This window comes from Salvelinus fontinalis, chromosome 34 (genome assembly GCF_029448725.1).
Source record: "Salvelinus fontinalis isolate EN_2023a chromosome 34, ASM2944872v1, whole genome shotgun sequence".
Taxonomy (NCBI): domain Eukaryota; kingdom Metazoa; phylum Chordata; class Actinopteri; order Salmoniformes; family Salmonidae; genus Salvelinus; species Salvelinus fontinalis.
In genome coordinates, this window is record NC_074698.1 from 17,662,992 (window position 1) to 17,807,170 (window position 144,179).

The 144,179-nt window shown below is 44.8% G+C and overlaps 6 protein-coding genes across 11 annotated transcripts in view; 2 read left to right on the plus strand and 4 right to left on the minus strand.

The window, feature by feature from the left end:
• Positions 1-20,670: 20,670 nt before the first annotated feature.
• On the minus strand, positions 20,671-33,935 carry LOC129833362 (nuclear factor interleukin-3-regulated protein-like). Its single transcript, XM_055897908.1, has 2 exons — positions 33,601-33,935; positions 20,671-25,475 (listed from the first exon to the last, which is right to left on the minus strand). Exon 2 carries the CDS (start codon positions 24,975-24,977, stop codon positions 23,262-23,264), a length of 1,716 nt encoding a protein of 571 aa, XP_055753883.1. The 5' UTR covers positions 24,978-25,475; positions 33,601-33,935; the 3' UTR covers positions 20,671-23,261.
• Positions 33,936-39,801: 5,866 nt separating this feature from the next.
• LOC129833363 (uncharacterized) lies at positions 39,802-44,003 on the minus strand. Its single transcript, XM_055897909.1, has 2 exons — positions 43,622-44,003; positions 39,802-42,228 (listed from the first exon to the last, which is right to left on the minus strand). The coding sequence occupies exon 2, from the start codon at positions 42,131-42,133 to the stop codon at positions 40,967-40,969; it is 1,167 nt and encodes a 388-aa protein (XP_055753884.1). The 5' UTR covers positions 42,134-42,228; positions 43,622-44,003; the 3' UTR covers positions 39,802-40,966.
• Positions 44,004-61,591: 17,588 nt separating this feature from the next.
• On the plus strand, positions 61,592-63,847 carry LOC129833925 (anoctamin-10-like). The gene has a single exon (XM_055898748.1). The coding sequence runs from the start codon at positions 61,592-61,594 to the stop codon at positions 63,845-63,847; it is 2,256 nt and encodes a 751-aa protein (XP_055754723.1).
• Positions 63,848-67,413: 3,566 nt separating this feature from the next.
• On the minus strand, positions 67,414-71,933 carry LOC129832753 (titin homolog). Its single transcript, XM_055896753.1, has 3 exons — positions 69,448-71,933; positions 68,353-68,441; positions 67,414-68,019 (listed from the first exon to the last, which is right to left on the minus strand). The coding sequence occupies exons 1-3, from the start codon at positions 71,858-71,860 to the stop codon at positions 67,921-67,923; spliced, it is 2,601 nt and encodes an 866-aa protein (XP_055752728.1). The 5' UTR covers positions 71,861-71,933; the 3' UTR covers positions 67,414-67,920.
• Positions 71,934-74,145: 2,212 nt separating this feature from the next.
• LOC129833364 (paralemmin-1-like) lies at positions 74,146-103,384 on the minus strand. Its single transcript, XM_055897910.1, has 8 exons — positions 103,126-103,384; positions 84,798-84,849; positions 82,776-82,856; positions 81,028-81,107; positions 80,713-80,791; positions 77,899-77,926; positions 77,547-77,630; positions 74,146-76,924 (listed from the first exon to the last, which is right to left on the minus strand). Exons 2-8 carry the CDS (start codon positions 84,840-84,842, stop codon positions 75,978-75,980), a joined length of 1,344 nt encoding a protein of 447 aa, XP_055753885.1. The 5' UTR covers positions 84,843-84,849; positions 103,126-103,384; the 3' UTR covers positions 74,146-75,977.
• A 9,239-nt stretch (positions 103,385-112,623) lies between these two features.
• Positions 112,624-144,179, plus strand: part of LOC129833365 (phospholipid phosphatase-related protein type 5-like) — a 62,302-nt gene continuing 30,746 nt past the window's right edge. For 2 of the 6 annotated variants that reach the window (XM_055897915.1, XM_055897916.1), the window contains exon 1: positions 139,907-140,139. In XM_055897915.1, coding sequence (XP_055753890.1) covers positions 139,936-140,139 — 204 coding nt within the window. In that variant the 5' untranslated portion in view covers positions 139,907-139,935. Of the gene's footprint in view, positions 113,093-118,273; positions 118,414-139,906; positions 140,140-144,179 lie in introns of those variants that run through there. The other 4 variants (XM_055897914.1, XM_055897913.1, XM_055897912.1 and 1 more) reach the window with 4 other exon arrangements.

The window sequence follows — 144,179 nt, forward strand, 5'->3', positions numbered from 1 at the left end:
GCTTTCAATACACTTTATCTTTCATTTACTCAAGTGTTTCCTTTATTTTGTCAGTTACCTGTACCTTTTACATCCACTTTTACACCTCAGTGGTGCGAAGAAGGTAAGATAAAGAGAGGCACTCAGTTGTCATACGTGTTGGGAATTCTCATCCATATTTCCATGGCAGTTTTGCTGTCATTGGGACTGTTTCTCCTTTACCATGGTGTAACTGCAGACGGTTAACTCACCCACTGTTCCTTTCTCAGCCAATGCAGCTTTTGCCATTCAAGCCTCTGCTGCTGCCACTGGTTGTACAACCCCGCTGCTACTTTTGCCCTTCTGTGCACTGTTGTGAATTTTACCCCAGTGGCCTAAAGGTGGTCTCGCTGTTGCCATGACAATATTTCAAGTCAAGCTATTCCTCTACTCTAATCCAGTATAGAGCATGTTCCCGTCCCTCAGTTTTTGTCATTGAAGAGTTACATGGAAATGTTTCCTATCATTATTCTGTCATTTGGCCCGGTGTGTTAATGTTTTCCATTCTCTGACTTCTCTAACTGTGTGTGTGTGAATGGAGGTGCAGTGGCTCCTCCAGTATGACTCATGCTCTGATGTTCACAGCTCCACTTACTTAAAGGCTTGGCCTAAGCAGATGGCTCCCAGACAACATACAATCTGACTTAATGTGCTGGCCTTCTCTCCTACTCACTCACTCTCTCTCTCTTACTCTTTCTCTCTCTCTTTATTTTCTCCCTAGCAACCCACCCACATGTCCCTTTTTCTTTCTCTCTGTTGGTTTGAGGACAATAGCAGTCTTTTTTTCCTGGAAGTTATTAGTTCATAACCCATATTTGCTGAAACAATGAACAAAGAGCAGGATTACTTTTAAGTTCCCTTCTGTCTTTTTTCTGTCACATATTGTTTATCTCTGTCACACACAAACGTTGGAAGTATTTACAGTACAGAGGAAATGTTTAATAGTTTGCATTGTGGTTGAGATACTTTCCCTTGGAATTTCTTACTTTTCAGTAAAAATGCTTAGATATCAAAGATTAAATCAATTTGACTGAAACAGTAAAGATAATATAATGGAACTAAAAAGATAGTATGGTGGTGTGGATTAGGATGCATTACTACGTCCCAGAGGAATAAGCCAGATGAGATAGGCCTATTAGTGGAAAGATGAATATCAAGTTATCGTTGGAAATGAATGAGTATGAGGACGGGCTTGGAGTCTAAAATACATCTACAGTGCAGTGAGTGTACTCAACTCAATCCAATAGCAACTCGGCAGCACAGCTACATAACACAGATCTGTTTACTACAGAGCATGTTAAAGCCTAGTTGTCAACCTGAACCTCAGAAGCCATGCTCACTTTTCTCTTTCACTCTAATGGTGAGGACACATCCTCTCACCACAGAGTTGGGCCTGGTACGCTCCCAAGCTTTTACAAAATAATCTCTAGTTTTGCTTACGTACTTGGTGTTTATTTGCCCATGGCTGGACCTCCACAAGGTCAAGTAAAAGCAGTGTGTTTTGACAAGAACTGAGATCATCATCTGGAGAACCTGGGTTTATAGGTTTAGTGGACCTCAATACACTCTGCCTTAACTCCTGCTTAACCCCTCTCCCTGACTTGTGAAAACCCCCCCCAGAAATGTGTTGTGTGTTTCCCTTGTACTGTTGACTGTCTGCCCTTCTGTGCACCGTGTGAACTTTACCCAGCCCAGATCCCCCCCCCCCCCCCCCTGTCCTCACTGAACCCATGTCTCTGGAGCTGGAGGACAGTCTTTTCTAAAAATAGAAATGTTCACGCTCTGGAGACCGGTGAAGTTGAATGGTTTCAAAGGTCTTATTTTGCCTTATCTGTTATGGTTATTTATTGGCTTGTAAAGTCACACAATATCTTGGCCTTTTGTTGTACCACAGTAACAACCAGTGAAATATAGTAAGCACTGGCAGTCATGCAGTACTTCCTACTTAAGCCTAAACCATAGTATTTTCTTGCCAAACATTGTTTAGGAATGTTACATTAGTTATTCCTTTATAGTTACCTTGGACTCTTTCTTACAGACAATTCCACAGTAACAGAGTGATGCTGTGTTATGCGGAGCAGCACAGGGGAACCCAAGAGCAGACTCAGACCAGGAAACAGGGATGAATGAACCAAGAAATGTATTGTAACACAAGGAGAGATGCCGTGCAAATCCAGGGAAGCTTGGATGAGTTGTAGGAAGCCAGTGTGGAGGCTGAGGTTGGAGTGAGCTGGGTTGGGACAGGGTAAACAGGTCCGGAGGGGAATCCAAGGGAGTGATGATGAGTTGATTCCAGAACAGGGTAGCAGGGTGGTGAGATGTGGAACAGGAGACAGGAACCAGAGTCAGAGCGGCAAAACTGCAGTGAGAGGAGAAACAGCGTCAGGCAAGGAAATAGGCAAAGCAGAACACAGGATCTTAAATAACAACAAATAGCTAGAAGCATGACTGACTGAACAGAGATTACGATCTGGTAGAGTGGAAGTGGCAGGACTGAGTATTTGTAGAGGTCTTGATTATGGAGCGGGTTGCAGCTGGTGGGGAACTGCTCTGACTCCAGCACACCTGTCTACAACAACACAATCACACAGACACACAGACAGAAGAGGGAGAGGGAGAGAACTGGGGGAATGGCTGCAGGTCAAGGAGACACCCAATGTCCACTGGGGGGGTGTATCAGTAGCAGATGTGACATGCTGAGACAGATTTTTTTTCACTTTAAAATGTATGCCAAACAAAAAACAATGATACAAAGTTAAACAAACCATACAACTCTATGCACAAGGACTACTTTTAACAATTTCCACAGAAAAAGTTTACAATTACAGGTTTTAGGTTGACATGCATTTTAAAGTGAACATTTGAAACTCACCATCCCTCTGTTACCATGGAATCCCCCTAAGTAATGTAACGTTTTCCTAGTCTTGCATTTCATTTGTGTAAATATGATATGTGAATATTACAACTTAATGATTGAGGCAACTTATGATAGTGTACTCCTTTCTACTCCTAGTTCCAAAATCTGTCAGCAATGTCACTAACAAAATTATTACAAAGTTCAGCTAATGTACATTACTTCTATTTTTGAGAAGACAAAGATGTTTGATTCTTACAACCCATATGGTGGCACACACCAGCTGATACATGACTTCTTTGACTTGATGTCACCCCACCAGCTGGCCCGCCGCCCCCTCCCGTGCCCTTGGCAGATTGTGCCGAGCAGGCCAGGCTTTACTTAACCTCCCTGGCTCCAGTCAAGGTGTTACAGTAACACGTTGCGTAACGCTGCATGTGAGCTCCTAGTCACATGGGGCCGTCTCTTACCCCTTCTCACTCCTCCCTGCCCTCCAGGTGTTTGGATTAGTGGAGTAAGGCAAGAGAATAATAGTGAAAAGGGAGGGCTAGCCTGTTAACTGGCTCTTTTTATAGGCCCCTGCTCCCTCACTACTCAAAGGTCCTCACACTTTATTGGTCTGTTTTTGTTAATGCTACTGTCATCACTTTTTCTCCTCTGTCCAGCGATGAGAGTGGCTGTTTGCACTTGGGGCTGTTGTCTCTCTCAATGCAAGGTGAGACAGCTGCCGAGTCCTACTGATGATCTGTCAACAGCAGCTCACGTATGTTTTAGTGTCATTCCACCCTTTGACAGTCTATGTAAGCTAACCAAACAGAAATAGCTCCCTTTGTCCTGGGGCTGTTCAGTCTCATTCTACAACCAGTAATGTCATGTAATCCACCCCAACTCTGTGTGTGTCTTACTCTGTGGAGGATGTCCAGGAGAACAGTGCTCTCGTTTCAGTCATTTGATCCGTGTCTGTAAACAGATGAATGGACCTATTGACACTAATCTACTGTATGAGGTAATGGAGTCAGTGACTTTGTGGTGCCACTCCTGACTGTCTGTCCTACTTAATTCACGTGGCATGGCCCATATTGAAACATACACTCAGTGCGAAACTTTCTGTGCCCTAATGCCAGAAGCCACTCTACGTATGGCTTTATGAGAAGAGCACTGATTTCACCCCGCCACTTTGTTATCAAACAAAGATAAAGCTCTGGGCTACTCATTAATGAATCAAAGGTTGGCAGCTACCACAAGCCTACCTACCTTGTTGTGTGAGCGGGTATGTAATAGAGGAGCCAGTGCAGTATTGGTGGTGAGAGCAGGAGTTCAGTGGTAAAGGTCAGTAGATTGTCTCTTGGGTGCCCCTGGCAGGTGGGCCTAGTGCTGCTGACACTCTGGAGGACTGTGGGGACTCCCTCCCTGACCCACATGGGCATGTGCACATCCAGCCGCTCCACTCACACTACACCCTGCCCACTGGGCAGCACAGGGACAGACCGGCATGGCTGAACTAATGCTGCTTGCAAACAATTACAGACAGTAGTATGCCTCCTTAGCCACAGTAGTACACAGCATTTAAGTTATCATAAATATTTATGGTATAAGATGATTGATACAATAATGCCCATTACACAAGCATAAAGAAATATATATATATATTTTATAATCGAGAAACTCATCCAAAGGTTAGATTCAGTCTAGATAGAGCTGCTGTGTGTAGTCTGTGACTGTAGGCTAGATTGAGAAATAAAAATTGTTAACTTTAACAAGTTACATTTCCTCCACTGCTACCACGCATGGCTCCCGGCAACCACATTAAAGACAAAGAAGACTGAAAGAAAAGCTATTTATGTAATTAACTCCTCTAATTTCCAGAGCGGGTTTCTTCAATGTTTTTCCTTTCATGTAACCACAGGCTGCAAGCTGTGAGGAGAGCTAATGCAGACAGCATGACTGTGTGGCTGGTGAGAGGGAATGTAGGTCAGCGAGAAGGAGAGAGACTAGGGACACTGTCTGCTGAGAGACAGCTTTGTGTGAGACCCTGAGACCGCCTGCCAGTGGCACAATAGCACAGATCCACATGGAGGCTCCCCTGGAATTCAGGCCCCCAGCCCAGGCCTTTGTGTTGGTCAGAGAGCCAGCCTCTGGATGGGATAAGATATCCTGCAAGATGTCAATCAGCATGATGTTCGTTGCACCTGCACTCACAGGTGGTTTGGGCTGTAATCTGTTGAGAAGAACTGATATTTCACTATGTAGCACAGTGAAGGGTCTCTCTGTGAATCAGGCTAGCTATAACTTGTCAAATATTGTACGTGCACAGGGAAGCAAACTCTAGTCAGTGTTGTGTGACTGTTAGGGAGATAGACAGAATAGACAGTGGTCCGGTGGAGTAGCTGCTCTGCTCCGGACAGAGATATTTGAAGTTGCAGTGACCTCTATCCTTTAGAGGAAATGGCAAATGTCTGTGTGGGTTTGTCCTGACATCTGACCCCTGTAATCAGACTAACACAAGGTTGAGTGCTCTGGAATTTCCCCACTTTTTCTCAGGTCTCATTCACCTGCAGGTGTTTATTATTGTGCATGCACAGCGGCATTACGGAGAATACTTTGCTATTCATTTACAGATGTACAAGTTGTAGTAGTTCTAACCGGTCTCTCCACCAGCAGAAGTAGTGGACTGGTCACACTAACTAGATGTACAATGCCTGGTTGATTTGGTGGTAATACAGCATCAAGCTCTAATAAAGCTCTAATAAAATATGACATAACATGAGATTGACTTTCAGTCAAGCCTCTCGAGTTTCATACTGGTATCTCACTATGGGATTATATTCTCCATTGAGGTAGGCCTATCTTGAGATCCTCCTTCCTCCCAGGGTATCGTATTCCATCTGTAAACCACGGCTATGCTGGTGTCTGCTGCTTTGTATGGCACTTCTGTCATCACTTCAATATGATTAATGCTTGTTTTTATTGCCATTTGGCTCAAATACCGGGCTGAAATTAGACACTTTGTTTTGAGTGTTGATGAACAGTGGGAGCAGTACATCGATGAGCTCAGGTACCAGCTTGGCCTTGTTACCCAACAAGTGGGAACTACTGCAGGTTCGCAAAGACGGGTCCTAAATCACCCACACGTGACTGAATCATAAAATCTACCTTTGTGGCACCCTTGTGTTTTTTTGTATCTCCTATGCCTCTGCCTCTGCTTTATCCTTGTCATTCTTGAACTGCAAGAATTATTTAGAATTTTAGAATCACACCTCATTGAAATTGAAATACTAGTGACGCACAAGTCATTTTGTACACTTCCTCAACTGTAAATATTTAAATATCTGGTGAAGCATACTATCAGCAATGTGTTGCTTTCCTAATTTTGTGTGTGTGTGTGTGTGTGTGTGTCACGTTCCTGACCTATTGTTCCTTTTTCTTTTATTTATTTAGTTGGTCAGGGCGTGAGTTGGGGTGGGTTGTCTTTGTGTGTTTTTGTATTGTCTAGGGTGTTGTATGGTTTAGGGGGTTAAGTAGAGTAAATGGGTTAGTGTTTGGCATAGTTGGCATAGTTCTGTTATAATCTCCACCCGGCACAGCCAGAAGAGGACTGGCCACCCCTCATAGCCTGGTTCCTCTCTAGGTTTCTTCCTAGGTTTTGGCCTTTCTAGGGAGTTTTTCCTAGCCACCGTGCTTCTACGCCTGCATTCTAGCTGTTTGGGGTTTTAGGCTGGGTCTCTGTACAGCACTTCGAGATATTAGCTGATGTACGAAGGGCTATATAAAATAAACTTGATTGATTGATTGATTTAGTATAGGTGTCTAGGAAAGTCTATGGTTGCCTGAATTGGTTCTCAATCAGAGACAGCTGGTTATTGTTGTCTCTGATTGGGAGCCATATTTAAGGCAGCCATAGGCTTTCGCTGTTTGTGGGTAATTGTCTATGTGTAGTGTTTGTGTCAGCACTATCTGTCTTTATTAGCTTCACGGTCGTCAGTTTTGTTATTTTGTTAGTTCGTATATAGTTGTTCGTTTCTTGTTTGTTTTCTCTCTTCTTTAATAAAAGAAGATGTATTTTGCACACGCTGCGCCTTGGTCCAATCTCTCACAGCAAGACGATCGTGACAGTGTGTGTGTGTGTGTGGACAATTTTAACTATTCTTGTGGGGACGAAAAATTTGATCAACTGGGGACATTTTGTTGGTCCCCACAAGGTCAAAAATCTATTTCTAGGGGCTTTAGGGTTAGGGTTAGAATTAGGTTTAGGAGCTAGGATAAGTTTTAGGGTTAGGATTAGGAGCTAGTGTTAGGGTTAAGATTAAGGTTTTGGGTTAGGGTAAGAGTAAGAGTACGGGCTAGGTTAGGGATTAGGGAAAATAGGATTTTGAATGGGACTGAATTGTGTGTCCCCACAAGGTTAGATGTACAAGACTGTGTGTGTGTGTTTGTATATTTTATCAGTAAGACGGAGACAACCGTTGACCAGCGTGTAGGCATACAGCATTTCTTGCAGCCTGCCATTTATATGATGGTGTGTGTGTTTTCCCAGTACATATGATGGTCTGTGTCTGTATATGGAACTGTTTGACCTGGCCTCATAGTGGTCATTCACCCACTCCGACAGTCAGCTGCCAGCAACCCAAAAGTGGCCTGCTCACATTCCACCCTTGGTGAGGGAGGTTGATTTTCTCCTCTTCTGACTCACCCCTCCCCTTCAATAAACCAGACTCAAGTGCCCCCTTTGTTTTTGTCTCCTTAAAAGGTTGCCTTGTTTTACCACTTTCGCATTTCCCAAAAGACAAACAGTTATGGCACAGTATCAACACGACGGAAAAATAAAACACTGTTGAGGGATAATGGGTGCCTTGCCTGAGAGAGGCCATGACAACACATTCTTCTAGTACACAGAACAGAACAAGCATATCGTTAAGCCTGTAATCCGGGGGCTGTATATGGACAGGATTCCTGGATAAGGGAGACCAGAGACCAGTTCCTCAGAAGTGAAGAAGACAAATCGGAGGGGGTGCAGGCATTGTGGGTAATGTCTGCCATGGCCTATTTTGCCTGGAACCCCCCCCCCCCCCCCCTTTTACCCCCAGCCACGGCTGCGTTGCCATGGGCAGCGGGTTCACTCAAGGTTCTGCTGGTGAAAACTTGTTTTGTGGTGGTATGAGAGGTGTGGCCTGGGACAGGGAGGGTGTGGCTGACCTACATTCTGCCTGGGCCTGCAGCAGCACTGTACTGTAGCAGATCCTCAGGAAAACCGCAGAAAGAACAGGGCTCCCATTAACAGAAAGTCTCTCAGACTGAAGAGCAGCCAGGACTCACTGGAACTCCAACACACACACACATTCCCAGTCATTCCACACACTGGAACCTCTAAAATAACAGCTGGCCTGAGGGACGCTAAAAATCTCTTCAGTATTGACTGTTAAGTTTTTGAACTTGTCTCTGTGTCCCTCCCAAGGCTCACTGTCTCTCCCTGTTCCACCCACTAAATACGCTCATCAGGGCTATATTCAATGCGGACACATAACACCTGTTGCCACAGTGAAAGGGCAGATGGCTGGGCCATTTCCAAAGTCCCCACTGGGCACACACTGCTTGAATCAATGTTGTTTGAACCAACGTGGAATAGATGTGGACTTGACGTCTGTGTCCAGTGGGTCAACACTGTCAGAGCCAGGGATGGGCAAAAATTACAAAATACAATTACAAAATACAGAATACCATAAAGATCAATGTATCAAAAATAAACCACAAATTACTTGCAAGTAGCAGGCCCAAACAGCAACAATATTCTCAGTAATGGTTACAAAAAGTTTTACTTGCTATGAATGTTATATGTTGTTGTTATTCTACCTTAGTTGAGCAAGTCACTCTGGATAAGTTGTCTGCTAAATGACCAAAATGTAAAAAAGCACACAGTGTATTGTTTCGGGGTGGAGCTCATTAGAATAATACTCAGCATGCTTTGCAATTGTTCATTTTTACATATACATTTATATTTAGTTCATTTGGCAGACGCTTTTATCACACCATAGTGCTATCAGACTTCTGATATCAACGCAGGCTGAAAGGGGAGCAGCAAAATGTGAACCGCTATGAACAATTGTGTGGGAAAGTATTTTGTATTTTGAAAATACAAATTACAGTATTTTGAAAATACTAAATATATTGGAGTGTAGATCAGCCCAGTGTAATTCAATAGAAAAATACAAAAATAATTAAAATATGTATTTCAAATTCAAAATACATGTGACAGAAAAGCTGCCCGGAGCATAGAGTCAACCTTCATTAGGTGTTGCCTGAAAACAGTAACAGACACCTTCCCCACCCATAAGATGATGTGGCCACTAATATTACACAAAGACCTGTAGATGAGGACATGCTGGTCGGGTGTGAAATGTCTGTAGGCAATGTTAAGCATTCTCTCTCTCTCTCTCTCATATACACATTACATGTGACGGCTGATGCAATTTTTGTGCCACAGACGAGGAAATGAAAACAAATGGAAGGGAGGGTAATTTGCTTTAAGCCCGCCCCCTTTCACACATGCAAGGGGCATCATGCACCCCGAAAAATATTATGGAGCACAAAGCACGTGAGGATGGGTGTGGGATGGCCCCAACGGGGGCAGGCCCCCCAGGAATTTAGCATTTTTCAAACACATGAAACAGCTTTTTCCTGCAATTCCTGTAGTCATAATCATTATACTTAATTCTACGTAAAAAACGATGTAACATTTTCTGCGTATCTAAGCACACCTCTTGAGCTGTCTATAGCCTCTTGACTGGTATTTTTTTTTTTTTTTTTTATAAACTAAATATGCTTCTCTACATCTCAGCTAAAATCTGTGTAAAAGACAAAGGAATTTGAGTCATATTCAGTACATGTAGTTTTTGCTTGCTTTTCTAAAGCAGGGGTCTTCAAACTTTTCTTGTAACTACAACATACCTAATACATAAAATACAGCTTTAGTGACACCCCTGTCTCAAAAAGGAATGGTTTTAGCTGCTTAAATTGAGTAAATGAAGCTTTTCCTCCCAATTGTGGCGTTCTGCTTGTAAAATGATGACTAACTTTACCCCCACTTCATGTAAAAATGAAAAACTGCTATTGGTTAAACTATATCTACTTGAATATAAAGTTGAATCCCCCTTCTCCTAAAATGTAATGTATTAAGATGATTATGACGATTTCTTATATGATAATCTTGCCGTTTGCTAATAGCAGCTGTTTTGCTGGTTAAACAAAGTTTAGCAATGTGTTGTGGAAAGATTTGCCGAGGAGGCGATGGCTGCAGTTTTATGGGCTCGTTTTTTTTCCACATTGTTTAACTTATTTTGTACATAATGTTGCTGCTACCGTCTCTTATGACCGAAAAGAGCTTCTGGACATCAGAACAGCAATTACTCACCTATTTTGTTCTTTAATGAGCCGGAGGAGAGGGATTTACTCTAAACACCTGAACAGGCACTCATCCCCATCATTCGCAGAAGGAGATGGAGGTATAGGGTACCTTGTGAGGATCCGGCAATGAGTGGCTAATCTGCCTTTGCAATCGATACTATTGGCCAATGTACAATAGCTGACTAATAAAGTGGACGAACTAAAAGCATGCATATCCTACCAACGGGACATTAAAAACTGTAATATCCTATGTTTCACCAAGTTGTGGCTGAACGATGACATGAATTGTCACGTGTGAGTTTGGGTGGGCATTCTATGTCTGGTGTTCTATGTTGTCCTTGTTTTGTATTTCTGTGTGTTTGGCCTGGTATGGTTCTCAATCAGAGGCAGCTGTCTATTGTTGTCTCTGATTGAGAATCATACTTAGGTAGCCTGTTCCCACCTGTGTTTGTGGGTGGTTGTTTCCTGTTTAGTGTTTGTTTCACCTTTCAGGACTGTTCGTTTGTCGTGTTTGTTGTTTTGTTAAGTGTTGCATATTGTATTAAATAATATGAACATTTACCGCGCTGCACCTTGGTCCTCTTCTCCTTCTCCCGACGACGTTCGTTACAGAACCACCCACCAACAAAGGACCAAGCAGCGTGGGAACATGGACTCCTGGATATGGGAGGAAATTTTGGACGGCAAAGGACCATGGGCACAGCCGGGAGAGTATCGCCATCCAAAAAAGGAGCTGGAGGCAGCTAAAGCGGAGCGGCGACACTACGAGGAATTGGCGCGAGGTAACGGGCACGAGAGGCAGCCCCAGAATTTTTTTGGGGGGGGGCACACGGGGAGATTGGCGGACTCAGGTAGGAGACCTGAGCCAACTCCCCGTGCTTACCGTGGCGAGAGAGTGACTGGGCCGTGTTATGCGGGAAGCGCAAGGTGTCCCCAGTGCGCACGCATACCACCCTAACAGATCCACAGATGATGCAATCTCTATTGCACTCCACACTGCCCTTTCACACCTGGACAAAGGGAACACCTACTTGACAATGCTGTTCATTGACTACAGCTCAGTTTTCAACACCATAGTGCCCTCAAAGCTCATCACTAAGCTAAGGAGCCTGGGACTAAACACCTCCCTCTGCAATTGGATCCTGGACTTCCTGATGGGCCGCCCCCAGGTGGTAAGGGCTAGGTAACAACACATCACGCTGATCCTCAACACGGGGGCCCCTCAGGGGTGCGTGCTCAGTCCCCTCCTGTACTCCCTGTTCACTCATGACTGCACGGCCAGGCACGACTCCAACACCATCATTAAGTTTTCTGATGACACAGCGGTGGAAGGCCTGATCACTGACAACGACGGGACAGCCTATAGGGAGGAGGTCAGAGACCTGGCCATGTGATGCCAAGACAATAACCTCTCCCTCAACGTGATCAAGACAAAGGAGATGATGACTACGGGAAAAGGAGGACCGAGCACTCCCCATTCTCATCGACGGGGCTATAGTGGACACCAAGGAACTTGAAGCTCTCAACCTGATCCAACAAACTAACGTGGTCCAAGCACACCAATACAGTCGTGAAGAGGGCACAACAAAACCTATTTCCCCTCAGGAGACTGAAAAGATTTGGCATGGGTTCTCAGATCCTCAACAGGTTCTACAGCTGCACCATCAAGATCATCCTGATGTGTTGCATTACAGCCTGGTATGGCAACTGCTCGACCTCCGACCGCAAGTCACTACAGAGGGTAGTACGTACGGCCCAGTACATCACTGGGGCCAAGCTTCCTGCCATCCAGGACCTCTATACCAGGTGGTGTCAGAGGAATGCCCTAAAAATTGTCTAAGACTCCAGCCACCCTATTATAGACTGTTCTCTCTGCTCCCACATGGCAAGCGGTACCGGAGCATCAAGTCTAGGTCCAAGAGGCTTCTAAACAGCTTCTACCCCCAAGCCATAAGACTCATGAACATCTAATCAAATGGCTACCCAGACTATTTGCATTGCCCCCCCTCTTTTAAGCTGCTGCTACTCTCTGTTATCTATGCGTAGTTACTTTAATAACTCTACCTACATGTACATATTACCTCAATTACCTCGACTAACCGGTGCCCCTGCACATTGACTCTGTACCGGTACCCCATGTATATAGCCTCGCTATTGTTATTTTACTGCTGCTCTTTAATCATTTGTTACTTTTATTTCTTATTTTTGTAGGTATTTTTCTTAACTGCATTGTTGGTTAAGGGCTTCTAAGTAAGCATTTCACTGTAAGGTCTACACCTGTTGTATTTGGGCACATGTGACCAAATTTTTTTGATGTGACAAATGTTAATGTCCAGGTCAAGAAAGCTTGCCAGCAGCCAGAGTAACTGCGGTTACAGCAAGTGTAATTAGCTCCAATTAGTGTAATTTGCTCAATATTACCCTTATTTTCTGCTAGTCTGTTATATTTGTATTTATTATGGATCCCCATTAGCTGCTGCCAAAGCATCAGCTACTCTTCCTCGGGTCCGGCCAGGACCAGAAGTCCCCACAAGAATTGTAAACAAACAAAAATCTGACCAGCTGGGGACATTTTCGATGGTCCCCAGTTGGTCAAATGCTATTTCTATGGGGGTTAGGGTTAGAATTAGTGTTAGGTTAGAATTACGTTAAGGGTTAGGAGCTAGGTTTAGTTTTAGGGTTAGGTTTAGGGTTAAGGTTAGGTTTTTGGGTTAAGGTTAGGGTTAGGGTTAAGGTTAAGGTTAGGGTAAGAGTACAGGTTAGGGTTAGGTTTAGGGTTAAGGTTAGGTTTTTGGGTTAAGGTTAGGGTAAGAGTACGGGTTAGGTTTAGGGTCAAGGTTAGGGTAGGAGTTAGGGTTAGGAGTTAGGGAAAATAGGATTTTGAATGGGACTGAATTGTGTGTACCCACAAGGTTAACTGTACAAGACTGTGTGACACACCCACACTCTGAGTGTACAAAACATTAGGGACACCTGCTCTTTCCATGGCATAGACTGACCAGGTGATTCCAGGTGAAAGCTTATTGATGTCACCTGTTAAATCCACTTCAATCAGTGTAGATGAAGGGGAGAAGACAGGTTAAAGAAGGATTTTTAAGCCTTGAGACAATTGAGACATGGATTGTGTATGTGTGCCATTCAGCAGGTAAATGGGCAAGATAACATATTTAAGTGCTGCTGAGTTTTTCACACTCAACAGTGTCCTGTGTGTCTCAAGAATGGTTCACCACCCAAAGGACATCCAGTCAACTTGACACAACTGTGGGAAGCATTGGAATCTACATGGTCCAGCATCCCTGTGGAACTCTTTCTACACCTTGTAGAGTCCATGGCCAGACAAATTGAGGCTGTTCTGAGAGCAACTCAATATTAGGAAGGTGTTCCTAATATAACCGGACCTCCGGTTGAATACCCATGTTCTAAAATCTAACAACCTTGCCAGCAAGCATGCTAGCTAAGATAGTTAGACAAGCTAGCTACTGTAACTTGATTGATAGCTGGAAATGGTTTCCTGGTAGCTAGTAATGAGGTTTGGAAATTGGGAAGCTATCTGGGCTAGCTAAAGCCAACCTCCTAAAATTGCTAAGTGGCTAGTAGCCTAGTATTACAGAGAGAAAAAAGACAAATGTGACAAATCTTAATGGGGCACGTGCCCTGTGCCCCCTATGGGCATGATGCCTATGCACAAATGCACACATACGCTGCACACATACACATGCACACAACCATGACCAGGCTGAGGAACTTTGTTCTGGGCTCCCAAACTGAGCCATATGAATGGAAAACAAACACTTTGTAACCCTTCACACTGAAACACAGAGCCCTGTGTTACTCAACACACAGTAGCAGGTTGTTTAATACTCCCGTAATGTTTTCTACACCAGATCAGTAATCCATTCATAAATTGCCTGTTCACAGGCATATTGCACACATTTTTGGAGGACTGCCAAGGCCCCACCGAAACTAGGTCTGGCGTGTGCCCTGATCTCAGTGACAAACTTCATATCTGGTTGATTGCCAGTTGTTGTTGTATTTGGTTGCATAATAAACCATTCTACATTACTGGTTATCCCTGACATTTTAATGTGTATCATAAACTATTATGATGACCATAAAGTATATGTTTGAATGAGATTGTCAGAGTCCTGTTTATGACTTTAACTACTTTTATAGTGCTGCTTGCCTGCTTTTGTTTTTTTCAGTTGCAAATGATCACACTTTAGACTAGGACGTGATGGTGACAGTTTTAAAGTTGTCTCGGAAATGTCTACTAATGTACTAATTGTATCTATTAGTGCTTTTCAAGATAACTTTTGAAGGTTTTCAACATCACTGTCACGTTCTGACCTTTAGTTCCTTTTTTATGTCTTTATTTTAGTTGTTCAGGGCGTGAGTTGGGGTGGGCATTCTATGTTGTTTTTCTATGTTTTGTTCTGTTGTTATATTTCTATGTGTTTGGCCTAGTATGGTTCTCAATCAGAGGCAGGTGTCAGTCCCCAGTGCGCACGCATAGCCCGGTGCGCTACATCACAGCTCCTCGAATTGGCTGGGCTAGAGTGGGCATCGAGCCAGGAGGGATGATGCCGGCTCAGCGCATCTGGTCTCCAGTGCGTCTCCTCAGCCTGGGGTATACTGCACCAGCCCTACGCACGGTGTCTCCAGTTCGCCAGCATAGCCCAGTGCGGCCTGTTCCAACTCCCCGCACTTGCCGGGCTACAGGGGGGATCCAGCCAGGAGGAGTGGTGCTAGCTCTGAGCTCGAGACCGCCAGTGCGCCTCCACGGTCCAGTGCATCCGGTGCCTCGGCCAAGGACAAGGCCTCCTGCATGTCTCCCCAGCCTGGTGAGTTCTGTGTCTGTGCTAAGCACTAACCCTCCTGAATGTCTCCCCAGCCTGGTGAGTCCTGTGCCTTCTCTCAGAGCCAGGCCTTCTGTGTGTCTCTGGTACAAAGCCTCCAGTGATAATCCATGGCAAGAAGCCTCCAGTGATAATCCATGGCACGAAGCCTCCAGTGATAATCCATGGCAAGAAGCCTCCAGTGATAATCCATGGCACGAAGCCTCCAGTGATGATCCATGGCACGAAGCCTCCAGTGATAATCCATGGCACGAAGCCTCCAGTGATGATCCATGGCACGAAGCCTCCAGTGATGATCCATGGCACGAAGCCTCCAGTGATGTTCCATGGCACGAAGCCTCCAGTGATGATCCATGGCACGAAGCCTCCAGTGATGATCCATGGCACGAAGCCTCCTGTGAAGATCCATGGCACGAAGCCTCCTGTGAGGATCCATGGCACAAAGCCTCCTATGAGGATCCATGGCACGAAGCCTCCCGTGAGGATCCATGGCATGAGGCCTCCAACGAAGGACGTCAGTCCGGAGCCTCCAGCAACGCCTTCTAGTCCGGAGCCTCCAGCGACGCCCTCTAGTCCGGAGCCTCCAGCGTCGCCCTCCAGTCCGGAGCCTCCAGCGACGCCCTCTAGTCCGGAGCCTCCAACGTCGCCCTCTAGTCCGGAGCCTCCAGCGTCGCCCTCTAGTCCGGAGCCTCCAGCGTCGCCCTCTAGTCCGGAGCCTCCAGCGTCGCCCTCTAGTCCGAAGCCTCCAGCGTCGCCCTCTAGTCCGGAGCCTCCAGCGTCGCCTCTAGTCCGGAGCAGCCAGAGTCTCCCTCCTGTCCGGAGCAGCCAGAGTCTCCCTCCTGTCCGGAGCAGCCAGAGTCTCCCTCCTGTCCGGAGCAGCCAGAGTCTCCCTCCTGTCCGGAGCAGCCAGATTCTACCTCCTGTCCGGAGCAGCCAGATTCTCCCTCCTGTCCGGAGCAACCAGATTCTCCCTCCTGTCCGGAGCAGCCAGATTCTCCCTCCTGTCCGGAGCAGCCAGAGTCTCCCTCCTGTCCGGAGCAGCCAGAATCTCCCGTCAGTCAGGAGCTGCCCGTCACTCCGGCGTAGCCGGAGCCGCCTTTCACTCCGGCGTAGCCGGAGTCTCCCGCCTGTCCCGCGCTGCCGGAGTCTCCCGTCTATTCGGGGCCCGCTGAAAGGGTCCCCAGTCTGAGGTCGGCGGCGAGGGTCGCCGCTCCAAAGGCGCCACATAAGTGGGCCAAGACTATGGTGGAGTGGTCCACGTCCCTCACCAGAGCCGCCGCCGCGGTGAAATGCCCACCCAGACCCTCCCCTATAGGTTCAGGTTTTGCGGCCAGAGTCCGCACCTTTGGGGGGGGGGGGTACGGTCACGTTCTGACCTTAGTTCCTTTTTTATGTCTTTATTTTAGTTGGTCAGGGCGTGAGTTGGGGTGGGCATTCTATGTTGTTTTTCTATATTTTGTTCTGTTGTTATATTTCTATGTGTTTGGCCTAGTATGGTTCTCAATCAGAGGCAGGTGTCAGTCGTTGTCTCTGATTGGGAGCCATATTTAGGTAGCCTGTTTTCTATTGTGTTTTGTGGGTGGTTGTTTCCTGTTTCAGTGTTTGCACCATACGGGACTGTTTCGGTTGTTTGTTCGTGTTTTGTTATTTTTGTTCTGTGTTCATTTAGATTTATTAAAAATCTATTATGGACACTTACCACGCTGCACATTGGTCCGATATTTCGTACTCCTCCTCAGATGAAGAGGACGAAAGCCATTACAATCACGTTTGATTTTGTTGTGCATTACAAGTGGCGTCATATTGACAATGCTGTACTAGTTTATGTAGCCAAGTGTTAGAGCTAGCTATCGTTTTAATCTGTGATTTCATCACATTGAAAGTGTCTGTTTGCAGTGATAAGCACATCTCCTCTGTAGGGGAATTCCTTCCCAGTATAAAATGAAGCCATGGAGGAGAGAAGCCCTGTCATGAGGCCCACAATCTCTCATTTGTCCCCCTGCTGTGGGTAACCAGAACAGGAGAGATCACCTGGCTGAGAGGAAAGGTTTTTGGGGTGGGGCACCACCACCTGTTAGGAGACACATGGCCTCTGAGCTCATGAAGCTCTCCTCTGGTCCAACAGGAAGGAAACTCAGGGGGAAGAAACACAGCCAGCTCTTTATTACTCAGACTTATGCTCTGCTCCATTACTGTCCCTCCTTTCCCCATTGCTCTCTCTCTTTCTCTCTCTCTCTCTCTCTCTCTCTCTGTCTCTCACATATCCCCTGATTCCCCATGTAGGCCTCAGTCTTCCACATGTTCCCCTCTATCTGTTATATATTCTGACCTACTTTCTAATAAGAGCTACATTATATGGTTACATAAGAGCAAGACTGTCTCTGCAGTTGATACCCTGATTCAGTCCAGCTCTGCTGTGTGTCCTGTCTCACAAAGTGGGTGCTGGCACTAGAAGACTCCCAGCACCATGGTGCCTGAGGCTACAGATTTGGGAGCACGTAAGTCCTTCGTGAGAAATGATGAAAGTGTGAGCTCTTATTCCTTTGTAAAATCTCCAGCCCTCACCTGCCTACCATTCAATTCCAGGACTCTGGCAGTCGACTAAAGTGAAATTAAATAAATGAACACCCCAACATTTCATTGAAATACTTTTACCCCCAGAACAGCCTAAATTCGTGGGGCATGGACTCCACAAGGTGTTGAAAGAGTTCCACGGGGATGCTGGCCCATGTTGACACCAATGCTTTCACCTGGATTCACCTGGTCAGCCTACGTCTTGGAAAGAACAGATCTTAATGCTTTGTATACTCAGTGTATAAACCACATCGTTTATCTTACTTACATTACGACACTCCTCTTTATATCACGTCAATAGACACACCTATGTAAGTGAAGCGTGTGATTGGAGGTTGGGTTGTGACTGGAGAGGAGTTCGTCTGAACGCAGGGAGGGAGGGGTTAGAAGTAGACCTTAAGATGGGCCACTCCCCAGGTCTATTCACTGAGCCGCTCTGGACCAGTTTGAGGGCTGTTATGTTGCGTAACCATTATGTAACAGAGTTTAATGGGACACACAGCCCCTCATTCCCTCCCCCCTGCCTTCCACCTACTCACGTTGTTTGCACAGTTAAATGTATGTCTATTGCTAGGAATGTTTTGAGTCTTTCCATTCAATTCAAATGCTCTTTTGATTTGATGCATAGAGGCAAACAATACCAGGATATTAAAGCATGAGCCATGTAACCTTTTTGAGTACTGTTTTCAAAACAGAGATTTCTATACTCATATGTTTATTTGATAGTTATGTTGATTCCATCACTGTCAGCAATGTGTATTATAACAGCCATGCTAGATTTTTTTTCAAATAATGAACCGCAAGGAATTGCCCCTTTAGGTCATGCTTTGTGGAAAAATGTGGTCCTGTCAACAGCGGAGAGGCTTGAATATGCATGCCATTTTTGTGCTGTGTGTGTGCATGGTAAGACCTGATGTCAGTGGGTGGTTTTGAATCCGGGTTGTAGTTGTCACTTACCACAGCTGAGCAGGGGTTAAGTAGTGGTTTGGACTAAAATTCAATACCTGTATTTTCCTCACATAATTTTTTTATATATTTAACCATTAAATACATGTCTTTCATCAAACAAGTAGGTCCATATGTACTGTAAGTATCATAGTCTTTCACTACCGCAGCGTGTGGTTCAGGTGTTGCGTGCTGTAGAAGCTGGGGGAATTCCACTCTATAACATTAATATCTGACTTTGATTTGCCCCTGCTGTGAAACCCAGAGGTGTCTGCAACCTGCCCCAGAAATGTGTGAAAAGGTTGCAGCGTGTCACACTGGACGTGAGACAGGCCTGTGTAATCCTGCGGCCCCCTCCCACGCTGGCTGCTCCACTGACCTTCTTCCGCAGGCTGGGAGGGACAGCCAGGTAACTGGAAAGCCTTGTTTGTGCTCTGTTTTCCAGGAGGTCTATTTTGCAGGAATCATTTTGTGACATGCACATCCAGTCCTCCAGCCCCCACCTCTCTCTCCTCCCTCCCTTCTTTCCTCTCCTTTCCCCATGCCTTCCTCCTTCTCTTGTTCCACTCTCTCACGTTGACCTACTTTTCTCCTAACCTGATTATGGACGCGACCCCATGCTCCAATCAAATCAGGAAAAGGGGAAACACAGCAGAATCCAGTAGACGAGTGCTGCAGTTGTCAAGGAATGTCACGTTGACACTATTGCAGGGTGACATCAGTCGCACCACCCAGACCAAGCATGGGCTGAACGAAAGGCAAAAATATTTTGTGTGCGTTTGTGAAGGGCATTGAGGTGTCAGCCCTCAAAGAGCTGCTTTGTTTGCAGGCTTAGTCCAGGTCACTCGCTCCCTTTGTCTTTGTGTTGTTAGGAACATAACCTCGGTGTTGTGTGCTTTGGGAGGGCGGCAGAGAAGATAGGATGAGGAAAAGACGCTGCCCCACTGGGCTCTGCCTTGATTTACAGTCCCATGTATTCTTCTCATGACAGGTCTGCTGTGACACTGAACATGGGCCTGGAGAGTTGGCAGCAGGGACAGACTATTTCTGCACTTACTTTGTAGGTCAAAGCGCCATGGACATGCCTGTTCAGTGAGAGCCTATGAGATTAGGCTGTGAGGTATGTTAGGACTGGGCTTAGAGAAGGAGAGGAAGCTTGTCCAGTTTTCCCTCTGGGTAAAGTGGTTTGTGTCAGGTTGAATGAGGCCTTTATAAAGTGGACTGGGGCATAAGAGAGGTCCTCCATTCTGTTGGGGGGGGGGGGGGGGGGGGGGGGGTCATAATCTGTAGGTGTATGTGCGTGCGCGTACATCTGAGGGCGTTTGTGTGTTTAGTGTGGTCGTACGGGTACATCTCTGCACTGCGTGCGTAGGTCTGCAGGCTTATAGAGAGTTAGCGACAGGAAGTAGGCCACTGTTACATCAGGGAGGTCGGACAGGCGGTCTGTCTAGAAAATGTGTGTCAGTGTGTCACTCCAAAGCTCCTCTCATTTCAAATGAATCCTGTGTGTCAGGAAAGTAAGGAGCCCAGGGAGTGACTGTAACCAAGCTATTTGTGACGACAGGAAACAGGGTGTCCCCACACCAGCTAAAGAGATGAGGACTCAAGAGTCTCTGTTAAACATGCCTGTGGTTACAAACACCTAGGTTAGGCCATCATTTGTGTCTTGCCTTGATTTAGATTGTGTCTGTCTAATCACTGTACCTTGCGGCTCTGCTTTGTGGCTGTGTTAAATTAGTAGGCAGGGATTTAAATGAACATAGAAGAATGTTGGTTGTCAGCAGCTGCTCTGGTATAAATTATTGTTAGTTTTTGTTTATTACGCTAGCTAGCATATGGTTATTATTATTCTTTGCAGTGTTATAACTAACCTATGAACCAGTTTGTATTCAATATCAAGTGATAACTACAGGGAGGTTTTGGTCTTTATCCGTCTGGCATGTGCACAGCTGATTTTCAAACAGACCCATCATGAACTGTGGTTAACCCACATAGACAAGAGTAAAGAAAAGAGAAATCTGACAATATTTTTACGATATGTTGAGAAATTCAACATCCTTTTTATTGTTTTCAATCTTGAAATGCATCCATCTTCCATGATGAATATTAGTGTCTTTACATACACAGCCATGTCAAAAAGAAGGGGTGGTGGCGACCTAGACACCACCTACTGCTAAACACCACACTAGTCTCGTCTGCATCTTTGTCTTTTTTGAATCTTTTTCATAAAACCATTAGCAAAAACACAAGCATCACTGATTTAAAACACATTGAAAAAGGGGAGGATGGTGGTATGGCGCAAATACATCATTACGGTCAATAGGAGAAAGACACACGAAGATAATAACAGAACAACATCAGAAAATAAAACAATGACAATAACATTACAGTGTTGTCAGAGAGGGAAAGCTTTACATTTATACACAAGTGGCAAAAAAGCTAAACATGGTACATATACTTTATAAAACTGTGTGGTACAGTGCAGGCTTCTCATTGTCACCCAATACGAGGAAAATAAAGGCTGGGGGTGGATGCCCCATGTATTACACTACAGAAGCACATTAGAAAAAGGGGAAATCCCTATTTCATTAACAAAGTAGAGATTGTCCTTAGTTTTTACAAAACTTAATTGCAATAGCTCTGAATATTCTTAACCAGGTTTTTCTAATGTCATGGGCTATTTGTGTAATATAGTAAATTAGCCTCTGTTTCAGAGATCCAATTACCTAGTATCTAGGTTTAACTCGGTGTCTCTAGGGCAGTGGATCGACGTCAGGTCAGAAGCCTGAGGTTCTGAGCTCAGTGCATTGTGTAGTGTGTCGATTTGCAGAGGAGACTAGGTGGCCTCACTCAGAGTTCAAATATCAAACATATCATTTAGATTATATTACTATACTTAAAATAACTCTCTCCCCTATATTTCCCCACTTTACGGTTTTAACTTGAGCTTTAACTCGGACGACAAAACAGTTCACTGTTGATAGAGTTTACAGTCTCAGTATGGGGTAGACACTGGCCTCGATACCCAAACATATGTTAAAGTTTATACACATTCATATTTTAGTCTGTGCTCCTATTGGGTTTTCTGCAGACGTGGGCATAGGAATAAATACATTGGGCTAAGACATGGGAACAGTGGAAGTTAGACTGTTGATGATGCTCAACTTTAGGCCAGCAGCCTAGTTCTGTCTCAGATTGACTTTGATTGAATGCTGTCTAAGATCTTAAACATCTACTGCAATAACAGGTAAGCTGCATTTCAAAAGCTATTGGGGCCTCCCGGGTGGCGCAGTGGTCTAGAGCACTGCATCGCAGTGCTAACTGCGCCACCAGAGTCTCTAGGTTCGCCCCCAGGCTCTGTCGCAGCCGGCCGCGACCGGGAGGTCCGTGGGGCGACGCACAATTGGGCTAGCGTCGTCCGGGTAAGGGAGGGTTTGGCCGGTAGGGATTTCCTTGTCTCATCGCGCTCCAGCGACTCCTGTGGCGGGCTGGGCGCAGTGCGTGCTAGCCAAGGGGGCCAGGTGCACGGTGTTTCCTCCGACACATTGGTGCGGCTGGCTTCCGGGTTGGAGGCGCGCTGTGTTAAAGAAGCAGTGCGGCTTGGTTGGGTTGTGCTTCGGAGGACGCATGACTTTCGACCTTCGTCTCTCCCGAGCCCGTACGGGAGTTGTAGCGATGAGACAAGATAGTAATTACTAGCGATTGGATACCACGAAAATTGGGGAGAAAAGGGGATAAAATAAAAAAAAATAAAAAAAAAAAAAAAAAGCTATTGGCCATGTTTCTGTAAACAGAGTTAAAGTGATTACATGAAAGGCTTTTTAACTTAAGAGGAGTTTGCAACAGTAGACACAATGTGACTGTACAGTAATTCTGACAAACAGGATGATAACGTCCAAGTCCTTTCTTGCCTCAACAGTTTGTTGCATTGTTGTGACATTTTTGTTTGTTTTCTTCAAAAATATATATTTATAAATTATTGGTAAATTTACAGTAATATACAAACCAAGTGCTTGAACAAGAAAGATAATGGATTGGCTGTGTGAGATCATGGAGATGGGAAGGGAAATATAGATTGGTAGAGGTAGGGTTAGGGAAGAGGGATGGAACTTCTCATTGTGTTGCATCTTTGGTCAAGGGAATGTTCCCAGAATGTTGCTGCTATGTTTGTCTAACGCCAGATGTGCACCTTAGGAGGGGCACTGAAAGTTGACAATATAGTTCCAATAATGGTCAACTTATATTCTCATTTGAAATGACCAACTGTGGTTTGACGAAAAACGATATGAAAGAGTTTCATCCCTCCTCTCATTTATAAACAAAAGTCCTTCTGTAATTATGGAGAAGATGCAAGAACTGAAAAGTGTATATACAATATATACACATAGAATACTGTTCCCCCAGAAGTCCAGTACTGTTTTGGGCTTCAATCCAGCTTTTTAGTCCCAGGACATGAAGGCGAGGGAGGTGTAGATGGGGGTAAAGGAATGATAGTGGATTGAGATTGAGGAGGGGAAAGGGAAAGAGCGTATTTTGATCTAAGGCAGCATCAGAGGCACCTCACAATGTAAGAAACCTCAACAAATTTGTGTTGCCCTCAAGTGTTCTATAGGCACTTAGTCTCGTTTGTTGTTACGGCGTCCGCTTGACGACTCCTTTTTCCCACTCTCCTTCCTAGACTCAGCTGTGGACGGCTGCTTATAGAACCCTGTGGGGGGCTGGCTCTCACTCTCCCTCTCTTTGCCGCTCTGCTGTTGCGTGAGGGCCAGGTAAGGGTGCTGGGGCAGGATAGAGGAAGGAGGAGTGGTGGTGGGAGAGTCCTGCTGGGAGCTCATGGCTCTGTGTTTGAGACGCAGTTTGTGAGGCAGGGCAGTGCCCTTAACCTCTGCCTGGGTGTCCCCGCTTTGGCATTGGGAGGAGCCCTGCGGGGAGGGCAGAGGGGACCCTGGCTGGTGTGAGACAGACAAGTGCTGGAGGTAACTCCCGGCGTCAGAGAAGGAGGAGGACGGGGACTCGTCGTCCGTGGAGGCCTCCTTGTCAGAGCTGCGGGGGTCATTGTCACTAGAGGAGGTGTCTTTGCCTGAGGTTGAGTGTTCTTGGTAGTACCCCTCACTCCTGGCCCCGCCCTCATAGGTCAGTATGGGGGGCTCCTCGTCCTGGGCGCTAAGATAGCAGTGACTAGCATGGTTGTGGTACAGGTGGGACGTGACAGCTTCCTGTTTTTGGAGGATGTCTGGAGCGAGGCCCGTCTGGATCTTTTGCTCCTGTTGCAGAGCTCTGTACACCTGCCTCTCTCCTGCCTCGCTGTGGCAGTCTGAGTAGTGGTACGGAGGGGAGTCTAGTGTCTTCCTCTCCATCTGCTTGGTCACCTCTGCCAGTCTCTCTGAGCTTTCCGTGTGGCTCTCTCGAGCCTGGCTGGCCTGAGCACTCTGCTGTTGGGCTGTCTGTTGATCTATGTCCTGCTGCCTTTGGCTCTCCCCAGGGTAGGAGGCACTACTGGAGCGATAGAGTATGACACTCCTCTGTTGGGTGGGTGGAGGGACCTGACTGGTCTGGCTTGTGATGCTCTCCTGGTGGTGGTAGGAGTGGTGCTGTTGGCTGTGGTAGACCGACTCCATCTCCTCCTGGTGATGTGTGGAGGACAGGCTATGGTGGACGTTGAACATGCTGCTTCCAATGTCCATCTCCAGGTTGCTATCCTCCTGCTTGATCCCGTAGACCGCAGGCTCTGGGCTGTCCCGGGAGGACCCATCTGACATGTCTGAAAGGGACCCATGGGGGGAGGACGTCACCAGTTGACTATGCCCCCCCCCGCTGCCTGACTGCTCAGTCTCCGAGGAGTCAGAGTTCATCATCACCTGGGAGCTGCTGGAGTAGCCGCTGGAGTAGTAAATGGATGTGGAGGATCTCCCATTGCCTCCATTGTTGCCTCCACTAGTGAGCTGCTGGCTCTTCTCCATGTAGGAGGCAGTGGTGATAAGGCCAAAGCGCAGCTTCAGCTGCAGCAGCTCCGTCTTCAGGCGGCAGTTCTCGTCATTCAGCACCATGACGCGGTTTTCCAACACCATGTCATTCAGTCGTCGCTTCTCCCTGGAGCGTTTGGCCGCCTCGTTGTTCTTACGGCGCTTCTCCCAGTAGAATGCATCCTTCTTTTCATCAGAGATGAACTCACGCTTGCGTCTGCAACTCATGCTGGGCTTGACGAGACGCCCCTGGCGAGAGGGGGTTCCTTGAGGTGATGGGAGAGACTCTTCGTAGTTAGAGTATGTCTCTAGGCTGTCCAGGTTATTTTCTGAGCTTGCTGATTGGAGTTGTAAATTCAGGCATTCCATTGTTGCTCAGTGGAGGACAGTTTGGAATATTGCTACAACCACTGGAAAGGAAACTCAAGGAATGGGGTGATAAGAAACAGTGGGATTCAGCTATTTCTCACTGAATGAATGAGCTCAAGTGTCTAAACTGGCCAAGAAGATCAAGAAACGGTGGAACTCTGCGTTAATTCCCCTCATTTATCCAATGTATGTTCAGCCTTTCTCTAGGCAAGTCTCTTCAGCTTTCTCACAGAAAAGTGGGTCAAAGCTGCCTTGTAGAGAAAAAAAAGAGTTCCTGGAGTGGAGAATGTGACAATCTTCACTGAGCAATTCTCTAACCTTCTTGTCTTTGTTTTGTTTTTCAATATTTTTGCGAGAGCGCTGTGCTGAGCAGACAGAGAAGTGTTCTACGGCTCCAGGCGTGTTGCAGGATGTAGGTCACTCAGTCTATCTCGGCTTGTCAGTCTCTTTGAAAGAGCGCTACCTCTCTCCTTCTCCAGTAAGTTGCAAGATGAAAGGCTGAGGAGACAAAGAAAGAAAAGGCAAAAGTCTTAATCCTTGTGGACTGCTGTCGACCACTACGCATTCAGATTGAAGCAATAATATCTTCTTTATGTCATTGTTAATGAAATCCATTTTAGTTTTTGGCATGCCTGGTGATCAAAGAATTTTGAGGGATAATTAATAATACGCTCCTTCTCACATCCTCCTGCTTTCATCTATGTTTTGCATGTCTGGCTTTGACTGAATTGTTACCCCTGGCAACCAGTGAATATTCACTAGACCCTAGTAACCACTGTCTGACGTCATGGCCCTTCTATTGAGCTTCTCTGTCGGTGGTACATGACCCCTTAAGGTGTCAGCATGCTTCAGTTGGGCTGGCGCCTTGCCGAACCGAGCGAGTGTGCTTGCACACTCCCTTAAAATACCTTCGCTTGGAAATCTAGGAAAAAAAGCGGCAATAGTACTTTGTCCATATTGAGATACCGTAGCCAATATACAATTCCTCAAAATAGTCAGAATTAATCTATGATAAATCAAGAAATCTGTCATTAATTTTGACGTTTTTGCAGAGGAGATGTTAGTCGCACAATTTTACATATAACTGAGGTGTTTGGTGCAATATTTCTCAATGAGAAAATGTGCATGAAAATGATTCTGTACCCTTACACAATGTATGCACAAACTCTTCCGAACTGTTTCGGCTGGGAAGCATGTGGACGCGTTTAGCCCTGCATGTTGACGTTGACTTGCATGGTGTAATAAACATGAGGCCAATATAGTCGTTTCTGAGTTACTATATTTTTCTGAATAAGACATTACACATTTTCTATTTGTGACATTATTCCTCCGCCTTTGTAATCATAACTGCATGTCTGGCAACCAAGTCGAGAGCACATGATTACCATGTAAACTCAGAAACCGTAACACTACCCGAAATTACGTCATTCCATGTGTAATGGAATGGAATGATTGGACATCGAATTTGTTAGCTTTAAACATCCATTATTGACTTATTTCATGGCTGTTCTAAATAGTCTTTCAGACAGATTTATTTTAAGAGCCAGAACAGTGAATCACACAGGTGCAGTGGGTGTAGGGTTCCCCTCATTCCATTTTAGAATTCTAGGTCAGGAACAAAGATTCCAAAACAACCATATTAAGAAACAGCCCACTACGTTTACATAGAAATTTCATGACTTGGAGAATTTACTGTAAGTGTAATAACTGTAAGAATGCACATTCTATTTGGACAACCAGTTCCTGGCGGTGAATGAAGACAAAGGTTCCCCGCCAAGGAAAAGAGGTGGAGAGGGTACGGGATTTTAAGGTAAAGGCGGATAAGGATGTTGGGGGTTAATTAATGAATGTAGGTCAAGTCTTAGGAAGGGGCTGGAGAATGTGCCACGCTCTCTTGAATTATGACACCAGGGTGGTCAGCCTCATAACTATGAAGTGTCTGGGAACCTGCTCCTGGTAATGAGGCAAACAGAGATATATGTGTCATTAGCCAAACCTCTTAAGTATGATTTTCATGAATAAGCCAAATGGCTTTTCCAGTGTCTCTTTTCATGTTTCCAATTTGTCTCTGCCGGTTGTGTACCAGTTAGCCTATTTTATCTGTGTTGCTGACTAACTGGTTCAATATCAATTACATTCTATACAGGTGACTTGAGGCAAGCAAAGGAATTCAACAGGCATCTGAGGATGGATTCTTCCTGGAACATTTCTGAGGTAACTCATTCAGACTATGTTCCCTTGTTCCATGGTTACATTAAACTGGTCTTGTATGCTTTAAAATCAAATTACTTAAATCAAATTAGTTGCTGGCCAACAGGAGTTGTTTCATCCCTGCCTCACTGCCTCATTTATTCTCATTTTCTTACTGAACAACATGAGTTGAGACACACTGATTCTCTCTGCCTCCAATCTCATAATTTGTTTTTTCCATGGGTTATATTCTCCCAGGAGTCTGGGGCAAAATTATGTAACTGCCAATTGCTCTACACTTTTCAAATGTGGGTTCAACACCAATTTCTCTTTCCAGGCACAATTCAGCAACAAAACGAGCCAAATATAGATGGGATATTACACCCCTAGTTTTAAATTCAAAATGTTTTGCTTCCCACAAAATTATGACAAGCCTTCTAGGTATGGGTCATTTGGGTCCCAGTAGAGAATAAACAGGGATACAGGCTACGATTATGCCTGGAAAAACGGTTGAGACAGGGCCTGATAATGCACTGCTAAATGCAGTACTTTAAGGTCCTCATTCCCAAAAGCCATTTGTGTGTGGCTCAGGGGCAGGAGGGAAAGAGTGGAAAGACCACAGAAACCCGGGACCACTCAGTAAACCCTGGCTGTGACTAGTGCCTACACGGCATGCTTGAATATAGGTCAGTGGAACCACGGGTGAGGCAGGGAGAGAGAAACAGAGAATTAGAGAGTACTCTATTTATAGAGGTGAAAGATGCACGGAGAGAGGGACAAAGAGATTGAGAGAAGGGAGACAAAAGAAAGGGGAAAATGAGTCCAGATGATCGCACCTCGCAGGATGTAAACAAACGGGGTACTGTACCATCGTTAACAACATATCACCCAAGGAAACAAAAGTAAAAAAGGGGGCAACTAATCATGTCAACATCAATCCCTCAACAACACACTTCCACTGTGCAAACAGATTGACTTAAAAAAAAACTAAGCTGCTCATCTCCTCTGCGAGCGGCTGGAATTAGCTGGAGACATGAATGGAGCTGGAGTGTTTGCTGATTAATGCATCACAAGCTCTTAGTCTCCCACTACTGCTACAGGAATAGAGCATCATAATAAGTGTGTATCCCACCGAAGCACAGTGTGCCACCCTTACCTGTTAATCAGAACGTCTAAGCATCAAACCTATCCACTTCAATAGTGTATCTTATAACTAACCGCAGGGTACTGAGATAGTGATTGCCAATGAAAGGTTCATGTGTTTTTATGACAAATGTAGTGTGACCTGCCAGAACAAATGTCAAATAGTAAGAAATTCTACTGCTTCCCCTTTCACCCATCTACTATGCTTACGAGGCTTTGTGTTTCTATGGAACACTCCTACGCTTGTGGTAGACCATAATGAATTCTATGTCCAATTTCATGTTAAAAGGTGAACAAAAAGCTGCATCTCATCAGAGTATGAACCTGTTACTGATAGCACTGTTTAACATGAGCACACATCCTTGTACTTAATAAATATAAAGTCCTTCTACCACAGGAAAGGCCTTGGTTACATTTGTGAAGTCATCAAAGAGAATCTAAATGTATGCCATTTACAATTATTGGGTCCAAACAACCACACAAAGCTATATTTGGCGGGGCTTGAGTTCAGAAGCTTGTTTTTGTTGAGCTCTTATTAAAGTAATGGGAACAGGAGTAAAATAAGGAGGACCCCAGACCGGGGCGCAATATTTTACTGAGACTGAGGAACTGAACTGCCCCCACTGGGGAAGAATGCAAATAGATGGCTTTTTCCAAAATTCCAAGTAGGGTTGGGCCGATATATGATTAAATATAATAGTGACATTTGACATTGACGATATATTGTGATGTGCTGTATCAATATGTTGAAAATTAAGTGTAAATTAATTAACTAAGCCTTATTTTTCCCGGCAACACTAAGATTATTTAATGAGAATGCGACTATACCATTGTAAATAAGTACAAAAATTGCACAGTCTAGAATGATTTAGTCAGTAACGGTGCAGAACTATAATATCGGATATCGCGATATTTGGAGTAGCACATCGTAGAAGGGGTCTCCCCAAATATCGTCCAACGCTGATTCCAACACTACTTTTATCTTCCCAAGAAAAAGTACACATTTTTGGACATGCAGGCGGAGTTCCAAGCCAACTCCTTGTTCCATAAACACAGCCATATCAGCCTCCGTTAAACAGGAAAAAAAAGAGTGACCCAGTGCAGTCCATGTGCTTCCCAGTCACATGTGCTCCCTTGGCCTACTTCTCCGCCTCTCCCTCCCAGCCACAACAGCACAATAACAAAGCACCTACTCTATCCTTCATTATCTTTCATTGTGCCAGGAAACCCTGAGAATGTAAGGCGGGTCAGGATAAACCCCACTCCACATTGTTTACCATCAACTACATTAGGAGTGAAACAAGACATTGTGCACAATGCTCTAGTGAAACATAGGTAATCTCATCCTCATGATAATTATAGCCATGTTATTACCATGTTTTTAGCAATAAAATAAGTAAGCCTACTAATACAATAAGGAATATAGTAGCTGATCATTGCAATTACAAGCATTTATGGAAAGATTCATGAATCCTATAGAAAAGGGGTGTGGCACAGAAAGGTGAGGATTGAAGAAAATGTATAAAGGCTAAATGAATATGTTTCTAATTGTGTATCACTACGATATGAAGGAAACCTAAATGTTTATTAGGCACATTTATCTGCTGCTCATCAGTGTTTCTGTTCTGCAAGAATGGGTTGGGTGTCTTTGTTAAGCCAGCTAGGATTCATTTTGGTAGGTTTTTATTCTGGTATTATAGGGGGCTCTGCAGCACATCCCCTTCCCGATATGACTAATGCGACCTACATTTGGAGCTGGCATAGCGGTCCACCTTATGCGCCAACCAATTAGCCCTCCTCAGAAAAGCACAATAGAGGCTATGGGTTTCCGCTGATTGCGTCATCTCCCCTACCCATATCTGTTTTAATTACTTAAATGATTTATTATGCAACGCGCACCATTACTAGCCTTTAGTGTAATGTGTTACAAAAATGTAACGCATAACCAAATGCTTTGTGTAATTTCCCATTGTGCATAGCACACCTGTACCAGAGCACACATGTACCATAGGCTATATTCTAAACTACATGGTATTGATTAACTTTCGTGAGATATAATTCCGGTGTGACTTTTCATAAAAACATGAATAGCCTACACCCTTACCACGGCACCAAAAGTAGGCTAGACACAAGTGTGCATGCCATCACTAAACAACAAATGCATGAGCTGCGGGCACCGGGCGGGGGCACTCATTCCACAATCATTCCCACATGCAGTGTGGGGGTACATTCAACATTCAGACTGAGCAGGATGGTCTTTTATAAGACAAGTTATAACAAGTGTGTGTGCAGTATTAATTCGTATATGCATGTAGCCTAATAACTGCATAGGTTATACGTTGAGATGGACATGCAGTGCGCAACGGTGTTGCTGATACGGAATTGTAGACTATAATGCATGTTACATAGTTGCTGTAGAGCGTTACAATGTCGAAAATTGTTTCCCAATATAACTAATAGCCTACACGGCAGGCACATATCCACGTCACATCACAAGTGTTCTGCCCTCTTCAACATACCACTACTCTTTGTGGTGTCTCTGAACATACCACTACTCTTTGTGGTGTCTCTGAACATACCACTACTCTTTGTGGTGTCTCTGAACATACCACTACTCTTTGTGGTGTCTCTGAACATACCACTACTCTTTGTGGTGTCTCTGAACATACCACTACTCTTTGTGGTGTCTCTGAACATACCACTACTCTTTGTGGTGTCTCTGAACATACCACTACTCTTTGTGGTGTCTGAACATACCACTACTCTTTGTGGTGTCTCTGAACATACCACTACTCTTTGTGGTGTCTCTGAACATACCACTACTCTTTGTGGTGTCTCTGAACATACCACTACTCTTTGTGGTGTCTCTGAACATACCACTACTCTTTGTGGTGTCTCTGAACATACCACTACTCTTTGTGATGTCTCTGAACATACCACTACTCTTTGTGGTGTCTGAACATACCACTACTCTTTGTGGTGTCTCTGAACATACCACTACTCTTTGTGGTGTCTCTGAACATACCACTACTCTTTGTGGTGTCTCTGAACATACCACTACTCTTTGTGGTGTCTCTGAACATACCACTACTCTTTGTGGTGTCTCTGAACATACCACTACTCTTTGTGGTGTCTCTGAACATACCACTACTCTTTGTGGTGTCTCTGAACACACCACTACTCTTTGTGGTGTCTCTGAACATACCACTACTCTTTGTGGTGTCTCTGAACATACCACTACTCTTTGTGGTGTCTCTGAACATACCACTACTCTTTGTGGTGTCTCTGAACATACCACTACTCTTTGTGGTGTCTCTGAACACACCACTACTCTTTGTGGTGTCTCTGAACATACCACTACTCTTTGTGGTGTCTCTGAACATACCACTACTCTTTGTGGTGTCTCTGAACATACCACTACTCTTTGTGGTGTCTCTGAACATACCACTACTCTTTGTGGTGTCTCTGAACATACCACTAGTCTTTGTGGTGTCTCTGAACATACCACTACTCTTTGTGGTGTCTGAACATACCACTACTCTTTGTGGTGTCTCTGAACATACCACTACTCTTTGTGGTGTCTCTGATAAATGTACCATTTGCATATTATAACAGATCCCCGGGGAAGTCATTCAAGGCAAAAGCAAGTTTCTTGCACATAGCTTGTTTCCCTGTTGCATTCGCTACCCATAGGCTAATCCAACAACTTGTCACAATTTTGAGACAGGCTCACATTTGACCCAGCAGCCTAAATAAGGACAGAAATAAACATGCCCAGTATATCCAGCTCACCTTACAGAAACAGCCAATACTTTAGATTATCATTAATATCCAAAGCAATGTTTTCAGAGATGTAGGACAGCACAATACTCCAGTAGCCTTCCTCTAGATTCAGTTTGCCCCACTGAGCAGGGGAAGGGTTAACGGGTTGGCTAACCTTTCACAAATAACTACTTACTACATCTGATGGAGAGAAGTATGTCCTCAGACAGTCAATGCCTCAGACCAGACTGGTCTGATAGACTAGACGTAACATAGTAAACGTTAATCCGGGTCACTGAAATAAGTGCATGTTACGCTTGGTATGGTTACAAACACAGAAGGTTACTTTAGGCAAAAACAAAAGTAGTGTGGTTGGGTGGGGTATAACGCGAACGTCTAGCAATCCAAAGGTGGCGTGTTTGACTCTCATTATGGACAACTTTAGCATTTTAGCTAATTAGCAACTACTTTCAATACTTGTCAACTGCTTAGCATATTAGCTAAACCTCCCCCTAACCTTCCCCTTTAACCTAAAGTTAACCTTATCCCCAACCTTAGCCCTAACCCTTAGCTAGCTAATGTTAGTCACTTAGCTAATGTTAGCATTAGCCACCTAGCTAACATTAGCCACAACTAACTGCAATTCGTAACATATCATACGAAATGGATGATTGACATCCACAAATGAATGCATACCATACGAAACACAACATAAGTATTGAAGTGTCCCGGATTTAGATTTACTATGTTACGTCTAACCGTGAGTCCAGGTGTAGACCGACAGGGATTTTTTTCCCAGTTGCCTCCCATGGATTCATAGCCTTACCCAAAAAGACACGTTTCGTGCCATAATGGTGCCGTTTCAAGTCATAACAGTGTCTTTTTAACTCACAAGCATTTAAATTCAAATTTTAATATTATATATATTGAATTGTCTTTATATAATTTACAATAGGCAAATTCATTTTTTTTGCTGAAATAAATGTCCATACTTGTGTTACTAAATAATAGATTAATAGATAATAGATATAATAGATAAATAATAGATAAATAATAGATAATTTTACCGTATTTCAAGTTATTGTATCTTTCAATATTTTCAAAACTCTACTATGATGGGGGGGCGAAGCTACTCTAAATATGTGTGTGTTCTGTGGCCCTTGCCACCCAGCGTTCCTTGATCTGAAGGAATTCCATGCACCCCCTTCTCCTTATCGTCCTCAAATACATTCTGCCACTAAATAGGGGGGAAACGCCTCACCTTGACAGAACATACATATGGTTCAACGTCAGTCACCAACATTATAAACACTTCGCGTTGTGCCAAAATGTTTGCAACAATGTATCAGTGAACTTGAAATTCATGCAAAACCAAAATGATGAAAAGTCTAATCGAAGTGCCACTAAATAACAGTGAAATTATTATTATTAAACAATTGGATTGAATTGTTTTCACAAATAATAAGTCACATTATATACATGAATCGACTGGACATTTAAAGGCAATCCATATCAAATAAATGCTTACCGTGTATGTGTAAATAAAAGCCCACAGTGCGAAGTCTAATATAACAGCCACGTTTCTGTTCAACAATTCCTATTTCTGATTACTATCGAATTAAAATGTACGATCGTCCTTCAAGTACAGTGCGAGCTCTGTGATAAGTGCCTGTATGTGAGCATGAATTCTGTGTCGCTTATTTTGAATCTGTTCTCTTATTACGTTAGGGACTTGCTACAATTTCCTCCTTGCTCTCTCAATGTCTCCAATTGTATGTTAGTAGGTCAGTAGTTGCATAACAGAAGTCTTTGGGTGCCTAGTCACGTTTTGTTTCTCGCTCGCGCGCTCCGTATCTGCCCCCTCCCCTTTCTTCTCCTTCGAATTCTGTTGCAGAGAGATGGAGAGAGGGGAGGGACTAAACCAGACTTGCTGAGATGTAGGGTGAGATACCCCTAATTAGGTTAATAGAGAGAGTGAGAGAGAGACTTGGAAAAATGGAATGGTGGGGAGACATTTTTAGAAACAAGCCTTCAGCAGAAGATATATAAAGAAACAGTTGTATCCAACAGCTGTTGTTTGGGGGAGAAATGTGTGCCCCTTTATTGAATGGATAGGCCTAATTACTCCAGACGGCTCAGTTTCGCCCTTTTAAATATAGCTTTATTTTTTCAGTTTTATTCTAATCCGCAAACCAAAATCTATTCACATTGTCCCTCATTAGCACATGAGTAGTTCTTTCTTCATATTCAGAAGATTGAAGGCATAGCCTGCATAGTCTAGGCTTTAGCTTAATGTGGAGCAGGTGACATGGGTTTGAATCCAGTGGTACACATTTATCAGGAGCTACAACGATCAGTTACAATTGTGACATGGCCACATACAATTGTGACATACACATAGCTGCAACCTCGATTCAGGGGTAGACATAATATAGTAAACGAAAATCCAGGACACTCAAATTAGCTATGTTTTTTTTGGTATGGTATGTATTCATTTGTGGATGTCCATCATCCATTTTGTATGATATGTTCCGAATTACATTTCGTATATATGTTACGAATTGCAATTCGTATGATATGTTACGAATTGCAATTCGTACAATGTGTTACGAATTTGCAATACATTTGATATGTTACGAATTCCAATTTGTTATCGCTAACATTAGCTAGGTGGCTAATGCTAATGTTAGCTAGGTGGCTAATGTAAGCTAGACTAGGGGTTAGGGGTTAAGGTTAGAGTTAAGCACAGGAGGTTGGTGGGGAGGACGGGCTGATAGTAATGTCTGGAATGGAATTAATTGAATGGTATCGAACTCATCAAACTCATGGTTTCCATGTGTTTGATACCATTCCATTTACTCCTTTCCAGACATAATTATGAGTTGTTCTCCCCTCAGCAGCCTCCCGTGAGGTGAAGGTTAGGGTTAGGAGTTAGGTTAAAGGGTTAAAGTTAGGGTTTGGGGAAGAATGTAGCTAAAAAGTAATAAACAGTTGCTAATTAGCTAAAATGTTCAAGTTGTTTGTGATGAGATTCGATCACGTGTTACATGCCCACCTATCCACCCTACGAAAAAAGTGTTCAAATGTATGCACTCACTACTGTAAGTCACTCTGGATAAGAGCGTCAGCTGAATGACTAAAATGTAAAAAATAAATCAAATGCAACCATACCAAACGTAACATGTCATGCTAATTTGAGTGTTCCAGATTTCCGTTTACTATTTTACGTCTAGTCTGAGACCAGGTTGATCACTCATGCCAAGCAAGAACAGGATGAAAATTAGTTTTAGTAATTTGTAGACATATTGCAGTAAGTTGTCTGATTTTGTTGTGACATTGGCTCTCATTTCCAGCAGCTGTGGCCTTGTGGTTCGATGCATCTGGTTACAGTTTTTGCATAACCGCTTGAATCTCAAGAGCTCAGTACCTCATTCTCATTTGATAAAGACATTGAAACCTCTTATACTGCAGGCTACTTTATTGGCATCCTCCCTCTTATGACACACGATTTGTCATGTTTTGCATGAAATGTACAATGCACAGCATTCAGTAATGAAAGTCTTAGTTGATTATTAAAGCCCCCTGTCGTCTTACACCATATAGAAGATAGCACTTCACATAGTTTTAAATACACAATTGTAACACATTGGTTGAATTTGTGTGTTTTTGGTACTTCCCAAATAGTGAACTAAAATATGACTGCAATTGTATTTATTGCTGTTATTGCCAGTTCAGAAATGTGTTACCCAGTACAGTAATGACAGGTTGAAATGATTGAATTGGAGTTTAGACTTTTGGAATGTAATCTGTGACCCTTGACAAAAATTATTTGTCTGAAATATCTATATCCTTTTGCTCATTTAATGCATATCTTAACTTGGAATGAGAAATATATGTTAGGCCTATGCCTATGTCCTAGCTGGATATGAAGATGCCATGTAGTTACAGCAAGGGGAAGGTTGACTGCTCATTTTCACTCTCATTCTTATTTCTTTCTGGTAAATGAACTCCTGGTGGGACAGGTTCATGGTTAGGAGGTAGACTGTGACCTCCTGTGCTATGTGATGATTACATCCTCTTCCTCTCTCCAGTCCATCTGCCCTCCACTATCTGACCTTACAGCCTGTGCCTGTTCTGTCTTGCGTCACAGAGAGCCATGGAAACAACTGGAGTGACAATTATTTCATGCATTTTGTTGTGTCCACGGCAGTTTTGATTGGAACAAAAGGACTGGCTGGATGCCTAGAGGGCTGTTTCCAATTGCAGATGCTTTTATTTGATCTCTCTCATTATCTTCAAGGCCCTGGTTCCTTCTCATGTGATCGAAGAGAGCCGCAGGGCATGGAGGGATGAAGTCTGACTTCAGGCTCAATCTTTGTTCAGCATATGCTCTCTGTCTCTGTCTTTCTCTCCCTCTCTTTCTCTCTTTCTTCAACTGACCCACTTGAGCTTTCAAATGCACTTTGTGGATCTACCTGCAATGCCATGCCTTTTTATTGTTTATCATTGTGCTATTGAACACAGAGTCACAGACACAAGTGTGTCTCCATATGCCTCGTTTGTTTCACAAATGAGCAGGTTGACTCACCATTCGTGATAGGTTTTCTTTGTGTTTCTTTGTATTGTGGATAATGAATGGAGGTAGCGAGCATGCAGCACTACCGTCCTCATACATGTCAATGATAGAAACAACCTCGAGAGCAAATGCATATAGATGTTTTATTAATTTGGGTCATATGGAGGCTTAGAGGATTGGTCCTCATTTTCTATGTCTAGTAATTGCTGTTTACCTGAAAATGCCACTCATTGCCTACTCTATGTCCATCTCATCATCTGGAGAGAACCCCAAACATGGACCAAGCACCGCCATGCTTCCATTATACCCCTCTCTCTCCCATTCCTCTTTGTTCAGAGCTAAAGCATTGGCCGTGAACTTGACGCACCCACCCCCCACTCCCTCTGTACCCCACCCAACCACTCCCCCTCCTAGCTACGTATGCATGGGTTCCCATGGCAACTGTCGCACTTCCTGCCTAGCAACCGGCATTATCTCCCGCTGATAAACAGGGGGGACAGAATGGAGAGGGGAGTAGCAGGGGGGTTGCGGTTTAAGGGGTGTGTTATTGGGGGTGGTTGTGTAGTAGTGAGCTGCTGCAGTAGTGGCTTCATTAACTAGCCTAACTCCTCTCCTCCACCCCCACCATTCCTCTTCCTCCCACTCTCACTACAGGAATCCCCAATTTGACTGAGGAACCTGTGAATCCAGCTGCAGGTTGAGGAGAACCTCTCCTTTGTAATGAGATTGGAACAGCACAGAGCTCAGTGAAAATGAAGATGTTCTGCACTGCTGGATCCATGGAGTACATGGAGCCTCTACAGAGGTCTACTGTCGGCTTGTTTTCTCTTCATCTTGATTGATTTAACTTGTCCACATTGACACACGTGCTGGTTTAGATAGGCCTATCTCATTCAATGTAGGGGTTGGTTACTAGGGGCAAATAATAATGAAATGACTTGATGGGTTGAGTGTTGTTATTTAGTGACATAGCAATTAAACCTTGGTGTAATTTTGCCACTACACCTGCACCAAATAAAATTTGTGACACTGAAATAAACACATAGGCTACAATGTCACGATCAATAGTGCGTGCTCTGAATGACAACAATCGCACCATCAGCTAGCCTACTCAACAAATGGTAGTATTTGCTGCCACCTAGTGGTTTCTAAAGTTATAATGCTATTATATTTATGACCGCGCTCTCATCTGCTTTGGTTTGTCAAGGGATTTCATATGGGAAATTAATACTGTTCAGACAAATTATAGGTTTTAAAGGTCATTGGTATGACACGTCTGAGACTAAGTAGGTAAATCTCTTAGTAAAGCATCTGCATGATGAGTGAACCTATGGGTGCCGTGCAGGGAGTGTAATTCATTTTGTTATGATGAAATCTTATTTCGTTAATGTGAATGTGTCTTCAGGCCCAGTCTAGCTCCTACCACCCACATCCCCTGAAATCCCCTGTAATGACTATAATTGCAATTCCTCTGTAGAGGTGGCCTCTAACACACACTAGCTCATGACTGGCATGCAGACTCCACCCCTCAGGACTCGTTTGCTCCTGTCTGGATACACAAAGCTCTATAGTCTCACCTGTCCAATCTGTCTTGCACTGCTGCTCTTCCTACATACTTAGCTATGTGTAAATTAGGTCCCAGACAGGAGAAAAATGTGACAGAGGATATTCATTTAGGTTGAATATTCTAAATGATTGACTTTTGTGCTTACTGATGAAATATGTTCTCAAAAGGCTGCAACTTAATCCCTGAAGAAATCTTTGATTCATTGTAGAACAATCACTCCATCTGTTAGATAATGTGAGACAAAGCAAGATAAATTGTTTTAAAAAACAGGATACATATTTCCACAGTGTAAGTGTTGACATTTAGACTGCAACATGTTGTTTTCTCATTGATTTAATAGATGGAGGAAATCTATGATACTGCATACTTTAGTGGATATAATGGTGTCCTAACAGTGGGAGGATCAAGTGCAGGGGTGAGCAATCCTTTTGAGGGCCACATTGGGATTTCAAAATTCAACAGAAGGTCACACACATTTTCTCTTTACTCAAACCTCCCGCGGGTCAGATTGAATGGGCTCACAGGCCGTTGCCCATCCCTGATACTGTATGTTGCCATCCCTGATACTGTATGTTGCCATCCCTGATACTGTATGTTACATCCCTGATACTGTATGTTGCCATCCCTGATACTGTATGTTGCCATCCCTGATACTGTATGTTCCCATCCCTGATACTGTATGTTGCCCATCCCTGATACTGTATGTTGCCCATCCCTGATACTGTATGTTGCCCATCCCTGATACTGTATGTTGCCCATCCCTGATACTGTTTGTTGCCCATCCCTGATACTGTATGTTGCCCATCCCTGATACTGTATGTTGCCATCCCTGATACTGTATGTTGCCATCCCTGATACTGTATGTTGCCCATCCCTGATACTGTATGTTGCCCATCCCTGATACTGTATGTTGCCATCCCTGATACTGTATGTTGCCATCCCTGATACTGTATGTTGCCATCCCTGATACTGTATGTTGCCATCCCTGATACTGTATGTTGCCCATCCCTGATACTGTATGTTGCCATCCCGGATACTGTATGTTGCCATCCCTGATACTGTATGTTGCCATCCCTGATACTGTATGTTGCCATCCCTGATACTGTATGTTGCCCATCCCTGATACTGTATGTTGCCATCCCTGATACTGTATGTTGCCCATCCCTGATACTGTATGTTGCCATCCCTGATACTATATGTTGCCATCCCTGATACTGTATGTTGCCCATCCCTGATACTGTATGTTGCCATCCCTGATACTGTATGTTGCCATCCCTGATACTGTATGTTGCCATCCCTGATACTGTATGCTGCCCATCCCTGATACTGTATGTTGCCATCCCTGATACTGTATGTTGCCCATCCCTGATACTGTATGTTGCCATCCCTGATACTGTATGTTGCCCATCCCTGATACTGTATGTTGCCATCCCTGATACTGTATGTTGCCATCCCTGATACTGTATGTTGCCCATCCCTGATACTGTATGTTGCCATCTCTGATACTGTATGTTGCCATCCCTGATCAAGTGGCTGCTTGACGTATAGATGATTAGAAAGTGTATAATCAAAATGAGACAAAAATATTTAATTTCAAAGATTTATTCACAAGTACAAAAAAAATATTTTCATACAGATATTCACATAACAACAAATATTTTCATCACCTAGATACAGTTTACAGTGCATGTCTAGAAATTACACAGACCATGTATTCTTTGGACAAGGCTAACGAAAAGTATTCAACTGAGACATGAAAACACTTTCACTAGTTGCCAGACACAGTGTGTTGTCCTACATGAAGCATATCACATTTCAATGATTGACATGGTGTGTGTCTGTCCTCACAGCTATGCTGTTGACTGTGCAATGGAATGATAGAGTATTAGTTGATTTCCAATTGTCATCATCCAAAGTCCATTTTGTTGCAATACATTAAAGAGATGACAATAGTTCAACGTCCCCATTCAGGGACTGGAGACCGTCACTTTTCAGGTTATCTGTCCTCAGTGTCCTTTCTATGGTTGTGTTTACAGTTTAAAAGAATGTGGTGTTCTTTCCTCATGCATATTCAAAACCAATTAGTGCCAATACCACAGCACTAATAATGAGTTTGTTGAAGCTCCAGTTGAATTACAGTGTACATTAGTTCAGCACCAGTTCACCTCAATGTCTCAATCACTGACATTGCTTTGTCTGTGGTTGTGAGACCTTGAGAAGCAGCATTGGTGTACATGCAGAGTGGAGATGACAGTCAATAATACAGTATCCTCTGGAGAGGTGAGGCAGTGTCCTCTTGTGTCAGAGTGATTTTGAGGGTCTCACAGTGTATGGGGCAGAGGGCCACAAGTGAACCAACACATATAGCTTTGTGCTTTAATAAGGTGATGATGGGACTTTGTCCCTGTTACAGAAACTGTTCTCAATTGAGGCGCAGATAAGCGTTTAGGATTTAAGAGTAGAAAATCAGGACAACTCAAAATTAGAGGGTAAAAATACACACACTCCTAAACATAAAGGTAAATAGTTGGAATTGAGTAGTTGGGGTGGATCATAGTCCAGTTGGCCCAGGGCATTGGTTTGTCACCGTAGCAGCTCAGTGTGCCAAGGTACTGTGGTGTTTAGAGTCTCTGTTCCCCTCTATCTCATTTTCACCATGTGTGTGTGCTTATATTAGTATGCTAGCTCAGATTGAGCTTCCTCTTCTGGGATGGGACAGTTCACCGAGCATCCACTGACACAGTCCTGGGCTCAGTTCACTTTAGCCAGCAGCTGCTCTGAGAACAGCTTCTTTAGCTGGGCCACCTCTTCACTGAGGGAGCTGAGGTGGGACTTGAGGACATTGTTCTCTGTGTGGTAATGAGACTCTGTCTGGCCCTGTGGGGGTGTACGGTGGACATACTGAGTGGACTCTTGCTGTTGTCGCCCCCTCCGGGTCTCCTCTCCCTCCTGCTTATGTGGCCAGACTCCTGCCCCCTCAGCTCCACCCAACATGATGTGTCCGCTGGCTGCCTCCCGGGGACCGTCTCTTGCTCCCATTGACTGTATGGGGCTGTGCCTGTTGTCCTCGCCACTGCTGAGGATCTTGAAGCGCATTTTGTGAGGAAAGTTCTTTATGCCCTCCCCAGACTCCACTTTCCCCATCATCACTCTGGAGAGCTCCCCAGGGAAGTGTCCACTGTGGTGCACCTGCGCCTCTGCAGGGGAGTGGTGGAGCTCGTAGCCCAGCTCCTCTGCTCGGTGTGGGGACAGTTTGCCATGATCACTCAGTCGGTCCTCAAAGGAGAGGGGGCTCCCTAAACTGGAGCTGCCAGGGGTGGAGAACCCAGAGTCCTCTGACATGCTGCCAGCGTCCCTGGAGCCTTGCATGCTGAACTGGCCCCCGTGGGCAGCAGGGTGCGTCCCTGGTCCACTGGGCAGATAGTAGTGTGGAGCCAAGGTCTGTGGAGCACAGGGGGCTGCGGGGAGGGGCTGGATGGGTGTGTTGGAGGGATCTTTGACCAGGCCAAAGCGGAACTTGAGAGCCAGCAGCTCGGCCCTGAGACGTGCGTTCTCCTCCAGCAGCGCCAGCACGCGATTCTCCACCACCATGTCGTTGACGCGGCGCTTCTCCCTGGAGCGCTTGGCCGCCTCGTTGTTCTTCTTGCGCTTGTCCCAATAGCCGTCATCTTTCTTCTCGCTGGGAATGAACTCACGCTTCCGTCTGAGGGCGTTTCCAGAGGTGGGCGGGTCATTGGTGCGCTTCAGAGCAGAGGTGCGTCCGAGCAGAGAGCGGGCCAGCAGGCTGCTGGAGGTCAGGATGGACACGGCCTCATCTGTGAAGGACAGGGTCCCACCAGGTGCAGCACTGGATTCCCCACCACTCTGCTCCCTCATGTCTTGAGAATCTTCTTCAAACATCTCACTGGTCACACTCATGGTTTTGCTGTGTTGAGATTTTCTGTTCTTCAGATAGTGTCTCAAAATCCAGTGTCGTGGAATGTTTTGGCGGTAAATTGTTGCAATAGCCCCACCTAGCGTTCAAAAGAGGAAGAATAAATGGAGAGGGGGATTTAGTTGTTATGCAAGACCAGTTACAACACAATGTTATGTAACCCCATTACATCTTTCCAGTTAAACTGGAGCTACTTGCACAACAACCCCACATGACTCTTGAATAAGAACCACGATGTACTAAGTGCTAGACAGACATGTCGATCTCTTTTGAAAATGTTTACAATATAATAAAGTGGGCTCCTGTCAGTCTAAAGGTTAAACGGTTAATTATAAGATCTATATTCGTATTTCTTTAATAAATAAGAGGCTAAAATGTTATTGTTTTTTCCTCCCAATTCTAAAGAAAGCTTTAATTTACTATCCCTGTCCTGACGCGCAATGACTGGAACTGAAGTCGCTTCATCAGACTAAATCAGTGTTAGCCTACATGTAGGTTAACATAGTGTTATATAACACACCGTATCAATCTCTAGAACAAGCCGCGCAATGACCTGCATTGATTGCCTTGTCTATTTTTTATTTCACTAAAACAAAATGGCTTAACAGTTTGAGTTCACGACCAGACGTTATATCTTTCAGGAATCGAATTGCCTCAAGGACATTTATTAGAGCACTAGCCTAGTTTGCAGGTTGATAATACTCCGCGCCCTACTGCTATTCCCACCGTTCATTTACAATTTGTTCGCTGTATTGATCGAACTGTTAACCTAGCTGCAGTACATCCCTAAACGAAGACCGAACTGGTTCTTCTCTAAACCGTTTAGTGGATGTCATTCTACATTCCAGTCAGATATACAAAGGGAACGAAATAACGTATTGAAACAGCAATGAAAGTTTCAACAAACTATTGCAATGAAGGTCCTTTTAAGCATAATTGCATACCTGTTCCACTAAATCTATTCAGATCATCTCAATTCATCATAATTTTCTGACTGTAAAGTGATCTACTGAATAGATCACTGGCGAAGCCTAATAATGACATTTGTGGAGTAGTTGTGTGTGTGTATGTATGTATGTATGTATGTATGTATGTATGTATGTATGTATGTATGTATGTATGTATGTGCATATATATATATATATATATATATATATATATATATATATATATATATATATATATATATATATATATTGTAACGACCCTGGGTTTATTAGCGCGGAAATCGACGTTACAATATATATATATAAAATGTATTTTACTTCTAAAGCTGAATCGAAAGTTGGCTATAGTTTTCTTTAGTGTGTATTTAATATTATTTAACCTAAAATCATCGTAGCCTACATAATTGATAGGCTTCTGTTGTAGGCAACAATGTCACATTTCTGCTCCGTATGCGATTGCCTATTCTCTGTAGTATAATGAATGCACTGTTGAAATACACCTCATGAGTGAAATTGAGAAATTACCTTGAGTTGGATTCTCGTTGTCTCAGAAAAGCACCGATCTTTCAGTTAAAGAAACGTGTCAGAATGTAACAGAGCGATCGTAATAATTCAGCAGCTTCGATTCAGCACTGGGTCATCGAATACACAGGATACTTCGTTTCCTGCACGGAGGAGGCTACTGTTAGCCTACTCAATATTAGACTACTAGTCTCTCTGACACCTTGCGTCTCGCGTTTCTGCTCCACTTGGAATGCTGCAGCTCCTATTTGTTTCTTTCCCGGTGAAGTTCAGCCGAGGACGTTTCCTATCCTCACTTGAACCAATGGGCCGCGTATGTGTGGTGCGCTCACTGAGACCGCCTCTCTCCATGCCAAGACCCACCCCGCAAGGGAAAGCTCACATAACGTTATGCTGCTCATGCATCATCAACTGAACTGGCTAGCCCATCCTTTCGTAACAATTAAGTAATATTGCCATCTCTGGCTCCCTCTCACTCTCCCTGTAGATTTCCAATAGACCTATGCTCTTCAACCAAAAATCAGCTTGATGGACGGCAAGCTCGGTATCACGTCAAAGTGAGTGACAGATCAGAGTTGTTGGAATATAATTGAGAAGGAAAATGCCAGCAGTCATTATGTAAGCACTTCACAGTTTTTCAGCATATGGTGATCTCCACTGAATCCATTCTCATTATAAAGGAGATATTCCTAAAAAAAAAACTGTATGTGTCTGGAGGGATATAGTTCAGGGAAATACTCTGTTTTCCATATTGCTTCTTATGCAAGGATCTGTCTTTCACAGTGTCAATGAACTCCTTAACATAATCCAAGAGATTGACCCAGCCTTTTGAAATTTTCTAAGAAAAACACAGTATAGGCCTATTACGTAACATAATGGAACATACTAAAGGAGTGTTTTGGAATTACTTACAGAATAATACAAAATGCTCTGAGACCAGGTTGCAAACATAGGGGTTCCATGAAAACAGCAGAATGCAGCAGTCACATGAGCTTTTAGAGTGGAACATACTGTATGCATCAGTCAAATGACCACCAAGCATCTTATGAAAATAAATCCTGGGTTTAAAAAAGTCTCTCTTGAATTAGTTTCAAATCCAAACCATAGGCAACAGCATGAGACTTTATGAAATTCTTTCCCTCGCTGTCAGTCTTGTTCCTATAGGATTAATACATTTTTAAACCATTTTCTTCCATCTATGGAATTTTATCTGGAAATAGATAAAGACACATTTTTCAAATCTAAATTGGTTAAACTACACACATACACAGAGTATACCAAACATTAGGAACATCTTGTAACGATTGTTCTCCTCCTCGTCTGAGGAGGAGCATGGATCGGACCAAAACGCAGCTGGTGATGAATACATGTTGATTTATTGAAACAAGATGAACACGAAGCACACTTGATAAATTACAAAAACAACAAAACGACGTAGACTGACCTGAACATGAGAACTTACAAAAACACGAAGAACGCACGAACAGGAACAGACTAAACAAACGAAACAGTCCCGTGTGGTAACAACACAGACACGGAAGACAAACACCCACAAAACACACGTGAACCCCGGCTGCCTAAGTATGATTATCAATCAGGGACAACGATTGACAGCTGCCTCTGATTGAGAATCATACCAGGCCGAACACAAAAATCCCAACATAGAAAATCAACCATAGACAAACCCACCCAACTCACGCCCTGACCAACTAAAATAAATACCAGACAAAAGAAAACAGGTCAGGAACGTGGCACATCTTCTTAGTATTTAGTTGCACCCCTCCCTTTTGCCGTCAGAACAACCTCAATTCATCGGGCAAGGAGTATACAGGGTGTGGAAAGTGTTCCACAGAGATGCTGGCCCATGTTGACTCCAATGCTTCCCATAGTTGTGTCAAATTGTCCAGATGTCCTTTGAGTGGTGGACCATTCTTGAAACACACAGAAAACTGTTGAGCATTAAAAATCCAGCAGCGTTGCAGTTCTTGACAAACCGGTGTGCCTGGCACCCAGTACCATACCCTGTTCAAAGGTACTTAATTATTTAGTCTTGTCCATTCACCCTCTGAATGGCACACATACACAATCCATGTCTCAATTGTCTCAAGGTGGAAAAATCCTTCTTTAACCTGTCTCTTCCCCTTCATCTACACCAATTTGAAGTGGATTTAACAAGTGACATCAATAAGGGATCATAGCTTTCACCTTAATTCACCAGGCCAGTCTATGTCATGGAAAGAGCAAGTGTTGTTATTACTGTTTTGTACGCTCTGTGTATAATACTCAATGAACTGGTTGCTGACTTCATAATATATCATATCTGTTCTTAGGCAAAACAAGATGAAATTAATTACAATGATTAAATGAATAGTAACTCATCATGTACTTTTGATGTTCATCTGTTTATACAGTGTGATGTCCATTGACCTCTCGGCCTACAATAGCCAGGCCCTGCAAGATGCTAGTGATGTCATTTCCCAATTATCACCCTCTCTGTCCATTTGGTATGACCACAGGCGTTCCTCCGGCCCTCTCCACTAACTATGCAACCACTACACACCCACCACAGCTGGCACAGTGCCTGCCTTGGTCCTCTCCCCCTCAACAATCCCTTCAACAAAGCCTGCGTGAGTGCTTGCTGTTTGCGTGGGTCTTGGTTGCAGAATTTATCATTTGTGTTTGATGCAAAGATATAAACAAACAAAAGATCACGTGAATCCTTCTTTAGTGGCGGTAGTCTGAGGCCCTCTCCTCTGACGTTACTAAACCGCCAGTGTGTCATTAGTAGCTAATGAGGAGGTTGTTCTGGGTCAGGATGAATTCCAGCCCATCTGGTCCAGGAAATGGCACAAAGTCCTGTTTTTTGCAGGGAGAGCACAATCAGTAATACTACTGGTGTGCATGCAGTAGCCTCTGTTTGGGATGCAGTACAAACTAGTCTCTTCTCAATATATTTTGTATTAGGTTGTAATAGTTACAAAATGCAGGTCTCTCATTAACTAACACATTACAAAGTTACATCAGGATTTTGCTCATTTAAACTGTACTATACTGTGCTGTGAAGGTTCTAATTCTATGGGGGCAGGGTTGAGGAGTAATGGATTACATGTAATCCGTTACATTACCGGCATAAATATTGTAATCAGATTAGAGATACTTTTGAAAAACTAGATTACTTCAAGGGTTACTTTTAAATTCAGAAAGGATATTTGCGAGAAAAAAAATCTTTGACACTTCTCTGTTTTCTCAATGACATTCAAATCAGAATTGAAAAAACGCGCGAGTTGAAGTTTGTTCCATCTGAGTGAGTCTGACCACAAATCAGAGACCACCACTATGATGACACACCAAATGTGTTTGATGGATCACGGGAAAAGAGCAGGAATAGGCTTTTGTAGGCTACAGTCCAAGCTATGCCTTCCAATCGTACGACTGCTGTCAGCATCCAAATATGATCCAATTTGAATAAACACTTGGAGGTAAGGATGACAGCAGTGGTGTAGTCTATGGCGATATGGACATCCACTTATTATTGATATCTACATAGCGCATTGATGTATCACACTGCTGCTCTCTCATTTAGCTATTTGCGCCGTACGGATTGTGGTTGTTGTGGATGGCTGTCCACAAATTGAAATGTGTATTTGAACCCAATAATGGTTGAATTCAGAAGTTTAAGTTGCAACAGCCTATGGAATAAAAGTGGGGCTTTTATTGCGCAATCTAATTCATGCAGATAAAAAAAAAAATCCATAGGCCTAATGGACACATACTCAAACTCACACCCTTTTGATAGACTTAAAGGGGCAATCTGTAGTTGCTACATCCATTTTGGACATATAAATTATTTCTAGTAATATAAAGATTTAATTTAATTGTATTATTATATGTAGTAGAAAGAAATGGGTTAGAAGAAGAAAAATGTAATATCCATATATGGCTAGCTATGCAAACTTTAACATTGATTTATCCTACAATAGAAGTTGTTCAATTGGTAACATACATTTTTGTCTTCTTCTAATGCCTCTTAAGGGGAAAGTAAAAGTAACTGAATGTAATCAGATTACGTTACTGAGTTTGGGTAATCCAAAATGTATGTTACTTTGGACGGGTAACTAGTAACTGTAACGGATTACATTTAGAAAGTAACCTACCCAACCCTGTATGGGGTCAGGGATTAGTTGGATAATCCATTTTCTCCGGTGTTCTTCTGTACAGAACTCAATGTACATGGTGAGGTCACTGTCCTCCTCACTGTGTTTGCCATGACTATCACAGGCCAAAGGAGATCAAACATCATGGGGCCAGGGGCTAGTATATCTATCTATCTTACTGCAAGCTGGGGTGGGGTAGGTGGGAGATAGCTGGGATGCATGCATGTATTCACAGACGTAATTGAACAGGTCATACTCCAATTCATATAATGGTACTCAATATCAGTGTCTTCAATTGAGGAACGTAAGTAGTTGAAAAGTTGCTAATTAGCTTAAATGCTATAGTTGTCCGTGATGAGATTCGAACTCGAAACCTAGATGTTCGCGTTGTACGCCCACTCATCCACTACAACCAACCACCTTAGCCTTAAGTAACCATCTATCTTATGTAACCATACAAAACCTGACATGTCATACTAATACCAGATTTAAATTTACTATGCTACGTCTAGTCTATGAGACCAGGCTGGATTACTGCAGGAAAAGATTTCACAACACTTCCTGCTTACCTGGACCACACCTTGTCAAAGTTTCTCTCTCTTTTTTCCGTCTCTCTTTCTTTCTTTCTTTGGGTCTCTTCGTTGTGCCCCCCCCCCCCTCGCACTCTCTATCTCCCGTCAAACTCTTTCAACCCTGTTGGCCTGTCTTGGATCATATCACAGCCTCATTCCAGAAGCTGTTTATTGTGTCTCAGTTTAGATAATGGGCTGTAACACATTGACACGTTGCATCACTTATCTGCCCTGCACTCATTGACACGCTACAGTTAGGAATGCTCAACTCCATGCTGTAGTGTCTCGTAAAACTATAGCATATCAGTTATTGCCGTTGATGACACCCCAACCTGAAATAAAACTGTCATGTCCACATTTGACCCTCCTTTATAGGCTCAACACCATCTATCCCTCCACTTTTGCCTACACTATCCCCTCCATACAGAGTCACACGTGCACTGTGCTGAAAAATGCTATTTTAATTCTATATAGAATTATTCCACAATCTTGCAACATTTACTTTTCCTGAATTTAGAATGAACTTCAAGCTCTGAATCAATGCTCCTCTGTGAGTTCCACACAGAAACACATTCATGTAACTCCCATCGAATCATCTATACACACAGCCACATCACTGCTTCATAATCATAAGCATATGAGTTGTATTGCGGCTCCTAAAAATAGAACGTGACTCATTTTGTGTAACTTGGGGGTCTGTTTCATAACAGGCGGACTTAGTCCCCCCCCCCACCCTCCTTAAATGGGCAATATGCTATTGCTACATACATTTTTTGACAAATTAATTATATGTACCCATTGATTCTTATAAATGCCTTATGGGAATATTTTAACTGCCATGCCCCATCAGAACCTCAAATATAAGCTTATTTTACTCCATTGTTTGTAAACAGTGCAATTGTAACTAACACTGTATAGCCTCAAAACATGGTTAAAACTATAATTTTGATATCATGGATGGCCAGTCCTTGCATCCATAGCTTTGTCTATGGATTTTAGAGTGAGTTACATTTCTCCAGCCCCATCCCTCAGCTGTTTACCAGAACAGCAGCAGCGATGTTATAGTTTGAACTGCAGATTTCCCCTTTAACTTTATACTGTGTCTATCACTCTCCATCTACTAAATCCAAAGCACATGCACTAACTCACAATGAACACTCAATGAACACGCAGAACTTACTCTGTGTTAACATTTTGCCTTGAGGCAAAACCTCATGCGTTTCAGTATTAACCTCTGACACACACATCAGAAAAACATGAGAAAAACAGAGCATTGTGATGAGGAACACAAGACCTCAGAACCCTTCCTTCCACATGCTTCTATTCCTGGATTCTAAAATACGTCACACAGTTACCACAGCAACCACTGCTGGTTGCAGAGAGGGGATGTGATGAAATAATCATAAAATGGGCAGGTAACAAATGGAAAAACATGTTTTCACATCCAGATCAGATCAATAAACCAGAAAAATACTTTCAGCCTAAAGTAAGTTTCCTCACAATATGTTGAAAAGCACAAATGTTAATGATGCAGATGCAGACAGAGTATGAAAGCCATGTCTGGCCGTTCTTATTTTAGGTCGTGCTCTGTAAGAAGTTCTCTAGCTCAGTGCCAGGTTAGCTCCAGGAAGGAGCCCAATCTGCATTATTTCCTGTAACTGGGAGGTAATGACCTTGTCACCTAATGCCATTATGTGACTCAATGTGTCACCAATCCATGTGTTGTTCAATGGGCACACTTTGACCTACAATCCTGGCTAGCTTCAGAGCGGATGTGACAGCTGTCTAGTGTGCAATTGTAAGGGGCAGTGCTCATTGAAAGCAGTCCCTTTTTCTTTGAACTTAGACTGATAAAAACTTGTATTGGTTTCAAAGAGCATACAAGCATATGGAATATAGCCTATTAGGCAATACAATATGTTATTGCCTTATTGAAATACAAATTGACAAGGAACTGAATGTATTTATATTTGTTGTGCAACTACTCTACTATGACATCTGTCATGAAGTCAAACGCATTGTTAAGTTGTCATGAAATACGATATAAATCCTCAGAGCTTGTGACGGAGGGAGTTGTGTGTGGGAGGGGGGGTCTGAGTTGTATTATTCTTACTGCTGGGTTGGTGTTGTTGAACAATCTATAGCACCGAGGGGTGGGGGTAGAGTGAGTGCATGACTAGGGTTATGTAACCCATGCTGTGCACTTACATAATACATTCATAATCAGCCTCAAGGACAGATATAGATGGCCTAGTTTCCACCTTGTGCCTTCCAGCATACCAGTGGCACTGTGTCCTGAATACTGATTTCACTGCTGGCTGCAGAGGGAAAAGGCTTGGGATTGTTCAGCATATGTATGGTTTTACAGATTTTGTATGCCAGATATAGTGATATGTGTCTAAGGAAGACAAAAAATGCATTTGCAGTATAAATGTTGAGACAAATATTGCCACAGATGTTTTGGTGTGAGGCTGATAGACATACTTTTTTGGTTTGCTAATCCCTCCTGTAGTTGACAACCTTTAGACATGACATGACACATGAAGGCCTAACACACTGCAAGGCCCTGAGCCATGTCAAACAGATTATTTTCCAAGTGTGCATGCAAGAGCAACCCTGTCATTACTCTATTCATACTTTCACAGCTCCAGACTCTTTCAGTATGCTGTGCTCGAGACATTTTGGAATGTTCCTCTACTCGTGTCACCTCTGCTCTTCCACCAACATTGCTGAGCTTATGGCCAATTCCAATACTGATTCCACCACACTACCAAAGCTAAAACAAAACTCCCTTTTTGTCCACTGCTAACATGACCATATCAGCACAGCCTGGCTCAGTGTAACTCTGTGTATTGTGAAACCGTTAAATGACCTGTCAATCAATATCAGTTGGCCTATGTTCGAAATAGTTGTTGCATCATCCTCAGATAGCCGCCTCCCTCTCATTAATTTGAAGTTGAAACATGTTGTACTATCCACATTAGTTCTGTAGTGTCAGAGTGAATCCATTCAAATAAAGGAACTAGGTTACGGTTGTTATCAGAGAGGACTTCCTCCATCATACTCACTTATTCCGTTGCCAGAGACAACTAAGTACACTTCATAACACCCTCTGATGTAACATGTTTGGATCAACACTGCCAGGCACATGCTCAGATTGACAGGAGTCTTTCTATCACTGTAATTACACTAATTCATTTTCAGAGTTAGTTAGCAGAATTGACTGCTTTGTGATTATTGAATAGTTGCATGACTGGGAGTGAACCCATTAGACTCACATGGTCCTATTCTCTTCAGTTTGTCATGTCCTAACAGCACATGTCCCCCATTTGCAGAACCTCTGAGTACAAGTAGCTTTTAGGACATACTTAGGTCTCGGGTTAAAATTAGAGTAGAAGGAATGTACAAATCCCAGTGAGCCCTAATAGAGGTATGTAGAGAAGCACTTTGTTCCATCCTATTCAATAGACTGTATGAAGTTTCCCTGTTCCTTACTCTGTTGCTGGGCAGATTATCGAGCTAATGTAATGAAGAAAAGAGAGGGAGATATAAATGTGTGATATGTGATATGCATTTAGATAAGGTAGAGGGAAAATACATAAAAAATATGAATGACAAAAATGTCAATTAAAAACAGAGACAAGGAAACTCATCTGAAACTTTGCCCAATAATGTTTTTATAGGGCTTCACTTTAGCCTGCGTTTTCAGACAAACCCTTTCGAGATTCATCCATGTGTACCACTATTGACTTCAGTTCACATCCATGTTGTAGCTGTAATGGAAAACAGTGACTTTCACGCTGAAACTACAGCATGTCAGCTGTGTCCACTGCATGCTTTGGTCTGTATATCTAGAGAGATATGCAGCCAATACAAGTATCTGCATGTCAAACATATCATTCCCCCTGAAAACTAGTATTCACAGCTTCAGTGATGGAAACTCCTTTGGACTAATGTGTTTGTGATGTTGAGGTTTATGTAATGTCTATTGGTGTTCCAGAAAAAGATCCAAAGGCTTTCTCAAGTAAAAGTACTGCACATACAGTCTTTCCACTAACTCCATAAATAGAGTAATGGCAGTACAGAGGAAGAACAGTGAAAAAAGGCTTTGAACAGTTGGCTGTAAGAGCTTAACCCAAAGTTACTTCAGCCCCTGATCCTCTGAACAAACCCCATGCCAGAGCTAGCCGCCAAGGCTAATAACACATTCTGATTGGTCAGTGATGGGAACTGTCATCTACTGTCATCAGATATAGGCTATGTAATTGTGACATGAGGACAATATGTTGAGCTGGGCCTCACTTGCTATCATTCTTTTCCTGGATTGAGAAACCCTGGGGTTTTTCAATTGCTCCATGCTGCTACTTTGACAATTGATAAAGAATTTATTGTGGAAGTGTTCAATTATGCATACTGGTGTTGAATCACCACAGAGAAAAGATTCACAGCTGGTGGAGTCTAACTAGCTTGGTATATACCAGACTGATTTTGTCACGATCGTGTGGCGGATTGACGGACCAAAATGCAGCAGTTGGAAAATAAGCCATCTTCTTTTATTAACACCACGAAGATGAACACAACACAAAACTCTATACAAACTAACAAAACGACCGTGAAGCTACAAACGTTGTGCACATACATACAGGCTACAAACGTTCTACATAGACAATTACCCACAACCAATGAGAGCCTATGGCTACCCTAAATAAGGCTCCCAATCAGAGACAACCGAAATCAGCTGTCTCTAATTGGGAACTCATTCAGGTAACCATAGACTCTCCTAGACAACTAAACATACATAGACAACACTAGAAACATGTACTCCACACAAACCCATATACTATACACAACCCCTTTACCATAAACAACACCCAAAACCAACAAAACATAAACATTCCCCATGTCACACCCTGACCTAACTAAAATAATAAAGAAAACAAAGAATACTAAGGCCAGGGCGTGACATAACCCCCCCCTTGAGGCGCGAACTCCGGGCGCACCATACACAGTCTAGGGGAGGGTCTGGGTGGGCTTCCCTCTACGGTGGCGGCTCCGGCTCTGGTCGTGGTCCCCACTTCACCACAGTCCCTAACCACCTCCTTAGCTTCTTCAAAATGACCCCTCTCCACATTAACCCCATTGCATTAAGGGGCAGTTCTGGACTAAGGGGCAGCTCCGGACTAAGGGGCAGTACCAGGGTAAGGGGCAGTACCAGGGTAAGGGGCAGTACCAGGGTCAGGGGCAGTACCAGGGTCAGGGGCAGTACCAGGGTAAGGGGCAGCACCAGGGTAAGGGGCAGCACCAGGATAAGGGGCAGCACCAGGATAAGGGGCAGCTCCGGACTGAAGAATGGCAGCTCCGGACTGAGGGACTGCAGCTCCGGACTGAGGGACTGCAGCTCCGGACTGAGGGATGGCCCATGGCTGGCTGACGGATCTGGCTGCTCATGGCTAGCTGACGGATCTGGCTGCTCATGGCTAGCTGACGGATCTGGCTGCTCATGGCTAGCTGACGGATCTGGCTGCTCATGGCTAGCTGACGGATCTGGCTGCTCATGGCTAGCTGACGGATCTGGCTGCTCATGGCTAGCTGACGGATCTGGCTGCTCATGGCTAGCTGACGGATCTGGCTGCTCATGGCTAGCTGACGGATCTGGCTGCTCATGGCTAGCTGACGGATCTGGCTGCTCATGGCTAGCTGACGGATCTGGCTGCTCATGGCTGGCTGACGGATCTGGCTGCTCATGGCTGGCTGACGGATCTGGCTGCTCATGGCTGGCTGACGGATCTGGCTGCTCATGGCTAGCTGACGGATCTGGCTGCTCATGGCTAGCTGACGGATCTGGCTGCTCATGGCTAGCTGACGGATCTGGCTGCTCATGGCTAGCTGACGGATCTGGCTGCTCATGGCTGGCTGACTGATCTGGCTGCTCCTGTCTGGTTGGCGGCTCTGGCAGATCCTGTCTGGTTGGCGGCTCTGGCAGATCCTGTCTGGTTGGCGGCTCTGGCAGATCCTGTCTGGTTGGCGGCTCTGGCAGATCCTGTCTGATGGACGGCTCTAGCGGCTCCTGTCTGGCTGGCGGCTCTAGCGGCTCCTGTCTGGCTGGCGGCTCTAGCGGCTCCTGTCTGGCTGGCGGCTCTAGCGGCTCCTGTCTGGCGGACGGCTCAGTAGGCTCATGGCAGACGGGCGGCTTTGCAGGCTCATGGCAGACGGGCGGCTTTGCAGGCTCATGGCAGACGGATGGCTCAGATGGCGCTGGGGAGACGGATGGCTCAGATGGCGCTGGGGAGACGGATGGCTCAGATGGCGCTGGGGAGACGGATGGCTCAGATGGCGCTGGGGAGACGGGCAGTTCAGTCATCGCTGTGCATACGGCAGACTCCTGCCGGCTGAGGCGCACTGTAGGCCTGGTGCGTGGTGCCGGGACTGGTGGCACCGGGCTGGGGACACGCATCTCAGGGTTAGTGCGGGGAGAAGGAACAGGGCATACTGGACCCTGGGAGCGCACATTAGGCCTAGTGCGTGGTGCCGGAACTGGTGGTACCGGGCTGGGGACACGCATCTCAGGGCTAGTGCGGGGAGCAGGAACAGGGCATACTGGACCCTGGGGACGCACATTAGGCCTAGTGCGTGGGGCCGGAACTGGTGGTACCGGACTGGGGACACGCATCTTAGGGCTAATGCGGGGAGCAGCAACAGGGCACACTGGACTCTCAAGGCGTACTATAGGCCTTGTGCGTGGTACCGGTACTGGTGGTACCGGGCTGAGGACCCGCACATCAGGGCGAGTACGGGGAGAAGGAACAGTGCGTACAGGACTCTGGAAACACACAGAGGGCTTGGTGCGTGGTGTAGGTACTGGTGGTAATGTGCTGGAGACACGCACCACAGGGCTAGTACGTGGAGGAACAACAGGGCTCTGGAGACACCCAGGAAGCTTGATGCGTGGTGTAGGCACTGGTGGTAATGGGCTGGAAACACGCACCTCAAAGCTAGTGCGGGGAGCAGGAACAGTGCGTAAAGGGCTCTGGAGACGCACCTTAGACCTAGTGCTTGGTGCCGGAACTAGTGGTACAGGGCTGGGAACATGCATCTCAGGATGAGTGCAAAAAGTAGGAACAGGACACACCGGGTTGTGAAGGTGTACTGGAGACCTGGTGTGTATAGCCGGCATCAAATCTTCCGGAACTTTAACACGAGTTTCAGGCTGATTACGAGGAACTGACACAGGTGGCATCGGACAGCTAATACGCTCCTCAGGAAGAATGCATTGCATACTCTGCCAAACCAACAGCTCTCTCTCTTCACTCTCCTCCAATTTCGTCAACAACTCTTCGAATGTCTCATAATCTCCCCTTCGTTCACTCTCCTCCAATCTGTCCAATAACTCCTCGACACACTCAGACTCACCCCTCAACTTCGCCGACTGCTCCAAGTGCCCCCCTCCAAAAAATTTTTTTGTGCTGTCTCTTGGGCTTCCTCCCGTGTCGCCGTGCTGCCTCTATCTCTGCCTTGGGGCAGTGATATTCCCCTGGCTGTGACCAGGGTCCTCTCCCGTCTAGAATTTCCTCCCATCTCCAGAAATCCTGTGTAGGTAGGTCCTGTTGCCGCCTTCCATGCCGCTTGGTCCTATGGTGGGTAATTCTGTCACGATCGTGTGGCGGATTGACGGACCAAAATGCAGCAGTTGGAAAATAAGCCATCTTCTTTTATTAACACCACGAAGATGAACACGACACAAAACTCTATACAAACTAACAAAACGACCGTGAAGCTACAAACGTTGTGCACATACATACAGGCTACAAACGTTCTACATAGACAATTACCCACAACCAATGAGAGCCTATGGCTACCCTAAATAAGGCTCCCAATCAGAGACAACCGAAATCAGCTGTCTCTAATTGGGAACTCATTCAGGTAACCATAGACTCTCCTAGACAACTAAACATACATAGACAACACTAGAAACATGTACTCCACACAAACCCATATACTATACACAACCCCTTTACCATAAACAACACCCAAAACCAACAAAACATAAACATTCCCCATGTCACACCCTGACCTAACTAAAATAATAAAGAAAACAAAGAATACTAAGGCCAGGGCGTGACAGATTTACCGCTGTAGCGAACCAGTCATGGGTCGTTCCATGTCATTTCAGCAAGCCATGACACCCACCATCTCAGACTGTTCTGAAATCATTTCTGTAGTAAGCAGCAGATCCGTAAGCATTATTTTGTTAAAATATTATTTGATCTCTGAGGAATTAAGTGGATTGATTGCACCCAAATTGACAATTTTAATATATAGGATTCATATAATCAATAGTTATAGTACCTAACAGCCAATTTGGACCAAACTTTTTTCTAACAATGAGTAAGACATGAGGAATCCAAAGAATTAGTCACACCCCACACCAATCCCACCCCAACAACGAGTATATAGTGTCAGTTCTCTATGATTGACAAGTAGTATGGAGCTGTGGCTCAGAGTTTTGTTTCTTCATCGTATGTAATGTATTCTCAGAATGGGACATACACCCAACAAATTCAATGACAAATTTCTCTGAACATACTACACTGAACAAAAATATAAACGCAACATCTACACTTTTGGTTTCATGAGCTGAAATAAAAGATCCCATAAATGTTCCATACGCACAAAAAGCTTATTTCTCTCAAATGTTGTGCACAAATTTGGTTAGATCCCTGCATTTCTCCTTTGCCAAGATAATCCATCCACCTGACAGGTGTGGCATATCAAGAAGCTGATTAAACAGCATGATCATTACACAGGTGCACCTTGTGCTGGGGACAATAAAAGGCCACTCTAAAATGTGCAGTTTTGTCACACAACACAATGCCACAGATGTCTCAAGTTTTGAGGGAGTGTGCAATTGGCATGCTGGTTGCAGGATTGTCCACCAGAGCTGTTGCTGGAGAATTTAATGTTCATATCTCTACCATAAGCCGCCTCCTGCGTCATTTTAGAGAATTTGGCAGTACATTCAACCGGCCTCACAACCGCAGACCACCTGTATGGTGTTGTGTGGGTGACCGGTTTGCTGACGTCAACATTGTGAACAAAGTGCCCCATGGTGGCGGTGGGGTTATGGTAAGGACAGGCATAAGCTACGGACAACGAACACAACTGCATTTTATCGATGGCAATTTGAATGCACAGAGATACCGTGACTGGATCCTGAGGCCCATTGTCATGCCATTCATCCACCGCCATCACCTCATGTTTCAGCATGATAATGCACGGCCCCATGTCACAAGAATCTGTAAACAACTCCTGGAGCTGAAAATGTCCCAGTTCTTCCATGGCCTGCATACTCACCAGACAGGTCACCCATTGAGCAAGTTTGGAATGCTCACGATGTGGAGGGTCCGTGGGATGTGGGGGGTCCGTGGGATGTGGGGGGTCGTGGGATGTGGGGGGTCGTGGGATGTGGGGGGTCCGTGGGTGTTTTTTGACCATTTCTTTAATTACTCAAGTCTAACTCATTGTTAGAATCGGATGTTAGCTACTATATTTATTCTGTATTATATGAATCCTATAAATGAAAATGGCAAATTTGGGTGCAATTAATTAGGTACATTTTTTTTAGATTAAATTATATTTCAACAAAATAATGTTGCAGGAATGCTGTAACATTATGTGTTTCTAACAACAGAAACAATTTCAGAACAATCTGAGATGGTGGGTGTTGAACTCCTCTTTCTTGGGCTTTTTGAGGTGGAACTACCCTCATGCAAGCTTGTGGGATCAGGCTAGAGGCTAGAGTCCAACTATTCATCATCTAATTGTGATAACCTTGTCTTTGTTGTTGGCCCTTGTAATGTTGTCTTATTGAATTAGACAATTGTTGTTTTTTTAGGGGGGGGGGGGGGGGTAAAGAAGGAGAAAGGGAGAGAGCAGGGTATAGTGAGGACAATGGCATACCATAGTTGGGCCATTTGAGGACTGTTGGTTGTTATTACACCATGGACCCTCTTCCAATGTTGGTTTATTAATTTCAATTAATTTATTCAGATGGCAGAACAGGCAAGTCAGAATCTCCTGTAAACAGAGGTTATATATATCTTATAGTGGTGTGTAGAACCAAAAAGGTCTGCCCTCCTGGAAGTAAGGTCAAATATTTGTGCTTCCATGAATTTACATTTCAAGTTTCACAGAATATTTTCTTCTTTGAGATGCAAATGCACTTAAACTGTTTCCCAAACATAAACCTTGGACTCATTCATTACCTATGCAAAAAAGTGATTTATTCCCTCATCAACCATTCTTCTTTTTATCCACCTCAAAGGACCTCATAGATGTCAGTTACATTAGATTGAAAGAAGAAAACAGACTTTAGTGGTCATGAAGTATTCATCGGTGCATATCTGTTCCGTGGAAGAAAACTTGTACACATCTATCTGGCAGACGGGCAGAGCCACTTGTGAGCTTCCTGATGGACTCTGTATGATGGGGGTGAGGTTGGGTGAGTCATCCTCTAGGCTTGTCTCTGCTGGCAGTTTGTTGGGCCTCATCTCATCTCAGGGTATTTGAAGGAGTGGTGATGTCAGAGCTGTCCCAGCTACACTCTGCCTGAGGCCACACAGACTGATCCTCATATTGACGAACACTGGGAGAGTGAGACTGGAAAGAATGGACCATACTGTCTCTCTCTTTCACTCCTGCATCTTGCCCTCCTCTCTCTCACCCTCTTCTTTCCCCACTCTCTGTTTTCTCTGCTGTTTTCTGGCTGGAGGCATGCATATTCATTTTCCCGGAAGAAATTCCGAAAGTCAGCCAATGGGTTTCCAAGAAATGCTGGAACGCTGTGTGAGGCCTGGCATCGCTCCAATGGCTTTTGTTAGACTCAACTGTATCAATTGCATAATAAACACTACACTGCAGGCTTTGTATACAAGCCTATGAGTCAGAGGGGAACTCATATTTAAATGGCATTTCAGAAATAGAAAAACGAATCAGTTTAGCAGGCGGTGTTGTTGAGCTGTTATTTTTGCTTGGTGTTAACTGGTGCACATCGCAGGTAGCAGTGTTCTATCACAAAGTAGGATATTAGTGACTCATAGCTGGATTAGTCACACAAGTCGCATAAATTATTTTCAGTCGTCAGCAACACCCTGATTCATATTAACCTTGTAGTGACTTTGTGGAACTACCGTACTGTATAGGAAATGCTTTCTCCTATTTGTAAGGGGGATATCACCATCTTCTGGTAAAAGATGGTATCACATGTCTGAATCCACCCACAGAGCCTCCTTGCTGTGCTAATTCAATAGACCTACTTATTACTGTTAATTGGATCAACTGTTTTTTACTTTTTGAAGAGGAATTGACCACTCATTTTCAGGCTAGTAAATGAATGATATTGTATGTTTTGATTATGAGAGTATGAACGCTACATTGCCTATAGAAAGTTTACACCTCCTTGAACCTTTTTCACATTTTGTTGTGTTACGAAGTGGGATTGAAATAGATGTAAATTGTAATTTTTTTGCCATTAATTCGACGCAAAATACTTCATAATGTCAAAGTGAAAAGAAAATTCTACACATTTTTACAACTTAATAAAAAATCTATAACTAAAATATAGTCTGCATAAGTATTCACCCCCTTTGTTTAGGAAAGCCTAAATTAGTTCTGAAATAAAATGTTTGCTTAATGAGTTATATGGACTCTGTGTGAAATAATAGGGGTTGACATGATTTTTAAATGACTACCCCTTCCTCTGTCCCCCATACTGTACATACATCTGTAAGGTCCCTCAGGCAAGTATTGTTTTTCAAGCACAGATTCAACTACAAAGACCAGGGAGTTTTTCGAAAGCCTCTTAAAGAAGGGCAGTAATTGGTAGATGGGTAACAATAACACATCAAGAATTGTATATATCTTTAAGCATGGTCAAGTTAATAATTATGCTGTGGATGAAGCATTAAACCACCCAGAAACATCAAAGATGCAGTCGTCCTTCTGAACTGAGCTGCAGGAAAGGAAGGAAACTGCTTAGCGATATCACCATGAGGCCATTGGGCTACACAGTTCAATGGCTGTGACGCGAGAAAACTGAGGATGGATCAGCAACATTGTAGTGACTCCACAATAATTACTTACATGACAGTGATAAGAAGAATAAAAATATGAAGATGTTTAAAAAAAATGTTTTAACATGCATGTGTATGCAAAGTAATAGTGAAAAGAAAAAAAACATGGCAAAGGAATACTCTTTTTGGCCTGAATGCAAAGCCTTATGTTTAGGGCAAATCTAACACAACACATCACTAAATAACTGCCTTCTTATTTTCAAGCATGGTGGCTGCTGCATCATGGTATGCGGGTAGCCTAGTGGTTAGAGCGTTGGGCCAGTAACCAAAAGGTTGCTGGATTGAATCCCTGAACTGACAAGGTAAAAATCTGTTGTTCTGCCCCTGAACAAGGCAGTTAACCCACTGTTCCCCTTTAGGCTGTCATTGTAAATAAGAATTTGCTCTTAACTGACTTGCCTATTTAAATAAAAAAATAAAAAATGCTTGACATTGGCAAAGACTGACAGCCAAAATCCTAGAGGAAAACCACAGCAATTGACTGTTCAGCAGGACAATAACCTTCAACATAAAGCCAAATCTACACTGGAGTTGCTAAACTAAGAAGACAGTCAATGTTCCTGAGCGGCCAAGTTACAGTTTTGACTTAAATCTGCTTGAAAATCTAAGACTTGAAAATGGCTCTCTAGCCATGATTCCCTACACCTTGACAGAGCTTGAAGAATTTTGAAAAGAATAATGGGCCAATATTGCACAATACAGGTGTGCTAAACTCTTAGAGACTTACCCAAGAAGACTCACATCTGCAATAACTGCCAAAGGTGTTTCTAACATGTATTGAATCAGAGGGTTGAATACTTATCTAATCAAGGTATATTAATGTTTTATTTTGTATTTTTTACATTTTCTTCCACTTTTACATAACAGAGTATTTTGTGTAGATTGTTGACAAGACATTCTTCTAGGTTGTCACTAGTTACCACAGCCACAAAATCAAAATTATCGCTAAACCCCACCTATTTCTACAGTTTATCTTCTTAAAATATATTTTTTTAACCTAAACTTATCCCTAACCACATTGCTAGCCTTATGCCTAACCCTAACCTTAAATTATAACCAAAAAGCTAATTTTGACTTTGTGGCTGTGCTAACTAGTGACACAAATTCTTCTATGACATTATGCTGATGTCACAATGGAACCGCACTGTGCTGCCCCACTGTCAGACATTCTCACAGCTACAGCTAGTGTCATCATACATCCCTGTGGCACTGTGTGCTGAGACAATCTTGTCCATCAAAGCCCTGTCCCTGTACCCTGTGAAGAGAAGAGAGGAGGTAGGGGGCTGGCGAACACTACGCAGAACCCCCTGTCAACACCAGGAAGGAGTCATGACCGCCCTCCGGGACAGCATGTTATTAGGAGGAGGGAACACATGGAGGAAAGAACTCACCAACGTCACCATGGCAGCCTTCATGCTCCCCGTGCAGCACCTCAATGAGATCACCTCTCTGATTCTGCTGGAGTTCCACCCTGAGGTGGAGGCTGACACTGTGGACTGGCTCCTGGGGAAGATCCTTACACCCGAGCCCCTGGGGGGACTGGACCTCTTGGCCAGAGTGATCAGCAGGACCAGGGCCGGGGGTGCCATCATGGTGGTGGGGGCCACTCCAGAGCGGCTGCTCCTGGAGGCTGACGAGGACCTTCTGTTCAGACATAAGCCCTGCTGCCCTATAGGAGGTCAGGCACGGGAGGTGGGGGACCTGGGGAGGACGCGCCCCACGGAGGGGGTGTGTGGGATGTTGTCATCGGCTGAGTGTGTGACCCTGGTGCAGAGGATCCTAGACAGGCTGAGAGTGGGGGAGGGGGAGGAAATTCAGGTGCTCCAGCGGATTCCCCTCCTCCCAGGAGAACCAGTGATGGCCAGTCTGTCCCGCTTAAGAGTCCTAACTAGCATCTACCCCCTACATGAAGCCCCACTGCTTCAGAGCCTCCAGGGGAGGTGGTGGGCTGGCTGGTGTGGTCTCAAACCCTTCAGCCAGAGAGAGGATTGGCAGCTGCTGGAAGGTATCAGGGCTTATTTCGGGGAGGCGGTGGCCCTCTACTTTGGGTTTGAGGGTTCGCTGGTCAGTGCTCTCCTCCTAAAATCCACGTTGTCCATGTTTCTCTCCTTCTACCCCCTCAGGCTGGGGAACAACCTGGTCTTTTTCACCCTCTCCAGTGTGGTGTGGTCAGAGCTGTTCCTGCAGGGCTGGGGGGAGAAGAGCAAAGCCCTGCAGAGGGACTGGGGGACTGTGGTCACTCATCCGTCACACACTCACTCATCAACAGCAGCAGCGGTGCCCAGGGTGGCACAGGGCACAGCACCACCACAGACCCAGATTGATGCCCACCCTTTTGGAAAGATGAGCTTGAGGAGACTGCAACACTCCTTTGCCTTCCTAACCTGCACCCTCTGCCTCTCCTCCATCCTGATCCTGATGTATTTACACCTAGATGGACTAGTGGGGGACTTCCTCCTGAGAGAAGAGCTCAGTTTCCTCTTTCACAACATCCTTGTCTACCTCCCCAAAATCTCCCTCACGGTTGCCATGGCAGGGATGGACTGTGTTGCATTCCAACTGTCCCAAAGCCTCAGCCTTGATCCCGAGCCGCCAGGGCAACAGTCACCAAGGCAACAGCCCCTGCTCCCTGAGGTTATCCTCTCCTGCCTCTTCAACCACTTTTCCGTCCACTTCTACAGGGCTCTGATCTTGAATGACCTCACCATGGTGCGCTTCCACCTGTCTGTGCAGCTGGCCACCCACCTGGGCATCAAGCTACTGTCCGCCACGCTATTGCGCCGCCTGAGGAGGATGAGAACTCCCCCTGGCCGCGCCCACCAGGAACATCAGTCTCCCGTCCTTAGACAGATCACAGAGCAGAGCAACAGACCACCGTGTGACACCCAGACCTGGAGCTACCTGGAGCTCCTCATCTCCTACTGTTATGTCATGTTCTTCTCAGGCATCTACCCCCAGTGTGCCCTCTGGTGCCTGTTGAGCATCATAGCTAAATCCTGCATGGACTTGTGGCACCTGTGTTCAGGCACACGCCGCCCCTTCCCTAGAACATCCCCCGGGAGTAATGTTTTGTGGCAGCGGGTCTTCTGTGGCTTTGAGGCCCTGGCTGTCCTGCTCAACTCCCTCCTGCTGTGGTCCTCTCTGGAGTTCAGGCTTCTCTTCCTGAGTTATCCTGGGTGGGAAATGCTCAGGGCCTTCCTCCTGCTGCAGCTGTTGCTGCTGAGCCTGAGAGGGGCGGTCACCTTCCTGCTCCTCCACCTGGCCTGGTTTGTTGGCAGAAAGGCAGAGCGGCCTGAGACTCGTCAACCCCACCTCCACAGGCTCCATCGCCCCCCGCACCACCAACAGCAGCAGCAGCACTCTCACATACAGTAGAGATGTAGCAGCCACTCAGCTTTAGGCTTTGTGGGAGGATCATTGTGTCCTGCAAATAAAGTGAGGAGTGAGGATTGACATACTGTAGGTGTGCTGTTTGTGTGTGTGTGTAGGGGTATCATTTTTATTTTACAGAGTCTATCAACTTGACATTAGAGTACAGAAAGCTTTCTCAAACAAATCAAGCTCACACATCTATATCTGGGATCTTTAGAGAGTCATTTTTAACCGTTGTCCCATCTACTGTAGGCTATGCCCAGGCTTTGGCCTATGTTGAATGGTGATAACAGTCAGACAATTAACACTGTGACTGGAGTCCTTCCGCCCTGGCAGTGGGACTGACAGATGGTGCTAAGCAAGGCTAAACTCAGTGGTCATGTCTGTGACCTCACAGATTAGACACTCTCCACTGAGTCTGATCACAGACCGGAGAAAGTCCTAGTAGGAGAAAGTCCTCCTGTTTTAATGATCAGCTTTTTGAGACTGATATATGTTTGGTAAACACATGACCTAGCTACAGTATGTATCAAATATGTATCTGCATTAATAAAGATACTGCACATTACTAGATTACAGGGGCATTTTACAGTGTTTATGGACTTCCACCCAGGCCTTCCATTGCCATAAGAGGGTGCTGCTAGCCTTTGATCCTTCAAACATTGCTATTGCTTTCTAAATTGCAACTCAGAAATAGCAGGTAGTCTCCTGGGTTCTTTCTTCTACATTTTAAGATATAACTTAAAAATAATATAATGTGAAAGTTATTGTAGTTCTAGACTTTGGCCTAAAGTGCTCCGCACACAATCGTAAGGCTCTCCAGAGGTGCTGTCCCTCCAGGACACCTACACCACCCGATGTCACAGGAAGGCCAAAAAGGTCATCAAGGACAACAACCACCCGAGCCACTGCCTGTTCACCCCTCTATCATCCAGAAGGCGAGGTCAGTACAGGTGCATCAAAGTTGGGACCGAGAGACTGAAAAACAGCTTCTATCTCAAGGCCATCAGACTGTTAAACAGCCATCACTAACATTGAGTGGCTGCTGCCAACATACTGACTCAAATCTCTAGCCACTTTTAATAATAAAAAATTGGATTCAATAAATGTATCACTTGGCACTTTAAACATTGTCACTTTATATAATGATTACATACCCTACATTACTCATCTCATTTGTATATACTGTACTCTATACCATCTACTGCATCTTGCCTATGCCGCACGGCCATCGCTCATCCATATATTTCTATGTACATATTCTTATTCATCTCTTTACACTTGTGTGTACAAGGTAGTTGTTGTGAAATTGTTAGATTACTTGTTAGATATTACTGCACTGTCAGAACTAGAAACACAAGCATTTCGCAACACTCGCGTTAACATCTGCTAACCATGTGTATGTAATCAATAAAATTAGATTTGATTTGAAATTAATCTGCTGATGACAAGACTCTTAGTATTGAACAATATAGACTGTTCTGTTTTGTCATTCTATGTTACCTGCCAACAGGAAAGTAGTGAACCCTCGACTCCAACATTTCTGGTGTTAAAACTGAACCATGTTTCCACTATTCACCTGAGTCACATCATGACAGTGTTTTATACACTGCTCAAAAAAATAAAGGGAACACTTAAACAACACAATGTAACTCCAAGTCAATCACACTTCTGTGAAACCAAACTGTCCACTTAGGAAGCAACACTGATTGACAATAAATTTCACATGCTGTTGTGCAAATGGAATAGACAAAAGGTGGAAATTATAGGCAATTAGCAAGACACCCCCCAAAACAGGAGTGATTCTGCAGGTGGTGACCACATACCACTTCTCAGTTCCTATGCTTCCTGGCTGATGTTTTGGTCACTTTTGAATGCTGGCGGTGCTCTCACTCTAGTGGTAGCATGAGACGGAGTCTACAACCCACACAAGTGGCTCAGGTAGTGCAGTTCATCCAGGATGGCACATCAATGTGAACTGTGGCAAAAAGGTTTGCTGTGTCTGTCAGCGTAGTGTCCAGAGCATGCAGGCGCTACCAGGAGACAGGCCAGTACATCAGGAGACGTGAAGGAGGCCGTAGGAGGGCAACAACCCAGCAGCAGGACCGGTACCGCCGCCTTTGTGCAAGGAGGTGCACTGCCAGCGCCCTGCAAAATGACCTCCAGCAGGCCACAAATGTGCATGTGTCTGCTCAAACGGTCAGAAACAGACTCCTTGAGGGTGGTATGAGGGCCCGACGTCCACAGGTGGGGGTTGTGCTTACAGCCCAACACCGTGCAGGACGTTTGGCATTTGCCAGAGAACACCAGGATTGGCAAATTCGCCACTGGCGCCCTGTGCTCTTCACAGATGAAAGCAGGTTCGCAACTGAGCACATGAGCACATGTGACAGACGTGACAGAGTCTGGAGACGCCGTGGAGAACGTTCTGCTGCCTGCAACATCCTCCAGCATGACCGGTTTGGCGATGGGTCAGTCATGGTGTGTGGTGGCATTTCTTTGTGGGGCCGCACAGCCCTCCATGTGCTCGCCAGAGGTAGCCTGACTGCCATTAGGTACCGAGATGAGATCCTCAGACCCCTTGTGAGACCATATGCTGACACATGCACATTTATGGCCTGCTGGAGGTCATTTTGCAGGGCTCTGGCAGTGCACCTCCTTGCACTAAGGCGGAGGTAGTGGTCCTGCTGCTGGGTTGTTGCCCTCCTACGGCCTCCTCCACGTCTCCTGATGTACTGGTCTGTCTCCTGGTAGCGCCTGCATGCTCTGGACACTACGCTGACAGACACAGCAAACCTTTTTGCCACAGTTCGCATTGATGTGCCATCCTAGATGAACTGCACTACCTGAGCCACTTGTGTGGGTTGTAGACTCCGTCTCATGCTTCCACTAAAGTGAGAGCACCGCCAGCATTCAAAAGTGACCAAAACATCAGCCAGGAAGCATAGGAACTGAGAAGTGGTCTGTGGTCACCACCTGCAGAATCACTCCTGTTTTGGGGGGTGTCTTGCTAATTGCCTATAATTTCCACCTTTTGTCTATTCCATTTGCACAACAGCATGTGAAATTTATTGTCAATCAGTGTTGCTTCCTAAGTGGACAGTTTGATTTCACAGAAGTGTGATTGATTTGGAGTTACATTGTGTTGTTTAAGTGTTCCCTTTATTTTTTTGAGCAGTGTATGTTGATGGACTGAACTTTGGTTACTCCATGTCATTATGTCATACTCCAGCCAATCATTGAGAGACCAGCAAGCTGTCTGTCTCACCTCTAACTTGTGATTTATGGCAGATAGAGAGACCCACAGTGAAACCTTAGCTTTAGCCACAGAGGCCCGAGCTCATGTTGGAGTAGACTGGGTGGGTTATGGTCAGCTAACTATGCTTGCTGAGTCAAACATGGTTGCACCCAGGATAATAGTCATCTGGCTTTCAAAATGCATCTGGGTCCAAGCATATAACAAAGAAAATGTAAATGCCAATTACTGTAGGTCCTTGTTTGTTCACTGTCACACGTGACTATAACATGAAGGACAGAAACTTTCCTGTAGCAAGATAAATTAGACAGAGTTGATTTGAAAAGGATATTTAATGTATGCACTTAATTTCTCCTCACTAGATTGTATTAACAAACTGTACAATACTGATAAGCAGAGCCTGATGGGACAAAACGGAGATATGTACGGACTGAGATATGATTACGGCATTTGTACGTTTATTGAAACATTTATAGTAGTTTTGATTACCTTCACATTTATGCAATCCTTGATAATGACATTTCTCTGAATTGTGGATGACATTTGTCATTTTGATCGAACACTGAACAGCAGTTAAACCTTTACAAGGAGAGCAGTTAAATGAGAGAGGATGTCTTTTGTACATTGTGAATATTTGTAATGAAATTGTAATGTTATATACAAAACAGGTGTTAGTCTTACAAAGCATCGAATGTTCAAGCTAATACTAATTCAAGTTTCTGCCATCGTAGTGAATTATGCAGTTCTACCATCCTAGTTCCTTAGTTATACATTTGAAAAATTAATGGTATAGAAGTCCTGGTATTGGTGACCTCCAGTATCAGTCCTGTTCCCGTGGCAGTGGCCCGTTCACCATACCTGCTTCCCAACGCTGCCACAGAGGAGTTTTTTGGCCGCCTGCTTTGTAAACCTTGGGCTCCTGGAGAGATAACGCAGGACACAGGAAATGGATTTAGCTAGTCTGATTAGCAGGTTAGGTTTTCTTACATGTCAGTCAATCTCCATTTAGCCACACACAGAACTTGAATATAACCACATCCCTTGTCAGATGTCAAACATTATAGGCCAGTTACTTCTGAAAATAAATGTTGAGGTCAGCTTTGCAAGCGTAAATACACCGCTTCTAAACTGAACTACTGTTTCATTGCTAGCAGAGACAGACATACAGTATAATTGCAATCAAAGCTTGTGAGTGAATGACATGTTGTGGTCCTGTCACAGGGAGGATACTTCTAGGAAAGTAGAGCTGTACCTGTGTTTGTCCAGGGTTCTCCCTAGCACTCTTAGGATTGGGAGGAGGCCAGGTCCGATCCAACTTCCCCTTGGATTGTCGGCCATCAACTGCAGAGAGGCAGGATAAGGAATAAGGAAATGGGATAAGGAAATGATTTACAGACTGATCAAGCAGGCTCCAAAACACTGCTAAATAAAAATACAAACTCCTTCTAGACTCTGTACCATTTGAAAATGTATCCATTGCAGTTACAATAATTAATATTGTAATTCCTCCGATGGCTATTTTTGGAACTAGTTCATTTTATTTGAATCATGCTAGAAGTCAAAGTCAATGATCTGGTCCCCCCCAGACCCCTAATATCAATTGTCACAGGTCACAGCCATATATATATATATATATATATATATATATATATATATATATATATATATATATATATATATATATATATATATATATATATATATATATATATATATATATATATATATATATATATATATATATATATGTATATATATCCCCATGTCCACAAGTTTATCAATCTAGAATATACACTCATATGATTCTACATTACATGACAGGAATAAGCTGTGACTGCACTGTGCTCACAGAACCCTAACCCTTTGCTGTCCCCCAAGACATATCTGCCATCTCAAACATGCAGATGCCCAGAACACCCTTGATCTGAACTTCCTGGCCATTGTACTGCTGTGGTAACTTTGGTTACATCCTACAAAGTCCCCCTGTGGCATGTACTGCTGATTCAGATAAGTGTTAGGGCAGAGTGATCTTGCCCTAACCCCTGGTGACAGGGATGACACTAAGTTGACGACAATACTGTGCCCATAATAACATTATCTGATGCTAATGCAAATTGGCAGACATTAAAGTGCTTGGGCTGAGATGAATGTGTGCTGTGGAATGAATGAACTGGCTTATCCACTTGCCTTCAGCTAGGTGTGTTTATAATACGTTGATGCAACACCATATCATGATGGTACAAACAAATAGTTTTTGCAAAAATTCTAACATGTGACTCTCCCCCTCACTTTGCCCCAATTCAAACACGAAGGAATTCTACATGTAATACAGGACATGTCCACTGACCTGATGCTGTGAAAGAGGAGGATGAGGGAATGAGTGTGGTAGGTGAGTCTGGGCTGTGGTCCTCTGTGCCGTCTGGCCTGCCCCCACTGACTCCTGCCTCTCCATACAGACTACACCTCTGCCTGCGCAGCTCCTCCTCCCTCTCCCTGGCTTCCCGGATGTCTTTCTCCACCTCCGGCTTCATGGCCAGTGAGGGACGCAGCTTAAAGAAGGGGTTCTCCCTGGGGATGTCAGAGCCCTCGTCCTCATCCCCTGGCTGTTCTCCCCTCACCTCATCCGTGGCCTCCTCCTCTGTAGAGACAGTGCCCCCTATACTTAGGCAGTCTAGGCTTCTGTAGAGGCGCTGGGCTCCTCTTTCTCGGTTCGGATAGTGGGCTATGATTGTGTCGTCACTTTCCAAAATAACCACCTTCCTCGCTGCTCTTTTACCGGCAGGTTGGTTCTCTGCACTTGGGTTTTGGCCTGAGCTAGCATCCTTTTGGCCCTTTAAGTCAAACATCTGGTGGGAGTGGGCTCTTGAGATAGGGTAGCCTTTGAAAGAGACAAGCTCCATGCTACGCGTCCTCTCCAGCACAGAGGGGTAGACATGACCTCTCATCCCCAGGCCTGCTGTGGTGGGGGGTCTCCTGTGCCTGGTGGGTCCTTCTGCATTGCCTTGTTGGAAGGCTTCAAACAGCAGCTTCCTCTCCCTCATCTGGCGTACTGTTCCCTTGCTGTAGACTCCAGGGATCTTCCCCATGTTCACCAGGACAAGCTCCCTCTGGATCTCCTGGCTGATTTCCTTCTGCATCTTCTTCTCTGAGAACTGCCAGTCAGCGCCCTGCCCCGGCCCTGCCTTAGAGGACAGTGTCTTAGCCAGTAGGGGAGTCTTCATCAGGGGGATGTCTACCACCTCCTGACCTTCCTGGGTGTTTGACATGCATCTGGACCGCCGCAGGCTCTGCTCCCTCTCAGCAGATCGCCGGATCTCCCTCTCGATGGGAGTCTCTTTCTGGGGTGGGGGAGCCTTGTTGTCTATGATGGGGGCTGTGGTCGTGTGGATCTCGTTTGTGCTGACAGGGGAGAAGTCAGTGGACACCCCGCTGTCACTCTGGTCATCGTCACTGCATTCCATCTCAATCCTGACCATAGGTTGGACACTGAGATGGGCAGAAGGACGAGACTGGACCTCCTCCGCTTTCTCTCCTGCCACTGTTTCAATATCTTCTTTCTCTGGAATCTCTGTGTCTTCCTCACTTACCGCTGCACTCTCTTCCACCTCAACAGTCTGTACTCTCTCTCCCTGCTCTCTCTCGTCACCGCTTCCCTCACTCTCTTCTTCCTCTTCCTTCCTACACTCAATTCTCTCTTCCTCCTGGTAGCCTGTATCCTGATTGGTTGTCTTCATGGCTACCTGGTGTGAGGGCGGAGGCTCCTGTGGCACCTGTTGTCCGTCCTGTCTCTGTTGCACCAGATGCAGGCGATGCAGCAGCTGCTCCCCCTGCTGGATGTCTTCAGATACTGTCAGGCTGCCAGCCTCCTGCTGCTCCTGCTGCTCAGAGGCAGGTGACTGAGGCGTGGGCACTGATACCTGCTCTCTGGATAAGCCTCTTGAAATAGATAGGTGAGGCTGGAGGCACTGGACGTCACTGCTAGCACTGTCTCTCCTGACCCACTCGTCTTTGGTCATGTCGTAGTCTAGTGATCTACCATCGACCATGTCCTCAACATCATTGTTACTCTCGTCTGAATGTTCTGGCTCTATGATGGTCCCTTCATGGGTTGGATGACTATTGTTGTCAAGGCAGTGCTCTGGCTCAGACTCTCTTGTCTGTGATGATGGGACAGGATCTGTCTCCTTCAGAATGCTGGCTTCCATGTTCGGATGTGGCTGCTCAGGGCTACTGGCACCCACTGCTTTATATTCGTCTGTTGTTGGTGACGTGGCAGAGCCAGGTCTTCCAGTCAGCATTGTGATATCCACAGATCCTCCCTTCTTCGGTTCAGTCAGCTGCTCCTCTTCCACTGTTACTGTAGCCTTGTCCATGACTGGAGTGCTGCTAGGCTGCTCAGATTGGACTCCATCTAAGCTCCTGGGATTTTCTTTAGCCTCTGTGACGCTTATGGCCCCAACATTGGGCTCCATAGTGCTGCCCTCTTCTGGACAAGAGGGGTCTTTGCATGGTGGGGGAAGGATGAAGACGTCGTCATCTTCCTCCATCCTATCGGGGTGGCCTACGCTGACCAAAGGGGGAGGTGGTATGGCAGCCTGCCAGGCCTCACAGGGCTTTTCCCCAGAAGTCAGGGAGGAGTTGTCTTTGGTCATATCTGTGTCCTCTGCCGGTTTACAGCCAACCTCCATCCAGAGACCACAATCCTCCTGGGAGACTGGACTCTTAGGAGATCGGGGGCTGACCATGGGCTCTGTTTCCATAGTGATGGGGTATAACTTCACACCTGTTAATATTTTATTTTTCTCCTTTCACTGTCTTTGGTTTCAGTCTCACAATCTGAAAAATATGTTAATGACTTTGCAATTAGAGGCATGTTATTTGAGCCCCTTCAAAAAACATACACCACAAGGCTTAGTTGGTCTACCATTCAGTAAACCAAATAGTTATGAAATGTGTTGAAGTCTTTCAAGTGTGTACTAAAAATGTCAATTTTTATAACAATGTCGTAGATGTCAGGTTTTACCAGCAGAAATAGGACAATAAAGTAAATGTTTGTGAATCTGCTGTTGCCCAAGTTTCTTTTGAGGACTGCTGTCAGATCAGTTGAAAGAAAGGTTGACTGTCATTATGCCAGCTTTGGCCTGGCATAATGTGACTTTATGGGAATTGATTACAGTATGAGAGTTTCACATCACTAAAACATGGAACTTGGATTTTATAAATATATACTCACAAATTGCAACTTCACCTTTTAAGCTTTAAAATGAAGGACATGATCTGAAAGTTGTAGTGCATTCTGTTCTCTCACCTGATATAGTTACTAGCTGACACTACAATGGTGATGCAGTTGACCTGAGCAGAGTTCTGCTTACTAGGGGGAAGAGTAATCAGCTTTTCACTGTCTGGCACATCCACTATGCATCTGCTACAGGAGCCTCCTTCACAGCCTTTTCCTCCAGAGCCATATCACTTTCAGCCTTAAGCTCAAAACATTGACTTCATGACAACATACTCATTTATTCTCCAGCCAATTTAGAGAGCTCTACCTGTGAGAACCAGTAAACCACATTATGAAAATTCATGTCTACTGTCTGTCGTTTGCATGAATGTCTCCAGACACCACACCTGTTAAAATGACACCAGATTTTTTACTATGCATAATGGCAAACTGATCAGAACTGTCATTGTCATTGAGGTTGTGCAGTTCTGTCCCTTATCATGTCTAATTACCAATGCTCCCATGTAATCTACAGATGCATGATCTTAATTTTAAGAGTTTGCTACAGCAGGAAAAAAAATCATGCAGCAGCAGGAAATGTGAATTATTGTGTGGATTATAATTAAATGCCATTTTTGTAGGGGTTGATAAAAATTTTGTTAGGGCAAATCAAGTCTGAAATTTCAAAATGGAAATTACAAACTTTTAAAAACACTACAAGTTTGTGTTTTCTGTAGTGCAGGAAAATCCTTAGCAAACAAAAGAGTGATGAAATTAAATTCCTACGTCTGTAGTCACCTCAGGTGCAGGTGAGATTTATATGTCTATATTTACCCTCAGGCTTATAGCCATACTCCAGCCCTGGATTATCAAAAAGCCAGCCACACAATGCATGAAGTGATTGCATCGCAACACAACATATTAATGATATTTCATGAGCTTATCTCCTCCATTAAGGGGAAGTCAACCAAACATTTCTCAGTGATACAAATACAAGCTCTTCCTTGAAAACCACAATTAATTATACATTTTACCTCCTGAAATATCAAATATCCTGAAATCTCAAATATTTAAAGCCTTTATGTGGGAATAAACTGTAGGCTGTATATATATATATTTTAAAATAAAACTAGACGCTTGTTTCAAGAGTATGAGCTGTTACTTCGTGATCAATAATAACAGCCATAGTGTTCTAAACCATTATTATTAGTTTATGAAAACTAAATGGGTTATGGAAATAAAATGTAAATTAATCATATGCATCTGTGAGTGCTATTAATGACAAAATGTTGGTAACTAACAGTATAATATCAGAATACGGCAAGGTACTGTAAAATGAATAATAAGAAAGAGACCCACCTGTTTGCAGTGTCGTGGCTGTGTCCAGGCTTCTGTCTGAATGATGCTGCTAGGCTGCTGCTGAGACCCGTGAGAGGTGAGACTGCCTGTCACTCAAACGGCGAAGGGGCTGAAGCTCATTCACTAGAACTCAAATTGCTACAGAGCTGGCCCACGTGGGGAACATTTTAGGGAAAATGGCATAGCACATCTTCCAGAAAAATAGTATCTCTTTTATACTAGGGATTTCAAGGCTAATTGTGGTAAGACAGTAATTCTGCTCATATATTAAGTATGTATGAACTACACATTGACACATCCAGCCCAAAGCGAGAGGTAAAAAAAAATACTTAATAGTCGCCAAAGTTCCGTAGCGTGTCTTTAATGGTATGTCACAGCTCATTTGTAATAAAGAGTCCTATACATGAACTTCCTGACAGGAACGTTGCTACTGCTAATCAAAAGGAAAGAACGAGACAAACAAAAATCTTAAGAATATGAAATATATTGTGTTTTGATAATCACACACACATTCCATTTTTTTTTTATCCACCTTCATTAAAACTTCTCTAGGATAGGGGGCAGCATTTTCACGCTTGGATGAAAAGTGTGCCCAGAGTAAACTGCCTCCTACTCAGTCCCAGATGCTAATATATGCATATTATTATTAGTATTGGATAGAAAACACTCGAAAGTTTCTAAAACTGTTTGAATCATGTCTGTGACTATAACAGAACTTATTTGGCAGGCAAAACCCCGAGGACAAACCATTCAGATGTTTTTTGGAGGTCACTCTCTTTTTAATGGGTTTTCATTGGGAATCCAGATTTCGAACGGACCTTCCTGCAGTTCCTATCGCTTCCACTGGATGTCAACAGTCTTTAGAAATTGGTTGAGGTTTTTCCTTTGAGAAATGAAGAAGTAGCCCTGTTCAGAATGAGGCTCCAGTGAAGTGTACTGTTAGTTAGAGGCGCGTGACCAGAAAGCATGCTACAAATTGTTTTCCTCCGGTATTGAACACAGATCATCCCGTCTTCAATTTTATCGATTATTTACGTTAAAAATACCTAAAGTTGTATTACAAAAGTAGTTTGAACTGTTTGGACAAAGCTTACAGGTAACTTTTGAGATATTTTGTAGTCACGTTGTGCAAGTTGGAACCAGTGTTTTTCTGGATCAAACACGCCAGAAAAATTGACATTTTGGACATATATCGACGGAATTAATCGAACAAAAGGACCATTTGTGATGTTTATGGGACATATTGGAGTGCCAACAGAAGAAGCTCGTCAAAGATAAGGCATGAATTATATCTTTATTTCTGCGTTTTGTGTCGCGCCGGGAGGGTTGAAATATGATGGTCTGTGATTGTTAGCTGGGGTGCTATCCTCAGATAATAGCATTGTTTGCTTTCGCCGTAAAGCATTTTTTAAATCTGACACGTTGGCTGGATTCACAACAAGTGTAGCTTTAATTTGGTATATTGAATGTGTGATTTCATGAAAGTTTAATTTTTAGAGTAATTTATTTGAATTTGGCGCTCTGCATTTTCACTGGATGTTGGCCAGGTGGGACACTACTGTCCCACATATCCCAGAGAGGTTTTAATAGACATGGCTAAATCAAAATTCAACTATCAAACACACTTACACATACAAATCGCACTGAATAAATGTAATGACAACCAACCCTTCTTTAACAGACTGTTTTGGTCACTGACGGAATATAGTATCATATTCATAACCATTACATTTGTATTACTGATGAGGACACTCTAAAAGTAGAGAACAAAAGGGTTATTTGCCATTGAAATTGAAATAGGCACATCAGGCATTTCTGAGATTAATATTTAAAAATCTATTTCCAAAAAGAAACAAATCAGTGGTTGTTCTATTCTTCATCTTTGGTTCATTCCTAGAGGACATAATGCTGAGTACTTTTTTTGGGCTGATACAACCAATCACAAAGGCAGAGGAGCGGGAGATGAGTGCTGCTGGGATTTTGGCAGTAAAACCTAGTTGCATTACTGAACTGTGTCCAGCAGGAGGCAGAAGGGCTTTGTAACAGTCACACTGGAGTCTGTTCACAGAGCTGTTTGAAGAGAGGAGGATAACAGTAAACACTCCATGACACAAGCCATGTGGGACTGTAGTCTCAGAGTATACCAGTGACATTTTAGAGGAGGAGCAAAGGCACGCTTCTCTGGAGCACATCCTGTGCAATTTAGACAATGTTGTAGATTTAGGCCACGCATACAGACCATTCATCATGAGTGGCATAGCTTAGAGGAATGGGGGGGTGATGCTCTATCATGTGCAGAATCACATGATAGAGCAGCACTTGGTATTGTGTTTGGATGCCCTCTTTCCTGTTTCCTCGGCTCTGTAACGTGGGGTTGGTCTGGGGTGATCATCCTCATGTCCCAGATCCTCAACCTCTTCCTGAGTGTAGCCCAGGATGACAGGTGGGACAGGGCCCTCCACAAAGACAACTAATCCACTCACGTCCTCCTCATCATCCTCATGCACCACAGCCTCAACCTCTTGCTCAGTGTAGCCCAGGAAGGGTTCAGTCTCAGACCCAAGAACCGGAGACTGAAGAACAATCTCCTCCTCACCCGCGTCAGAAATGATCACCCTCTCCACCTCCACCAACTCTCTATCATTCTCATGGCCCAGACCCTCGCTCTTTGACTTTACCTCAGTGTAGCCCAGGAAGGTCAGTGTGACAGTGCCCTCCACAAGGTCTACTCCTGTCTCCTTGTCCATCTCATCATCCTCATAGCCCAGATCCTCAACCTTTTCCTCAGTGTAGCCCAGGTCGGTCGGTCGGATAGGGCCCTCCACAGTTTCCACCACTCCTATTTCTATCTCCTCGTCCATCTCATCATTCTCATGCCCCACAACCTCAACCTCTTCCTCAGTGTAGCCCAGGGTTGTAGGTGTGGCAGGGTCCTCCACATTGTCCACCTCCTCTTCCATCCCACCACCAACCTCTATCTTCTCCTCTGCCTTCTTTTGTGGTACAACTGGGATCTCATCCAGCAGCACTTGCATCCCGACATTGTTGATGACACTAAGGAGCTGTCCCAGCTCCTCAGCAGAAGGCTGCCCCTCTGCCCCGCCGACGTGGTGGACGCTCTTCCTGCTGTCATTGAACACCGTCTCCCCCAAGGCCCTGGGTGCTCCAGACACGGGCACCACAGACCTGATCTTGGTGACCCCTGTCTTTGAATCCCTCTCCACCTGCACTGCAACCATCCCCAGCACTGAAACACAGAGGGATAAATTATCCAGGGCAATATAACAGTCAAGTCACTATATTTGGAACCATGGTCAGAGCATGGATTACCTGGGCTATAGAAACTTAAAACATTAATGTTATATTCTACCCATACCACTACTCAAATACTATCAATTTAGCCTTTCCCCTAAAGGATGGCCTACATTACCAGTAGGTGAAGGGCGAGGAGGCACATTTTTGTGGCATATGTCAGAGCCCTCTTTGCTAATGTCAGCCTGCACAACATGAGTAAACAACACAAGGTCAATGTCCAGGCTCACAGTGCACAACCCAGTACCCTTTCCACTCTCCATAGCCCCCAGCATGCATAAGAAATGTACCAAGAGAAACAAAGTGGGCTAAATATAACTATCGCCTGCATTATGCTCCAGCCCTTCAACCCAGCCAGCCACATTGTTAAGCCATACCCTGGAGGCAAAACCCAGCCACAGGAACAGATATTGAGAAAAATATGGAGAGAAATATGGTTTCCCTCATAGTGAAGGTATGTATAGATTTTAACTGTGGCTGGGCCCGTCCCAAATCAAAGGTGTGGATGATGATGAGCACTATCACATTTCTGTGGTGGAATCCTCCCCAAACAGTACCTGATCGACCTTCCAGTCCATTCTCATGGAGAACCCTCTCCATTACTGGCCCAGGGAGCTGACCCCCAGCAGCTCTGATGATGTCTTAAAGATAAAGATACAGTGAGCTAATTCAAAACCATTGTACTTTCCATATACAAATGCTAATGTGCTGCGCGACAATCATGCGTTTGAGTTATATCATATCAATTATAAAACAATCACAGCTGTGGCTTCATTCTGTCACCCTGATTACATTAGTGTCAGTCAGAAAGAGATGAAAGAACAGTCACATGCAGGATGGTCTAAGAGAAAGTGAGAACAAACGAGATATCCAGGCCTAGGGCTAAAGGACCTTGCAGGTGAAGCTTACCTTGTATCCCACCCTCTTCAATGTCAGCCTATGGGGAAACAGAGGAGACCATTTTAAGTGGAACCCCTGGTCCAATCGCTCCTAGAGTCACTGTCTCCTCCAAACACTTTCCTCTTCATCCCTGATCTCTCCCAGGCCCTGCGCACTGCCATAAATATGTCACAGTAACCATTAGAGCAGCGTGGCGCTGGGCTCAGCTCCGTCACACCATGAGTGCTAGAGATGAATACACACAGAACTTCCTTACCAAGTGTTAGTGTGAGCTAAATATGGACCATACATGAACCTGAATGTAAAAGTTCAAGTAATGGCCAGTATATTATATACACTGAGTGTGCAAAACACACCTGCTTTTTCCATGACACAGACTGACCAGGTGAATCCAGGTGAAAGTTCTGATCCCTTATTGATGTCACCTTTTCTAAACTAGCCATGGATGGAGATAAGGATTTGGACTTGTGGTTTTACTTAATTCTCCGTACTGGACAATGATATAACGGCGATTCTGATCCAACCATAAATTCATACATTGTTGTGCCCCTGAACTGAGGATGGAAGTTCAATATGTAGCTAGACGTAGTAGGCTAATGTTAACTAGGTAACGTTGCCCATGAAAGGAAGTTGGGCTAGCGAGCAAGCATTTTAGCCAGGTAGCCTAGGACAACAAAAACTACAAGTGTGTACTGTATGACAGAGTGATAGCCTGTTTCGTCAACAGGAAAGAGAGGAGGATGGCATTGGCGTTTCTGTCTAAGTAGGGCGAGTCAACATGTTTTTTCCACTTATGCGCACACACACACACACACACATACACATTGGTACCATGGACAGCCACATCATGTTTGGCGTATGTTGATTGGACTAAATATTTTTTGGTATCTTTTAGTTGTCACTGTATTAGATTAAGCAGAGGTGATTTGATGATGTTGAAATGTTGAAATGGTTTCAAATTGAGTTGAAATTGTGCTGGAATAGTGGAGGCAGTTCCTGTTTTCATTGCGACTTGCAGTAACTCTCCGTGGTTCTAAATCAATAGTTGTTTAGCAGTCCGAAAATGTCGGAAACATTAACTTTCTTCACCATGCTGTAGGTCATGTAACTGTTTGTTACATGCAATATGCTTTGTGGACTTTACCGGACAGAGATTACTCTCCGGTTTTGTGATGAAACAAAGGTGTGGTTGAATTTTTCTGCCACTGTATCATCTTATTGTCTCGGCCTTCGGCCTATATATCACAGTGGCAAGGCATATGAACTAACAGGTTATAGAGCAAACAACGCAATTATCACTTTTTTTCTGGCTTGGCCCCAGTGATTTTACCCACGCACCGCTACTGGTGGAATGCTTTCGACTCCTTGTCCATGCCCCGACGAATTGAGGCTGTTCTGAGGGCAAAAGGGGGTGCGACTCAATATTAGGAAGGTGTTCCTAATGTTTTGTACGCTCAGTGTATGTTCCCCTGTAGAGTTCACAGTTGGTACGGGGTCAAAGTCCTGTCAGTCAATAGCCAGACACCCTTTAGGGCTCCCCCAATGTGTAGGGCTATAATGTCACTAAATGTCAGAGTCAGTTTTCCATAGGGTAGCATACATACACTCCTACTTTAAAACAGGGGATAGACACTTTGCAATGTACTGTGGTTTGATTTCCAAAGGGAGGCAAAAACCAATCTGTTGAAAAGGTCATAACTACATGAACAAGGGGATACTTTACTATAGAGAAGAGTGGTTTCTGCTGAACATCAATCTGTAGAATCAAAGGCTTAGTGAGGGAAAAGATCTTGAACTGCTGTAGTTGTGAAATATCGAAGCTATTTATATTACACAGTTCCAAACTGAATCAGCTGTTATTGATGTAAAAACATTGAGAATATTGAGTAAAACACACCATTGGGGTAAAAAAGTATACTAAACAAAAATATAAATGCACATGCAACAATTTCAACGTTTTTACTGAGTTACAGTTCATAGAAGGAAATCCGTCAATTTAAATAAATTCATTAGGCCCTAATCTATGGATTTCACATGACTGGGCAGGGGCGCTGATAGATTGTGTGTGCCGTGGGTGTCTCACTCCTCTGTGTAGTTCTCAGTGCTGCGCCCAGGGACAGACTGAGGGTTCTAATGGTGAGCGAGAAGTCCCTCAAGGACTTCCATGCATGGGCCTGGGAGGGCATAGGCCCACCCACTTCGGAGCCAGGTCCACCCACTGGGGAGCCAGGCCCAGCCAATCAGAATGGGTTTTTCCTCACAAAAGGGCTTTATTACAGACCTAAGTACTCCTCAGCACCCCCGTCCCCCTCCTCAGATGATCCCGCAGGTCAAGAAGGCGATGTGGAGGTCCTGGACTGGCATGGTTACGTGTGGTCTGCGGTTGCGAGGCCTGCTGGATGTACTGCCAAATTCTCTAAAACGACGTTAAAGGCGGCTTAAGGTAACAGCTCTGGTGGACATTCCTGCAGTCAGCATGCCACTTACATGCTTTCTCAAAACTTGAGACATCTGTGGCATTGTGTTGTGTGACAAAACTGCACATTTTAGTGGCCTTTTCTTGTACCAAGCACAAGGTGCACCTGTGTAATTATCATGCAGTCTAATCAGCTTTTTGATATGCCACACCTGTCAGTTGGATGGATTATCTTGGCAAAGGAGAAACGCTCACTTTCCATGTTGCGTTTATATTTTTTTTCAGTATATAATGGGGAAAATCTGATATGATATTTAATATGGCACAGAGGTATTTTAATTGAATAAGTATATTCAAAATCTTATTGAAACTCAGGTTCTCAGAATGTCTCTGCTTTCTCCACTTGCCTGGCTGTGGTTCTGGGCATTGGTGACTGTGTAGCTTGTGGATTCAATGACCTCCACTATATCCTCTTCAGTTGGCAACCTAATACACACATTCACACGATGATGACCGTAACACCACATAACACGTGAAACCAACACATTAACATACAAACCCATTCACATATACAATACATACATGCAGAGGCATGACTACAGTTCAGGGGAGGGTCAGTATCAAGTGCTTTATGTAAGAGATATTTAAACATCTGAGCATATCAACTCCCTCAGCCAACAGGCATGGGGAGTGATAGATTGTGTGTGCCGTGGGTGTCTCACTCCTCTGTGTGGTTCTCAGCGCTGCGCCCAGGGACAGGCTGAGGGTTCTCGCTCAGCCACTGGTCCCTCAAGGACTTCCGCTGTGAGGAGAGATTTGGAGAGAGAGGGATGGAGAGAGAGAGAGAGAGGGGGGGATGGAGAGAGAGAGAGAGAGAGGGGGATGGAGAGAGAAAGAGGGTTGGTGACTATGACTAGGGTCTGCTATGTCCTGTGCAGTTAGCATATGCATGAAACGGCCTATGCTCTGAGCCATCTCTCTCAGCATGCAGCTCCTCCAACTTCCAGCTCATCCTTTCAAAACAAGCCTATTCTCTCAAATTCCCCATAGCAAAAGAAGCTAACAAAAACAAAAGCCTTCTGTCTCTATGAATACTGAAACGGTTATCCAGTATGCAGTAACCAAAACAAACAGCCCCTAGACACAGAGCTCTGGCTGCCATTTTGGATCTCCAGCAAGATGAGTGAGGCCAAGAGCCTGGTGTTGTCTGTCTGTGAGGGAGAAACTGCCCCCAACTACGGCTCCCTCACAGAGGGCTCAGAGAGCCACACGTCCTCAAACCCGGGTGTAGGCTTGATCACAAGGGGTTTGATTGAGACTGACAATAATAAACCTCACCATGTTAATTTTGAGAGTGTTTGTAAATGGACCAACCTGCATTGGCTGTGACTCAATTAGTTCCCTTTCAACCTTTGAAGCAGAAACCTTCCAGAGCCCAGAGGTACAGTAAAGGAGGGGTCCTCCTTTCATTCCAACTCAGGTATGACAACACCAAGCCTAGGGGTGAACATAGTCCTACCTGGCTCCAAGCCTCATCAATTAGTCATACGACGATGTGGGGAGTGTGAGAGGAAGCCAAGCCACAACAACAGACAGACAGTGGTGACAATGACACAACATTATATTGGAGTGGTGGTGACACTATGTGTTCACAACTATTTGCCAAGACAACCTTTTGGATGGAACGTATGTGCCCGCTCCGTGTGGACCAGTCTCTTACTGTGCTCAGAGTCAGAAAATACATGTAAGACAGGAGGGGAAGTGAGCTGTGCATACAGAGATGCTCTAACTGCTGGGCTGATTGGGAACAAGAGACTGTTCTCACACTTCACACTGAGGAAGAAGGAAGCCCTGTGGCTTCAGACAACTCTCTTTCCTCTGCCATGTGTAAGGCTGGTGTCGCCAGCACAGCACACATCCTCAGGCAAACCCAGTAATGTAGAGTAGACTATTTGTGTGTGCGGCTGCCTGAGTCATATGTGTTGATGGAGCGGTTCTAGCCACTCCACCACTGATCTGACGTGAAGGAGTTAATGGGGTCCAACAGGGATCAGTGCTGGTGGTCCCAGTGGAGGAGAGAGTTACTGACAAAGATCAACAAAATGCACAGCTCTCTCTCTCTCACTCTGACTCACTCCCTCCCTCTTTCTCTACAACCACCTCATCATTTCAGTTCCTGTCTTTCATGTGATTTCTTACTCCGTTACAGAGGTCATGGTAGCAGAGGTCATGGTAAAATGATGAGCAGAAGAGAGGTGAACAGGAAAGAGGAAGAAAAAGACTATTATACAGAGGAATAGAGTGCCTCAGGACACCTCATGGTGTTGGGGATGTTGTCTGGTGTTATGGAGCTAATTGAGTTTATCATCACACAGGAGGGCTCCACCCTGGGCATGCGAACCAGCTGCCAGACATGTGGCTCCCTGCAACAGGACAGCAGGGAAGGACAGACAGACAGATCCAGACAGACCTTGCGCTGGGCCTGCGTCAGCCACTCCTCCTCCATCTCCCTCTTTGCTTTCTCGTCATCCTGCTGCTTACGCCGCTTGTCCTGGTGATGGGAGAAGAATAGAAAGAGACCAACAAAAAGAGAGAGATTTAGGGTTGAGTGGAGGTAGAGATATAATTATGTTTCTGAACCTAATTAGGAGCACTTCCTGTAATTAAGCATCTCAGACATGTGTCACCACAGAGTCCCACAGCTCACACTGCTTTCAAGCTCTACTGAGATAGTCATAGTTGTCATTTGAATGATGCTAGTGAAAGAGAAGATAACAGCACAACTACAGTACTGTATATCTTACTACAGTATGAGTGAAAAGCTGTGAAAGTGGATTACAGTGACAAGCCCCATAGACATATATGCTGTTGACCGGTGGAACAGCTGGTTCTTTAAGGTCAAAGTGCAGAGAAACGGAGATGAAGGGGCAAGGCTAGGAGCACGTGGGCATGCCAGCACTCCATCTTCATGAGCTAGTCTGACAGTAACACACATATCACACATACTGCACATTCATGTTCTGTTAGGAGGAGCGGTTCACTCCCATACATTAGCACCAATCCAGGCCTGAGACAGGAAACCACCATTGCTATCCCTTTGGACTTCTCATAGTTTCCCCAACCTCCCTCTTTTCAAAAGCAACTGCAATTAGATTACACTAAACAGAAGGGCTAATTTAGATCAGACTTTGATTAACGATTTTGGTCTAACCTAACTCAATAAGAACTGTGTTGTGGCATAACATGTGGGAGTTGGCTAGACCCCACTGCATCAAAGAAAGACAGGATAATGCATGGAGGGAAGGCATGAGCATTGTGTGTGTGTGTGTGTGTGTGTGTGTGTGTGTGTGTGTGTGTGTGTGTGTGTGTGTGTGTGTGTGTGTGTGTGTGTGTGTGTGTGTGTGTGTGTGTGTGTGTGTGTGTGTGTGTGTGTGTGTGTATTTCTACTGTCTTTTAATGCTCAAGGTCCCTGTAGTATTTAACCCTGCTGATGAGGTCAGTAGTGGCCCTGAAGAAAACGCCATGCAACCCAATTTAATTATTCAAACATGGACAGACCGGGGGAGAGCATGGATGTACATGGCTAGGGGAGAGCAGGCGTGGATGTACATGGCTGGGGGAGAGCAGGCATGTGATGTGGATGTACATGGCTGAGTGAGAGCAGGCATGTGATGTGGATGTACATGGCTGAGGGAGAGCAGACATGTGATGTGGATGTACATGGCTGAGTGAGAGCAGGCATGTGATGTGGATGTACATGGCTGGGGGAGCGCAGGCATGTGATGTGGATGTACATGGCTGGGGGAGAGCAGGCGTGGATGTACATGGCTGAGTGAGAGCAGGCATGTGATGTGGATGTACATGGCTGGGGGAGCGCAGGCATGTGATGTGGATGTACATGGCTGAGGGAGAGCAGGCATGTGATGTGGATGTACATGGCTGAGGGAGAGCAGGCATGTGATGTGGATGTACATGGCTGAGGGAGAGCAGGCATGTGATGTGGATGTACATGGCTGGGGGAGAGCAGGCATGTGATATGGATGTACATGGCCGAGGGAGAACAGGCATGTGATGTGGATGTACATGGCTGAGGGAGCGCAGGCATGTGATGTGGATGTACATGGCTGGGGGAGAGCAGGCATGTGATGTGGATGTACATGGCTGAGGGAGAGCAGGCATGTGATGTGGATGTACATGGCTGAGGGAGCGCAGGCATGTGATGTGGATGTACATGGCTGGGGGAAATATCCATCATATAAGCATAATGTATAGTACATGTCAATGTGCTCTGTGTGGGTTGTGTGCCTAATGTTAGAATGTCTTTCATTGTGTTGACTTCTGCAGAATGTGAGGTTAAACATTTGAACTATTTACAGATCACTGCCTTGATGCAGAGTAAACGTCTCACTCCCCTGACCGTTGTTGGGCGTCTTTATCAATATGCTCAAGTTCAAATCAATTCGTAAGGTGGAAGTAAAACTCTGAGACTCACCTCTATAGCCTGCACTCTCTGCTGGTACTTCTCTGCCTCGTCCATGTTGGGTCTACAACACAAGAACACAGAGGAGAGTTATAGTTACTTTACTCCTAAAGTAGCAGTCCAGAAAACTGTTCATCTGAGCAAACCATATAAATGAAACTCTATTATTTAAAGTTGTTCCACACATATTTAGCGAAAGCGCATAACTGATTTTCAATTCCCCTCGCTGTGGGACAGTGGATGAGAGAGTGTGATTATGTGATGCCAGATCCTAGATCAGTCATATATCAAAGCAGTGCAGAGGCTTCTCATGGAGAGACTGCTACACTACTGTATTCTGTCATGTACTGGGTCCTTTGGTTGTTGTCCTGTCATCCTTCAAACCACCAACTACATGCTCATTTTATTATACACTTTCCACAGAGGTGACTGGAAAACTGCCTGTTAGCAATATCTGCACTAGAGATGATTACTACATAATTCTTATATAATTATTTTCTAAAACCCTAAGTGAGAGAGCAGAGAGGAACTGGGAGAAGGGAGAGCACATAGCAGCCTTTGATGCTGAGTTGCTGAGCTCCCAACAGTAATAAGGCTGATTGAAATTAAAGGAACGATTGATTCCTGGAGCAGCAACCTCACACACAGGGATAAAGTGTATGAGGAGAGGGAGTAAAACAGAGGCTGTGGAGAGGACTATGGATCCGTTTGGCTTACAGTAAGAGTGGGAGGGGAGAGCTGCTCTCAGAAGATATATTAGGTTCACACCTTTCCCCCTCTGTTTTCACTCCAGTCCTATGTTATCACCAACTGTAAATAAAATGCTATAAACCAACCTGTCGCAGCTTTGATCACTGACATGACAATGCCACTAGTCCAGAGTGTACTACAGAGTGTACTACAGAGTGTACCACAGTACATAGTGTGCTACAGTACATAGTGCACTACAGAGTGTACTACAGAGTGTACCACAGTACATAGTGTGCTACAGAGTGCACTACAGAGTGTACTACAGTGTACTCCAGTACAGAGTGTACTACAGAGTGTACTCCAGTACAGAGTGTACTACACGAGAGTGTACTACAGAGTGTACTACACGAGAGTGTACTACAGTACAGAGTATACTACAGAGTGTACTACAGTGTACTACACTACATAGTATTCCTACAGAGTGTACTACACTACAGAGTATTACTACAGAGTATACTACAGTGTGTACTACAGTGTACCACAGTACATAGTGTGCTACAGAGTGCACTACAGTACAGAGTATTAGAATGTACTACACAACAGAGTATTACTACAGAGTGTACTACAAACCACAGTGTACAAACATAGTGTACTACACTACAGAGTAGTACTACAGATTGTACTACACTACATAGTGTATTACAGAGTGTACTACAGAGTGTACTACACTACAGAGTATTACTACAGAGTGTACTACAGTATCTCCTCCTGTCATCTCTTTAAACACACCTAGAAGTGTTGACATAAGAAGAGCTGGAAGAGCCCCTTGAGTCAAACTCCAACAACTGTCAGAACGGCCACACACACACACACACACACACACACACACACACACACACACACACACACACACACACACACACACACACACACACACACACACACACACACACACACACACACACACACACACACACACACACACACACACACACACACCAAAGCTCACTCTGAGAGACGGCTGCTTGATTGAAGTTGCAGATGTGTTAAGCAATAAGAGATCTATAATGATTCACAGCCAATGAAAGCCATTTCATGAGAGCAGAAGAGATGATAATTATACACCATTTTAATTATACAGGTTATAATTCAACCTCAGATATTTACCTTATATCTGTAAATGAACAAATTTTCTCTACACATGATATACATGATTGGTATAACTAGCCTACTATGGAGAATGGTACTCAAGAGGCACGGGTGACTATATTTGAAGTACCGTTCTGTCCAACTCAGATTGATACTCTATAACATAAGTGGTTAGAAATTGAGGATGGTTGTATGGTCTCTGAGGGCTGCACAGCTACAGTGTAATATAGCCATAGTCAGCCACACAGGGCCATTGTTAGTCCCAGGTGGGCATTGTAGTGAGGGTGACGGACGGCTCTAGAGGGGGTGTTGGTAGAGGGGGTGTTGTACTGACGGCAGGGCTGTGATGGAGAGGGAGGGGCTGTGACGTCTCACACCCAACACGGGGGTCATTAGTGGGCATTGTCACGGTGATGGAGTGCCACAGGCAGAGGTTCATTAGAAGAAACACAAGGGCGCTACCAACCCGGGGGACTCTCCTTGTCCAGATGATGGACACCTTACACACTGCCAACCGCCAGCCAGCCCAGAGCCACCCCCCCACACTCACTAGGACACCCCAGTCCTTCTGTGTCTGTCTGGGTACGACTGGCTGCTGCTGCTACCCTAGAGAGATTATACCACTTTGTTTGTACAGTCTGGAGGTGACTGAGATGAGCTATGGTTTGGGGGGGGGGGGGGGGGGGGGGTGTTGCTGCTGTTTCTAGACACCATTTGTCGCATGGTATTCTCCTGGGAATCAGCAAATGTGATGTGTGCTGCTTATCATATGAGCCCACACTCCTTAGAGAGAGATAGAGAAATTTCCTGGGAGGACGTCAAGGGACTGGACCTTCCAGGGAGCTTCCCAGGGTTTCTGCTTAACTTAAATGTAACTTCCCAGGAGAAATGACTCGGGCCAAAGGGACAGAAAATTTCCATGCATCAAATGTCCCTGTACACTGTACTGTAACTCGGCCCCTTGAGAGACCCTGACCTGAAAGAGAGAGATAGAGGAAAGAGAGACACCTGGGTCCTCTGTGACCTGACCTGGACTGAGGGGAAAACACAATGTACTTCTGACAGCTACAAATCGAGCACTTAAGCCAGAGTCCCTGCAACCCTTTTCCACTGAGTGGAGTCTTGGAGCGGGACAAAAATGGAATGTAAGCACAGACACTGAAGCTGGTGTGTGGGTGTCCCTCACCTGTCCCCACTCCGTCACTGAGCTTTCTGTCACTGAGCTCTCTCTCTCTCTCTCTCGTCAGCAGAGAGAGGAGTGCTCTCACGGAACATGGAGTGCCCACTCAGGCTGAACTGATTTCTCTCCAGCTGTGGGTGATATCCAGGGACTGAGTGTGTGTTGTGTGTGTCACATTGAGTGTCTCACAGGGGGACACAGATAGTATGTACAGAAAGGTGGGGGATGTAAATGGGTGGGTGATGTGTGTGTGGGAGAGAGATAGATCTGACCTGTGTTTCTCAGCCACAAACAACTGCAAGACGTCTGACAGTCAGCGCCTTATCTTCTCCAAGGGGGTTGGAAATCTCCTCTGTCTTTTCCGCTTAAGGCACGGCTCACTGAATGTGACTGTGAGACTGGAAGGGGGAGGAACACTGGGAGATATTTACACCAGTAGCACAGCAGGAGGCACATTCTGTAGCCTGACACCATACAGTACAGTATGCATTACTGATACATACAGAAATATTTGAAAGGCTTTACACATTCAGTATTACTGTAATCACTATGCTGTACGAACAATACTCAGAAGAGCACTGCCCATATGTTTGGAATGGTGGGTAGAAACGTAGGGGAAAAGGCAACATGTAAATGTTGCTCCTCAATAGGGAACCCAGTTTCTCACTGTGTGGAGGATCAGGATAACCTCACCCTGGAATCCTAACTATGTGGACGGGGCTGGAATGGATCTCTCCCTGGAACTCCCCATGGACTCACTGTGCGGGAGACCAGCCCAGGGATGGCAGTCAAATGGTCTCCAGGATTTCTGGTATACATTAAGTTGAGTGCCAGGAGTTTTTCCTGACTATGTGATCTACCCAGGAAAGACTTGGCCTTAGTTGTGACTATAACTAGGGCCCAGATTTTTTCTGGCCAGGTCCCATGATCTGGGAAAAACTCCTGGCACTAAATGCATCGTAATCGCAATCGTTAGTGTAAAAACAAGAAATGGCCAATCTGGTCTGGCCACTGGTCTTCATGGCACATCCAGTCCACAGAGTGAGACAAACTCAGACCCTGCCACTTAGCCATATTCTACATGGGGGTGAGAGTCAGCCAGTGCAGAGAGAAAGCGATTCTCTGTCCCAGAAACCAGTCATGTACAAAAGTTACGCTGCTCCGCTCCCTAATGTATAATTCAGCACTAAGAAGGTATTCTATCTGTCCTCCGAAATCGACTCGGTTTTTAAAGTTACTTTCTGTGTTGTTTTCCAAGTCCTCCTCTATTTCCCATTGCTGAAAGCATGGATTCAATTGTTTATACTTTTGGTTTTTAATAAAGTGCAAGTGCTTTAAGTTGTTGTGGGTGTGCATGTCTGCATGCATTTGTTTGTTTGTGTGAATCTGTGTACATATGTTTTGTAGATTGAGTGCTGAAAGTATAGGGAGCCGTAAAAGTGACAGAATATGAGTGGAATCAGAAATATTTTATTTGATTGCCACAGAAGTATAACTCACAGAACATTCTTCCCCAAAAGCAAAAGCAGGTCTGGAGGAGGAAGCTCACAGCTCTGTAACTGATGTGACGGTGGGAACTCTGGAAATGTGACAACAGTATAGCTCCCAGTGAGATTCTGGAGGTTATCAGGAAGCCACACATCTCTCCTGGTAAGCCAGTACACAGCTGTAGTTATACTAGCTAAATATTTTATTCACATCCAAAACATCTCTAAATGGAATGTAAGGCAGGGATCAGGGAGATAATTGGCCTTAGCAGAGGTGTTCACCCAGCAACAATATTCATACACCAGTAACTATGGGATATCCTGAACTCTGTAACCAACACTACCATTTCCAGGAACAGAGGTGCAGCTAACATTCCAGTACAATGAAGTCAACTAGAGAATACAGCATGCTCCATCGGAATCAAAGTTGTCCAGACATACTGTAGACTGTGGTACTGTACTAGGCTCAGGACAGAAGAGCCCCAACCCTCCTCAGCCTGGCACAGGATTGCTAGGAGCCAGGACTTCCAGGCCAGTACTCAGCTGATAGCACACAGCTTAGCAGGGGAAACTGACTCACATTAATGGACTCTGTCAGGGCCTTCCACCTGGGCCGCACGCACGCACGCAAGCACGCACGCACACACGCACACACACACACCACAATAAAGCTCCTGCCATGTTGAGGCACAGATTGCAGGACATGTGTCTGTTGCCTACCAAGCGTTTGCATTGTCATTGTGGATTACTTCATCATTGGGTTCAATCACCATCAGAGCTGTGCTTGGGGGCACAGATGGCTCCTGTGTGCTCTGTTTGTTTGTCTGAGCCTCTCTGTCAACGTCTCTAATTAGAATAAGGAGAAACAGTATGCTGCTTCCCAACAGGAAGGAAGATTCAGCAATACACTCCATTTAACTTCACAAGAGCTCACACAGGAGCTCCACCTATCACGTGCATGTGTTCAAACACGTTCAAACGCGCATGCGCACGGACACACACCCACACTTAATAACACACACCCACACACTTCACCAACTTTCCCTGGCAAACACACTTGGATGGATATGCTCTCTCACTTCGTAACGGTTTTCCTAGAAAGAGTACCGAACTGTGTGCCGTTTAAATGTGTGCCGTTTATACTGAACAAAAATATAAACGCAACTTGTAAAGTGTTGGTCCCATGTTTCATGAGCTGAAATAAAAGATTTTCCACAAAAAGCTTATTTCTCTCAAATTGTGTGCACAAATTTGTTTATATCCCTTGCCACGATAATCCATCCACCTGACAGGTGTGGCATATCAAAAAGCTGATTAAACAGCATGATCATTACACAGGTGAACCTTCCACAGATGTCTTAAGTTTTTAGGGAGCGTGCAATTGGCATGCTGACTGCAAAAATGTCCACCAGAGCTGTTGCCAGATAATTGAATGTTCGTTTCTCTACCATAAGCTGACTCCAAAGTCATTTTCGTCTTCATCGACTGACCGAGTCTTTCGACTCTGTCAATCACCATATTCTTATCGGCAGACTCAGTAGCCTCGGTTTTTCTGATGACTGCCTTGCCTGGTTCAGCAACTACTTTGCAGACAGAGTTCAGTGTGTCAAATCGGAGGGCATGTTGTCTGGTCCTCTGGCAGTCTCTGTGGGGGTACCACAGGGTTCAATTCTCGGGCCGACTCTTTTCTCTGTATATATCAATGATGTTGCTCTTGCTGTGGGCGATTCCCTGATCCACCTCTACGCAGACGACACTATTCTGTATACTTCTGGCCCTTCCTTGGACACTGTGCTATCTAACCTCCAAACGAGCTTCAATGCCATACAACACTCCTTCCGTGGCCTCCAACTGCTCTTAAACGCTAGCAAAACCAAATGCATGCTTTTCAACCGTTCGCTGCCTGCACCCGCCCGCCCGACTAGCATCACCACCCTGGACGGTTCCGACCTAGAATATGTGGACATCTAGAAATACCTACCTGTCTGGCTAGACTGTAAAATCTCCTTCCAGACTCATCTTAAACATCTCCAATCCAAAATCAAATCTAGAATCGGCTTTCTATTTCGCAACAAAGCCTCCTTCACTCATGCCGCCAAACTTACCCTAGTAAAACTGACTATCCTACCGATCCTCAACTTCTGCGATGTCATCTACAAAATAGCTTCCAATATTCTACTCAGCAAACTAGATGCAGTTTATCATAGTGCCATCCATTTTGTTACTAAAACACCTTATACCACCCACCACTGCGACCTGTATGCTCTAGTCGGCTGGCCCTCGCTACATATTCGTCGCCAGACCCACTGGCTCCAGGTCATCTATAAGTCCATGCTAGGTAAATCTCCGCCTTTTCTCAGTTCACTGGTTACGATAACACCCACCCGTAGCACACGCTCCAGCAGGTATATCTCACTGATCATCCCCAAAGCCAACACCTCATATGGCGTCGTGTGGGCGAGCGATTTGCTGATGTCGACGTTGTGAACAGAGTGCCCCAGTGGCGGTGGGGTTATGGTATGGGCAGGCATAAGCTACTGACAACGAACGCAATTGCATTTTATCGATGGCAATTTGAATGCACAGAGATACCGTGACAAGATCCTGAGGCCCATTGTCGTGCCATTCATCCGCCACCATCAACTCATGTTTCACCATGATAATGCACAGCCCCATGTTGCAAGGATCTGTACACAATTCCTGGAAGCTGAACCTTTCCCAGTTCTTTCATGGCCTGCATACCAGACATGTCACCCATTGAGCATGTTTGGGATGCTCTGGATCGACGTGTACGACAGCGTGTTCCAGTTCCCGTCAATATTTTGTAACTTCACACAGCCATTTAAGAGTTGTGGGACAACATTCCACAAGCCACAATCAACAGCCTGATCAACTCTATGCAAAGGAGATGTGCCACCCTGCATGAGGCAAATGGTGGTCACACCCGATACTGACTTTTTCTGATCCAAAACCCAATTTTTTAAAAGGTATTTGTGACCAACAGATGCATATCTGTATTCCCAGTCAGGTGAAATTCATAGATTAGGGCCTAATGAATGTATATCAATTGACTGATTTCCTTATATGAACTGTAAGTCGATAAAATCTTTGAAATTGTTGCATGTTGTTTTTATGTTTTTGTTCAGTATAAATTGCTAAAGTAAATGAAATGCATCAGAAAGGTATTGGGAAGTTCAGAAGATCAGGGCCTGGTCTTGTCTACTCTGTTTTAATGAGTCCTGCGTGGCTTGTGGGCATGGTAGAAGGAAACGGAAGACACATACATCTTTCTTAGAGTGTTACCTTTCAGTGATGGGGTCATAATATTTTGTAGCTTAAACCGTTCAAACGATGGAGCCACCTTTGTAGGAAGAAAACTGAAACCGCTCTGTTAATTACAGCCGTATCTAGTGGCTACTGGAGGGTACTGGCATAACCCCAGTTCCATGAACCAAGTTTCTCTCCCGAACTCATTTAAACCAGGCGAACCCTAGTTTAGGAAACGCTGTCCCAACTGCTGTGTATGTACAGTATGTCAGGCTGCATCCTCTTCCCTGCCATACCTACCGTGCCAAATCAAAGCAATGCCATGAGGAGGTGACTGAGCCTAGCTATAGTTAATGGGAACACACCAGGGTACAAAATGATCAGATGCAGCCAACGCTTGCACCCCACCCCCATCCTCCACTGATATACTGTCCATACACATGGATACACATGGACGCACATGGACATATGCACACTTGGCTGCATAAACAAGCAGGCAGAAACAATGTGCTCTAGATTGCATGAAGTGTTACTGTAGTCTGCAGCAGCACATTGTGTGAATGGAACATTCTTCACAATGAGGGCCGAGAATACACAGTGTTGACCCAGGAAAAGTTCTCATCTCATAAATAGTTAAAAAGCTGGGCTTTTAAAAGAATTGGTCAACTTGTGCCCTGCAAGTTCGACGGTCTACAAAATATGCATTCAGGGAGGTGGAAACGTGCTTTTCTGGGCTGCTAGCACTTAATAGCTATGGCTCTGGTCTGGAGAATGTGGCCTATAAGCATGCCTGGTTATCTTTGAGAACCTGCTCTGCTCACATAGACTTCTCTCTACCTCTACCCAACACACACAACACCTCATCCTTTACACTGTTGACCATTATCATCAAGTTATACAGTTCCATTAACAGCAGAGTTGTCATCACTATGGAGAGAAAAGCCATAGCACAATGAGTTAAAGCTGGTGAACCTTACCTTACTTTCAGTGATTCAGCCGTTCTAGTCCATGATCAGAATGAAACTACCCGCAATGACCAATCAACATTACAGCATTACAACAATTAATGTCTGGCCGGCAACATCAAATTTGAAAGGCCTAATCCTCATTCAGTAATAAACACTCTAGCAATATAAGTCATGAGCAATATAACTACTGACCTTTAATTTACTGCTGTTTAAAATGACAGCTAGGTCACACTGAAATGACATCTAGGTCACACTTTGAGCTGAGGCTGGGGTCCTGTGTGGATCAGTTGGTAGAGCATGCCGCTTGCAATGCTAGCGTTGTGGGTTCAATTCCCACGGGGCACCCGTAAGAAAATGTATGCACTCTCTACAGTAAGTCGCTCTATATAAGAGTGTGTTTGTTGAGGAAGTTCAAGGTGTAGCTGTCAGTACCTGTGCCCTGCAGGAGGCCAGGTTTAGGGTTGTGTGGAGCAAACCAGAATTGGTTCTGTAAAGGTTCCCAGCACATTTGTTAGATTGTGGCAAATATTCTCTTAAAACAAAAACTGTCTAGTTGTGATGATTATAGAATGTTTGTATAAAGCATTTACCTGATGTTCCTAGTACACATTTAATCTGTTCCCAGAATATTTCATGATGTTGTGGGAACATTGTGTGGACACTATAAGAGATTATAAGAGTTCCCAAAACACAAAAACTGTCCACTTGTGAGGATTATTTAAATGTTTCTATTAGGTTGCAAAAAAAACATTTGCCTGATGTTGCAATATCATTCCCAGAACAATTATTTTGTTTCTTTAAAAGTTCCTAAAACATTTATTTTGGTTGTGGGAACATTGTGGGGATATGACAAGAGATAGCTTCCTAAAAAACAAAAACTGTCCATTTGTGTTGACATTCAGATAATGTTTGTATCCGGGTGCACAAAACATTCCTTTGATGTTGCAAGAATGTTGACAGAACAGCCTTTCTAAGTTCTTTAAAGGTTTCCAGAAAATGTAATTAGGTTTTGGGAACAGTGTGGGTGCATTACAAGAGATAGGTTCCCAAAACACAAAATATGCATGGTTGTGATGAAATTCATACGAGTCACAAACCCGGATCCGGGATCCCCCCCATCAAAAAAGCTGACTAGCATAGCCTAGCCTAAAGCCACAGGGATAGGGGCGGCAGCGTAGCCTAGTGGTTAGAGTGTTGGACTAGTAACCGGAAGGTTGCAAGTTCAAATCCCCGAGCTGACAAGGTACAAATCTGTCGTTCTGCCCCTGAACAGGCAGTTAACCCACTGTTCCTAGGCCGTCATTGAAAATAAGAATTTGTTCTTAACTGACTTGCCTAGTTAAATAAAGGTATAAAAAAAATAAAAAAAATATCATATAATAAAATGTTCATGAAATCACAAGTCCAAGACACCAAATGAAAGATACACATCTTGTGAATCCAGCAATCATTTCTGATTTTTATAATGTTTTACAGGGAAGACACAATATGTATTTCTATTAGCTAACCACCATAGCAAAAGACAACTTTTTTTCCCCACCATTTTTTTCCTGCATAGGTAGCGATCACAAATCCGACCAAATAAAGATATAAATAGTCACTAACCAAGAAACAACTTCATCAGATGACAGTCTGATAACATATTTATTGTATAGCATATGTTTTGTTCGAAAAATGTGCATATTTCAGGTATAAATCATAGTTTTACATTGCAGCCACCATCACAACTCTCACCAAAGCAACTAGAATAACTACAGAGAGCAACGTGAATTACCTAAATACTCATCATAAAACATGTATGAAAAATACACAGCGTACAGCAAATGAAAGATACAGATCTTGTGAATCCAGCCAATATTTCAGATTCTTTAAGTGTTTTACAGCGAAAACACAATTTAGCATTATATTAGCTTACTACAATAGCCAACCACACAGCAGCATTGATTCATGCACGTTAGCGATAGCGAATAAACCAGCAAAAGATATTACATTTTTCACTAACCTTCTCAAAACTTCATCAGATGACAGTCCTATAACATCATATTACACAATACATATATTGTTTTTTCGAAAATGTGCATATTTAGCGGCACAAATCGTGGTTATACAATGAGAATAGTAGCCAAGCTGCCAACAAAATGTCGGGAGAAATCTTGGGAGAGGCACCTAATCTAATCAATAACTAATCATAAACTTGACTAAAAAATACAGGTTGGACAGCAAATGAAAGATACATTAGTTCTTAATGCAACCGCTGTGTTCGATTTTTACAATTAACGTTACTACGACATACAGCGTGCGTTAAAGCGAGACAGCACCGAAATTAATGGCGGAATAGTAGTGTAACATTTTTCAACAGAACAACGAATTAACATCATAAATAGTTCTTACTTTTTGATGAGCTTCCATCAGAATCTTGTGCAAGTGGTCCTTTGTCCAGAATCATCGTTGCTCGGTTGTAGATTGTCGTCTTCAACTTAGGAATTAGCAGCAAACATTAGCTATGTGGCCCAAACGTGTCCAACTCTTCATAACGCAGCACAAAGAAATATCCGAAAATCGCAATATACTGATATAAACTGATATAACTCGGTTTAAAATAACTACATTATGATGTCTTTAACACCTATATCGAATAAAATCAGAGCCGGATATATCTAAGGCCTATAATGAGAGATTTTCAGAATGCCATCCTGAGGTCTGTCTTGCGCCATGACGAACGTTGAAAAGAGTGCACCCCACGTTCCAAGAGCCTTTATATGGCCTCAGATCTGCCTAGCAACCCCATTCCAATTCTCACTGCTTACTGACATCTAGGGGAAATCGTATGCAGTGCATGTTGACTCATAGATTACATGCAAATTAATAAACTGACCCTGGAACAGAGTGCCCGATTTCAGATTTCTCACTTCCTGACAGGAAGTTAGCTGCAACTTGAGTTCTGTTTTACTCACAGATATAATTCAAACGGTTTTAGAAACTAGAGAGTGTTTTCTATCCAATAGTAATAATAATATGCATATTGTACGAGCAAGAATTGAGTACGAGGCAGTTTAATTTGGGAAATAATTTTTACAAAGTGAAAACAGCGCCCCCATATTGACAAGAAGTTGTAGGTTGCACAGGACATTCCCTTAATGTTGTAAGAATTAAATAAGACCGTTTTTATGACGTTCGTAGACTATTCCATTGACGTTAACGAACGTCATAGAAACAGACTCATTGCTGCAACTTCCCAACGGGCTCGGGAGGCAACGGTCGAGTCATGATTCCGCCGAAAAATTACCCGCCAAACCGCACTTCTTAACACCCGCTCGCTTAACCCGGAAGCCAGCCGCACCTATGTGTCGGAGGAAACACCATTCAACTGACGACCGAGGTCAGCCTGCAGGCGCACCCGCCACAAGAAGTCACTAGAGCGCAATGAGCCATGTAAAGCCCCCCCGGACAAACCATCTCCTAACTCGACGATGCTGGGCCAATTGTGCACCGCCCTATGGGACTCCCGATCACGGACGGTTGTGATACAGCCCGGGATCGAACCCAGTGCCTTAGACTGCTGCACCACTCGGGAGGCCCTTTCCAAGGATATTTCATCTAAAACATTTATTGATAAATAATTATCATCCTGAATATGAGCCTTTTTGCAGACAAGCTGATATTCAGTCCCATAGACACTCAGATCACCTATGTACTCGAGCACCAGTTAATAGTTCACTGTTCTGACTGGTTGTTTCGTTCAGCTGACAGTAGCGCTGAACTCTGACCCTTTCACGACGAAGGTCATTGAAAAGCCTGCTCACATCTCGTCTTCACACATTCCAGGCAATGAGATCACATTTACTGTACACACAGGGGCAGTAAGAAGGCTGCAGAGAGCAGAGTGTACACAATGTCATCTCCTGTAATCTCCTAGTCTAGTAAAGTCAAATAATGTCTTGCTGTCATTCCCGTTGTAGGATTTCCACCTCCTTCATAGAAACAGGCTGCTCGTTGAACATCTTATTCCAAAATCATGGGCATTAATATGGAGTTGGTCCCCACTTTGCTGCTATAACAGCCTCCACTATTCTGGGAAGGCTTTCCACTAGATTTTGGAACATTGCTGCGGGGACTTGCTTCCATTCAGCCACAAGAGCATTAGTGAGGTCGGGCACTGATGTTGGGCAATTAGGCGTGGCTTGCAGTCTACATTCCAATTTACCTCAAAGGTATTCAATGGAGTTGAGGTCAGGGTTCTGTGCAGGCCAGGCAAGTTCTTCCACACCGATCTCGACAAACCATTTCTGTAAGGACCTGCTTTTGTGCATGGGGGCATTGTCATGCTAAAACAGGAAAGGGCCTTACCCAAATTGTTGCCACAAAGTTGGAAGCACAAAATCGTCTTGAAGGTCATTGTATGCTGTAGCGTTAAGATTTCCCTTCACTGGAACTAAGGGGCCTAGCCTGAACCATGAAAAACAGCCCCAGACCATTATTCATCCTCCACCAAACTTTACAGTTGGCACTAAGCATTCGGGCAGGTAGCGTTTTCCTGGCATCCACCAAACCCAGATTTGTCTGTCGGACTGCCAGATAGTGAAGCGGGATTCATCACTCCAGAGAATGCGTTTCCACTGCTCCAGAATCCAACGGTGGTGAACTTTACACCACTCAAGCCAATGCCTGGCATTGCGCATGGTGACCTTAGGCTTGTGTGCGGCTACTCAGTTCTTGTGCTGACGTTGCTTCCAGAGGCAGTTTGGAACTCGGTAGTGAGTGTTGCAACATAGGATATATTATTTTTACGTGCTACACGCTTCAGCAGTCCCATTCTGTGAGCTTGTGTGGCCTACCACTTTGCGGCGGAGCCGTTGCTGCTCCTAGACGTTTCCACTTCACAATAACAGCACATATAATTGACCTGGGCAACTCTAGCAGGGAAGAAAATTGACGAACTGACTTGTTGGAAAAGTGGCATCCTATGACGGTGCCACAATGAAAGTCACTGAGCTCTCCAGTTCTGCCAATGTTTGTCTATGGAGATTGCATGGCTATGTGCTCAATATTATACACCTGTCAGCAACGGGCGTGGCTGAAATAGCCGAATGTACTAATTTAAAGGGGTGTCCACATACTTTTGTGCACATAGTGTATGAACTGAACATAGACCAGTCTAAACACAACATGTAAACAAATGCATGCAATCATTTACACATGTGAACCTGACCCGAACGCAGACATCCTGTACATGATAGCAGAAATGCGCTCAACCCTGCACACAACTACATCAGGACATGGCCTGCTGTCATGCACATAGTTTAGAACTCAAATGCAGAACTATACACATATGAGGACCACATATACACATACATTATGCACCACTAGTATGTCCTCATTCTGTCCTCCCCAACAGTCTGTAAATCGTATCTCATTCTATCTATGCACACCATATTCCACTTAATCCTTGTTTATTCTGTGTAGGCTAAGGCTTACGCACATCTGATAAATCATGGCGTCCAGTTCATCACACTGTGTGCTCCTCCACAGCACCCTGATCCAGTTGGAGGAACAAACAGAAGACATAAGCTGTTGTTGTTCCCTAGCTACATTGTTTTTAGCCATCGACCCTGCAGCCTCTCTCTCCTCTGCCTTAACGTTAGGGAGGGACGATTACATCATTTAGGCGGAATATGCGGAATATATGTATGGTGATGTCTTTTCAAGTCAGATTAGAGATGAGGTCATGTTGTTAACCTCAGCGTTAAGGTATGCATGGCTTTGTCATGTGATGTCAACCGTGGTTCCTTCAGCGTGGATTATGAAAAACAGATTGTCCATTCAAATGTGTAAACGCTTTGGAAAATAGTGCATTCAGCCCGTCACAAGTACTTTACACTCAATTTACTCTTTGGAAAAGGGTATTCAATGCACAATTCATATACTTTCATATACTTTCCTTCTACACCTCACTTGACAAGTACTTTCACTGATTCAAATTCAGCATAAAAACGGCAATGGAGCAAAAACATTTCAAACCATTTTTAGATGTTTCCAGAGCATTCTAATGCAGCTTCCTGAAATAGCTCAATGTCTCTTGGTAGAGGTCACAATTTAAGCACTTTAACAAAAAACATTGGCCTTGTCAATGTACAGTGCAAGTCTAATGAGTTCATGGCTCCATAACGGGAAAGAACATTCATCAAGCACTTAGCCTCACTTGCCAGGCTTATATTTTAACTCTGCATTGTTGGAATAGGACCCGTAAGTTATTTATGAGGCAGCACTAGAGGGAAAGGGGCCCAACTATAGTCTTATTGAAGGGTAATTAGATCCATGTTATCTCCCTCACTACATTCAAAGACTCAATCATGGACACTGTTACTGACACTTGTGGATGCTTTGCGTGATGTATTGTTGTCTCTACCTTTTTGCCCTTTGTGCTGTTGTCTGTGCCTAACAATGTTTGTACCGGGTTTGTGCTCCTACCATGTTGTGCTGCTGCCATGTTGCTACCTTGTTGTTGTTGTTGTGTTGCTACCATGCTGTGCTACTATGCTGTTGTTGTCTTAGGTCTCTCTATATGTAGTGTTGTCTCTCTTGTCATGATGTGTGTGTTGTCCTAAAAAAATGATATCCCAGCTCCCGTCCCCGCAGGAGGTCTTTTACCTCTTGTTAGGCTGCCATTGTAAATAACAATTTGTTATTATTTGACTTGCCTAGTTAAATAAAGGTTAAATAAAAACTAAAAATAGATTAGATTGAGGCAGAATTTTGTGGCAGTCGAGGTCCTTAGATGTTACATAGTCATTGTAACAACACGTTGTCCAATCTATAACGCTCACCTGTGTCATTTAGGCAGAAGTTCCTTGTAACAGAACACCACCCAACATAGTTTCGGCCCACGTCATGTCAGAGTTGGATGGTAAATGTTCCAATAAATGTTGATTTATGCTCCCCTACCAGCCATTTCCCCAGCAGTGGCATCCATCCCCTCAAAAGTGGGTCACATGTGAAAGTAATGGGGGCTGAGGAACAGGACAGAGCAATCCCATAAATAATAGAGAAGGGAAAGCAAGGCGGTGTTAGCCGCAGCGGCCATAATCCTTTGTCTGTAATCACATTTGTAGGCCCAGCTTTGTCAGGCAAATCCGTTGAGGTTTTGTGTCTAATGGTGTCTTTTCATCAAGGCGTAAGTCTGATTCATGACTCTGGAGTGACAGCCCATTGTCTCCTCCCGGAACCCAGAATCCTCAGGGTTTTCTCAAGCTGTCAAGCTTGTGTATCCACGGGCTACATTAGGCTGATGACGGGATGGAGATTTTGTGGGGAGAAGGAGAGCGGGCATGGCTGAAAACAAACAGCTCAAAGCTCTCCATCAATTTAATTGTGTGAGAGACTGTGCTGCTGATATCACCAAGGAGATATCACGGAGAGCAGCGCTCAAATGTGTTAATTGAGTTGACACTCGATTTCCAAATCCACAGGCAGGATTTTAATTTTGCCTCATCTAAGGAACAGTACTGTACATTTCCACATCCATTCAATCTACAGTAACAATCATACAAAAAACTATTTTGCACAGTAAGCTACTTCCTCCATATCTCAGAACATCTGATCAAGACCAGAACTACCTGAGGTTACGGAGCAGCAGATATTCAGTATCAAACTGCATGGTTTACGTTCCTCTCTCTGGAATCCATTTTCCTTCCTGTGACTGAAGCTCTGACATTTAACTGTAATGGCTCAGAAGAACCTGAACCACTCAGCCAGATTTTCAGGAAACAGCGCTGCTTCTCTTTGAGATGACTGACAATAAGTTAGCCATGTGCCAAGAGCTTCTGAAGTAAGTCTCTTACCTGACGTGATGTGAAACATCAAATATTCAAGAGAGCAGAATTCACCTGCCTTTACAAGCGCAGCGCACCCCACCACTGAAAATCGTTGGCTCTGGACAGGTGCAAAGCCCTAGTACCAACCTAATCTCGGGTTAAGCTAGAACTAAAATCTCACGTAATTTGGTTATGTTTATATAGTCTGTCCACAAAAGATTAGTTCCAACCAAACAACCAATACTCTGAATGTTTAAGGGGGCACAACCTTTTGGTACTATCATATTGTTTCTCGCAATCTCTTCAACGGGAATTTTAGTTGGCTGTCTTGACCTTAGTGCTTGAGATTGTACACATCGACAAGAAGTCAGGCTGCGAACCGGCTGTAAAGGATTGACACCACAGGAGCGTAATGTAGTTCAAGATTCTGACCAGATGGAGCCACGAGAACCATCCCTTCATCTCCCTCCTCCCCCTCCCCCGGTGTTCCTCCCTCTGTGTTCTACCTAATGAAGCACTTTGCTGGAGCATGTGGGTGTCTTTAAGTGAGTCTCACCCGCCTCAGGCCCAATCTGGATGCTCATAACACTGGCAGACACTCTACACACTGCATATTTCCCTCTCTTACAGAGTGCAGAGCGATGGCTTCAGACGCCGTCCACCCTAGCACCAACACTACCACTCTGATGATGTGAAATCAATATGAACATTAGTGCCCTAATCACTGCTAATGTTCGTTGTGATCGTCACCCATTTACTCATTAATTACAAGACATTGCTTTGATATTCATATTCACATGAATATCCTTATTCACATGACTATCATTATGGTAATGAGTGATACTTTGCCTGACAACAGGCTCTATATTTGGTAGGTGGAGCCTGTGTCAATTCTAGACTAGTTATCTCCTATGAAGATCCTCAGCCTGATGCTGATATGTGTTTAAGTTCTGTTGCAGATGACGTCACAGAGTAATGAGGGTCTGTCTCTGTACTGCAGCATAGAGGCCAAGAGCTGGAGTGGTGGTGTTGGGATGGTGTGGTGTGGCTGGAATGTAGTAGCACTTAATTCCAATTAGACTAAATTTGATTATTGTGTCCTGGCTGAGAATCCCTAAGCAATTTGTCTCCTTAAGCATTGAAGCCATTTTAGGTGATGTTGCCATGGAGTAGGTTAGTTAATGAAGCGCTCACTGTTAGAGATGTGTCAGTCGTCTATGACTGACAGGTTGTTTATCAGTATTGAGTGGTCCACAAAAGCAGCTATTTTAAATGCACACCTTATATTAAGGTGCACCAAGTCACAGTCATCTCTCCTATACCAAAGGCAGGGATTTGTGTCTTAAACTTTGCCAATAGAGTGAGAAGACAAAGTTCTTCAGTTCAGGAATGCCCAAAAATGACCATTTATTATTTAACATCAGGCAGTCTATTGTGAAATGATGCCAGGTACTTGGTTTTTACACTTTGAACAGGAATACAGTGAAAGCTGAACAGATTAATTTCAGATGATAATCGTAAAAATGTGTAATTATATTGAACCAGCCCAGTTATAACATTATAATGAGCAATGTTGCAAAACAAAAACATTTTTTTTAAAGATCTGTGGCACAACTTCAATGTTGAATAATATTGCAAAATGGCATCCACATGGTACGAATTCATTGGATAGGATAATACGAAGTTCACCCGCAGAGTGGACTTTTAAAAGAGATGATGAACTACAATATTTTACATACAACTGAAATGACGTGTAAAGCATTTGAACAAATAGGTAAATAGCCTTACCTTGCGTAACTTTCACTCGCAGTTGGAATGTAGAACAAGCGCACAGAAAGATATGGTTCAAGGACTCAGATTGAAAAAGTTCTGAACTCTTCAATCAGATTTGATTGTATTTTCCACTTCTACGATGTGTAACGTTTGGTATGAAAACTGCTGGGAAGTTAGTAAGAAAACACGAATTCGTTTGTGGGAGTGACCACAAAGTTCAGCGAGACGTAATAGGAGGCTAGAGTAGCCCACTCCATAAGGAACACTTCGGCGCGCCTCTCTTTCAGGGAAGGTACCAGGGAAGAAGAATAGCATTCTCCAGAAGAATGCTCGAGCCCGTTAACTACCGCAGTAGTCTTAGCGTTTTATTTTCTAAAAACAGTTTTAGAATATGTCTTGCTGCCAGGATAGGTAGCGGGGGAAAAAAAGAAAGTGAAACGTTAACTTGAGGCCGGCTGTTCTTGGTTATCTCATCAGTTTTCTTGGGGTTCGGTTAAGTTGAGATAACAAGGTGCAGCCTATGACCAGATACAGTATGGGCCATATACCACACAGTAGACATGTTATGGACCCTTCCATGGTATGCACTCGATTGTAAACGTCATTGTCACATGTCTGGAAAAGGCCTCAATATGTATAAGCATACCTATAATTTTGTAAAATATTTACACCATTGAAAACCCATTGATTACTTGATAATTCAGGAGAGGGAAACTATTTAATCCACTAGTAGTGTCTGCTTGGCTGACTGCATGGTCTATCACCAAGGCAGAGTGGAGTCATTATGGGAGTGCTCCTTTGATAGTGTACACATGAGACAGTGATTAATAATCAGCTCTGTAGGAGGTGCACTTCTTGTCATTATAATGAGCTTGTGTCCCCAGCCAAATTTGACAAATGGGATATTTTCTGCATGCAGGTTTTCTACCTGTCATTTGGGATGCCAGCCTGCTCCAACCTGAGTAACCTTGCAGCGTCATCCATTAAAATGAGCCCTGTGCTACCTACATTTCCATCTCATTAACACCCTAAACCTCAGTGTACTCTGCCTCGGGACCCCATCTGGTGTGTTCACAATAACATGCATCATTTCCCCCATGCCTGAAGGCTTTTCTGCAGTCTCTCTTACATGAACAAGAAGCTCCATCAGAACCTGTAAAAATAACTGAAGCGCGTAAAACAAAACACATTATTTCATTTTCTAATCAGCATCAAAGCATCTCACCTAGTCCCTGTCGCTTGCATGGCCAGCCCACTCACTGTATCCATTCAGTCCATATTTATGACACCAACCCGAAGCAGCCCAACACAAAGCATAGACTACAGTACAGCTCCAGCACTGCGGGCGCGCAAGCATGGAGACCACTCTAGCAGACATTTGCAGACGGTTAAGAGAGGTCAGTCAGGTATTTGCGCGGCTGACTGAACATTGTGTCACACCTTGTGTCGCTTTGAGCACCCTCTCCTCTCACATCTGACCTAACTGATCATTGGGTTAGGGTTAACTCTAACTGATCATTGGGTTAGGGTTAACTCTAACTGATCATTGTGTTTAGGGTTAGGGTTAACGCTAACTGATCATTGGGTTAGGGTTAGGGTTAACGCTAACTGATCATTGGGTTAGGGTTAACTCTAACTGATCATTTGTTTAGGGTTAGGGTTAACGCTAACTGATCATTGGGTTAGGGTTAACTCTAACTGATCATTGTGTTAGGGTTAGCGTTAACTAACTGATCATTGAGTTAGGGTTAGGGTTAACTGATCATTGTGTTAGGGTTAACTCTAACTGATCATTGGGTTAGGGTTAGGGTTAACTGATCATTGGGTTAGGGTTAGGGTTAACTGATCATTGGGTTAGGGTTAGGGTTCACTCTAACTGATCATTGGGTTAGGGTTAACTCTAACTGATCATTGTGTTAGGGTTAGGGTTAACTAACTGATCATTGAGTTAGGGTTAGGGTTAACTGATCATTGTGTTAGGGTTAACGCTAACTGATCATTGGGTTAGGGTTAACTCTAACTGATCATTGTGTTAGGGTTAGGGTTAACTAACTGATCATTGAGTTAGGGTTAGGGTTAACTGATCATTGTGTTAGGGTTAACTCTAACTGATCATTGTGTTAGGGTTAGGGTTAACTAACTGATCATTGAGTTAGGGTTAGGGTTAACTGATCATTGTGTTAGGGTTAACTCTAACTGATCATTGGGTTAGGGTTAGGGTTAACTGATCATTGGGTTAGGGTTAGGGTTAACTGATCATTGGGTTAGGGTTAGGGTTCACTCTAACTGATCATTGGGTTAGGGTTAACTCTAACTGATCATTGTGTTAGGGTTAGGGTTAACTAACTGATCATTGAGTTAGGGTTAGGGTTAACTGATCATTGTGTTAGGGTTAACTCTAACTGATCATTGGGTTAGGGTTAGGGTTAACTGATCATTGTGTTAGGGTTAGGGTTCACTCTAACTGATCATTGGGTTAGGGTTAGGGTTAACTCTAACTGATCATTGGGTTAGGGTTAACGCTAACTGATCATTTGGTTAGGGTTAGGGTTAACTGATCATTTGGTTAGGGTTAGGGTTAACTGATCATTTGGTTAGGGTTAGGGTTAACTCTAACTGATCATTGTTTTGTTTCTCAGTGGCCCCAGCAAGACAGACCAAGGCCAACAGTATGAGGCTGTTTAGACAGCAGACCAAGGCCAACAGTATGAGGCTGTTTAGACAGTAGACCAAGGCCAGCAGTATGAGGCTGTTTAGACAGTAGACCAAGGCCAACAGTATGAGGCTGTTTAGACAGTAGACCAAGGCCAACAGTATGAGGCTGTTTAGACAGTAGACCAAGGCCAGCAGTATGAGGCTGTTTAGACAGCAGACCAAGGCCAACAGTATAAGGCTGTTTAGACAGCAGACCAAGGCCAACAGTATGAGGCTGTTTAGACAGCAGACCAAGGCCAACAGTATGAGGCTGTTTAGACAGTAGACCAAGGCCAACAGTATGAGGCTGTTTAGACAGCAGACCAAGGCCAACAGTATGAGGCTGTTTAGACAGCAGACCAAGGCCAGCAGTATGAGGCTGTTTAGACAGCAGACCAAGGCCAACAGTATGAGGCTGTTTAGACAGTAGACCAAGGCCAACAGTATGAGGCTGTTTAGACAGTAGACCAAGGCCAGCAGTATGAGGCTGTTTAGACAGCAGACCAAGGCCAACAGTATGAGGCTGTTTAGACAGCAGACCAATGCCAACAGTATGAGGCTGTTTAGACAGTAGACCAAGGCCAACAGTATGAGGCTGTTTAGACAGTAGACCAAGGCCAGCAGTATGAGGCTGTTTAGACAGCAGACCAATGCCAACAGTATGAGGCTGTTTAGACAGTAGACCAAGGCCAACAGTATGAGGCTGTTTAGACAGTAGACCAAGGCCAACAGTATGAGGCTGTTTAGACAGCAGACCAAGGCCAACAGTATGAGGCTGTTTAGACAGTAGACCAAGGCCAACAGTATGAGGCTGTTTAGACAGCAGACCAAGGCCAACAGTATGAGGCTGTTTAGACAGCAGACCAAGGCCAACAGTATGAGGCTGTTTAGACAGTAGACCAAGGCCAACAGTATGAGGCTGTTTAGACAGTAGACCAAGGCCAACAGTATGAGGCTGTTTAGACAGCAGACCAAGGCCAACAGTATGAGGCTGTTTAGACAGTAGACCAAGGCCAACAGTATGAGGCTGTTTAGACAGCAGACCAAGGCCAACAGTATGAGGCTGTTTAGACAGTAGACCAAGGCCAACAGTATGAGGCTGTTTAGACAGTAGACCACAGATGTAGGATTTTCATTTGACCTATATTGTCACAGCAAAAATAATCATGCAGCAACAGGATTTGAACGTTTAGTCCATAATTTGCTTGGTTGGTGGTTAGGCTATTAGCTGGACAAAAGTAGGCTACATGAAAAGTGCATTACTGTTAATATAACCGTGTGTTATTGTGCATTTTCAGTGAATTTATATAAATCACAAAGCTTTTCTGCATTTCCTGCAGTCAGGAAGATTCTCAGCAACAAAAGACTGACCAAATTAAGATCCTACATCTGTAGTCTATTGTTGTGTGTCTGATTAATGAGTTGCCCCTATGCACCACAGCTGGAGCCTTGGCTTGACATTGTATGTGTGCACATGTGTGTATGCGTAGTCATGCACATGTGTCCTATTTTCCAGTCTTTCTGCAGACTGATCTTCATGAGTGGAGGGTGTCCATGTAGGAAATGTGTTATGCCATTACATTGTTAAAGGAAACATGCAGTCATTTTTGCAATTAAATCCAAACCTCTGGATTTGTACTGCTATTTGTTCAGTTCTCTGACTGCCCATCAGACTGACTGCCCGATACTGCAGGATCATCACATTCTTTATATTACATGGATGCCCATCAAAATCAATCACGTAAAAAATTCAAACTGGTCAGTATGCAGGTGTTACAGGCAGTACAACCGGAGGTACCGGAGGTGCTTACGTATTCACATACATGTACAGCATATATGAATTTTCTATTAGTTCGGTGCATGTTCATGCAAAGTGCATGCATGTGTAAATGTATGTGTACATCCCATAAAGTCCACCCATGTTGGGTTTGTCTTTTTGTGTCTTGGTGTGCAGCGTAGAGTTACCACGGTAACCACACATCCACATCCCACATCTCCCACAGTGAGAATAGCCGGCCCCCTTCACCTCCCTCTCTCCTTACCTCCCTCTATCCCTCCCTCCTCTTCTCCCCATTCCTCCTCTGTCTGTATTGATCAGTCAGTAAGGCAGCTCAGTTATGTTCTCACCGGGCAGGGGAGGGAAGGGGAGGAGAGGAGACCCATGGGACAGACATCCAATGTGCTGTAAACCATAACGGCCTAATAATGGGCAGATTCCTCATTTCCACAATGCCGTAGCCATATCTCATCCCCACTCTGACAATCCCACCGAGCCAGAACAGCAATGCACGCTCAGCGCCTGAGTGGTAGTGAGGGGAGAGCTGGGCCTGTGTCTGGTGCTAGGGCTAGGGCAGGGGCTATAGAGCTGAGCAACTACTATTTTAGTACAGCCCTAGCTTCCACATAATAGTCCCCATTTATATTTGACCATTGACTGACCTACTATGGCTATGATTAAATCAAATTTGATAATATTTATCACATGCTTACAAGCCCTTCCTAACAATGCAGAGTTTAAAAACAAAAACAAAAACAAAAATGTTAACAAAATTACGATAATTTTTAGTATACAGGCCGTGCACAACTACAAATAGAAGTATAAACAGTCTTGCATTGCTTTATGCTTGCCTAGAGGGGTTACCCCCAGTGGCTGTGTTGATTTATGCTGTAGGTACATATTTATATAACGTATGTGTATAGGTCAGATACTATACAGAGAGCACTGTGTGTTAGCTAATGTGGCTAATGCCTATCAGCCTCCCAGTGGTAATGCTATATTAATGAAGGTGAGTGAGTCATTGTGGAATTACCCGTGGTTGACCTGCTGATTCATTTAACACCTCAGGGTGGAATGGGGAGCACTTAGAGGTCCTCATATAAACACTCCCACTAAAACTCAAGAGCTTTTCTGGCCACAAGGCATTCAGGCTCCCGAGTGGCGCAGTGGTCTAAGGCACTGCATCTCAGTGCCAGAGGTATCACTACAGACCCTGGTTTGATTCCAGGCTGTCTCACAACTGGCCATGATTGGGAGTTCCATAGGGCGGTGCACAATTGGCCCAGCGTCGTTTGGGTTTGGCCGTGGTAGGCTGCCAATGTTAATAAGAATTTGTTCTTAACTGACTTACCCAGTTAAATAAAAAATGATCAATCAATGTTTAAATGTTATTTAAAATGTGTTTCAAAGTGCTACTGATCTTGTGTGAGAAGCTGGGTTTTTGAGACAGTCCATTCCAGCTGAAGGCCTATTGATGAAAGTACGTGTCAAACTTTGCTATGTGATCAAACTGCGAAGATCTGGGACTCACAGTTTCACCGCATGAACAATGTCCTCTTCAGTAGCCAGCAGGGTTTTAATGCAGCCACATTAAAATGGCTGGTATAGTGGGGTCTATTTTGAAGACATGTACTATTATTCAGATGTGAGCTGACTGCATTAAAACCCCACTGGCCAAATTCTTCATGCGGTGAAACTGTGAGTCCCAGATCTTCGCAGTTTGATCACATAGCAAAGTTTGACGAGTACTTTCATCAATAGCCCACAGTCCCTTCCCCTGGAATGTTACACACACATTAATAATAGGCCAGACTGCCCCCATCAACAATATCAGAGCGTGGCATTGATATTGTTAATATGATAAGCCTTGGCAAGAACATGTATGTCGTCCCCCCTCAATTTAAGGGCTTTACATGGGAAACATATGTTAATATTGCAAAAGCAAGGGAAGTAGAAAATAAACAAAAAAAATTAACAGTAAACATTACACTCACAAAAGTTCCAAAAGATTAAAGACATTTCAAATGTCATTATGTGCAAATAGTTCAAGTACAAAAGGGAAAATAAATAAACATAAATATGGGTTGTATTTCCAATGGTGTTTGTTCTTCACTGGTTGCCCTTTTCTTGCAGCAACAGGACACACATTTTGCTGCTGTGATGGCACACTGTGGTATTTCACCTAATAGATATGGGAGTTTATCAAAATTTGGTTTGTTTTCGAATTCTTTGTGGATCTGTGTAATCTAAGGGAAATATGGGTCTCAAATATGGTCATACATTTGGCAGGAGGGTAGGAAGTGCAGGTTAGTTTCCAATGTGTCAAGTAATTATCTTTTTGTTTTCTCATGATTTGGTTGGGTCTAATTGTGTTGCTCTTTCTCTTTCTCTCTGATTCTCCCTTCCACTATAACAGTTCCCCTCTGGCTGTTGACCCTGTCCTGTTTAACAGTGGCAGGCAAGCAGCCAGCCCCTATCTCTTATCAGTCCTGACCTGCAGTATTAAACCCGCACCAGCACTAGATCAATAGCCATGTATTCATTGGATTGTGTGCCCTGAGGCAGGCAGTCTGCAGCCCAACACAGAGGCACACCTGAGCTCCTCCCCCTCCCTCCATCCCTCTCTCTCTCTCTCTCACACACACCACTCTGTTTGGGTTTTACATCCCCTCCCTCCCTCCCTCCATCCATCCCTCTCTCTCTCACACACACCACTCTGTTTGGGTTTTACATCCCCTCCCTCCCTCCATCCATCCCTCTCTCTCTCACACACACACCACTCTGTTTGGGTTTTACATCCCCTCCCTCCCTCCCTCCCTCCCTCCATCCCTCCCTCCATCCCTCCCTCTCTCTCACACACACACCACTCTGTTTGGGTTTTACATCCCCTCCCTCCCTCCCTCCCTCCCTCCATCCCTCCCTCTCTCTCACACACACACCACTCTGTTTGGGTTTTACATCCCCTCCCTCCCTCCCTCCCTCCATCCATCCCTCTCTCTCTCACACACACCACTCTGTTTGGGTTTTACATCCCCTCCCTCCCTCCATCCCTCCCTCTCTCTCACACACACACCACTCTGTTTGGGTTTTACATCCCCCCCCTCCCTCCCTCCCTCCCTCCCTCCATCCATCCCTCTCTCTCTCACACACACCACTCTGTTTGGGTTTTACATCCCCTCCCTCCCTCCCTCCCTCCCTCCCTCCCTCCCTCCCTCCCTCCCTCCCTCCCTCTCTCTCTCACACACACACCACTCTGTTTGGGTTTTACATCCCATCCCTCCCTCTCTCTCACACACACACCACTCTGTTTGGGTTTTACATCCCCTCCCTCCCTCCCTCCCTCCCTCCCTCCCTCCCTCTCTCTCTCTCACACACACATACCACTCTGTTTAGGTTTTACATCCCCTCCCTCCCTCCATCCCTCCCTCTCTCTCTCTCTCACACACATACCACTCTGTTTAGGTTTTACATCCCCTCCCTCCCTCCCTCCATCCCTCCCTCTCTCTCACACACACACCACTCTGTTTGGGTTTTACATCCCCTCCCCCCTCCCTCCATCCATCCCTCTCTCACACACACCACTCTGTTTGGGTTTTACATCCCCTCCCCCCTCCCTCCATCCATCCCTCTCTCACACACACACACCACTCTGTTTGGGTTTTACATCCCCTCCCTCCCTCCCTCCATCCCTCTCTCTCTCACACACACCACTCTGTTTGGGTTTTACATCCCCTCCCTCCCTCCCTCCATCCCTCTCTCTCACACACACACACCACTCTGTTTGGGTTTTACATCCCCTCCCCCCTCCCTCCATCCATCCCTCTCTCACACACACACACCACTCTGTTTGGGTTTTACATCCCCTCCCTCCCTCCATCCCTCTCTCTCTCTCTCTCACACACACACACCACTCTGTTTGGGTTTTACATCCCCTCCCTCCCTCCCTCCATCCCTCTCTCTCACACACACCACTCTGTTTGGGTTTTACATCCCCCCCTCCCTCCCTCCCTCCCTCCATCTCTCTCTCTCACACACACCACTCTGTTTGGGTTTTACATCCCCTCCCCCCCTCCCTCCCTCCATCCCTCCCTCTCTCTCACACACACCACTCTGTTTGGGTTTTACATCCCCCCCTCCCTCCCTCCCTCCCTCCATCTCTCTCTCTCACACACACCACTCTGTTTGGGTTTTACATCCCCTCCCTCCCTCCCTCCCTCCATCCCTCCCTCTCTCTCACACACACCACTCTGTTTGGGTTTTACATCCCCTCCCTCCCTCCCTCCATCCGTCTCTCTCTCACACACACCACTCTGTTTGGGTTTTACATCCCCCCCTCCCTCCCTCCCTCCCTCCATCCCTCTCTCTCTCTCACACACACCACTCTGTTTGGGTTTTACATCCCCTCCCCCCTCCCTCCATCCCTCTCTCTCACACACACACCACTCTGTTTGGGTTTTACATCCCCTCCCTCCCTCCCTCCATCCCTCCCTCTCTCTCACACACACCACTCTGTTTGGGTTTTACATCCCCTCCCTCCCTCCATCCCTCCCTCTCTCTCACACACACCACTCTGTTTGGGTTTTACATCCCCTCCCTCCCTCCCTCCCTCCATCCCTCCCTCTCTCTCACACACACCACTCTGTTTGGGTTTTACATCCCCTCCCTCCCTCCCTCCATCCCTCCCTCTCTCTCACACACACCACTCTGTTTGGGTTTTACATCCCCTCCCTCCCTCCCTCCCTCCATCCCTCCCTCTCTCTCACACACACCACTCTGTTTGGGTTTTACATCCCCCCCTCCCTCCCTCCCTCCATCCCTCTCTCTCTCACACACACCACTCTGTTTGGGTTTTACATCCCCCCCTCCCTCCCTCCCTCCCTCCATCCCTCTCTCTCTCACACACACCACTCTGTTTGGGTTTTACATCCCCCCCTCCCTCCCTCCCTCCCTCCATCCCCCTCTCTCTCACACACACACCACTCTGTTTGGATTTTACATCCCCTCCCTCATTCACTGCGAGAGAGAGGGAGGACAGAGAGAGAGAGGGATGGAAGGAAACAAGTTTTGAATACAAATGAGCTTCTCTCTAGCGGTACAGATACCACACATCCCTCTCTCTTACTCACACACGGATACACAATCTTCCACACACGCTGCCTCTCGGTCTCTATTGGAAGACAGCACATGCAGTAATTCCCGACACTTAATTGATTAGCCCAGGCTGCTTATTTGAAGTGGCTAATTAGAGGGGGAGTGTGCCGAGTGTGTGAGGAGGGCTGGGGAGTCGCTGGCGCGCTTTATCTCCGTGCGCGCGTGTGTGAGTGTCTGTCTGAGGAGCTCCAGTACCACGCTTCACTCTGGAGCAGGAGGAGGAGAGAAGAAGAAGAGAAGAGATAGAGAGGCAGCTGGGTGGGGAGATTTTCACAACACTTTCCCTCATCTGACATGGCCTCTGCGTAGGAATCTGGTGCCACGGCAACAGAGGAGCTAGGCAGCAGCGAGGTGTCTAAGGTAAGAGGGAGGGGGTGATGGGTTCTCCTCTCCTCTGTCTGCATGGGTTGCAGTATGAGGAGCATTAGCATGCTAGCATTGCGTTGTATGTCAATGGTTCAGATTGTGGTCTGATGCAGAGAGGCAGTGAGAGTGTTTTGGTGTTTATGTGGAGGTGAGGAGTGTTTCACCGTGGTATTCCCCAAAGGGAAGCTCTAATAACCTAGCGTTCTGAAATCCTATTAGGGTCCCCCCTACCTACACCCTCCACCGCCCTATTAATAGCGTGAAGTGGGATTGTCTCTCTGGCGGAGGGGGGGGGGGGTTATTACCGCTTGTAAGTGAAGGTGTGTGTGTGTGTGTGTGTGTGTGTGTGTGTGTGTGTGTGTGTGTGTGTGTGTGTGTGTGTGTGTGTGTGTGTGTGTGTGTGTGTGTGTGTGTGTGTGTGTGTGTTCATGCATTCTGCACACAGGATATCTGCAGATTCAGCATGTGGTCTGGTTTGAGTGAAACATGTCTGTCAAGAGCAAGGCACACACACTCAACATACTACCATCCTGCATGCTAACTACACACGCCTTGGAAATGCACCAAGACAACAGTACAGTGATTAAAGGGACTTGGACTGATCTCTTTGAACGTGATTGGTTATAGGAGAGTATTCAGCAGCACAGGATAGCCACACACAGGGTGAAAGAAAGAAGCAGACAGTGCCATGTAAATGCTGCATTGGACTGTACGAACACATTGAATATACTACCTTGTACCTCTCTGAATAGTACTGTGTCAGGGGGATGGCTACATTCAGGGATGAAAGGATCAACCAGACTGCCATATACAGTGCCCTTCAGAAAGTATCCACACCCCTTGACCTTTTCCACGTTTTGTTATGTTACAGTCTGAATTTAAAATGGATTAAATTAAGATTTTTTTGTCACTGGCCTGCACACAATACCCCATAATGTCGAAGTGGAAATATGTTTTACAAATTAATTAAAATTGAAAAACTGAAATATCTTGAGTCAATAAGTATTCAACCCCTTTGTTATGGCAAGCCTAAATAAGTTCAGGAGTATACATTTGCTCAACAAGTCACATAATAAATTGCATGGACTCACTGTGTGCAATAATATTGTTTAACATTATGTTTTAATGACCACATCATCTCTGTACCTGTTAGAGGAATTTAATTAAGGTCCCTCAGTCTAGCAGTGAATTTAAAACACAGATTCAACTACAAAGACGAGGGAGGTTTTCCAATGCCTCAGAAAGAAGGTCACCTATTGGTAGATGGGTAAAAAAAAAAGCAGACATTGAATATCCCTTTGTGCATGGTGAAGTTATTAATTACACTTTGGATGGTGTATCAATACACCCAGTACCAACAAAGATACAGGCATCCATCCTAACTCAGTAGCTGGAGAGGAAGGAAACAATTCAGGGATTTCACTATGAGGCAAATGGTGACTTTACTAAAGTAAAACTGCTAAATAAAAAATAAAAACATTATGTCGAGAATACGAAGCATTATGCTTGGGGCAAATTCAGCACAACAGTTCACTTCATATTTTCAAGCATGGTGGTGACTGCATCATATTATGGGTATGCTTGTCAATGGCAAGAACTAGGGAGTTTTTTAGGATAAAAAGTAATGGAATAGATCCTAAAGGAAAACCTGGTTCAGTCTCTTGATAGACTACTGAGACACTGGGAGACAAATTCACCTTTCAGCTGGACAATAACCTAAAACACAAGGCCAAATATTCGCTGGAGTTGCTTACCAAGACCACATTGAATGTTCCTGAGTAGCCTAGTTACAGTTTTGACTTAAATAGGCTTGAAAGTCTATGACAAGACTGGAAAAGGGCTGTCTAGCAATGAACAACAACCAACTTGACAGAGCTTGAAGAATTTTAAAAAGAGTAATATGCAAATATTGTACAATCCAGGTGTGCAAAGCTCTTAGACTTACCCAGAAAGACTCACCGCTATAATCACTGCCAAAAGGTGATTCTAAAATGTATTGACTCAGGGGTGTGAATACTGATGTAAATTCGATTTTTCATTTTCAGTAAATTTGCTAAAATGTTTTTACTTTGTCATTATGGGGTATTGTGTAGATAGGTAAGGAAAAAATATTGAATCCATTTTGAATTCAGGCTGTAACAACAAAATGTGGAATAAGTCAAGGGGTATGAATACTTTCTGAAGGCACTGTACATTGTACTTTGCCCTTTTATGTTCATATAGAATATTACAATATACATCTGTATAGATTAAATATCTGCACAGTTGTAATATCTGTGTGTAGTATCTCTCAGTATGTGGTAGAAATAGCTGGACGTGAAGGCAGCCGTGATCCAGATTGTAGTGTCCAATTAGCCTTTGTGTCCCCGGGCGGTGTGTGTCTGTACATGTGCCTGTGCGTGTGTATCGCACGCACGCGTGTTCATGTGTGTGTCTGAGGGAGGAGAGTGGACATATGGTTTCCTGGGCTCCTCTCCTAAGACTGTGGATTCAGACCAGCAGGATATTGTATAGTTCTCCTCCTCCTCATCCGTGTCAGCTAACTAGTCGCTTGTCTATTCATATTAACAACCTCATCCTCATCCTTTCATTCCCTTCACATGTCCTTTCCTCCTAACCCCCTTCTCTCATTCTTTTTCTTTTTCCTCCCTCTCTCTTTCCCTGGTATTTTCCTCTCTTCCCTCAATTTCTCTCACTTTTGTGTTTGTGTCTGTGGGCTGCAGTGTCTCAGTGATGACAGGCTGGCTGGGCTCTCTGACGGGTGGCAAGCCAACAAGATCAGGACTCCTGTCACCCTGCCTCCCTTTCAGATCAAATCCAGCTGGACTCACACACGCACACGCACACGCACACGCACGCACACGCACACGCATGCGCAGGCAGGCATATGCTAACAAGCAACACTCTCTCTCCTATCTCTGGGTAAATTGCCCCTGGTGTCCTACTTTTATCTTCCTCAACAAATCTCCCTCTCCTCCCTCTCCCTGCCCACCCATAAGGTTTCTACAAAATACTACATCTTGTCTGTTCGGTATGTAGCACATGTGGACACAAAGGCTTTCTCTTTGACAGACACTGTTCCATCTCAAATAGCAACACCTGTGTTCTGACCTGCTCCCATCCCTCCTCCTGACATCCTGATCTTAGGGACGTTAGATACCTGGCCGTCCACTCAGGCTGCATTACACTGCCCATCTGCTGCTGGGATCAGTAGAGCAGGATCACCAAAATACCCTGGGAGATTTTCCCTTACCTGGGGCCTCAGCTTGTTCAGTCACAGCTACAAGATGTTTGAGAGAGAGAGATATTTCTAAAAGCAGCCCTGCTTCGCTTTGTTCTCTCTGCTGCTAAGAGCCCAGTCCATTCCTTATTCATCCTCACAGCCTATTCTCTGACATCCTGCCAGACTGACTGTCAGTGGGGGGAGGGAAACAACACTAATTTCCTCAGAATAGAGGTCAATCCTGACAATGCCCAGGAAATGGGAACTCTCACAGACCAGAACCAAGCTATAGGATCTCTTCAGGATGAGTTCTGGTACACAGAGGTTGGAGGGTCATAAGAAGGTCCCTGCGTTTCACCTGACGACCTGACTAGCAATAGCCTATGACTAGGGCCTGTAGTTTTCCCTGTAGTCAGGGATAACCTCAGGTCCCAACTCAGGAGACTCCTCACTGACTGAGCACCATGTCCAGTTTGCATTGTTCCTGTCTGTCCCTTAGCCTTGCCTTGAACCGATAAGGCTAGCGTGTTGTATTCTTCCCCTCAAGGTAATTCTGCTGGGGATACAGTGTATTTTTATTTGACTTCACCTTTATTTAACTAGGCAAGTCAGTTAAGAACAAATTATTATTCTACCAAAAGGCAAAAGGCCTCCTGCAGGGACGGGGGCTGGGATAAAACATTTAAAAATTAAAAATATATAACTATAAGACAAAACACACATAAAGACAAGAGAGACAACCCAATACTACATGAAGCGATACCTAAGACAATAACATAGCAAGACAGCAACACATGACAACACAACATGTCAAGAACATGGTAGCAGCACAACATGACAAGAACATGGTAGCAACACAACATGGTAGCAGCACAAAACATGGTACAAACATTATTGGGCACAGACAACAGCACACAGGGCAAGAAGGTAGAGACAACAATACATCACTCAAAGCAGCCACAACTGTCAGTAAGAGTGTCCATGATTGAGTCTTTGAATGAAGAGATGGAGATAAAACTGTCCAGTTTGAGTGTTTGATGCAGCTCGTTCCAGTCACTAGCTGCAGTGAACTGAAAAGAGGAGCTACCCAGGGATGTGTGTGCTTTGGGGACCTTTAACAGAATGTGACCGGCAGAATGGGTGTTGTATGTGGAGGGCTGCAGTAGATATCTCCGATAGGGGGGAGTGAGGCCTAATATGGTTTTATAAATAAGCATCAACCAGTGGGTCTTGCGACGGGTATACAGAGATGACCAGTTTACAGAGGAGTTAGAGTGCAGTGATGTGTCCTATAAGTAGCATTGGTGGCAAATCTGATGTCCGATTGGTAAAGCACATCTAGCCGCTCGAGAGCACCCTTACCTGCCGTGTAAAGCGTGTAGACATGACATTGAATGAGACATGCAGACAGAGGGTTGTGCCTTGGTTGGAACATAATCTAATTCAGTATAGATGTGAACATAAATGTGATTATGCAAATGTCAAGAGCATATTTCTCATCTAAGACTACTTGTATCCATGTTGTGTATTGGCTGGATTTATGTTTATTCTAGCTCATAAAGGTTCCATTCATTATAGTGGCATTCAGTGTTAGATACAATCTGTATTTTCATTTCAGCACTGACTCATCAGGACTGAGGGAGAGGCTCATTACAGCACACTGATAGGCTTATTTGATACTATTTAGTTGTTTCTTTGTGTGTGTCGGGGAGAGTGGGAGGGAGTGTGTGTATGGGGGGAGGGGGGGGGTCTTTGCACTTTGTCTCATGGCCACAGAGGTAACATGTAAACAAAATTGTTATTCTGTATAAGAACATCAAGACCCATTGTTCCATCCAACGCTACATTCTTGTCATGGGATAAAACTTTATGTTTTACTTTAGATCTAAAGGCTAAGCTGACTTTTAGATCAAGACAACTCTTACTCACCTGGAACGCTCTTTCCTTCACAGGTGTGAGGAGAGAGAGAGTGCTGGAGAGAGAGAACGAGAGAAGGCAGGAGAGAGAGAACGAGAGAATGATGGCGGCGGAGGAGGAGAAGCCGGGTTTGAAGAGCAGCAGCTCCATCGTTCCCTGCTTCTTGTTTGTTGAGGTGAGTTGCCATGTCTTTCTTTTCCTGATTGGCTAAAATGACACTACTGGGAGGAGCTGATGAAATACCCTCTGGCTCCTCATGGGTACAGTAGGGCCTCTTCATGCTGGTTGATGATATCTCTTCATGGGGAATTTCCGTATCCCTTAACCTTCCCCATATTCAGTGTTTCACCCCCCTCCGCTCCTCTCAGAGCTCAATGAGCTCCATTCATTCTACTACTTGACCTCAATTGGCTGTTGTCTGCTGTCCAGCAGCCAGGGAACACTTTCTCATATTTAGCTTCAGTGGAAAATGTTGTAAATATTGTCAGCTCAACACACATCCACCACACTGCCACGGTCTCTCTGCCATGGCTGAGACAGTAACGTGGACATGGTATAAAATAGTTGTTATAGTATGCAATCTGTTCAGATGGCGCTTCCTGTCTTCACACTGCTACAATATGTGATCTCTGCTTCCTGTTTATATGAGTCTTTGCATCTGATCCATTGAAGTATTTAGCGATATCACAGCTAACTGTGTTTTGTATAGGTACTGGATGCTCTGCACACACTGTCAGGCACACACACACACACACACACACACACACACACACACACACACACACACACACACACACACACACACACACACACACACACACACACACACACACACACACACACACACACACACACACACACACACACACACAGACTACAGGCGCACACACACACACACAGGACAGGGTCTCTCCCGTAGGCGTGTCCCATATTGCTGTGGGAGCTACATTACTCAGAGGGTATTGAAGGTCTCTATGCTGCTAGATTATCGTCCACAATAAAAGCACTCCCATAGTCCACTGTGCCATCCCTCACACATATTTAATGTGAGGTGCAATAGGTGATATTTGAGGTACAAGGTGTTCTGTGTCATGTGAAATATGGAGGAGTATATGTGAGGTGTGATGTATGACATGTAAGGTGAAAAGAATTGTATGAGGAATGAAGTGCTATATACCTTGTGATATTCAGTACAGTTGCAGTGATATGTGGGATTTGTGGAATCATAATGTGTAATATGTGAGATAGCAGTGAGTGAGTGCAGAAGATGTGACAGTGTGGTCTGACTGAGACCCAACCATTTTAGCTCCCCTCTCCCCTGTCCCTCTCTCCTGATCCTCTCCCCTGTCCCTCTCCCCTGTCCCTCTCCCCTGATCCTCTCCCCTGACCCTCTCCTGTCCCTCTCCCCGTCCCCCTCCCCTGTCCCTCTCCCCTTTCCCTCTCCCCTGTCCCTCTCCCCTGTCCCTCTCTCCTGACCCTCTCCCCTGTCCCTCTCCCATGTCCCTCTCCCCTGATCCTCTCCCCTGTCCCTCTCCCCTGTCCCTCTCCCCTGTCCCTCTCTCCTGACCATCTCCCCTGTCCCTCTTCCCTGACCCTCTCCCCTGACCCTCTCCCCGTCCCCCTCCCCGTCCCCCTCCCCTGTCCCTCTCCCCTGTCCCTCTCCCCTGTCCCTCCTACCTGTCCCTCTCCCCTGTGACTCTCCCCGTCCCCCTCCCCTCCCCAGCGGTGTGCCACAGACAGACAGTGATTTAGACTGAGCCAGGACCTGCTCTTTTATTTAGACTCACACCTCATCAGCCCGTTTCCATGGAAACCAATCATCTGGATTAATTTTCTCTCTGTCTCTCCCTCTCTTCTGCCTCCTTTCATCCACTACCCACCCTCTTATGCAGGCTATAACCCCTCTCTCTCTCTCTCTCTCGCTCTCTCTCTCGCTCTCGCTCTCTCTCTCGCTCTCTCTCTCGCTCTCTCGCTCTCTCTCTCCCTGAAAGTCATAGATATTTGTTAGATATAGATACCTCCTTTCGTCTCTTCTATCTGAATGTGAATTTCAGCATCAATAGCGCTTATACAGGTCAGTTTCTCTCAGCACTGGGTTGATACAAAAGATGCATGGAAATGGCATTGTCAAAACACAGACATGCTTTTAGGAAATAATTCACTGTGTATATAAGTAATCAGGTGTAGCAGAGAACTCAGCTTTGGGGTTGTAAAGGCCACATTAACATAAACAGTTATCCAGACCAATGGAGGAGGAAATACAAAGTCCCCCTCCATGCCCCTCTGATAGCTTTGGATGTACTGCTATTGGACAGCCTGTGTCTTGTAACCTAATATTGAAGTGTCCTGTCCACACAGGACCATGTATGGGTTGTTACAGATTCAGTTTATGAAGTGTGGGAATGTGTTTTGTGTAATGGCTGCAGCTGCAATATGGAAGCAGGAATACCTAGCCGAATTGCTGGAAACATCATCTTCAATGAACAAAAACTTAAACCTGTAACAGTCCTGACCTATTTATGTTAGTTTTTATGTGTTTTTGGTCAGGGCATGTGTTTTGGGTGGGCAGTCTATGTTACCTGTTTCTATGTTGGTTTCGGTTTGCCTGGTATGGCTCTTGATTAGAGGCAGGTGGTTTGCATTTTCCTCTAATCAAGAGTCATATTTAGGTAGGGCATTATCACTGTGTGTTTGTGGGTGATTGTCTCCTGTGATGTCTTCGTGTTGTTTTCGTGTTGTTTCGATGTATTCACTTTTGGAGCTGTTTGGCTGTTCGTATGTTTCGATGTCCGTTCCTGTTCGTGAGTTTACGTTTGTCTATGTAAGTTTTATGTTCAGGTTGCGTCAACGTCGTTTTGTTATTTTGTAAGTTTTGAAAGTGTTTTGTTTTGTTTAGTCTACGTCGTATTTGTAATAAAAATGGCTTATTTCCCTGACTCCGCATTTTGGTCCGAAGATCCTTCTCTCCTCACCTCTTCCGAGGATGAGGAGAGCGACAGCTATTACAGAATCACCCACCAAAATACAGAGACCAAGCGGTATGGGAATGCTAAACGGAGTAAGGGACAGAAGAAGGAGCAATGGACATGGGACGATGTATTGAATGGAAAAGGTGTCTACACATGGGAGGAGATCCTAGCAGGTAGAGATCGCCTTCCATGGGAACAGCTGGAGGCACTGAGGAGAGCGGAGGCTACCGGAGAGAGGAACCGGAATTATGAGGGAACGCGTCTGGCACGGAAGCCGAAAAAGCCCGTGAGTAACTCCCTAAAATTTCTTGGGGGGGGGGCTAAAGGGTAGTGGGCCAAGGGCAGGTAGGAGACCTGCGCCCACTTCCCAGGCTAACCGTGGAGAGCGGGAGTACGGGCAGACACCGTGTTACGCAGTAGAGCGCACGGTGTCTCCTGTACGTGTGCATAGCCCGGTGCGGGTTATTCCACCTCCCCGCACTGGTAGGGCTAGATTGGGCATTGAGCCAGGTGTCATGAGGCCGGCTCAACGCGTCTGGTCTCCAGTGCGTCTCCTCGGGCCGGCATACATGGCACCTGCCTTACGCATGGTTTCCCCGGTTCGCCTACACAGCCCGGTGCGGGTTATTCCACCTCCCCGTACTGGGCGGGCGACCGGGAGCATTCAACCTGGTAAGGTTGGGCAGGCTCAATGCTCAAGAGAGCCAGTACGCCTGCACGGTCCGGTATTTCCGGCGCCACCTCCCCGCCCCAGCCTAGTACCTACAGTGCCTACACTACGCACTAGGCTACCAGTGCAGTTCCAGAGCCCTGTTCCTCCTCCACGCACTCTCCCTATAGTGCGTGTATCCAGTTCAGTGCCTCCAGTTCCGGCCCCACGCACTAAGCCACCTGTGCGTCTCCTAAGTCCTGTACACACTGTCACTTCTCCCCGTACTAGTCCTGAGGTGCGTGCCCTCAGCCAGGTGCCACCAGTGCCGGTACCACGCACCAGGTATAGAGTACGCTTTGAGAGTTCAGTGTGCCCTGTCCCTGCTCCACGCACTAGTAGGAAGGTGCTTATCATTAGCCCGGTGCCTCCAGTTCCGGCACCACGCACCAGGTCTACAGTGCGCCGTATCCGGCCAGAGCCATCCGTCTCCCCAGCGCCATCTGAGCCATCCGTCTCCCCAGCGCCATCTGAGCCATCCGTCTCCCCAGCGCCATCTGAGCCATCCGTCTCCCCAGCGCCATCTGAGCCATCCGTCTCCCCAGCGCCATCTGAGCCATCCGTCTGCCAGGAGCCTGCAAAGCCGCCCGTCTGCCATGAGCCTGCAAAGCCGCCCGTCTGCCATGAGCCTACAGAGCCATCCGCCAGACAGGAGCCGCTAGAGCCGTCAGCCAGACAGGAGCCGCTAGAGCCGCCCGCCAGACAGGATCTGCCAGAGCCGCCAACCAGACAGGATCTGCCAGAGCCGCCAACCAGACAGGATCTGCCAGAGCCGCCAACCAGACAGGATCTGCCAGAGCCGCCAACCAGACAGGATCTGCCAGAGCCGCCAACCAGACAGGATCTGCCAGAGCCGCCAACCAGACAGGATCTGCCAGAGCCGCCAAAGAGCCATGAGCAGCCAGAGCCGTCAGCCTGCCATGAGCGTCGAGAGCCGTCAGCCTGCCATGAGCGTCGAGAGCCGTCAGCCTGCCATGAGCGTCGAGAGCCGTCAGCCTGCCATGAGCGTCGAGAGCCGTCAGCCTGCCATGAGCGTCGAGAGCCGTCAGCCTGCCATGAGCGTCGAGAGCCGTCAGCCTGCCATGAGCGTCGAGAGCCGTCAGCCTGCCATGAGCGTCGAGAGCCGTCAGCCTGCCATGAGCGTCGAGAGCCGTCAGCCTGCCATGAGCGTCGAGAGCCGTCAGCCTGCCATGAGCGTCGAGAGCCGTCAGCCTGCCATGAGCGTCGAGAGCCGTCAGCCTGCCATGAGCGTCGAGATCCGTCAGCCTGCCATGAGCGTCGAGAGCCGTCAGCCTGCCATGAGCGTCGAGAGCCGTCAGCCTGCATGGACCTGCCAGAGCCGTCCAAACAGGACCTGCCAGAGTCCTTCAGCCGGGATCTGCCCCTTGTCCCGGTGTTGCCCCTTGTCCCGGTGTTGCCCCTTGTCCCGGTGCTGCCCCTTGTCCCGGTGCTGCCCCTTGTCCCGGTGCTGTCCCGGTGCTGTCCCGGTGCTGTCCCGGTGCTGTCCCGGTGCTGTCCCGGTGCTGTCCCGGTGCTGTCCCGGTGCTGTCCCGGTGCTGCCCCTTGTCCCGGTGCTGCCCCTTGTCCCGGTGATGGTCCTTATCCTGGTGCTGCCCCTTGTTTTTGTGCTGCCCCTTGTCCCGGTGCTACCCCTTGTCCCGGTGCTGCCCCTTGTTCCGGTGCTAGCTGTTTATTTAGGGGAAGCTAATGTTTGGGTGGTCAGTGGAAGGGGTAGAAAGAAGAGGGGAGTGACTATGGTGGTGCGGGGACAGCGTCCTGAACCGGAGCCACCACCGTGGTCAACTGCCCACCCGGACCCTCCCCTGGACTTTGTGCTGGTGCGCCCGGCGTTCGCACCTTGGGGGGGGGGGTACTGTAACAGTCCTGACCTATTTATGTTAGTTTTTATGTGTTTTTGGTCAGGGCATGTGTTTTGGGTGGGCAGTCTATGTTACCTGTTTCTATGTTGGTTTCGGTTTGCCTGGTATGGCTCTTGATTAGAGGCAGGTGGTTTGCATTTTCCTCTAATCAAGAGTCATATTTAGGTAGGGCATTATCACTGTGTGTTTGTGGGTGATTGTCTCCTGTGATGTCTTCGTGTTGTTTTCGTGTTGTTTCGATGTATTCACTTTTGGAGCTGTTTGGCTGTTCGTATGTTTCGATGTCCGTTCCTGTTCGTGAGTTTACGTTTGTCTATGTAAGTTTTATGTTCAGGTTGCGTCAACGTCGTTTTGTTATTTTGTAAGTTTTGAAAGTGTTTTGTTTAGTCTACGTCGTATTTGTAATAAAAATGGCTTATTTCCCTGACTCCGCATTTTGGTCCGAAGATCCTTCTCTCCTCACCTCTTCCGAGGATGAGGAGAGCGACAGCTATTACAAAACCATAAAGAAATAGTCAAATAATGTGCTCTACACACACTCTACTCTGACATTTAAAAAGCAACGATAACTGATTTACTCTCAATGTTTCAAATGCTTTATTTGGACGTTAAAATGACCCGTTCTGTTATACATTATGTGCTTTCCCCTCTTATTGAACATGTCCCACTTTTCTCAGCCACTGTTATGGACTGAATGGTTATGAGTCAGAATCATTTTGATGTTGGAGATTTCCGTGACTGCAGGGGTGTTTAATGTCTTTGGCATGAGCAGTACTCATAATGAGCAGTACTCATTTGTGTTTGTGTGTGGGCATCATCTATCTCTCACCACATGCAGTGTGATGGACCATTCCCCTCTACGTTTCATGCGAGGACTCTATACCCACCAGAGGGCACTGTTGATGTACTGTTAAGGCTTTCAGAGCTGCTTTTGGAAGCTCAGTAACACTGTTTCATTGTGGTGTTGTGTGTCTAAGTCAATTTGTCTTTATATTCTGCTAATGTTGTATTTAGCCAATGAAGCTCAGTTTGTTGTGTTGGTTTATTCACAGTAAGGACAAGGAATGGTAATGGTGACAATTTACGGTAATGAATATTCCACATCTGTCAATTTGAAAACGAGTTGCCTTAATTTTCATAGAATTTTAATTAATGTTCAGAAGAACACACACACACACACACACTCACACACACACAGCCTCATTAACACTTTAAATAGGTGAAAGAACATCTTTCCTTCTCTTTTGCTTCCTTCATCTCTAAAAATAACCCCGGTGTGTGATGGTGGGTAACACTTGTGTGATCACACCTGTCGTAGAGAGTCTTTCAAGTGAAGTGCACAAAGAACACACACACACACACACACATTTTTTTGAGTGCTGTGATCAGCTGGAGCCCTAAGACACAAAGAAAAACGGACTTTTCCTTTGGTTGCCATCTGGTAAATGTCCATTAAAGAGCTGCCCCTGCTTTATGTTTTGGCCTCTGAATCAAAGCAGGGAGAATGCACTCAGCACTCAGCCAGCCAGCCAGCCAGCCCAGCTTGAGGTAGCTACAGCACAGTGTTTTCAGCAGCTCTGCACTGTGGAAGGGAAAGTAGTTGTTCAAGTTAAATAATGAGAGGTGAAAAGACTGAGATTCGGAAGTCCCTATTTCAGAAGTATTTGGACAAATTCGTTGTTTGTTTTTGTTTCAGATTATGTTGTACCCAATAGAAGTGAATGTTTCATGGAATTAATTCTGAATAATGATGAGTGAGAAAGGTACAGAGGCATAAATATCATACCCTCCAAAAACTATGTATTGGGGGTGTGGTCTTTGTGCCTCTGTAACTTTCTTTCACACACATGATTCATTTAGGATTATCCGTAATCATGGTAGCATCCACATTAATGTAGATGTGGTCGGAAAAACATATTCTATTGTTATTTAGAATAAAAGTGACTCCAAATTGGCACAATACATTATTTACCATGAATTTCTATTGGGCAGAAAATTATCTGAAACCCAACCAAAACAAACAGCAAATGCATCCAACAAGTGTGTAGTAACAAGCTTGATGTAATCATTGCTTGCTAGGAATATAGGACCAAACACAAAACTTTTGACTACCTTAATACACATATACAGTGCATTGGTCAAGTATTCAGACCCCTTCACTTTTTCCACATTTTGTTACGTTACAGCCTTATTTTAAAATTGATTCAATTAGTTTTCCCCCATCATCAATCAACACACAATACCCCATAATAACAAAGTGAAAACAGGTTTTATTTTTTTTGCTAATTTATTACAAATTAAAAACACATACCTTATTTACATAAGTATTCAGACCCTTTGCTATGAGACCTGAAATTGAGCTTGGGTGCATCTTGTTTCCATTGAACGTCCTTGAGATGTTTCTACAACTTGATTGGAGTCCACCTGTGGTAAATTAAATTAATTGGACATGATTTGGAAAGGCACACACCTGTCTATATAAGGTCCCACAGTTGACAGTGCATGTCAGAGCAAAAACCAAGCCATGAGGTTGAAGGAATTGTCCGTAGAGCTCTGAGACAGGATTGTGTCGAGGCACAGATCTGGGGAAGGGTACCAAAAAATGTCTGCAGCATTGAAGTTCCCCAAGAACACAGTGGCCTCCATCACACAAGTTTGGAACCACCAAGACTCTTCCTAGAGCTGGCTGCCCAGTCAAACTGAGCAATCTTGAGAGAAGGGCCTTTGTCAGGGAGGTGACCAAGAACTCAATGGTCATTCTGACAGAGTTCCAGAGTTCCCCTGTGGAGATGGGAGAAACTTCCAGAAGGACAACCATCTCTGCAGCACTCCACCAATCAGGCCTTTATGGTAGAGTGGCCAGACGGAAGCCATTCTTCAGTAAAAGGCACATGATAGCCCACTTGGAGTTTGCCAAAAGGCACTTAAAGGACTCTAAGACCGTGAGAAGCAAGATTCTCTGGTCTGATGAAACCAAGATTGAACTCCAAACCCGGACTACGCTGGGCCAATTGTGCGTCACCCTATGGGACCCAATCACGGCCAGATGTGATACAGCCTGGATTAGAACCAGGGACTGTAGTGATGCTCTTGCACTGAGATGCAGTGCCTTAGACCGCTGCGCTACTTGGGTGTGGTGAGAGTTTAGATGCATGAAGTGCTTTTATTTATATAAGGTAAAACATATACAGTACCAGTCAAAAGTTTGGACACCTACTCATTCAAGGGTTTGTCTTAATTTTTAGTATTTTCTACATTGTAGAATAATAGTGAAGACATCAAAACTATGAAATAACACATATGGAATCATGTAGTAACCAAAAAAGTGTTAAACAAATAAAAATAAATTTTATTGTAGCCACCCTTTGCCTTGATGACAGATTTGCACACTCTTGGCATTCTCTCAACCAGCCTCATGAGGTAGTCACCTGGAATGCTTTTCCAACAGTCTTGAAGGAGTTCCCACATATTCTTAGCACTTCTTGGCTGGTTTTCCTTCACTCTGCGGTCCAACTCATCAAAACCATCTCAATTGGGTTGAGGACGGGTGATTGTGGAGGCCAGGTCATCTGATGCTGCACTCCATCACTCTCCTTCTTGGTCAAATAGCCCTTACACAGCCTGGAGGTGTGTTTTGGGTCATTGTCCTGTTGAAAAACAAATGATAGACCCACTAAGTGCAAACCAGATGGTATGGCATATCGCTGCAGAATGCTGTGGTAGCCATGCTGGTTAAGTTTGCCTTTAATTCTTAGTAAAGGTGACATTCTGTACTGTTGCCTTGTATGAAACATTTTATTTCAAATCCAAAATGCCGGAGCATAGAGCCAAATTAAACGTTCTAGCTTCACTGTCCAAATAAATATGAATAAATGCATAGGGGAGCGTATATTAAAGGTGGATTTACATTAGTAAAATATGTCTAGTGAGATCTATCAGATTAGCAACTTTTCTATTTACACTAGCCTTTGATGTGGTGTGACCAAAGCCACATTCCTGCTTCATGTGTGAGTGTAGCTATTAGCATACTGTTAATGTCATAGTATATGGACAAACACAATGAGAATAGCAATTCAAACTATACAGGAGCTTCTCATCTAAACCATATTGCACATAGTGTTGCAGACTTGATTAATGCAATGATTCACGAATTTGGCTAACAAAGCAAGAATGCTGCCTACTGGTATTAGGGTAATTAAGGTAATTCTTGCATGGACATGTGGTGTGGGAGAGCTGTTATCTTTACACTGTACCACTCAGAGGGCGGTATGTGGTGTAGATTTCTTCCGCACTACCTCTGGAGGTAGTGTGGGAGACATCTCTTAAAGAGAGATTTAGATTGAGAGCATGTTGACGAGCAGCATCACCGCTTGGTATGGCAACTGCTTGATATGCGATGGCAAGGCGCAACAGAGGATAGTGTGTACGGCCTAGTACATCACTGGGTCCGGGCTCCCTGCCAACCAGGACCTCTATACCAGCCAGTTTCAGAGGAAGGTCCTAAATAATGTCAAAGACTCCAGTCACCCAAGTCATAGACTGTTCTCTCTGCTATCGCATGGCTAGCAGTAGCAATGCACCAAGTCTGGAATCAACAGACCATGAACAGCTTCTACCCCCAAGCCATGAGATAACTAACTAGTTAGTCTGGCTAGCTATTTGGTTAACTATTTAACTATCTGCATCAACCCTTTTTGCACTAACTTTTTTTGACTCATCTCATACACTGGTGCTACTTTTATCTATCATCATATCACTTTATTACTAGTTATATGTACATATCTACCTCAATTACCTCGTACCCCTGCATATCGACTCAGTAATTGTACCCCGTATATATAGCCAAGTTATCGTTACTCATTGTGTATTTACTATTACTTTTATTATTACGTGTTTTACTTTTCTATTGTTCTCTATTTTCTTTCTCTCTGCATTGTCGGGAATGGCACGTAAGTATTCATTTCACTGTTAGTCTGCACCTGTTTACGAAGTGACGAATAAAATTGTATTTGATGATTTGATTAGAATGTAGATCCGTCTCTTTACACTACACAAATATCTCTCCTGGACCTAGTTTGTGTTATCAAAGAGGCTCTAAAGCATTCCTGATTGGAGCATTCAACCATTTTGCATTCAGGAAGTTTTTTATTCATTTTTTTAATTTCACCTTTTATTTAACCAGGTAGGCCAGTTGAGAACAAGTTCTCATTTACAACTGCGACCTGGCCAAGATAAAACATAGCTGTCACGGCCGTCGTTGGAAGGAGACCAAGGTGCAGCGTGGTGAGCGTACATTTTATTTTATTTTAGGAAATGTCGCCAACAAAACAAAGAAACGACCATGAAGCTTAACAGGGCTATAATGCCACTAACAAAGTTAACTACCCACAAACACCAAAGGAAAAAAGTCTGCCTAAGTATGATTCCCAATCAGAGACAACGATAGACAGCTGTCCCTGATTGAGAACCATACCAGGCCAAAACATAGAAACACAAACATAGAATTAAAGAACATAGAATGCCCACCCAAATCACACCCTGACCAAACCAAAAAGAGACATAAAAAAGGCTCTAAGGTCAGGGCGTGGCAATAGCAGTGCAACATAAACAACAACACAGAGTTTCACATGGGATAAACAAACGTACAGTCAATAACAAAATAGAAAAATCTATATACAGCGTGTGCAAATGTAGTAAGGCAATAAATAGGTCATAGTGGCAAAATAATTACAATTTAGCAATTAAACACTGGAGTGATAGATGTGCAGATGACAATGTGCAAGTAGAGAAACTGGGGTGCAAAAGAGCAAAAATAAATAACAGTATGGGGATGAGGTAGTTGGGTGGGCTATTTTCAGATGGGCTGTGTACAGGTGCAGTGATCGGTAAGCTGCTCTGACAGCTGATGCTTAAAGTTAGTGAGGGAGATCTAAGTCTCCAGCTTCAGTGATTTTTGCAATTCGTTCCAGTCATTGGCAACAGAGAACTGAAAGGAAAGGCTGCCAATAGGAGTTGGCTTTGGGGATGACCAGTGAAATATACCTGCTGGAGTGCGTGCTACAGGTGGGTGCTGCTATGGTGACCAGTGAGCTGAGATAAGGCATGGCTTTACCTAGCAAAGACTTATAGATGATCTGGAGCCAGTGGGTTTGGCGACGAGTATGAAGCGAGGGCCTACGAGAGCATACAGGTCGCAGTGGTGGGTAGTATATGGGGCTTTGGTGACAAAACGGATGCCACTGTGATAAACTACATCCAATTTGCTGAGTAGAGTGTTGGAGGCTATTTTGTAAATGACATCGCCGAAGTCAAGGATCGGTAGGATAGTCAATTTTACGAGGGTATGTTTGGCAGCATGAGTGAAGGAGGCTTTGTTGCGAAATAGGAAGCCGATTCTAGATTTAATTTTGGATTAGAGACGCTTAATGTTAGTCTGGAAGGAGAGTTTATAGTCTAACCAGACACCTAGGTATTTGTAGTTGTCCACATAAGTCAGAACCGTCCAGAGGAGTGATGCTAGTCGGGCAGGCGGGTGCGGGCAACGATCGATTGAAGAGCATGCATTTAGTTTTACTAGCATTTAAGAGCAGTTGGAGGCCACGGAAGGAGTGTTGTATGGCATTGAAGCTCGTATGGAGGTTTGTTACACAGTCCAAAGAAGGGCCAGAGGTATACAGAATGGTGTCGTCTGCGTAGAGGTGGATCAGAGAATCACCAGCAGCAAGAGCGACATCATTGATACATACAGAGAAAAGAGTCGGCCCGAGAATTGAACCCTGTGGCACCCCCATAGAGACTGCCAGAGGTCCGGACAACAGGCCCTCCGATTTGACACACTGAACTCTATCTGAGAAGTAGTTGGTGAACCAGACGAGGCAGTCATTTGAGAAATCAAGGCTGTTGAGTCTGCCGATAAGAATGCGGTGATTGACAGAGTCGAAAGCCTTGGCCAGGTCAATGAAGACAGCTGCACAGTACTGTCTTTTATCGATGGCAGTTATTATATCGTTTAGTACCTTGAGCGTGGCTGAGGTGCACCCATGACAAGCTCGGAAAACAGATTGCATAGCGGAGAAGGTACGATGGGATTCGATATGGTCGGTGATCTGTTTGTTAGCTTGGCTTTCGAAGACTTTAAAAAGGCAGGGCAGGATAGATATAGGTCTAACAGTTTAGGTCTAGAGTGTCCCCCCGTTTGAAGAGAGGGATGACCACGGCAGCTTTCCAATCTTTAGGGATCTCAGACGATATGAAAGAGAAGTGGGTGATTGTTGTCGCTGTAGCCAGCTGTCAACAAATCTTCTGTGAATGTGGTCTCTTAGTACCACTTTGTCAAAGCTCCCCATCCTTTTACTGTTTCATTTATAATACCTCAGTTGGGATTAAATGTGTTTCAAAACATTTATGAATATGTGGAAACACCTTAAGCAGTTGCCTGCATAACATTCTGCACTCCCCTTTCTCACTCAGTAGACGTCCATACACCCAGTTCTAATATGGTTACATGTCTAAGGATATTTCAATATATCAATTTAGAACCCAATACCGTAGACTGCAGCTTTTACTGCTATTCCAGTGTAATTACATATTTATAAAGGACCTGCAATGTAAAGATTTTATAAGCCTTCATTCACATCCTTTGCAGGTGAGTGTGTCTACACTCATAAGAAGCAGGTACTGTGATATGTGCTGTAGCAGTAATGTATGTGTTTTTGCAGTGTAATCAGTGTAATGTGGGTACAGGGTCTCCTCCCTGGTTCCACACTATGCAGGGGTGTGGATCTGACTGAATATTTACACCCAGTGAGTCAGGCCCCCCTGTGTGTTGGTCTGTGGGTCTGTTTACCAGCCATTATAACCCAGTTTACAGCCCCACCCATCCTCACATAGTATACGACAGAGACATCACTGGGACAAAAGAAGAGCTATACTGAAAATAGGGAGAGAGGGATTTCATGACAAGAGGGGGAAATCAGAGGCTAAGATAAGAGTTACATGGAAAAGAAAGAATGGTTGGGAGAGGGAGTGAAGATTGAAAAGCAGAAACAGAGAGAAAGAGATATTTCAAGAAGGAGCCCTAGAGATGTTTTCTGGAGGACGATCTAAGCTCAGCTCACATCTCTCCCTTTTGTACCCATTCTACTCTCCCCCTCCTCCACTCTTTCACAGAGATCGGTCATCTCTCTCTTCCTCTCTCTTCCTCTCTCTCGCTCTTACTCTCTCTACCTCTATCTCTCTCTCTCTCTTTTTCTCACACACACACAGCCCTGAAAGCATGCCAAACTACCAACGTCTCTATGCTACAGTACCTCTCATATGCCAGTTTCACTCTCCTCCCTCTCTCCACTCTCAACCTTTCTCTTTTCCTGTCCCCTCCACTCCCCCGCCATCCCGGCCTCTCTTTCCTCCCTCCATCCTTGTACACCTCTTCCTCTGCCTTTCTTTCTTCCTCCCACCACTGGGAACTGTGCAGCCCCAACAATGCACAGAGACATACTTCTTGTTAATTTAATCTCCCATCCCTCCTCATCCATCTATTTTTCCTCCTCCATCTCCGTTATTTTGCTCTCTCATGCTTTCACGCTCTCTCTCTGTCTCTCTCTCTTTCTCTGTCTCTCTCTCTCTGTCTCTATCTCTGTTTCTCTCTCTGTCTGTCTCTCTCACACTCACTCACACTCACTCACACTCACTCACACTCACATTCTCTCACACTCACACGTTTCTATTGACTATTATCTGCTCTGTCAAATAGTCACATGATCAGCTGCTGGCTGGCAGAATGAGCAAAAAATTCTATCACTAATGTTGCTAGCTATTCAACATGTGAGTCTGATAGATGTTGAGATGGATTTTATGAAAGAAATGAAGAGAAAGGATTGAAGAAAATTAAGAGTATAATTTTCTTCAATCAATCTCCATTCCAGCCTCACTAATCTCCCATTCAGCTCACCTGTTTGTCTGGCACACGCCTGAGATCAGGATTAGACCACAGCCCTGCCAACCCTACTGTAGTCTATAGCTGAGCTATAATTAACACTGACCTTCTGTCAGCTGCATGGATGGAAACATCTACCTAGGAGAGATTTGGTTGTTGACACACAATAAGAGTATAGTAAGTTGTATGTAATGAGGGCAGCACCAACTCCTTAGACTGAGGATGCCAGTGATAACTGTCTCTGTGTTGTTGCATCGTGTCTTATAGTGTTGAGGGCAGGAGTGATCTCTCTTCTCCACATGCATTGGTCAGTACCCTGGAGAGGGGTGTGTGTTTTTAAAAGGTTACGCAACGTCCATTTGAGCCCCCCTCCCAGCCCACTTTACAGTCAGTTACAGAGGAGCCTCCCAGCTCAACATGCGATTCAGCACACGCAAACACTTAGGGTAAGGGAAGCAAGTTGAAGGGAATTTTCTTTAATCTACTTAATGAATCATAAAATCATCTGTTTTTGTGCCCTCTACCCTCACCGTTGGACCTGGTCCTCAGTGAATGTTATTTTTGTGACTGTGGAGGGGGGAGAGAGGGGACTTCTGCTGCCACCACCACCACCCCCAGTCCTGCACCTGTTCCCTGCATTCCCCCTCCTCTCTCGCCATGTCTCCTGTCATGTCTGGGCGGTTCAGTGTAGTGTGTGTGATGGCAGTAGAGTGGAAGGCTGTTAGGGGCTCTTAATGGACAGCGTGTGTTTGACGTGGGTCCTTGTGCCCAGCTCTCCATCTGAACCCGCACACCCCACCCAGCAAAACACAAAACTGCTCTTTCAGAGCACACTGCTTTAGCAGAACCAAGAGACATGGCTGTTCCTCCTGAGAAAAACATATTGTATGTTGAGACAAAACTATGTACAAATATTTCAGCTGACCCTGTGTTAGAGTATGGTGGTCAGTGGTAGTGAGCATCACGCTACACAGTCTTGTCCACTCAGCATGGGAGTCCATCTGCAAAGTTGTCCTCTCAGTGGGGGATGAAGTCTGTCAGCAGAGCTTGGAGTGATGGAGTAAGGTTAGACCGTGTACTGTAAGACGGAGGGAGAGAATGCATCATACATGGAGGCAGAGAAAAGCACTTTGAAAAGCAAACTGCATCTCTACAGATGCAGGATCTTAATTTCCTCATTCTTTTGATGCTGAGAATTTTTCTGCCCTGCAGGAAATGCAAACTTGCGAAGTGTATTTGAGTATTAAAAAGGCTTCTAAAGTTTGTCATTTCCACTTAAAAATGTCAGAATTGATTTTCTGTATCAACCCCTACAAAAAGGATTCAAATGTTCTGTTGCTGCAGGATTATTTTCCTGCTGCAGCAAACTGGCTCAAATTAAGATCCTACAAAATCCCCCATAACATTCATAAAACATCATATAACATACATGACATAGGTTGTTTACAGGCCTGCTTACACATGAATGGCAGGCACAGAGGTCAGGAATAGTATATTATGTACTCTTTAGGGAGATACCCTGAGTGTACAAAACATTAGGAACACCTGCTCTTTCCATGACATACCGTAGACAGACCAGGTGAAAGCTATGATCCCTTATCGATGCCACTTGTTAAACCCACTTTAAATCAGTGTAGATGAAGGGGAGGAGACAGGCTAAAGAAGGATTTTCAAGCCTTGAGACATGGATTGTGTATGTGTGCCATTCAGAGGGTGAATGGGCAAGACAAACTATTTAAGTGCCTTTGAACTGGGTATGGTAGTAGGTGCCAGGCGCACTGGTTTGAGTGTGTCAAGAGCTGCAGTGCTGCTGGGTTTTTCACCGTTTCTTGTGTGTACCAGAATGGTCTACCACCCAAATAACATCCAGCCAACTTGACACATCTATGGGAAGCACAACTTGGTGTCAAAATGGGCCAGTATCCCTGTGGAACCCTTTCGACACCTTGTAGAGTCCATGGCCCAACGAATCAAGGCTTGCTGAGGGCAAAAGGAGGTGCGACTCAGTATTCGTAAGGTGTTACTAATGTGTTTTACATTCAGTGTCAACAGCGTGCTCTTACCAGCCCAGTCTTGATCTGAGATCTGAGTTCTTGTATCAGTATTATAGGGAACATGGATTACAACCCTATTTTTAATGAAAAGGACAAAAGAAAAGATTTAGGATTACACCCAAGGATTAGGATTAGGATGTGGAGTTAGGATAATGATAAATGTTTTATCTGGAAGCTTGGGGTGAGAGTGATGGAGTATTCCCTGAGTTTAGTGGCGTAGTCTAAATGGTGTCTTCAAGAACTTTATGTCTTTCTGGTCTGTCCTGAACACAGATGTACAGCTCTGAAATATTTACCAGAGTTAAAGCATTCTATGTTAGAGAACAGCTGGGAAAATACGAGTGGAGGAGACGTGGAGAACAGTAAACCCTGAGGGGAGACTGAGGGGAGAAAGAGTGTTTTAGGAGGTGAATCAGGGGGCTGAGAGAGGGGAAAGTAAAGGTTAAGATTTGAGGCAGATGAAGAAAGACAGGACATAAAATGGGACATGTTGAAAGGAAAATATATACACACAATATGAAATTCCTAACTTCATACTTAAGCAAGGAGGTGGAACAGTATTTTCAGAAAAAGGCTAAATTACTTCCTGTCTGTGTCATTTTGAATAAAGGCTGGATGTAACGGCGTTCCTCCTCCTCTTCATACGAAGAGGAGGAGTAGTGATTCGACCAACGTGCAGCGGGTTGTGAATACATAATGATTTATTAGACAAACGACGAAACACGAAAACAAACACTTGGAAAGATTTACAAAATAACAAAACAACGTAGACTGACCTGAACTTAAGAACTTACATGTAACACGAAGAACGCAAGAACAGGGAAAAACAGACTACACAAAAACCGAACGAACAAACATACCGAAACAGTCCTGTGTGGCGCAACATACACAGACACGGAAGACAACCACCCACAACAAACAATGTGAAACAACCTACCTTAATATGACTCTCAATTAGAGGAAACGCCAAACACCTGCCTCTAATTGAGAGCCATACCAGGCAACCCATTAACCCAACATAGAAAACACATAACATAGACTACCCACCCAAATTCACGCCCTGACCAATTAAACACATACCAAAACAACAGCAAACAGGTCAGGAACGTGACACTGGATGTGTATGACATGCCAGCCTTTGTTGCAAAGGGGAACGGCAGGGTAACTGTGTTCAGCAGTGTGGGTGTCACGACTGCTACTCAAACTGTGGTCATTGAAGGTAATGACAATTATGTGTTTGGGTGCTAACAATGCAAGACCCCAAGCAAGAAAATAATCTCTCTGCAAGGGAGGCAGGTCATTTTGAAATGATTACACCACAAACAACACATAACAGAGCAAGAACAACACTAAAGTGGGACTAGCTAGCACAATACCTCCCTGCAAAACACCTGATCAGGAGAACATAGTTGTATAACTGTATAACCACAGTCAGGATACCTGAGCGAATGTCCACTTGCTTAGGCTCGGAAACAGAATAGTTCCAAATGTAGATCTGTTAAACTATTCAGTCTTATGAAACATGCTTAATAACTTAAATTACCTTGAAGAAAATGAAGAGGACAAACTGTTTTAACATTCATCATCACATTAGATAGTCCCTGGCCACGACCCAGAAGTGTGTGACTAAGAATAAAGGAAGAGCTTTCTAGTTGGGCGCAGCGCTCTGCGGGTGGTCCTCAGTTAGGTCCATGTCAATTAACACGTAATGATCTTAGAATAGAGGAGAAGAGGTGCCTGTCACTCTGCATCTTCCTCCAGGAACCATCATTTCCTGAAAAAAAAAAAAAACACCATCCCAACTGAACAGGCTGAAATTCCATGATTTTATTTTTCAACAGCTCTTACACAGTAAGTGCATTATCATTTTCACAATTTCAGAGTGTTATTTTGACCTCATAGAGTGTAATTTATTTTTTATTTTTTAACTATTCTGCCCCTTTTAAAGGATTTTTTTCATACTGGCTGATGGCCCACATTGTAAACAGTACTACCATGTTTCCCATTGTGACCATCCAATCACAGGTTGCGAATTATGACTGACCAGGGATTGGTTGACATGAGTTCTGACAGCAGCACAGCTGGACCAGTCAGATACAAGCAGATTTGTGTGTGTGTGTGTGTGTGTGTGTGTGTGTGTGTGTGTGTGTGTGTGTGTGTGTGTGTGTGTGTGTGTGTGTGTGTGTGTGTGTGTGTGTGTGTGTGTGTGTGTGTGTGTGTGTGTGTGTGTGTGTGTGTGTGCGTGTGTGTGTGTGTGTGTGTGTGTGTGAGAGAGAGTGAGAGATACTGTAGACAGTGATTGAGTGTGAGAGAGGGAGAGAGAGATACTGTAGACAGTGATTGAGTGTGAGAGAGGGAGAGAGAGATACTGTAAACAGTGATTGAGTGTGAGAGAGGGAGGAAGAGATACTGTAGACAGTGATTGAGTGTGAGAGAGGGAGGAAGAGAGAGACAGAGAGAGAGCAGCAGAGGGAGGTTGAGGAGGTGCCAGGGTGTAAATAATGTGTCTGAACATCACCGGTCCAACAAGTCAGATGAAAGTGAGACTGGCACAAAAAACAACAAACCCACAACTGGATTTGGACAAGAGGGCACCTGAATGGGCATAATGTCCTCACTACTGTTACTGTGTCTTATTGATCTACTGTATGTACTGCTACTGACACAATACCATACATTTTCTCATATGTCTTTAAAATGTATTACTGTGAGATGGACAGTTCTCAGAATGAAATGATTAAAATCCAACCCAGATCCCTCCCAGATCATATGTAAAATAATGGTACGGGAAAATGATATGACTCACTCCTACTTCAAAATATCTCTGTTTCTCTCCAGGCTGTTGGGGATAAAGATACACAATGAGAGAATAACATTGGCTTGGGATGTGATAAATCAGGGGCTGTGGGTATCATTGTTGATAAGATAATGTTGTACGTGGAATAGGCTAGGTAGGTAATAGGTAAAGTCCCCCCTTATCTCAGCTCGCTGGTCACCATAGCAACGCCCACCCGTAGCACGCGCTCCAGCAGGTATATCTCTCTGGTCACCCCCAAAACCAATTCTTCCTTTGGCCGCCTCTCCTTCCAGTTCTCTGCTGCCAATGACTGGAACGAACTACAAAAATCTCTGAAACTGGAAACACTTATCTCCCTCACTAGCTTTAAGCACCAGCTGTCAGAGCAGCTCATAGATTACTGCACCTGTACATAGCCCATCTATAATTTAGCCCAAACAACTACCTCTTTACCTACTGTATTTATTTATTTTGCTCCTTTGCACCCCATTATTTCTATCTCTACTTTGCACCTTCTTCCACTGCAAACCAACCATTCCAGTGTTATTTTTTACTTGCTATATTGTATTTACTTCGCCACCATGGCCTTTTTATATTTATATTTATTTATATATATATTTTGTTTACCTTCACCTCCCTTATCTCACCTCACTTGCTCATATTGTATATAGACTTATTTTTCACTGTATTATTGACTGTATGTTTGTTTTACTCCATGTGTAACTATGTGTTGTTGTATGTGTCGAACTGCTTTGCTTTATCTTGGCCAGGTCGCAATTGTAAATGAGAACGTGTTCTCAATTTGCCTACCTGGTTAAATAAAGGTGAAATAAATAAATAAATAAATAAAGGCTACACTATTGCAGATGTGTTACTTAAACATAAACCTACTCCGCATACTAATTGTTAGGATAGAAAATACAGTTAATAAACAGTATAATTTAATATAACACCAATTATAAAGTATATGAGGTTATGTTTAGCTCTTATGTATCTTTCAGTGATGCTCCTGGTCTTCATTACTCTTACAATGTTCTCCCTTGAATCATTCTGAATGAGGACAAGATCACGCTAACCTAAATATACTATACCTCCACACTTTATGCAATCATAAATCATGCTGAGAGGAAATGAAATTACACAATATTGTGAACTCATCTCTACCGTTATATTCTTCACCATGACAACGGCACACGGCATAACATGTCTCTCTCTCAAGGGAGGGTAGAGAGAGTGAAGACGATTCTGAACAAATCAAAAAATATATAAATATCTGAGTACCCTGGTCTGGTGTGTGTGTGTGTGTGTGTGTGTGTGTGTGTGTGTGTGTGTGTGTGTGTGTGTGTGTGTGTGTGTGTGTGTGTTGCAGATGTCTGCAGTGTCTATGGTCAGAGGACAATGGAGCACAGATAATATCCTAAGGGAGTGTGAAGCTGAAACATGTCCCCTCACCCAGCACCATGTTCCTAGCTAAGTGGAAGGAAAGGGGCTATTACTATCCCTTCACTTCCATGATAAACCAGGCCATACAGCTAGGATTTGTTTTGTGTATATGAGTTAAAAAGTCAGATGCAGCTCCATTCCACCATACTACTGTACAGTGTACATTCCATGAGATACGAAAAGTAATGGAAAAGTATATTTTGGTCTATTCAAGATGGGGGAAAATATTACATGTAGACACCGTTTTCATATATTTTTTTTTAACTGTAGGACGACTTGCAATTGAGTTGATATCTCAGTAGTGTATTATTATCTCTGATATCCATGGATCTGCCTATATAAGAAAAACCCTGGAATCAGACATGTCACAGGGGATGTCAGCTCATATAACTGGTTGGGAGGATGGTTATGATCACATTCACACTACTCTTCACACACAGCATCCAAAAATACACTCACTGCTCCTCCGTAGTAGACTCAGGCGCGCCGGCATCGATACCAATGCAAGCAGTTCCCTCTCCCTCTATCTCACACTCTTGTGACCCTCCTCACTCCCAGTCTCTCTTTCGCTCTCTGATATTCTTTGTTTTCTCTCTTCATGTTGCAGTAGAATTCTATTTTTCCTGTCTTTATTCCATCTTCCTCCTCTCCCCTGTAGATGCTCCCTTCTCTCGCTCTCTCTTCCTCCAGCTTTCTCTCTCTCTCTCTCTCGCACTCCTCTCTGTCTCCCGCTGCCCTGGTCAGGCTTACAGTAGGTGCTCTCTCCCTCTATTGATCTCTTCACCGGACCTCTCTCTCGCTCCCATCACTCCTATGCCTCTCTCCGTGGATGAGGGGAACCGGGACTTGACTCTCCCTCCTTCCTCTCCTCCGCCACCTCCTCCTCCTCTTCTTGCCTAACGCGGGGATCATGTTCTATTTCCAGCTGGTGATCATGGCAGGGACGGTTCTCCTGGCGTACTACTTTGAGTACACAGACACGTTCCCCGTGCACATCCAGGGCTTCTTCTGCTACGACAAGACGTTTTCCAAGCCCTACCCCGGCCCGGATGAAACCAGCAAGATACCCCCACTGCTGGTCTACTCACTGGTTACAGGCATCCCCTGCTTCACGGTAAGACCATGTGGTTAATCCTGTGTGTGTGTGTGTGGGGGGGGGGCTCTGGTTCTGTATATTACCATTCATAATTTGTCTGAATTTTGGATCCTGTCTGTCATTTGGTGAGTCAAGGCATCTCCAATGCGTCTCTGCTTTGTGACAGACATGATGAACAGATTGGTGAGCCACGTGGAGCCCCCTCCGTCCATTTCAGAGCCTGTCACAGAAAGGTGTGTGTGTGTGTGTGTGTGTGTGTGGTCAGCCCGGGAGGAGAGCTCAGGCTTGTGGAGAAAGCTGTGTATGGACAGACATAAATAGAGATTGAGTGAAGGTAGTCACACCACGTAAAGATGTAATGGAAACAAACAGAGTCGGAGAAACGATTGGCGAGAGAGTGAGAAAACAGAACATGGGAACAGCAACGTTTTAGAGGCTGTGAGGGTGATAAGGTCAGTGGGTTTTATTTGAAATAGACAGAAAGGCCAATTGAATGAAGATGAGAGACAATAAAGAGAGACAAAGAACCACAGAGATGGTGGATAGAAAAGAGATGGTAATGTGGATGGAAAGGTACCAATGTTGTGGAGCTGTCAGTGTGAGAGATTCAGTGGGCGTAAAACATGGAGCACCTGGCACTGAACAACAAAGGCCAAACCTGCTTCCTTGTTTCAGACAAACAAACAATTTTCCTTAGCTGAAAACCACCTCAGTCTACACAATAAAAGAGCACAACAGCTTTAAAGTGCATTAACCAAGATTTGACCTGGGTCAAGCCTCATTTCACTGCATCAGAGCACAGCCAAAACCTGACCTAACCTTAACTGACAGGGGCCAAACACGTAACCAGTGGGCAGGCATATTCATGACACCTCCTGCCTATAGTACCTCTGTCATTTTGTTGTTGACTCTAGTCTAGAGGCATTTGATCCCTTTTCCCAAAAGCTACAGTACAGTGCACCAGTCAGTCCTTTACCTTTGCTTGTTGGCCAGTGTATTTGGGTCAGTGCCAGTCCTCCAGGGCTAGTAGTTGGCACTATCCTCCTCACTCATCTTCCCAGGGGTCCACTCTTTCCTAATTAAAGTAGTCAGTCATCCTTTGACGTCTCAGCTCTTCATTAGCTGCCATTCCCCTGCTTAGAGGCCAACAGTATCCACACAAACCAAAGAGGGAACTTTGTTTGGCCACTTTCACGCCTTGTCTGTGATTTTCAGTTGGTGCTTGTTGATAATTGACACTTCTCAGAATGCTGCATTAAGTATGAAGTACTACTGTATGATGGCCCTGTGACACCATGCTGGAACTTTGTCCCGAGTGTCTGTGGTGGTCACCAGTCCAGTGGTTAGACCTAGTATTTGTAGAAATGACATTGTGATGATGTAGTGTCAGTATCCAGTGGGCTCTACTAGAAAGGTGTTGTGAGTGATCTAGAAAAAAGAGTTAAAAAATAATTGTGAGGGTGGATGATGAATGGGCAGCAGTTGATATCACGCTGAGGTAACGACAGGATCCTCTACACCAGTATTATCACGCTGAGGTAACGACAGGATCCTCTACACCAGGGTTATCATGCTGAGGTCATTTTATTTGATTTAACTAGGCAAGTCAGTTAAGAACAAATTCTTATTTTACAATGACAGCCTATCCTGGCCAAACCTTCCCATAACCCGGACGACACCGGGCCAATTGCGCGCCGCCCTATGGGATTCCCGATGACGGCCAGTTGTGATACAGCCCGGGATCGAACCAGGGTCTGTAGTGACACCTCTAGCACTGAGGTGCAGTGCCTTAGACCACTGCGCCACTCAAGATGACAGTATCCTCTACAGCAGTGTTTTACAACTCCAACAGTACACCCTTTTGCTGTAGCCCTTGGACAAACACATCTCATTCAATTAATCTAGGGCTTGATGATTAGTTGACAAGTTGAATCAGGTATGCTTGTCCAGGGTTACAATATAAATGTGTACTGTTGGGGGTACCAGAGGACCAGGGTTGGGAAACTCTGCTTTACACAGAAGCAGTGCTGAAACCCTGCAGGGAGCCAGACCCCATGGAGTTTACATTCAGCTGGAGTGATGTCATTCTGATGCTGGCTTTTGATTCAATGTTATCTCAAAAACACTGCTTGTGTGTGTGTGTGTGTGTGTGTGTGTGTGTGTGTGTGTGTGTGTGTGTATGTGTATGTGTATGTGTGTGTGTGTGTGTGTGTGTGTGTGTGTGTGTGTGTGTGTGTGTGTGTGTGTGTGTGTGTGTGTGTGTGTGTGTGTGCACGTCAACTGAATTATTCCAGAAAAACAAGTGAACTTTAAAAAGACAGCTGCATTTATTTATATATTAATGCATTCCATCCAGTAGGATACTGTGGGCTTTTACCCCAAGGCTGTTGCTGCATTTGCAGTTACTGTGGCCCCTGCTCCACACGCAGATCATCACACACATGCAAGCAAGCGCATGCACACACACTTGAGTTTGGTTCATTTGTAGGGCATCTTAGAAGTAGGTCTGAGGCTTAATTATATTTTACATTTCAGTCATTTAGCAACTTACAGTTAGTGCATTCATCGATAGATAGGTGGGACAATCACATATCTCAGGCATAAAAATAAACACTTTCCTCCATAACGTAGCTATCAGTAGAGTCAGAGCTAGAAAGGCGGGGTCAAGTGCTGGTTACGTTTTCTTTTAAATGTATTTTTTTTTTTAATTGGGGGGGGGGGGGTCGAGGTGAGGAGGATGATTATTTTAGATAATGTTTGAAGAGGTAGGGTTTCGAATGTTTTTGATAGATGGGCAGGGACTCTGCTGTCCTAGCTTCATGGGGAAGCTGGTTCCACCATTGGGGTGCCAGAACAGAGAAGAGCTTGGACTGGGCTGAGTGGGAGCTGCCTCCCGTAGGGGTGGGAGGGCCAAGAAACCTGAGGTGGCAGAAGTGCTTGTGTTGGGGTGTTTGAGCATAGCCTGAAGGTAGGGAGGGGCAGTTCCTCGTGCTAGACCGTAGGTAAGCACCATGGTCTTGTAGGGGATGCGAGCTTCGACTGGAAGCCAGTGGCGTGTGCGGACGAGCGGGCTGACCTGAGAGAACATGTCTTATAGTAGATTCTATCTGACAGTTGATGAGTGTGTGTCTACATTGTCATGCAGAGATGTAGTGAGATATGACGCATCATCCCCAAGAGTCCTTTATTAATTCCCCCCATCAAGATCTCTGCCTATATAACCCTGTGGATCCTCTGCTTAACCTGCCCTCTCACTTCAGTCTTAAATGGACTACCATTTGGCCTATCAAACCTGCTTACCAGAGAATACTTTTCCGGCATTTAGTGTATTGTAGGCCTATGAGAGAAATACTGCATCTGGGGTGAATCCCAATACTCTACGATCTGGTTAGTGCCCATTATGTGTCTCATTGAGGAGAGGCTGAATCTAACAGGAACCTGAGGAATTCACACTAGCAGTCCTTGGTTTTGCTAGCAAATAGGCTCATCTGCCCATCCAGTCATCCATCTGCCCTCATCTGCCCATCCAGTCACTTCATATCAGGAAAGGGTAATGGGGATGACAGGTAGCCCTATGTCACGTTCCTGACCTGTTTTCTCTTGTTTTGTATGTGTTTATTGGTCAGGGCGTGAGTTTTGGGTGGGCAGTCTATGTTTTCTATTTCTATGTTGGGTTTTTGTGTTCGGCCTGGTATGATTCTCAATCAGAGACAGGTGTGTATCGTTTGTCTCTGATTGAGAGTCATACTAAGGCAGCCAGGGTTTCACTGGTGTTTTGTGGGTGTTTGTTCCTGTGTCAGCGTTTGGACCACACAGGACTGTTGCAGGTTAGTCACGTTTGTTGTTTTGTTAATTTGTAGTGTTTGTTGGTTTGCCATTAAAACATGAATACCTACTACTCCGCATCTTGGTCCGATCCATGCTCCTCCTCGTCTGAGGAGGAGACCGACAACCTTTACACCCTAATGGAGGAGAAACATGAGTTTTGGGACTCCTCGGTCTGTTTAAAATAGACTAGAGCAGGGATCGTCAACTAGATTCAGCCATGGGCAATTTTT

Excerpts from the sequence above, each read along its gene's own strand:
- LOC129833363 (XM_055897909.1), bottom strand. The coding sequence starts at position 42,133 with ATGAGTGTGACCAGTGAGATGTTTGAAGAAGATTCTCAAGACATGAGG.
- LOC129832753 (XM_055896753.1), bottom strand. The coding sequence starts at position 71,860 with ATGGAAACAGAGCCCATGGTCAGCCCCCGATCTCCTAAGAGTCCAGTC. Across the intron at positions 68,442-69,447 it reads CTCCTCTTTCACAGCATCAG|TTGATGGCCGACAATCCAAG; the intron begins GTCAGTGGACAT and ends GCCTCTCTGCAG. Across the intron at positions 68,020-68,352 it reads AGAACCCTGGACAAACACAG|GAGCCCAAGGTTTACAAAGC; the intron begins GTACAGCTCTAC and ends TTATCTCTCCAG.
- LOC129833362 (XM_055897908.1), bottom strand. The coding sequence starts at position 24,977 with ATGGAATGCCTGAATTTACAACTCCAATCAGCAAGCTCAGAAAATAAC.
- LOC129833925 (XM_055898748.1), top strand. The coding sequence starts at position 61,592 with ATGCTGATGTCACAATGGAACCGCACTGTGCTGCCCCACTGTCAGACA.
- LOC129833364 (XM_055897910.1), bottom strand. The coding sequence starts at position 84,842 with ATGGACGAGGCAGAGAAGTACCAGCAGAGAGTGCAGGCTATAGAG. Across the intron at positions 82,857-84,797 it reads AGAGAGTGCAGGCTATAGAG|GACAAGCGGCGTAAGCAGCA; the intron begins GTGAGTCTCAGA and ends TCCCATCACCAG. Across the intron at positions 80,792-81,027 it reads GCTGAGAACCACACAGAGGA|GTTGCCAACTGAAGAGGATA; the intron begins GTGAGACACCCA and ends TGTGTGTATTAG.